We start from the raw sequence: 144,179 nt of genomic DNA on the forward strand, positions 1-144,179 counted from the left end.
GCGTATTCCTTCACTGATGGGTTCTCTGGGTACCATCAGATCAAAATCACGCCAGAGGATAGAAGCAAGACGACCTTCGCGACTGAGTGGGGATGTTTTCAGTACACTATCATGCCTTTTGGATTGAAGAATGCGCCTGTGAATTTTTTGCGGGTAGTCATTGCTGCATTCAAGGAATTTATTCATAAGTTTCTAGAAGTGTACTTTGATGACTGGACTATGTTTGGGTTGGTGAAACACCATGTCGCAAGTTTGCACTTGATTCTAGATACCATCGAAGGTAACAGATCGTGCTCAATCTAAAGAAGTGCATGTTTTGTGTTCCTCTTGGGACCCTGTTGGGTCATGTGGTTTGCAGACAGGGACTGATGGTAGATCCTGCGAAGATCGTGGTGATACTTAACTTGGAAGCACCGAGGAGTGTGAAACAGTTGCGCGCAACCTTAGGACATATTGGGTATTACAGGAAACTTATCAAGGGTTATGCCCAGATCACCGCGCCTATGGAAAAGTTGTTGAAAAAGGATGTCACGTTCCGTTGGAACGAGGAATGTAAGAAAAGCTTGGATTTGTTGAAACAAAAGATGCTCACCGCGTTGATTTTAGTCTTCCCAGATTGGAAGAAGGAGTTTTCATGTACATGTCGACGCATCATGTATAGCGTTGGGAACAGTACTGACAGAGGCTGGCGGAGGAGAGTTAGACCATCCGATAGTGTTCGCAAGAAGAAGGTTATCCAAGGCTGAGAAGAACTATTCCACCACCAAGTGCGAACGGTTAGCCATGGTATACGTGCTCCAGAAGTTTAGACACTATTTGCTGGGTGGACATTTTAAGATGTATAAGGATCATTCCACATTGAAATACCTGGTCAATAAGCCTGTGTTGGGGGGGATAATTTGTAGATGGTTGTTATTGTTCCAGGAGTATTATTTTGAGGTTATTGTGAAGCCTGGACGACTGAACGTGGGACCAGACCAAACCATCTGTTGCGCATCAAAACAAGGGAAGAGCCCACCAATTTGGAGGAGGGATTGCTTGACACACAGCAATTTGCAGTGCGCATCGCGGATGATCATTTGAAGATATCATACACTTCCTAATGATAGGAACTGCCCCGGAAGGTTACAATGTCCTGTGGAAGAAGGAGTTGGTGGTGTGTGCGAAAAACTTTTATGTCATTGCTGGGCATCTGTACAAAATGGGGTCTGATGAAATATTGCAACGATATGTACCTGAGTTTGAAAGGAGCAGTATCCTCGCGGAGGCTCATGGGTGCGCCGCGGGAGGCAATTATGCAGGGAGAGCGACAGCGCAGAAGATTCTATACGCAGGTTTGTGGTGGCCAACCCTCCGTCAAGATTAAAAAGCTTACTGCAAAGCATGTGATGTGTGTCAAAGGATGGGCAGGCCATCGTGAAGGGATGAGCTGCCTCTGAATCCATAGATGACGTTACAACCCTTTGAGAAATGGGCGATAGATTTTGTGGGACCCATTCAGCCCCAAGGGAAGAAGATGGGAGCGCGGTACATTATCACCGCGACAGAGTATTTGACTCGATGGGCGGAGGCACAGCCTGTGAAGGATTGCACAAGCGCGAATGCTACGAAGTTCCTCTTTGAGTATGTACTGAAGCGATTTGGGTGCCCAAAGATTCTGATGAGCGATCATGGTTTGCACTTTCTGAATGAAACGATCAACGCGCTAACAGAAGAATTTTAGGTATATCACCAGAACAGCACACCTTATCACCCATAAGCTAATGGGACGGTGGAAGCATTCAATAAAGTACTGGAGAACGCACTGACCAAGGTTTGCAACGCTCAGTGAAGTGATTGGGACCTACACATACCCGAAGTACTATGGGCCTATCGGACAACGTGCAAAAAGTTGACTGGACAGACACCCTTTAGGCTTGTATATGGTGTTGAAGTAGTGATGCCCATGGAATACATTGTGCCTAGTCTACGCATAGCGACACTCATGGGTATGACGGATCGTAGAGCCCTGGAAGAGAGGCTCACACAACTAGCTGAGCTTGAGGAAGAGAGATTTCTAGTTGGATTCCACAAATAGGTCCAAAAGCAGCACGAAAAATAATGGCATGATCGGCACATTAAGTTTCACACCTTTAAGGTAAATGATTTGGTGTTGTTATATGACAGTAAGTTTGATAAATTTCCAGGGAAGTTTAGAATGCACTAGTTAGGGCTCTATGTCATTAAGGAGATTACCAACAATGGAGTAGTTTAGTTGGTTAAGTTGAATGGAGATCCCTTCCCAAGAAAGGTGAATGGCAGCACATTGAAGCCATACATCGGTGGTTCGGCCATGTGACTATATGAGGGTAGCACAATATTAGCGCTCCAAGTAGTTGAAAGGAGGCGTGGGACAATAAACTACACTGCCCAGGTTGGGGAGCTGCGCGATCAGAGGATTTTTCCAAGCAAGGAAGTGCCACAGGGTTCGCAACAATGCGTAGGGAGTTGTGCTACTCAGGGAGAAATCACGCAGGTTAGATGGAAAGTGATCGTCAGAGTCACTGTTCATGATTTGACGGTAGAAATGTGGACAAATGGAGCAGGCGGACGACATTTAAGACAGAATTATGGATCAAATCCTTGAAAATCTGCAGCCAATCCGACATTAATGAACCGAGCGTGGGGAGAACGGTCAGATTTGAATTCAAAATTCCCTATAAATTACAGGTGGTTGCCCAACAAAAAACTCTTGGCATTTTGAGAATTGATTTGTTGAGCTCTCAGGCGCACATGAACCGATAATTCTTTGAGGCTCTGATAGCGAGTTTGGCGTTTGAGAAATTACCAGAGACGACACGAGTACTATTGAATAGCGTCATGTTGACACCTGCAATAGCTATGGACAACGAAGCAGTGACAGCCGAGGAGTCTGTGCTGGAGTATTATCAGAAGAAGCTTCTCCAGAGGTTGCTGAAGTATTAGCGAAAGTCCCCAAATCACCACGGATGCTGAGACCAAAGCCGACCCCAACCAAGGAGATCGCGAAGGATAAAAAGGGCAAGCAGCTTGCGATATCGGTGCGCACATTGCCAAGAAAAAATCCACCGAAGGACAAGCCCCCCACACAAGAAAAGGGAAAATCCATCAATCTGGAGTCGGAGGAGGAAGAAATCGAAGACATCCCGATGGATGATGAGGACTTGGGGATAGATGTGGAGGAAGTGGAAGTCTAGGGTGATGACCCTATTACTTGGTTGCCTGAGTACGTCCCTCTGCGCAAGGGCAAGACTAAGGTGCCAAAAGATATCGATGAGAGCAAGGTCTCCTTGCAAACCCCTCTGCTATCGAATGAGATTATCTTTTAAGGACTGCGCTTAGGGCGGATTCCTCTGTTAAAGCTTGAAGACTGGGACTTAGCTGACCATTAGAAGTTCCCACACTTTGCGACTGAGCAGCTAATACACCGCATTATTGATACAACCACTGGGATAACTGCATTGTACCCGCGGAAGTGGATCAAAGGAGTATACAAGGCAGGTCTGCTCAACTTGCTATGGGTGTCGCACTACAACCGCACCCCGATTACAGTTTTGGTCATCAAGCAACTGTTATGCTTAGTGCATGATGGGTGTTTGTGGCTGGATGAGCCAATACCCATCATAGGAGAAAATCCGGCCATGATGTTTGGCAGAAAATGTGGCAAGCAGGCCCTTGCAGAGGCCATGAAGGGAAATATAAGCTTGTAAAGAAGTCGTGCGGATATGCCATATCAAGTATCAGTGACCCTGCAATCAAGGTGGCCATGCAGATTTTGGCCAGAAAGGTGATGAGGAAGTGTCGCGCCGATGAGGTGTCGGCGCCTGTCGTCGTGCTAGCAGCCTAGTGCGCCAAAGGAGTCCAGTTCAATTGGGCGCACTATCTCTGCAGTGAGTTCCTTGTGAACTACCGCAAGGCACAGGAGCTCAGCTAGATCTTCCACTACGTGTGGCTCTTGTTGTCGATTGTGCTGGTAGCATGGGAGCTTCCAGAGGACAGTCAATTCCCCTCGGTCGCGCTAGAGCTACCAGAAGCAGCGAAGTATGCTTTGTTGTGGGCAACCAAGGATGCGCAACGCATCAAGGACAATAAGATTTCCTGGATCTTGATGAAGATGAACATCCACATGGCCATCAATCGCAAATTGCGATTGTCGCCTACGGTGTTTGCCAACCTGGAGGGATATGCAGAGTTTAAAGAATATTTTCACCATGTGTCCATCAGGGTGTGGAAGGACCCTATGCAGACATGGTATGACTTGCCTTACTTAGCAACAAATGATGCAATTGATTTAGTGCTTGATCGTTGGCCGATAAAAAGGCGTACTACAGCAGACTTGGCGGTGGGAGCGAGCAAGTCCACCACGCAGTGCATGAAGGAGGAGGCCAATCTCAAGATGACGCAGTTGGCCGAAAAGAGAAAGAAGGAGGCCACTGACAAGGCCCAGGTGGAATGTGATGCCGCTTAGAAGACGGAGAAGCAAACAGGTGGAATAGAGCAGGGATCTAACAAAGGCGCGAGGTCGCCTTCGCCCGAGACAGAGGAAGAGACGGACGAATAAATAGAGTAGCACGACGTGGACCTGCAGGCTATGTCTGCCCACATCAAGCATCCAAGGGAACAAGAGAAAGGAGGGTCGAGGAAGAAAGCCAAAGCCACTAAGACGTCGTTGGACCCAATCACCCTCATAGAGGGCGATTTGCATTACATTGGGGACACAGTGCGAGATGTCACTGTGGAGGCCCTACAATAGTTTGAGTAGTAGCAACAACTAATATTGGGGGCCATCCTAACAAGTTTACAGGAGCTGCAGACCCACGCATCACAGGCTGGCATGATGTCCACCAGCCTCGCTATCGGCACTTTAAAAGCTGCTGAGATGCTACGCGCGAAGGTCTCCAACACGATAGTGCTGCCTGATGGAGTACTGACCATGATAAATGAAGCTGACAGGCCCACTGTCAGCGCCCTCAAGGGAGTAGGATTGAATCTAGCAGTGCTCCCTAGCGAGGCGCTCCACCTATTACAGGATGGAGTGATTGTAGAGCTGAGGGCCCGTGAGCATCGTGACCTACAGGTGATCAACAAGCAGAGGATTAATAATGAGCATATGGCCCTACAGTGGAACTCTTCCATCACCACCGTGACCGAGGTAACCACGTAAAACAAGAGAATAATTCAGGTCATGGAGGAGGCATGCCGAATGGTCCTGGAGTTGGCCATTCCTGAGGAAGAACCAGTCAAGGTACGCCTCTGCAAGCTGGCTATAGGGGTGCGCGACGCTAGCACGAATATGGCGAGGGTTTAGCTAGAGTTGAACTTGCAGGTCACCAAATTACTGTTGAAGGCCCAGCCTTCAACTCCGCTAGAAGTAACGAAGCAGTGTGCAACTGCTGTCACAGAGGCAATAACAGTGGTTGATAGCGCAGTAGCAGACTGCACACAACTTTTTGAGCAGTCATTCGAGGTCCTGACAAACTTGCAGGAGGACCCTAATGTACAATGACTGGAGACAGAAGCACGAGAACTACAACAACGCTATGACGAGGTCAAAGGCACAACGTGAACCATCGCGCTCACACAGAGACTGGAAAAGCAGAAGGAGGCCAAGCAGTTGAAAGACCAGGTAGATGCAGCGCTGCACAAGGAGGCAGTGTTGAAGGCGCCACTGAAGCCCTAGTTGGATGAGGCTTATGCGGTTACGGCCTCTATCGAAGTAAAACTTGCAACTTTGTAATCAACTCATAAAAAGCTTCAGGCCAACAGTTCAGGAGCAATGACCGAGCAGATGGTCAAAGAAGCAAAGTAGGTGGCCGCACAATGCATTGTCAAGGTTGCGATCATATAGGTTGAGTTGGGAGGTCTTCGCGCTAAGATATCTGCACCCACAGAGTGACTTGAGGGTGAGTCACGATGTTTGTGTTGGGGGCCTGTTGGGAACGGGATCCCCCAAGGATAGTTTTGGGGCTAAAATTCCATGGTTTGGATCAAATTTTGTAATAAAGTTGTAAAGTCTCCGCATTTTATGGTCGTGGAGCGTGAAGGTGTCATAAGTCATAAAGGGTTGTCCACCCTTATTTTGTAAAGTGTAAAGTCGATTATAAATATCTACCCATGGTCCACGGACCATGGGAGTGTATAAAAAAGCTAAGTAAGTAAGCTCTAAGTAGTTTTTGAAAAGGATAAGTTTTTGGTAGAGGCTCTGCAGCTGAGTGTGCAGAGGCCTAGGGTGGAAGTCTGCAGCTGAGTGCATGGACCCGTGCAGCTGTGTGCGCAGGGTGGATAGAGTCTGTAATCATCTGAAGATATCAATAAAGAGAAGTATTCTACAAATTCTGTATATTTATTTCTTGTTAATGCATCTAGTTATATTGTGTTTTGGGTTTAATTTACAATGTTTATGTAATGCGCGAATGTATGTGATTATCTTGGGTAAATGAACGCAAATAAGAATATTAGATTACACGGCGCTAACTGTGATTGTTTAATAAGATAAGTAAAGCACTCAAGATAACTTGGAAAACTGTTCAAAACGTTGTCATAGCAATGCGAAAGTACTTGAATCACAGGTTAGGGCTGCGCGAAGGTCAATCGTACTCCTTCGCGGAGGTATTGAACGGCGGAGTAAAGGGATAGACTAAAAGACTTAGTGACCTATGCGAAAGCAGGAACAAAGGTTATAAGCCGACATCATGACCATCTCAGGGTGTGGAAACTTGGTTCGAGCATCCCCCCATACTGCTTCAGGTGAGACTTCGGTCTGCACTCTGCGGGTTGATGCTGAAAGGGCCAGTGGTGTAGGGATTTGTTTGGATATCGAACGTTGAACTTGGGCCAGGCCCCATGCAGCCAACAAATGGCAACTTGATTCTTTTGATCTCTTTGAATGATTCCCAAGTGAGGTAGACTTGGTTGTGGTTTAATGTATTAAAACAACATAATATGAAAATTCTCAACCAAATTAGACTTTTTTGTGGTTTAACGTATTAAAAGAGCATGTGGCATAAGATCAATGTGCAATAAATTCTAAGATAGTTCACCATTCTCATGAAACTTCATGGGTTATGATGTAAATAGTGGCGGTTAGTTAAATGACCAATTAACAATATACAAAAGTTCTTGTTGATCAAGTGTTACCAATTTCTTTAGGCTTGTTGATACCATATTTTTGTACAATGTTTGTTATTTTAGGTTATATATATAGTCAGGGCCCTTTCAAATGTAAATGGTTATTTATTCGTTATTTTTGTACAATGTTTGTTATTTTGGGTTTTATTTATAGTCAGAGCCCTTTCAAATGTAAATGGTTATTTATTCGTTATATATGTATAGCAGAATTGTTAGAAGAAATTATCTAGAATGGTCATTATACACTCCATTTGTAATAGTGCTACTTCATAAAAAAATACCAAACCCCAAAAAATATATTTACTAGACCTAGTGAAATTTTTTAGGCAACTTAGTAAGGTTCTTTTACTAGATTGGTAAAAAAAATTTACTGACTCGATAATGTCTTTTTACTAGACTTCGTATAAATTTTCTTTTTACTTGGCTAAGTAAAATGTTTTTACTAGACCTAAGAAATTTATTTATTTATTAATTATCCAACCTAGTAAAAAATTCGAGTCAAACCATTGTACACTAAAATTGTCAACATGACCACCACCATTTTGTGGATATGTCATTGATACATATTCAAGATTTATAACCACCATTCTTGGTGACTTAAGTAACCAATTCATTGATTATACCCATGAGTTAATAAATAAAGGAATGCATTGAATTGGAACCTACTCATGATAAAGATGATCATGGGGAGATTTAAAAAAGAAATCAAAATGACTATATTCCCAATAGAGAAGGTAAAAATGAAGACATCATAAGTAGAGGATAAAATGTTCGTTAGATTTAAACTCCAACCTAGATTGTAGAACCATTGTTAAAGCCAAGATTGAAAATGGAAAGTCTCAATCAAATCTAGTGGTATTCCTTATTTTCATCCTTTGATTTAAATCAAAGAACTTTTTCTATGGATGTTGGATGCTCTATTGTCAAATGTAAAGCTAAGGTCATGGAAATTGTAACAAATGTGCATATTTGGCCTATCATAGACAATGAGTAGGTCATGGAAATTGTAACAAATGTGCATATTTGGCCTATCATAGACAATGAGTTAAGAAAATATGAAGATGAAAGATAGGAAATACCTTTACTCATGAACCAGACCCTAAATTTCAAAAATCAAGGAAAGAAGAACAAAAAGACATGGTAGAACCTCAAAAACATGTGATCATGGTTTCAATGAATGAAGAACTAAATGCCAAATTTCTTTGGCAAAAGATGGTAGCCTTAAATTTCATAACTTAATCATTATCCCTAAAGCTATATTAGATCATCCACAAGGACCAGATCTAAGTACATGAAAGCAGTAGTCTTTATTTTAGCATATCTTACCTTTGCTTGGCCAAATTTCATCCTTTCTTTTGCAATTTTTCAATGGAATATTTCCTCATATGGACTCGATTCTAAGTCTTGTTCTTTTTTATATAGATAAATTTTTGATATCTACAAAATGGTATAACTTATTTTATTTAGTTTTGCATTATGCTTTTTTTTTTATTTTGCAATATGGCTACACATTAAGACTAGCTCAAATTATTATTTTCAAAAATCATACATAAAAAATATACTTAGGAGTAAAGGTCTATATCAAATAACTATTGAGCTTCTAAGAGACATGCAATATGGTTAAGTCATAATGATGAAGGAAGAGGTCTTATTGGCATGTTGATCTCATAAGACCTAAAATTCCATATTTAATCCTTTAACACACTGCAATAAGCATGGTTAAAACGGGAAAAATTCTTTGGGAAAACAAATTGAGCAATGGGAAAGAGAAATGGAAACTTGGGACATTTGAGATATTTGTTTGAGTAGTTTGAGATGTTGAATTTGATAAACTCTATGTGGCATGTGTGCCTACATTCTCTTCTTTTCTACTTATCTTGTCTTTTCTTCTACTTTTATAGGAATTGTATCTTTTTTAAATACATATTCTTCTTCTTTACACAATAAGCATGAATGAAATATTTCAATACCTCCTCCTACAATTTAGTTTGTAGATCCTACACCTCCAACTACTACACTTTTGAAGTGGGTTCTAAAAACAAGGGAATCTACTAGTACTTTAATTAGTGATCGAATAGATCTTTGCAATACAAACTCTTAGTTTTTTATTTTTGGTTTAGCTCTTATGACCTAGCACATTGGAACAAAAGATCTTAGGACTTATTAAAAATTTAAGTGGTTTAAAAATGTAAGTGGTCTACTTGAACAAGAGGAAGCTATGCAAGACGAAATGAACTCCTTATCACAAATAACAGTTGGGATCTTGTTCCTATTCCTAAAGGACACAAGGTTGTTCATTCCAAGTGGGTCTATATGGCCAAGTTTTCAGCATGTCGAAGCATGGATAAGTTCATCTAGCCATGTAGCCAAAATTTCTCTCACGAGTTGAATGTATTGATTACTTAGAAACTTTTTCCCTTGTTGTTGGTTTAGCTCTTGTGACCTAGCACATTTGAACAAAATATATTGGGACTTATTAAAAAAGTAAGTGGTCTAATTGAACAAGAGGAAGCTATACCAGAATAAATGAGCTCCTTATTGCAAAGAACAATTGGGATCTTGTTCCTCTTCCTAAAGGCCACAATATTGTTCATTCCAAGTGGGTCTATATGGCCAAGTTTTGAGCATATAGAAGCATGGATAAGCTAATCTAGCCATGTTGCCAAAGGTTTTGGACAAGTTGAATGTATTGATTACTTAGAAACTTTTGTCCTTATTGAAAAGATGGATTAAGTTTTCCTTGTTCTTTCACTTATTTCTTCTCAAGGTTGGATTGTTTATTTTCCAGTCAATTATAGGGGTCATCCTGTCGTCCTGGTCAGACAAGTTTTCTTTACCTTGTTCCAAGACCTGAGCCTTAGATTTGCTTGGATGTTTTTCCTTCACTTTTAGATTGTATGAAAAGAGAAACAAACAAAAGGGGCAGAGGAAGATCCCAAAAAGAGGGAAGAAAGATCAAGGCAGAATTACCTATATCCAAGAGATCATTTCGAGAGTTGAGTCAAGAGAATCATCACGAGCTGTTGTTAGGGTTATATCTCATACGAGATTTGGAGGACGGTCAATTTCACAACCAAAGCCTCCCCCAATAATAGAATAAAAAATCAGGGAAGAAGAAATAGGAAGCAGAGGATCTAAGGAATTCAACATTGCAAGTTCAGAAGAAGAGGAAGGAGACTCAAGGGAATTAACTCTGCCATTCGATCAAGGGAGTGTTGTTAGAAAAACTCAACCACACATTATAGAACAACTAGAACATGATGAGATCCCAAGTGAATATTGGAATATATTCATGGCCAATACAACTTCTACGATCAGGTTTCCAATTGGAGATATGAGAAGTGATGCACCTATGAAGCCTATTCCTTTAACAACATTACCTGATTTCCATGGTCTCTCTTTCGAAGATCTAGACACATTCCTCTTCAAGTTCGATGTTGTCTGTCGAGGATACAATTATATTTCTGATGCTCAAAAATTGAAGATATTCCCTGCTACTCTAAAAGGAACAACTCTGAGATGGTTTATGGGTTTAGGGGGAAAATCTATTACAACATGGGATGACATGAAGAAAATTTTCCTTGAAAAATATCAGGACTACTGCAAGTCTCGAGACATTAAGGAGGAAATCTTTAAGATTATGCAGAAAGAGGATGAGAACATGAAGTACTATGTGGAATTCTTAAATACAATCTACAAATATCAGGCCATACTGACTTAGATAAGGATATTTTAAAGATAATCTTTCTTCGAGCACAAAGGGAAGAATCCCTAGAACTCTTGAACGTGGTAGGAAAAGGAGATATCTCAAGGTAATAATTTGACACCATCTATGAGTTGTGTATCAAATGTTCACGTGGAGCTGCAAGGCAAAAGAAAGGAATACGAGCTCTCAAGACATCCAGTAGTGGGGTTATAAAAGAAGAAATTAGGAACTTGCTGGATAAGTTGAGGACTGATATTCTAAGCACATTGTCCTCATAGCTTGACGGTCTACAAGAAACACAGAAATAGATGGAAGTCGAGAAGCAGATGGCCATTTTCTTCCCTCAATGTAGGGAGAACCACCTGCTGAAGGAATGTCCAATCAACACCAGAATCATTCTACTAGCATGTGTCCATCTCTTCCTAGGCTAAAGGCAGTCTTTCAAGAAGAAAATGAAGAAGCAGATCAACTTTACTTCATGGGATCAAAGAAGCTATGGTAACCGTGGCCACAGAATATGAATCAAGGTATGTCTCAAGATCCTTCTTAGTATTTTAATAGTTTGAATTTTGGTTCTCAGCCTGTACCATTCCCACCTTCGTGGTTGCAATACTATCAGTATCCAATGCCCTGGCAGTCATGGTCCCCCCAACCTGGTCCAACCCCTTCGTGGTCCCAGAGCTGGCGTGGACCTCCTCTTCCTACAAATCAATTTTCCCAGCCTATGCCACCACAACAGTTACAGCTTCCATCTAATACCTCCACCAGTAATCCTCCTCTTCATCCACAACTGCCTGTTCAATCCAACCAGAACCAAATAATAGTGGATCCCAACAGGTTGAGACACTCAACCTTCCTGCATATAGTATTGCTACCGTGGAATGTAATGAATTGAATCTTCGATCCGGACGAGTGGTAAATACTAAGACTTCACCGATAATTGTTGAACATACTGATGATGAAGTCTCAGAACCAGAACCTAGAAACCCCTCTAGAAAGACCAGGGGTGATTTGATACGGATTACCATGGAACAATAGTCCCCCACTAAAAAATTTGTCACTCGAGGATGTCACGCTGACCCACCTTACCCTGAGAGGCTATCCTTGAGAAAACAAATTCCTCAGCCTGAATTTGACATTCTGAGGGAATTATAGAACTTATTTGTCAAAATCCCATTACTTCAAGATATGAATGATGTGCCAATCTATGCTAAAACGATTAATGTTTTTTTCTCTAAAAATCCTGGAAGAAAACCGAAATATTCACCCATTATTCATGTCATGGAAAAATTATCAGACATAATGTTGGGAAAAAAAGCACCCGTCAAATATGGTGATCCAGGAAACCTTATTCTTACGGTGCAAATTAATGGAGTTGATATCCCAAATGTGCTGGTAGACCTGGGAGTTGCAATTAATTTCATAACATTGGCAACCATATGTACGCTGGGCCTACTCAACCTTAAACCAACCCCTACAGTCCTAGAACTTGCAGACCGATCCATTGTGAGACCAGTAGGGAAGTTGGAAGACGTGACCATCTATGTAGATTCCCGGCAATACCCTATTGATATTTTGGCAATGCACACTCAATCTCCAGCCGAGGGGGAATCCTTTGATTCTAGGTAGGCCTTGGTTTATTATCGCAGATGCTTACATTGGGTGTCGATCAGGATATATGGTAATATCCAATGGAGAAATCACAAAGAACCTTTTTCTTTGTCCACCTGCAGAACAAGTCCGTCGGTTAAACCAATATTTACTTTAGCACAAAAATCTCAACCCACGGATGAGCCTAAACTTGGAAAGGAAGATGTTTGACCAATTCTTACCATTGGTGAAGTTCTCTATTTTAAGGATGAAACAAAAGATGATGTTATTAGCACATTTATTAGTAGTCCCAATTATGTTTCTAGTTCGACCCGACAACTATTGGAGTCTGTTATGAGCTACACTACTCAGGAAACTATTGAACTAGAAAAAAAATTGAAAATATTCATGTCACTGCACCCATAACAGTATTCCAGTAGAAATCGATCCAAGGAAAATGTTGAACGTTAATCCTAATCTTTCACCTTCCCAGGCTAAACAATTGTTGAAAGTTCTTCAGGATCATAAGGAAGCCTTTGCTTGGGAATATACAGATATGAAAGGAATCCCTGTTGATCTATGTACCCATCATATATATATAAGAGAATAATGTCGACCTGTTCAACAACTGCAAAGAAGGATGAATCTTGCTTTGAAAAACATTGTCAAGGAAGAATTGCAGAAGCTATTGGATGTCGGGTTTATTTATCCAATTTCGAACAGTCAATGGGTATCCTCATTAGTCATTGTTCCAAAGAAAAATGGCAAGTGGAGGATCTTTGTTGATTACATGGAATTGAATAAAGCAACCCCATAAGACCACTTTCCCTTACCTTTTATTGATAAGGTCCTCGACAGACTAGCCGGGAAGAAGTTCTTCTCTTTTTTGGACGGATTTAGTGGATATAACTAGATCCAGATAGCTCCTGAAGATCAGGATAAAACTATTTTTACTTTCCCTTGGGGAACTTTTACATATCGAGTCCTTCCTTTTGGCCTCTGTAATGCACCTGCTACCTTCCAACGGACGATATTGGGAATTTTTCCTGATCTAGTTAATGACAGTGTTGAAATTTATATGGATGATTTTACCCCATATGGAGATTCTTTCGAAGAAGGTCTGGAGAATTTAGAAAAAGTACTTAAATGATGTAAACAGACTCATGTTTCTCTTAGTACAGTAAAATGGCATATGATGATGGAATAAGGGATAGTTCTAGGGCATTTACTTTCCACTGCAGGAATATGGGTTGATCTTGCTAAGGTTGAGGTAATCTTAAATTTTCCTACACCAAAGACACTAATGGCAGTTCATAGCTTTATTGGTTATGCTGGGTATTATCGACGCTTTATAGAAAAAAATTATAAAATAGCATATCCACTTTTTCAATTACTACCTAAAGATGCAAAATTTGTGTGGACTGATGCATGTGAAGCGGCTTTTTCAGAAATCAAGAAACTAGTTTGTAAAGCTCCAATATTACGCAACCTTGGTTGGAAACGCCCATTTCATATCTCCATGGATGTTTCTCATACAGTAGTAGGGGCGGTTTTGGGACAATAGGAGGACAAGGAGCCGTATGTGATTTACTATGTCAGTAAGAATTTAACTCGTGCTAAACTCAATTATACAGTAACTGAAAAAGAATTTTTGGCTGTCATTTATGATATTAATAAATTTCATCATTATATTACAGGGTACCCCACTTTCGTGCACACAAACCATTCAGCCATCATGTATCTAATGAACAAACCTATAACTTCAGGTTGAATTACAAGATGGTTGTTATTGATACAAGAATTTGATATTACTATTGTAGATAAACTAGGAAAAGATAATGTGGTAGCATATTTCCTATTTATGTTGAATATTAGTGATGAAGATGCACCTATAGAGGATAGTTTTCTTGAAAAGCATATTTTTGCAATTGCTACTCACACCCCTTGGTATGCAAATATTGCTAACTATCTTGCTACATGAAAGGTACCTCATCTTTTGTCATACAGGGAACAAGGAAGTCATCTAGCAAAGTTCCCTCTATACATGGATACAGGGATATCTCTTCTACACCAAACCAGATCAGCAAATTCGGTGTTGTGTAGGGGATGACAAGGTTTGTGATATTTTGAAAGCCACCCATGACGGCCCTTGTGGAGGGCATTTTGCAGACAAGCGAACTGGTCATAAGGTGTTGCAGATGGGATACTATTGGCCCTCTATTTTCTGTGATGCTAGGAAATATGTCTGGGGGTGTGACAGTTGCCAACGGATGGGTCAACCTGGTCGATCAAATGAAATTCCACTACAACCTCAATTAGTCCTTAAGCCCTTTGAAAAGTGGGTTATCGATTTTGTCGGGTCGTTTAATCCTCCTTCTCATCAAAAATTCCATATTCTCGTATGCACATATTACGTGACAAAAGGGGTAGAATCCAAAGCCGTCAAAAAGGCCATTGAACAATTTGTCTCAGAAATTTTATTTGAAGAAATTCTCACTCGGTATGGGGCTCCTAAAGAAATAGTTTCAGATGGAGGGGCACAATTTACATAACATTTAATAGCAGTGCTTATGGAAAAATATGGAATCAAACATAGGGTGACATCTCCATATCATCCTCAGGAAAATGGTTAAGTAGAGAGCACAAATAAGGTATTGGAAAACCTTCTACCATAGCTAACCATCACTGAAATTGGGTTGTAAAACTTCCTGAAGCACTTCTGGCGTATAGAACTACATGGTGGAATACAACAGGGTTTTCACCATATGAGCTTGCGTATGGAAAATCCCCTTTTTTTTCTGGTGGAATTAAAAATTAAGACGCTTAGGATATCTCTTGAAGTATGCCTGGATCTTATTGCATCCCAGAAACATCGGCTGGAACAACTCAATGAATTAGATGAAATTCGTTTGATAGTTGTACAGAATACTGCTGTAGTCTAGCAGCAGCAAACCAAGTGGCCTGACAAATTCATCAAGAAAAAGGTGTTTCAAAAAGGTGATTGGGCGCTATTCTATGTTAGGCCCCTATACTACTAGTGTAACCCCTTATTGTTATTAGTACAACCCACTTATTATATTGATGTACCCATGTAGTGCCCATATTGTTACTATTGTACCCCATAGAAGCCCACTATTGTTATTATTGTGCCCTTACATTATTATTTTTATGTTGGCTCTGATTATGTTATGACCCCTTAGACTTCAATAGATAGAAAGGAGGTCTTTTCATTTGTATCATCCAAAAATTGTTCATTTATGTAATGTTTCCCCCTCGAAGAGCCTGAATTCTAAGGTGTTGATCTATCTTTTCTATCTTTTCTTGAGCTGGTTTCATAACATTTGGTATCAGAGCTTTGGATTCTAGGGTTTCGTTGCTCCAAATAGGTCATCATGGAATTTTCGCTATAACTTTTTTTCTGCGATGTTTCAGAAGCTAAAAAAAAACCCATTTGAGAAGACAGTGTATTGAACCTCGGGTCCGAATTTCAGAACTTTTTGCGCTATATTTGCGGAGATATGATCTGAGGAAGTTGGTCCTTTTGCAGACTCCTGAATAACATTCCAAACAGGTGACCTGGGGAAAATCTTCATAACTTTCTCTCTGAGCATTGGATTGAAATTTCGTAAGAAGTTACAGAAAGAGGACGGACTGTAGTTTCTTGTAGATATTTTTCAGAGCCAAAGGTCGAAACAGTGACTCATGGCACGTCGTAAAAGTTCGCTCTACTGAAATAGTCTATAATCAAGTCACTGTGGGAGATTTCAAATAACTCTTCCTTGGAGAATCCAATTTGGGTCAGACTGGTGGCATTGGAAAGAGGACACAAAGGGATACTGCAGATCACAATTTTAGAACTTAAAAATCTGAAAGTACAGAGTTACAGTCGTTTCATGATCGAGCTCCTAAAATCAAGAAAAAGAAAGATGAGGAAGTTTGATGGCAAGGATCCGGTAAATTGGATACTTCAGATGGAGCAATATTTTGATCTACATGGTGTACCACTGTTACAAAAGGTATGTATTGCATCTTCATATTTAGAACCGGATCAATTTTTATGGTATGAAGGGCTTTGTTCTCGTAAACAACTTGTTACGTGGTCAATTTTCACGGAGGAAATGGTAGCACATTATGAGGATACAAAGAGAAACACCTTCTTTAGAGCAACACCACAACAATTGGAAATAGTAAAAGGGCTTTGTGACATAGTGGAAAGCAAAATTATGGAAACCAGGAAGCATACCCCTCACAACTATAAAGATGGAAGTGTTGTTTCTCCTAGCCTTCCACAACCTACAAGGGTTACACCACAACAATTGGAAGAAAAAAGAGAAAAAGGGCTTTGTTACAATTGTGATAGCAAATGCACTAAAGGTCATAAGTGTGCTGAGAAGAAATTATTTTACATAGAATATGAAGAGGAGGAAGAAAAGGATCAAGAAACATTAAAAGAAGAGGATATACGCCAGGACCCCACCCCAGAGAAAGAAGAAATGAATCAAACCATATCTTGTAAGGCATTGGCAAGAATTGCCATTCCTCAAACTCTCAAGATAGAAGGACATATCAAGAAGAAAAAGGTGCAATAAGTGAAAGATCACATCGAGAAAGAGGAAATAAATCCAACCATATCTTGTAATTCATTGGTCGAAATTACCACTCCTCAAACTATCAAGATAGAAGGACATATCAAGAAGAAAAATGTTCAAGAAGTGAAAGATCACATCGAGCATCAAGAAATGAATCCGACCATATATTGTAAAGGATTGGAAGAAATTTCCACTCCTCAAACTCTAGAGATAGAAGGACATATCAAGAAGAAAAAGGTTCAAGCAGTGAAAGATCACATCAAGCATCAATAACAAGTTCTCCAACTTTTAAAGGATAATGCCACTTCGATGCCAAATCAAACGAAACAACAGGTAGATCAACATCGTAGTAAAAAATGTTTTGATGTAGGTGATTGGGTATTTTTACTGCTACATTTCAAGAAAGCTATTTATGAGAAATAAATGTTGGCAATACTACATGCACTTAAAAAATGGCGACCTTACCGAATGGGAAGACTCTTCAAGGATGAGGATGTGGAAGCATTGTTTTGTACTATTTCTATTATCCAACGAGATTGGATAAATGAAGCAAGGGATGAATGGAAGAAGGACGAAGAAGTATGGCCACTTATTCAAAAGTTGCAAAAGATCCCAATTCAAACAATATTGCCAGAAATTGAAGAGGAAGGAAAATCATATTGGAACCTGGAGCAGTCACATAAACAAGAACCCAACAGCTACGAAATCGATCAATTTCAGAGTATCTCATCAAGTGGAAGAACTTACCCGCTGAAGATTCCACATGGGAGGACAAGAATTTTATACAGAAGCATCAAGAACTACTCAAGCGTTGAGGACAACGCTTTTTGAAGGAGAGGGGCATGTTAGGCCCCTATACTACTAGTGTAACCCCTTATTTTTATTATTACAACCCACTTACTATATCGATGTACCCATGTAGTGCCCATATTGTTACTATTGTGCCCCATAGAAGCCCACTATTGTTATTATTGTGCCCTTACATTATTATTGTTATGTCAGCTCTGATTATGTTATGACCCCTTAGACTTCTATATATAGAAAGGAGTTCTTTCATTTGTATCATCCAAAAATTGTTCATTTATGTAATGTAAAGGAGGTTGCCCCCTTGAAGAGGCTGAATTCTAAGGTGTTGATCTATCTTTTCTATCTTTTCTTGAGCTGGTTTCATAACGCTCTATGACTCTCGATTCAAGGACTTTAAGGGAAAGCCATGCACTAGATGGGTGGGACCATATGAGGTTGACACAATATTTGACAATGGGACTATTAAATTTACAACAATAGGTGAGGCACATACTCCTTTATTTGTAAAAAAACATCGCCTAAGATTATAGCACCGCCCGACCTCTAGGGAATCCTTTTTTAAGCATATTTATGATAATTTTGGTTTTGAAATCATTTGTGCAGAAATACCTCCTCTGCACCTCATATTGATATATATATATATATATATATATATATATATATATATATATATATATATATATATATATATATACAAAATAAAGTTAAAATTATGTTGTTACTCCATCAATAATGCTCTTTTATTTTTCTTGCAGGTGTTGATACTCCACTGGTGTTGTTACTCCACCGATGTTGATACTCCGCTAAGGTAACTCACCAGGTACATTCTCGAACAACTTTGTGGATTTGATTGATATTTCATTTATGACATGACCAACCATGACTAAGGACAGCCATACCCTAGTTGGGGAGAGATCTCGTATTTAATAATAATGATTCCATTTCATCATTATTATTAAACCTTGCTTTAGCTGCTCATTATTTCCACTATCTTTTTATATTCTCACGGTACCCTTCACATATATCCACACGCGTTGGAAATTGTATTATGTACGAATATGTAGGTCGACATTAAAATGTGGTATTTTCCAATGCATTGGAATAATTACTATAACTATTCTATATTTACCATCGATTTCGCCATAAACTTTGGCTAAATTCACAGTCATCCTCAACGACTTGTTGCTACTCTGAGTGCTATTAAAGAACAACTGACAAAATTGGTGGCCAAGCCATTAGACACGATCCAGAAAACACAAAGCAGGTTCGACATAAAACAGATGTATGGAAGATCTTTTAGGATGCAGTATGGCACATTTACTTTGAAAGGTTACAGGGGTTCAATGAAGGGGTGACAATTTAGTTCGCATTGAATTTGGAAGGGAATCGTTACATAGTCTGCAGATTGGAAATTCAGGTATCAAAAGTTATTTCAATAATCAGCGGATTTAAGCAAGGAGGGAAGAAGTGGTTTGCCCGGAAAACACCCATGCCAGAATTTCCAGAATTATTCCTGTAGGCAAGGGAGAATGTGGTACAAAAGGGGAAAGGATATGATTGAAAGTCACTATCACAGCCATGGGCCAAGGTTTCATAACTCGTAATGTGGTACATCACCTTTGAAGGTCAGCTCCCTACCCTTTTTAAGTATCATTTTAAGATTTTAGCATGTCTCAGATTTCATCAAGTGCATCCGCTAGATATTTTGTTCTTCCTTTGGAACAATCTCCAACTGATGGCATGGTCTGTGCGCCAATTGCGCCAAGCATTGGTAGTCCTCACAAATCATGGATTTGTCAGGCTATTGGTGATACATGCCTTGTTACAAACCCCTATGACCTAGAAACAATTGGTTGAGCTAGCAGAATAAGATGTTGAAGCTATGATGCCAGTAAGGGCCGAAGAATAATTACTGGAGGAGGAAGTGATGGGACAAGTATCGAAGGGAGCAGAAGAAGAGGGGGATGAGGAGATGACAAACCGGCTGGATGATTCGGGGAATGAAGGTGGAGATGAGGGAACTGCAGCAGAGGGTGTTAGTAGAGTGGAAATTGAGGATGTTACTCCTCACTCTCCACTACTGGCCTCCCTACTGAGAGGGGCAAGGAAATTTTGTTCTCCTACCCGAGCAAAAAAAGAAAAGATATTTCCTTTAGAATTGAGGTTTGTCGGAGTAATTACAGAGGAAAGGGCCACCCTTGACACTGTCCCACAAGAACCAGTGTCAGTTGTTGAACAAATGGAGGAAGAAGTCATCCTTGACACTGTCCCACAAGAACCAGTGTCAAATTCTGAGCAAATAGAAGGAGAAACTATTGTTGACACTGTCCCACAAGAACCAATGTCAATTGTTGAACAAATGGAGGTAGAAGTCATCCTTGACATTGTTCCACAAGAACTAATGTCAATTGTTGAACAAATGGAGGTAGAAGCCACCCTTGACACTGTTCCATAAGAACCAGTGTCAAATTCTGAGCAGATAGAAGGAGAAATTGTTGTTGGCACTGTCCCACAAGAATTAGTGTCAATTGTCGAACAAATGGAGGTAGAAGCCACCCTTGACACTGTTCCACGAGAACCAGAGTCAAATTCTGAATAGATAGAAGGATAAATTGTTGTTGACACTGTCCCACAAGAATTAGTGTCAACCGTTGAACAAATAAAAGAAAGAGTTATTGTTGACATTGTTCCACAAGAACTAGTGTCAACCATTGAGCAAAGGGAAAGAGAATTGGTCATTGATACTGACCTACAGGAATCAACATCAATTCCCGAGCAAGTAGGAGAAGAAATTATGGCCGCATAACAACTATAGGAGGGAAATATTGATGGTACTACTCTCCAGGAATAAATATTGGCTCTTTAGTCACCAGAAAGAAATCCGACGATACCAGAATATGCAGAAGGGGGTGCTGAGGCCGCTCCATGAATACCAATAGTCAAACAAGTGGAGGAAGTGATAGTAAAGCAGGAACCGGTCGACGAATTTGTTGAAGCTAATCCACCAAATCCGACATCGGTCGCAAGACAAATGGAGGAGGTTGTCATAAAACAAGAATTTGTCGAGGAGCGAGCGAAAAGGAAAGACCCCATCCAGAGCCGGTATTGATTGTTGTTCAAAGAAAACATTTAGTTGAAAATGGAAATTACTAAATTAAAAAAACGGGTAATACAGTTGTGAAGACTGGAAATAAAACATAAAAAAAATGTTGTTCAAGATACCGTAACTCCCGGAACCGACAAAACAACTTTGGTGACAGTGTAAATAGAGGATAACCAGACGACTTCAATATCTACGTAGATCGAGTCACTTATTCATTTGGTAGAGGCTTGGGAGTTCCTATTGACGGCAGAGATTCAAAAATGGAAGGCCACTACTTCCAGTCTTTAACGAGGATCAATTCCCATAGAAGATCACCAGAAGGGAGTGAAGGAAATCCAGGAGCAAGCAACAATAGTGGTGGTTGATCATATCATCTAGGTGGAAAAGGCCAAGCAACAACAGGAAAAGCTACAGAAGAATATTGAAGAATTGCAGGGGAAGGTCTAGTTATTAAAGACAGACAAGGACTAGATGTTTGCCCTGACGTAGCAGATAATGGCATGTAGACCCCTTGCTAATTTCTATGCCATGTTCCTCCATGAAAAATATCTATTTTTATGTCTGGAAAGCACCCACCAGGAGATAAGCCATGATATAGAAGACTCCATGCAGTTCCTGAGGATTTTGAGGACTCACAATCACTTAAACCAGCATTTGTTGTGTGAAATCTACATGCATAATTACATCTTGGAAAATGATCAGTCGTTCAATCCAGTACCATATGTGGGAGACATTTAGCTGAGAGTGTTCACATCCTTCACAATTAATCAAGTTAAGTGGAAGAAGGCTTTCGACATGTTCAAAGAAAATCAAGCAAATTGACCACTTGTGATCATAATGGAACACTGTCAATCTATGGATATTTATAACAGACATCATCAAGGGTTCCTTCAGCTGGAAGGACGAAAAGACTAGATGTTGAAGACACAAGGATGGTGTGTTGACATGTGTATGAGGCAAATCTATACCTGTCAGGAGGAAGCCAAGGACACTTGTCAAAAGCGTTGGATGTTTTCATCATCAGCAGTTCGGAGGCGAGAAACTTTTTGGTCCCTGAATTTTTCCAGGGAATTGAAGAGAATTCCACGTTATATCACCTGCATATGACATTATGGAGTCTGGTGGATAGGCTAACGTTCAAATTTCCCATTATTTGGCTCCTTTCTGAGTAGTACGAACCGAATTATGAGGTAGATGAGGACTGGTGGAAGGATATCATCCGCTGGGGTGGATTTAAACCTCCTGGGACAAACATGGCCGCACGATATGATCTCACACAACTCCATGTCATCCACAGCAAATCTAACCCATACTATTATGAAACCAGCTCAAAAAAGGATAGAAAAGAGAGATAAACGCCTTAGAATTCAGCCTCTTCGAGGGGGCAACCTCCTTTACATTACACAAATGAACAATTCTTCGATGATACAAATGACAAGACCTCCTTTCTATATATAGGAGTCTAAGGCGTCATAATATAATCAGAGCCGACATAACAATAATAATGTAAGGGCATAATAATAACAATAGTGGGCTTCTATGGGGCACAATAATAACAATATGGGGACTACATGAGCACAACAATATAATAAGGGGATTGTACTAATAACAATAAAGGGTTACACTAGTAGTATAGGGACCTAACATGCCCCTCTCCTTAAAAAAGTGTTGTCCTCAGGCCTTGAGTAGTTCTTGATGCTTTTGAATTAATTCTTGTCCTCCCATGTGTAATCTTCAGCGGGTAAGTTCTTCCATTTGATGAGATACTTTGAAATTGATCTATTCCGTAGTTGTCGATTTCTCGGTTCTGTGACTGCTTCAGGTTCCAATATGATTTATCCTTCCTTGTCAAATTCTCACAATACTATTTGAACTGGGATCTTCTGCAACTTTTGTATGAGTTCGCACTCCTTTGGGCATATGGATATCTGTAAGGCCTGATGTTTGGAGGAACACTTCCTGGAATCAAATGAATAGAATGACATTGATCACGAATAGGTGGGAGGCCTTTGGGAGTCTCAAATACCTTGGAATGATTGTCCAAAACATTTTGTAGATCTGGAGAAATACATGATTTCGATGTGGGATCCTTTAATGAACAAAATTGTGCAATTACGCCCTGTTGTTCTATATTTAGAATCTTTGTCATGATGTTGAGTTGATTATCTTTCACGGTTTCCCTTCGATACCCCTCAATTCAACTTCCTTTACTTCCCAAAAAAAATTCAAGAAAAGTTCTTGAAAATTAAAAGCTATCATACCCAAAGATTGTAGCCATTGGACTCCTAGTAAAACATCAACACCACCCATTAGAATGGAAAGAATTGGGCTATTCAATACATATTCTCCCATGTATAGCTTGATATTATGGCACTTTCCAGAACAATTTATGGTTCCTCCACTTGCAACCATCACTTGAAACTCTGGTGCTGGATATAGGAAGCAATTCAATTCCTTGGCTATCTTACAATGAATAAATTATGGGTACTACCTGAATCAATCAACACTATTACCTTTTTCTTCTTGAATGTCATTCTATCTTGATAGTTTGAGGAGTGGTAATTTCTTCCAATGCATTACAAGATATGCTCGGATTCATTTCTTGATGCTTCATGTGATCTTTCACTTCTTGATATGTCCTTCTATATTGATAGTTTGAGGAGTGGTAATTCTAGCCAATGCATTACAAGATATGGTCGAATTCATTTCTTATTTCTCGATGTGATCTTTCACTTCTTGAACCTTTTTCTTCCTACTCTTCACAATCTATGTAAAATAATTTCTTCTCAGCACACTTATGACCTTTAATGTATTTTCTATCACAAATGTAACAAAACCCTTTTTCTCTTTTTTCTTCCAATTTTCGTTGTGTAAACCTTGTAGGTTGTAGAAGGCTAGGAGAAAAAACATTTCCATATTTATAGTTTTGAGTGGTGGGATTCCTTATTTCCATAATTCCACTTTCAATTTTTCTTGCCAACCTGAATGCCTTCTCCAATGAATCAGAATCCCAAAGACAAACCTCATGTTGAATGTTATCCTTTAAAGTCCCTATGAAGACATCAATCCTTTGCTTCTCTAGAATATCATTTACCCTTATATTCAATTTTTGGAAGTCCTCAATGTGCTCTTTAATTGAGCACTTTTGTTTGAGATTGATCAATTTGCTAAAGAAGGTGTTGCTCTTTGTATCCTCATAATGTGCTAACATTTCCTCCATGAAAATTGACCACGTAACAAGTGGTTTACGAGAACAAAGCCTTTTATACCATAAAAATTGATCCAGTTATAAATATGAAGATTCGATACATACCTTTTGTAACAGTTGCACCTCATGTAGATCAAAATATTGCTCCATATGTAGTATCCAATTTACCAGATCCTTGCCATCAAACTTACTCATATCACTTTTTCTTGGTTTTAGGAGCTCAATTGTGAAATGATTGTAACTCTTTAATTTCAGATCTCCAAGTTCTAAAATCTCATTTTGTAGTAGCCCTGTTAGTCCTCTTTCTAACCCCAAAATTCTGATCAAGATTGGATTCTGCAGCGAAGAGTTATCCACAATCTGTTGACCTAGGTTGTCATTGATGTCAATATGGCAATATTCTAGATACTAGATGATGATATGAAGCCAAGGGCAAGTAGAGTAGATCCATGAAGAGACAGGAGCAAGGCCATCAGGATAGCCAAGCCATAAGCAAGAGTCTGTTAACAGAGGAGTTAACAAAGGAGGCATATCAAAGCATATTGTAGAATATCAGAGCAAGAGAGGCATATCGGAAAAGGCGGAAGCCATCAAGGTATGAAGGTATCAGAGGAGGTCTTTGAAAGACATTGCCAAGCAAGAGGAGCAATATATATATTTCATATATATATATATATATGCCAAAGAAGAACATATCGGAGGAGCAAATAGAGCAAATGGAGGAGCAAAGAGCAGACAGAGCTATTAAAGCTCAGGAGGAGTCTGATCGGGGAATATATGCCAAAGAGCCAAAGCATAGCGGACTACATACATATATATGTGGAAGAGTTAAAAGAGCGGAGCATAAAGAAGAGCAGAAGAGTTAAAAGGAGTGGAGCTGTATATAATATATGTATATGCAAATACACTATCGAAGCAAAGTATGGCAAAGAATGCCAAAAAATACACTATTTGAGGCACAAACACATATATATAGGCTATATACACTATCGGAGGCGGGGTATATATATCAGTGATATGATAATTGGCGGTTCGGTTATATGCCATCACCGCAAAACCCCCGATTGCGATATATATGTGCGGACCCGACGACATATATGTCTGGGTGTATAAACAGGTGAAGTCCAGGTAAGTGCTTCAAAGATGGTTTTTTAGTGTATTTAATATATTCGGGCTCTAAGCCTTGCCACAATAAAGCATGCGGACCCGCTGCGACATTATGCAATGGTCTATTGATATATCACATCCGCCTATCGGTACTCACATATCACAATATACAAAGGGTTGTCACTCCTGAAAGCGCCGATTGCGATATATGTTGTGGACTCGATGCAACATTACAATTTTACTTAATGCTATATCGCATCCACAGGAGAATCGTCCATCGGCCATCGGACTTATACAGGACTTTCGAAAGCTGCGAATACTGATTGTGATTACACAGCGGACCCGATGCAGTTATAAATGCGGGAATAATAAATTTGAAGTCCACCCTTTAGAGTTTCGGTCAGATTTTCATATATTTCCTGTGTATTTCAGTATTTGTGTTGCCCGGGGTTTTAAGGCCAAAAATACATAAATAACAGTTCCGATAGTTCAGGAGGCCTGAATGAAAGCCGAGCGCGATTGCGATTGGGACGTGGCATGTCCGTTAAATAATAAAAGTCCTATGTATGCCTATTATCATTGAAAAAAAGGGTTCTCTCTGATATCGGTTAATAAGCATCATTTTCTTTGTAATATGGTCTGCTCCTCTGTATTAACATGTCCGTGAAGCAGTGGTTAATCTGGAGAGACAGAGGAAGCTACAGTGACCGAAAAGCTAGGAAGTCGGAGGGTAAGCCAGCAGAAAGAGGAAACCAATGGTTAGAGGGATCAGGAAGATACAAAAACAGAGAACAAGCAAAGTTGAATATTATTGAAATAAGCAGGAGGAAACAGAGGCAGCCAGAGGGTCCAGCAGAACAGAAACAGGGCTGAAGGACCAACAGGATAGGAGACAGTCGAAGGGGAGAAGTAGTCAGTAGATAAGCAATCATGATGAAGCATTCACTGTGACAGTAAGAACATATGCTTGAACAGAAAGCTGGTTCTTATGCAAAGCTTAGTGCAGCTAATAATAGACTCACTAAAGCTATGTGGAGACATTATCAGAGGCCATGAAGGCTATTGGAGACTCTATGTGGATAGTATGAAGAGTTGTAAAAACTCCCTCATAAGAAGACTAGTTGTCATTAATGTTGTAGCATGGAGACTATAGTGAAGCTATAAACAGACAGAACTCAGTAAAGAAGAGTTCTGAGAGCAAAACATTACTATCAAACATGCCTTTACAATATTGGGTTGGAACCCTTGGGGTTGGTGCCTCAGAAGTGAGAAGGATTGGAGTCCTTGGGGCTGATGCCTCAGAAGTAAGAAGGATTGGAGTTCTTAGGATTGGTGCCTCAGAGGTAGGAAGGATAGGTTTCCTTGGGACTGGTATCTCAGGAACTGGAAGGATTAAAGTCCTTGCGAGTTGGTGCTCCTAAGTCCATGATTGGTGCCTTGGCGAAATAGAGTTGGTGCTCTGGAGTTTGGATCCTCACAAAAGTCCAAGTTGGTGTTTGGTAACTGATTGCAACCACTTATATATTTTATCTATTTTACTACAAAGATTATATTAATAAAAGCATTTATTCTTGTTGTTCATCTTGTGTTCTGAATATAAATGTTTTACCTGGTAAAACAATAGTCGGAAAAAGAAATATTGATTCACCCCCCTCTCAATATTTCCAACATAATCTCCCAAGATTACCTGATTATATACCTTTTGAAAAGAGTGAACTTGTACAAAGTGCCACGTGTCACTGTTTCAACCTTCGAATCTGAAAAATATACATAGAAAACTGCAGTCTGTCCTCTTTCTGTAACTTCTTACGCAATTTCAATCTGATGCTCAGAGAGAAAGTTATGACATTTTCCCCAAGTCACCTATTTGGGATGTAATTCGAGAGCCTACCAAAACCCTAAAAGTCTTGGATTGTATCTACGAAAATATAGCGCACCAATATCTGCAATTCGGACCCAAGGTTTAGAAGGCTTTATGCTGAAACGGGTTTTTTTGTTTAGCTTTTGAAACGTCAAAGAAAACAAATCATAGCGCAAATTCCAAGATGATCTGTTTGAGATTGAATTTTGGAGCTTGCAAAAACCATAACTTCCTCAGATCAAATCTCCAAAAATGTAGCGAGACAAGATTTGAAATTCGGACCCGAGGTTTAGACCGATTCCGTCTCAAATGGGTTTTTTTTAGCTTCTAAAACTTTGTAGCGAAAACGTTATAGCAAAAATGCCACGATTACCTATTTGGAGCAGCGAAACCCTAGAATCCAAAGCTCTGATACCAAATGTTATGAAACCAACTCACAAAATATAGAAAAGAGAGATAAACGCCTTATAATTCAGCCTCTTTGAGGCAACCTCCTTTACATTACACAAATGAATATTTCTTCGATGATACAAATGACAAAACCTCATTTCTATATATAGGAGTCTAAGAGGTGATAATATAATCAGAGCCGACATAACAATAATAATGTAAGGGCACAATAATAACAATAGTGGGCTTCTATGGGGCACAATAATAACAATATGCGGACTACATGGGCACAACAATATAATAAGGGGATTGTACTGATAATAATAAGGGGTTACACTAGTAGTATAGGGACCTAACACAAACTTTCATAGGAAACAAGTTACATGAGGACATGCAGATAAACCAGTTGGGGGGAGATGTTGGTCGATAGATTTGCCCATTTTTACCTTCTTTTATCCATTTCACCTTACCCATTCCATAGTTTTTCAAGGTTAATTTATGTCTAAAAACAAACGAAGGTATATTAATTTGCAATGTCTTTTTGAAATATTGATTAATGAAACATAGTCCTAGGGAAACACTGCCTATGCGACTTACTGATTGAAGTTATTTTGTATAATCGAGATAATAATGACTAGCATGCTACGAATCAGCACAAAGGTTGTTAATGAGATGTCAACGATGTCCAACCAAGGAGGAGTTGATGGATTCATACAATTGCTATCTTTTTCATTTTTTTAATGTTTTAATGATTACTGTATATTTGCGAGCAAACAAAGCTGCCATAATTTCTGAGTTCGCTAATACTATTTCTATAATGATACAATGTATAAGTAATGGTTATCGGGGCAGAAATGTGAACACTGTATTTAAGAGGTGTAACATCAGACTTTATTGTATTCCTTTCTTGATTAATGCAATTCTGATTTCCTGAACTTTGTGTAATCTCTGATCTTGCCAAAGCCCTGATCGGAGAGTCGAACCCACTCTTTTAATTAGGTGTTGTTGGATTAGTTGTGTGCGTAGATTTATATTGGTTGTATTTTCCTTTCTATTGTTGTTAATGATTTATCGATTTCATGTTGTTGTGAATTCAGATTGTTGTTACTCTAATTTGTTGTTACTGTCATTAGCTTGTTGTTACTCAATTATTATGCTAGTTTGAATGCTCAATGTTGGGTAGGGAACCTATGGCCTGCATAGACTTTTCATCGTAGTCTTGAAATAATTAATGAGCCTTGGGTTGACAATAAATGCGGGGAAGGGTGAAATCTATAATTCATATATGAACGCCAACAAATAGTGCCCAAGCACACCCATTTGGATGAAATTGATGGCTATTTTTTATCCCATGCATAACCACGTATGATGCTTGAACCAACTAGGAAAACCATGGAGGAATAATTAGGTGCAACTATTGAAACACATTGTGACCAAAGGGTGTCAAATCCATATTTTTGTTCTCCCTAACATATAAGATATCTTGATCTAGTGTTGGGAGACACCCATATTGATGCAATCTACTTCAAACCCGAATTTTTTTCAGATGTCCACTTATGAGGGGATTTCCACCACTAGCATGTTTGTTTCCTTTATGATTTTATCCTTATGCATTCCTTCTTGAATGGTGTTTCCATATGTAACTTATTGAAGTTCATTGTCCTTGGTTTTTTTGTGCTATGAGCTACTGCCATAACCTACCCTTGATCCATAAAACTCTCATGGGAACCTATAGTTTTAAATTGAACTCACTTGACCTTATACCTTGTGGATGGAGGTGGAAGAGCTATATATACCTTGGTTCGTTTTCACAACTAAGAGACTCAACCTTGATGACCTGCATATAAGAAGATTGATGCCCTTAGATAACTACCCCCAATAATAATTGATTATTATGTTATTGTTTTTGTTGAATGTAGTTGGAAACTCAAAGAGACACTTGACTACCAACCTATAGTCACTATAATCGTTTTGATGTAGTAAAGTTGCTCAATGGAATAGGGTCACTTCTTAAAAACCCCAACATACAAAAATAATGAGTCTCACCATTGTGAGCAACACTTATCAATCCTTGGAGCCTTCCCACCATTACTAGTTTTGTTGTAGTTGTCATCTCTAAGTGGTGTGGGATTGTTAATGTAAAGTGCAAGACTAGAACTTTGCATCACTTCGTCACATTACCCAATAATAGTCAATATGTATTAGATCCCAACCATGCACCATATGCATTGCAATGTTTGTATGAGCTCCATCATCTGTCCTTTTCAATCTTATATTATGTTGCCAAGTGACATGTCCTATCTATCCCTATCTTGTCCTTCATTCCTACTATAACTCTAGATATCCTTGAATTATATCCTATTAACTAATGGTTTAATTGTCCTATACATTGAGCCTTACTCCACTTCTTGCCTTTATATTATTTCACTTTCCACATTAAACTTCTTAAGTGACAACTAACCCTGCTCTACTCCTAACTATACCAATTTTGGATGACATGTCCAAATTATGGCATCTTAGACCCCTAGGACTTGTAATACACCTTCAACCTACTTCCATTCACCATTCCCTTCAGTAGTTGGCCACTAGGGACTGTTAGCTTTACTATGCATGCCTCAGTAATGTACACTGTGTAGAAGGGTCCTACCATCTCTTGCATAACTTATCGAGATGTTGAATAAAATTATTGTCATATAGTAGTACTTGGTAGTGTACATGCACATTACCTAACCTTACCTACCCTACATTTCATACTCTTCAAGTGATCCTACTATTTTTTAAAAGTTACTATTTATAGTATGCTTTTAGCAAGGGATTCCATGCAATATGACATATGGAAATGACTAGGAATTGATTGGAAAATGACATTTTATTTATTACTTCCTTATCCCTACCACCTTCTCAACGAGTGCTTCCTTCCTAATTTTGGTGACAAACCTTATCCTCTTATTATTTATACTAGGAAATCTTGTCCTTTAATTTTTAGTATTAGCCTTGGATTTTTTCCTTATATATGGAGTTGGGAGTGGAGTGTGTGAGTTATTTCTTTTAGTCATAACTTATTTTTGGATTGTCATATCCTTATTCAACTTTATTATTGATTCTAACTCTATTTTGAACCCTACAACTCCATTTTTTCGCTAGTTAACTGTAACTATGGGAAAGTTTCTTTTTTACTAGTTGTGCATGCACAAAGAACCACACTTAATATGCATTGATCCTCTCTATGAGAGTGTTAATTAATTGTACTCAAATAAAGCAAGTTAATACAGGTGAACTTGCATTGGTCCTTAAGTTACTTATTATATTTGAGTGTGATTACTTATTGCAATTGCTACTGGAATTTTTTTTCACAACGAGATCTTGTGCTTGTGCTTAAAATATAACATGGTATCAAAGAATTCAAGGAGTTTTTGATAAATATATTCATTATATTGTAGTTCATCAAGTAATAAACAACAAAAGAGGATGGATCAACTCACTATTAGTGTGATTCTTACTCCATGCAACTATTTTGAGTGGAAGCTCAAGGTCCTACTTGTTGATTTATGGTAGCATTAGATGTGCTATAAGCCTTAAAAATTGTAGGGAATACCCATGAATAATTTTTGGAAATTCTACCTGGAAACAATTTTATTAAAATAATTAATTATTTTTAATGGAGGCCTAAGTCTAAACTTAGGAAATTAAAATAATTAAAGGGTATTAATCAAATTGTGGGTGAAACTTCTGGAAAAAGATGAGGATCAAGCCAAAATTATCTGAGCCATTGATTAACATCTAATTTGGGTAGTTGGTTATCAACTGAAGGATTATAAGAGGCTTGATGGGCATTTGGAAATCACATCGAGTAAGATATCAAAGATCAAATTTATGAACAGAGAAATGCAACAGTTGCTAGAGAGAGATTCGAAGTGATTTCTTGCAGTGAGGGACAGGGATAGTAGATTGGAGGAATTTTTCCAAATCCGGGGAATTCATATCAGAGAGATAGTGTACTCCACATAGAGGTTGACATAGTGCAGAGAGGCAGCGTAGAGCTTCAGAGGGAGATTCATATTTGTTGAGGAGAAGTTGAGTTTCAAAGGCAGAAGTTGGAGTGGGAGCTCGGAAAGCCAAAAGCCGGAGTGGGAGCCCGGAGAGCCAGAAGATCGATTTCCTATAGCAGTAGTTGATCAGCAGCAGGAGAGAGAGAGGCTTTCATCCTATCAGGCTGATGTAGAGGCAACATAGAGACAACAAGGGGCAGCTCATATCGAGCTAAGGTTAGTGTCAAATCACTAGTGGAAGTGAGAATTTTCTCATTATACGTTTTTCATTCATTTTCTCTACATGGATTGCTAGTTTTGAGGCATCCAAAGATTTGTACTCAGATTACTACTACTTAATAATACAAACCCTCAGATGCTACACTAGTTTTCCCACATTGGATTTTTCCGGGGACATTTGTCCAAAAATAACTGTGTAGATGTGTGTGATGATTATTTCTCTCCTGCGTTGTAATTAGTTTCCGCAACTTTTTATTTGTGTATGCTACAGTGTATTTAATTCGATATTTGTCATAGCACACATCAAGTAAATTGTTTAATTGAATTAACAATTAGAAAAATTAACATCAGTTGTTGTAGTAGGAATCAGGTAACCAAATTTTCACACTACTTTTATTGCACAATTGATAGAATCATTATGGGGACGGAGTTAGATTTCAATTCATCTATAAAAAAGGAAAAGTAATTCAATATAATTGATGAGGCATATGAGATTGTATGCTTTTACATTTCCCCAAGTTTACACTTTCATCCTAATGGTTGTACAACTTAGGTTGAATTATTGACTAAGTTGGAGGGTTTGTTTGGCAAGTTAGATGAGTTGAGAGGAAATTGGGTCGAGAATGAGCTCATATATTTAAGCCCAAGCAATTTCAAAACCCTATATAACTTTTTCTCTAAGCTTATTACTTTAATACTTGTGGCATTGTTAGAGAGGCAAAGCAACTCATCCACTTAGTTATTTCAAAGCTAGGACACGAGTATTCAATGTTTCCTTCTTCTTTCCACACTACTAGACATTCTATGGGAGTCACTTGGAAGATGCCCTCTTTGGATGACTTCATCGATTCACTCATTTATGAGAAATATAAGATCATTCATATGGGGTTTTTCAAGATATCCAAAGATTGTGCTCCTACATTCCATGATGATAAAAAGAAGAACAAGTAGAAATCAAAGGATCTTGATCATATAGATGGAGAAAATAATGAATCCACTAACGAGAATTCAATTGTCGAGGAAATTCTAAGGAGATGACAAAGTGGTACTACTATAATAGAGTCTTTTATCTAGAGATTTCTTGTATGGTGAAGATAATTGATCTTATGGTACAAGTACTTCGACAACACAACCTTGCGGATTGTATATTGAATAGTGCCAATTAGAAGAATGAAGACAAGCCAGTAGAGGATCAAGGTAAGGGCCATGTTTTGACTAGTATTGAATCATCATTTCATATGTGGATCTTAGAATCAGGTGTTTCTAATCATATGTCCACATCAAAGCATTATTTTTCTTCCTTGATACATGCACTAGATCTCCTATGATGTTGGGAGACAAATCACCTATGAGTGTGAAGGAAGGGAGTGTAGACCTTGATTGTGGAATCCCTAAAAATATTTTACATGTATTGACTATCTCTTTGAATCTCCTCTCTATCTACCAGATTACACACTCAATTATAGGAAGGCAAGTTGAGTACACTCCATATCTAGTGATAATTTTATAGATGGCAGATGGTTCTAGAGTTACAATTGGGAAGTGGATCATCATTATGGGTTGTATATATTCTCTCATTTCATCCATAGATTAGAATATATTCCAATTTCAACCCATGCACATGAAGGAAACATATAAAAATTATATGACAAATTTCAGGAAGACCTCTAGCATGCACTCTAGGAGGACCCAATTGCACTGATTTTTTCCTCTCCCTGAGGCAGATCCTTGTGATGATTTTACATAATTTTCATGATATTTCTAATAATATTTCAGAATATGATTTAGAGTAGCCTCAACTACCTACTGAAAATCCAAATCACAAGCCAATGTGGGCACATCATACTTCATAGGGAGCTAGTAAGATAGTGGGTGAAACTACTGAGACATAGAGACCTTTTGGTACTCCAAAAGCGTTCACTACTCTCGTATTTTTTATAGTAATAAAATTTCCTCTACCAGTAAAGGGAGAATCGTCCAATAGCAAGTCCAAATTACACTTGATCTCATTTGGTGTAGCAATTACCACTGATATGTGGGTTAGGTTTTCACCAAATAGATTTCTCCTTGAAAAGAGACTCTCATTGAAGTTATTTTAAATCCTAAATGCAATTATATTTAACTATGTGAAAGCAATCCTATATCTAATCCAAAACTAACAGTGATAAATAAATTTATTACATGCATGTAATTCATTAATGGAAAACATGAAAAAGTTCATTAGTGATCTCCACCATAAACCGCACCGACATATTCAAATAACATGAATGAGAAAGAATTCTACATAAAATGATATTAGAATATATCCTAAAGCCAAATTCACAATCATATTGTCATATTTTATCAAGTAATGTCAATAATGAATAAAACTTTGATAAAATAATTTACAATAATGCACAATTGTCAAATTGAACATGAACATGAACACTGGATCCCAATTCTCACATGACATCTTCTATATCATAGTTTCCCAATTTGTTTTTGATTTTATACTCCTTTCCCATTATTCTTCCCCTATTCACATGGAATACACCTTTCTCACGTAAGGGATTCATAATAGGAACTTTTGACTCTTCTATCTCCATTACTTTAGTTCACAATTGTATCAACTTCTTTGTGAATGAGGGATTATTTAACACTTTAATGCAACAACGTAAGAAATCACTCACTTGGTTATTCAAATATGCCAAGTTGTGCATCATTATGTTATGTAGTGGTTCCTCATGCAGCGATACATACCAAGGAACCCCTTCTATTTCCTTTTATGCCTTGTGGAAAAACTGTTTTTGTTGCACAACATCAAATTTTGGTGGTGCTTGTGAAGCTTTCCAAATTTTCCCATCCAACCATTGTTTGATGCATTCACCTCTTATTAAGCCTTCTCCCATCCTTATGCCTCCTCATGTAATAATATTTACTTGCAGATCTTTTGATCCTCTCATGGATTTACAGTTACCATATTCATACATCTCTTCATTTCCCCCCATTTAGCAAATAGCTCTAGAAAATCCTTTGTTGCATCTTCTATGCTATGGTAGTATCCAAATAGTCTATGGGGTTGGGTATATAACCTTTCCAAGTGACCTACCTCCCGACAGTTGTAATTAGTATGCTTCCTTCCACCATTTTCTCCTTGTTGTTTACCTCATAATCCTCTTCTTGGGCCTCCTTGGGAACTCCCATGTTCATTTATTTTTGTCTCCTCTTAGACCCTAAAAGCATCCATTGCCTATTCCTTCACTACCTCTATTGGAAATACAATCCCTAGGGATTATGTAAACTTGGATTATTCACTTCTCAACAAGAAGAAAAGCCACAAGTGAACATTAAAAGTCATAAGGAGTCGAAGAGACCTCTTGAAGATGAAACCAAGGGTCATAAGAAGTTATATGTGTGTGTACTGTATGAATAAATAATATGCATCTCACACATTATCTAATCTTGTCTTCTATTTTCATGAGTCTAACAATGGTATCAGAGCAAGGTTGGTTCTAACAACTCCATTATCCCCACTTTGTCTATCTCCTATTCTCTCCTTAGCATGCAGAAACACTTTGTTCTTCTGGTATAAGGCATTGTTATACCTTTCTAAGGTCTAGCCTTCCCTCTATGGACTTATGAGATCTAACCTTCACTTGGCCAAATCCACATATGACTACCATGATTTCCAAAATATTCTACATCACAAGTGGAGAGTTCTTCCAATGGTCTTGATGCTATAACTTGATGATTGAATACCCCTCTTTCCTTGTTATTGATGGGGAAGAGTAATTACTACTCATACTAGAGTAAGATTAATAGGTACCCAGTTTTTATGGAAATGTCCAACACCATCACCCAATGTTTAATCATAGTGTCTAGCACCAACACCTGGTTTTTTTATCACAATGTCCAACACCAAATCCTCAATCATAATTACAAATCATTGTAAATCACACTCAAGTGATAAATTCACAATAGAGATATTATCCAAGTCCCTCCATTTCAAACAACCCATTGTTTGCTTACGAGGAGATTATAAGACCTCACAAGAATGTGTGGGTTAGGACATTATCTTTGAAATTCAAGAACCCACTATAAATCTCATTCAGCATTTTCAAGAATACTCCAAATCAAATTGTGTCAGATGTTTCCATTATAATTCCTTTTGCAAGTAGTTAAGACCAAATGGTCCTTGAATTTTTCTTTTCATGGTGAATATAGAAAAGTTGCAAGGCATTTGTTCCATTGCTCTACTGACAAATTGGTTTATTTTGGAACAAAAGATGAATTCTTACAAGAATATGGTGTGAATGAAATTGGTGTTGTGAAAATGGAACCATGAAGCAAACATCATACTCATCATAAGCTTGTTCAAACTTTTCTATAGTCTGAAGTTGTTGAGTCACATCCTTTTTTTCTATGTGAGGTCTTTCATGTCTATAATGCATCTTCCAAAATACCTTTTCCTTACACCCAATAATTTCTTTCTTAGATAATTACTAGTCCTCATCATGGTCCAGAATGCCCTATATGATTTATCAAAGCCTGAGATTGGAGAAAACTGTATAATTTTATGCATAATATTATGATAGTTACAAATGGAAGGAGCTAGAATGTATGCACATAAGACACTCCATGAAACTGAGCTTTGACTACAATTTTTTTGAAGACACAAACCTGTTTGTATTCATGTGAAAAGGGTGACCCTGCAATAGTCATTCTCCAATGAATGCCACACTCTGCTACCACTAAAAAACCCTCACAAATAGCTAAACTTCTCCATTAGCATTATTACCACCATACAGACGTTTTAGGGAAGAAATCAGAAGAATTTTCTTAGCAAAAAGGTGATGGACATGGAAAACTTTAGGGGATAATATTATGGGGCTAATTTTCCATTCCTTCTTTTTTATTTTTATAATCTGATCAAAATTTCATAACATAAAAATAGTTCACGTCAAAAATGGCCAAAAACTTATAAAGACTACAAAAAATAGAATTTTGAATATTTTTTTATACAATTTTCATATTAGGAGTAGTAATATTTGCCAAAGTTTCTAAACTTTAATATAAATTTATATCCTTAAAGTTTTCCCCATGATGAACTAGCCAAACATTTAGAGTCAAATATAAAGAAGCTTTTAAGATTCTTTTGGAATTTCATTGTGTAAGATGAGCGAATTTCACTATGTAAGATGAGTGAGCATGTTCAATATTTTGGGTGGAATCTCCTCCCATGCTTTAGCTATTTTCCTTCATGATGAGTGGAGTGTACACATGAAGCATTGGACATATTCAATCATCTTACACAATGAAATTCCAAAAGATTGTTCAATATGTTGTCATATTGTGAAAGCATACATTCTTTGATTGGAAAAAAATAAATAAATAAATCCTTTTAGTTTTGAGCTTCTTCATTGTAATGATATGCCAACAAGCATACAATCACTTTTAGTGAGTCAAAGAACATCATGTGACAAACAATGGAAACTTGACATGGATATTTTATGATGGATTTCCAAAGATAAAGTTCAAGTTGGATTAGAATATTTATATGTTAGTTAGATGTTTTGATGATAAATTGAATGGTATGAGAAATGCATATTGTCTCTCTAATTTGCATGGTGGGTTTCATAATTTTGACTTCTTGTAATTATTCAAGGCCTAGGTTCACATTTCCTAAGACTTGTAGAAATTGTAAAATAGACATTATATACTTATGAAATATTTCAAGAAATTTATAGAGTTAAAAGATGTTATGTGGAGGTTGTAAGGTATTTTGGTCACTTTACTGCCATTTATTGGAGCAGCTGGAAAAGAAGAAGAAGAAGAAGAAGCCAATAGCTTCTTTGATACTGGAATTCTTCTTTCTTTCTTGATGTGTTGAGAGTGCAAGTTGGAATCAATTTGTTCTTTGTTGTTTTACTATTTGTTGATTCTGAATTGTTAAAGGGTGGAGTTGTAAGAAACCCATTTAGGTCTAAATAGATCAAATTGGTGAAGTAGAGTTATTGAACACTACAATACTTTCCACTGACAACAATATAGTCACAATTGAAAAAATGAATTTCATCCATGTTTGAATCTATTTATAAGATGTATAGGACAAGATAAAGTTTCTCCAACTTAGATCATAACTCCAATGAGATGAGCCACAAGAAAGGAATGGATATTCTAAACTAGTTATCTTCATAACAATTCTTGCTTGAATTTGACAAAGATTCCTAACAATTTCCATCACATGATCAGATCAATGATGCCACTTTAGGAGCATATTCAAATGAAGATGTAGAAGTTCAACTTACACTTCCAAAACCAAACATTAGAAATTGGGAATAATTCATCAAAACAAGCACAAAACGGGTCTTGGATACTAAAAGGAAGTGACCTTTCACATTCTGAACTACTCTAAACCAATTCTTTATTAAGTGTTGGCTTTGTTCAAGAAAGTTCATCTTCACCCTCTATAAATCCACATCATATTCTCAAATGTAAACATTATCATTAAGTTGGCCACATGAAATATCAATGTTTTGATCTTCACCCTTGTGAGCATTTTGGAAAACATACTCATCATTTAGACAAATGTTCTAGTCACAAGAACCTTGTAATAGCAAAGAATCTTGTGAGTATTGAGACATTTTGCAATGGAGAGAATTTCATCTTCTCACCTTGTATCTAACAAGAGGGGAATGATGGTTAGCTACTAGTTTCGAAGTCATATCAAGAGTCATTTCTTTTGAGTGTTCATTACTAATTTTTTATTTATTTATGATATTTAACAAAGTCAAGCTGGATAATCAAAATATCAAAGAAATGCATTTTGTCAAGGAACCTACCATGAGTTAATGCTAATCTTAGTCCCCACCACTCAAATTTTCAATTCACCATAGACATCAAGTTTGAGCTATGTGAGAGTTAATGAAGTTAATCTTTGAGTTGTTTGACAATTAATGAAGTTCCTTTTAGATCTATGTGACACTGATTTGAAGCTAAAGTTGTTGAGATATAAGTGAGGTATAGATAATTCAATAGGAAAAAGGGAGCATAGTGTTGAAGACAGAGGGGTGATGTTGGTTGTTTTATTGAAGATCCGAAGTCGAGAGAGCGCTAAAACAAAATAAGAAGTGTTGTTCTAATGAAGAGCTAAGAGGGTCGAGTTAGTGAATACATCGAGACTGTTAGAGGCTAAGAGAGTGTGAGGAATGTTGAAGAAGACATAGTTGAGAAAGAGAAATCATAACATATATGTATGTAGGTATGAGATTTGATATGTTTTTGATTGGTAATGGAAGCATAACTGAGTGTTGTGATCATATATGAAGTTGTAGGAAGAGTTGTTGGAGTAGATCTATACAACTATGATCAAATCTGAATGTGAGTTGAGTTACAGAGCAAAGATAAAATATGTGTATGTTGGTTGCATTGTAAGATATCAGGCTAAGTGAGAGTTGAACAAAGAGAGCAACAAATATAAATCGGAAGTTTAAAGTGACAGATTACATGTGGATTTGAGATCAAAAATGGATAAAAAAGGGATATGCTAGGTTTTGCAGGTTGGTGCTTGAACATCATGGATTTTGTGCTTCCTTCAAGTGGGCACCTCAGAAGCAACTTGGGGTTTGGTGCCTCCAACAAGTGGGTGCTTGCAAATCAAGGAGTTGGTGCCTCCTTCAAGTGGGTGCTTGTAAATCAGGGAGTAGGATCCTCCTTCTACTTGGTGTCAATAAACATAATGTAATAGTAGGTTGGAGCTTTCATTATCATAAAGATCTAAAAAAAAAGATTGGTTGGTTTCTCCCTTTATGGGTTTCCACTTACATTTGGTATCTCTATGTGTTTTATATGTATATGTTGATTATGGTTTTGTTGTGTGAATAATGTGTTGCTTTATGATTCTAAGTAAATTTAAATTATAAATTGGCAATAATTGTTAAAATTGGCCATAATATTGATTCACCCCTTCGCTCCCCCCCCCCCCCCCCCCCCCCACCTTCAATATTATCTTGGTTTCCAACACCTATTGCTTGACTCTCATGTCATAGGAGATTCCCCATCAACACTTATGTGATATTGGAATTTGACCACTCTTTAATGATGTTATGGTTTAGATTAGTGGCCATGGAGAGTTTACTCTCCAATTCTAGTCCAAGTTCCTACAACCTAGACTGAAAATTGATTTGCTATGAACCAAAAGGTCTAGTTAATTTTTAATTAAAGCATTTAATTTAAAAGTTTGTTACTTTAAGGTAGTAGTGAGGAAACTTATAATGTTTTCAAACTCACATAATGCAATTAATAAGAATATTGACCATAAAGCATAGTGATCATTCTTCATCGATTCAATGATATTTCAACTTTTAAAACATACTTTGCAAAATTTTAGAAATGAAAATTTTCTTTTTATTTTTAGAAAATTCAAGTGTAGCTAACTATATTTGCAAGAAACAAATGATTTTTCAAAGATGAAAACCAAACAACTACTAGAAATAATCAACTTCTAATAACAAACAAGAAAGTGAACAAGCAAACAGCAAGATCTTCTCCTTTTTAAAAATTAGGAAACTATCCCATCTTTGATCAGCAAGAGTAATTCTCCATAATGGTGAGCATTACTAATTCCAATTTGATTTGAGATATTTTCATATGTTTGAACTTTTAAAATCCTTTAACATGATTGTCTCCATGGTCAATTCTTACTCTTTGGTCGGTTTCTCTTCTTTTGCTTGTTTTTCTTTCACATGTTTCTTTTTATTACCCTATATATTAGGCACAATATAGATGAGTCTACATTTCACCCATTCAAAACAATATAACACATTAGATTTGTTTAGTCAAAACATCAAAGAAATTTAAGTAAAAAATCATTTTTTATGTCTTTTTAATTTGAGCTCCAAGTAGCCTTTTGATATAAAATAAGACCTACCTTGTTAAAATTAACCTCTTAATTGAATTTTCAATGGGATCATATACTTCATTCAAAACAATATTATTCTTAGAGTAGCAAAGGATTAATTAGCATCAACAAGCATTGACTCTAAATTCTAGTCAGATAATAATAGTTAAATAGTAGATGAATTCACATTTTAATGGGGACAAAGAGAAACTCCACATGCCTTTTAGAGTGGTCACTCCTTCATTCGAAATAGAACGGAAGGTCTCTTCAAGAGTAGCTTCCTACAAGCTAGCATTTCATGATCAAATAATATAATTGAGGTGAAGATGATTAAAGTCAAAAAATGAAATAGGAATATATAATAGTAACTAGTTGAATTGAGACAACTCTTGATAACTAGTTTAATAACACTTTTGTTGAAATTCTTAGTAAATAACTGAAATAAGCCATTACAAGTGACAGGAATTTTTTAATAATACTAAGAACATTATAGCCAACTTTAAAAATAACACATGCAATCTAAAAATAGAAATTGAATAAACAATAAATAGGAACGGAATTGTAGAGATTGAATGATAAAGAGAAATGGAATTATGTACTCCAGTGCACAGTGGGAATACAGGGGTCCTATCTAGTAATTTGGGAATTTTCTTATGTGAACTTTGAGCATTATAGAAATGAGTGAAGAAATTTCAATGATTAGTTCCAATGCAACCTTTTTAGCAATGAGTAGTCGAATGACAATTTTGACCTATGTTAAGACCAAAATTCGAAAAATGTTATTTAATTTGAAAGGATCAATACTAGGATGCTATTGATTTCAAATTAGTCTACATTTTATGCAGAATAGATGTCACTATAGATGTTATTGAAACTCATTAATGAGCATGTTCCCATTTCTCCTTGATAATCCACTAGGAATTTTTAATGAATATTGAAAAATGAGATTGATTGGAATCAACTCAATTGTGAAATCACGTAAAAAAGATAATTCCTCAAATGTTAAATAAAAGTGACCTAAGTGCAATATTAGGGTCAATTGATAAATTGGGGGATAAAATATTTTTGAATGTAAATTCAAAGGTGAGACAATCAAGAAATTAGGCCCAAATGGGATATCAAATCACGATGTACTTTCAAAGAAAAAACATTAATTGGGGAATCATACCCACTTTCCAAATAGATTGTAATTTTCATAACAAAACAAATGAAGGAGCCAAATCATTCAATCAGTCTTGACCACATGATCTAATGAGTTATTGGAAATGTTGAATCAACTAAGAAGTCTAATCATGAAGTGATAATTTTTAATGATGTCGTTGATTAAAGGATTGCACTCAATTTAGAAATCAAGGGAAATTTTTCATAAGGGTCCCAATATTCATTGATTAATGCACTCAATTAGATGGAGGGAGGTGATGGTGAAATCGGGAGATTAATTGAGGGAAAAAAATGAATGAAAACCAAAAAGAGGCCCAATTAGAAAACTAGATTGACTTTGAAATTGTTTTCAATATATCTATGGGAGAAAACGTATGTTTAAAAGATAGGAAGGAGGAGCTCGATCAAATGATCAAGACACACATTCAAAAGCACAAATCGTCTTGGTCCAAAAGATTGACCCACTTAATGGATTGGGGCAGATTATTAAACAATTCAATCAATCACAATAAAGCCTAGAATATTCTATTGCACCTAATTTAGAAGTTGGGAGAACATCAACAAAAGGATTTGAGGAAATAAAAGCTCAATTGAGGAATTGAACGTGAATAAAACATGATTCCTTTTGAAAGAAACTTTATGCAAAGTTTTCATATAAATTAATTAAATTGTTCTTAGAGGCCAAATGAAAAAAATTCCAAGTTAACAATACAAACATGTTTTCTTTCCTTGTTAGAATCGGGAAAAAAAATCAATCAAGATGAAAATTTCCATATTACCACTCACAATAAAGAAAAAGAGGGTCTCCAAGTTCTATAAACATGAATTTTATTGAGACCTCAACACATCCTTTAAGCATGCTAATTCTTGTTACAATAGCCTTTCAAAAATAATATTTATTTTCCTATCTTCAATTATCCATTTCTCATACATATCAACATTCACGTGTACATATTGTATGGAATTAATGGAACTATATAATATTTTGTTCAAATCATTAGAAACATCATTATGAAAGACATGTACAAACTTCCCAAAATTAATAAAATTCTAAAATAATTTGTGTGCATCATTGAAAACAATGATAATAAACATTTTGTATATAAGCCATTTCACAATTACATCCTTATGCATAATGGTTCCAAGAGCTTAAGTAAAATTGTGAACTAGTTATAACTATCTAAAACTATGATGGACAAGTATTCCATACAAGTTATTTCAGAGTTCCACTTCTACCTTTATGGTTACTAACAACAATATATCACTTTTTTAAAAAGAAATCTTCCTTACTAACAACAATATTTATCATTCGTTTTTTTTGTAAGCTTCTGCAAATTATTTCCGTTAATAAATAGAGGTATTACAGTGAGTACATATTATTTTCCACACTCTAAAAAGAAAATCTTGGGAGACCATTGCTTCAACTAGGTGTGACCAAAGAACTATTGTTACTGCATGTTCAAACTTGGAAACTAAATATTAACAAGACACAAGGGAAATAAGACCAAGCTATATCAACCAACTATATCCATGGTCACTGCCAGTAAAACTTTACAAAATGCGAAAGAGGATGACAAGAGTATAACCATGCACTTATGGACTTGCCAACCACTGAGTACATTGGAAAGTGATATGAAGTAAGGGATCATTATATGTCATCCTTATGTAAGCAAAAAGAAGATTCATGCAACAAGAAAAAATTAAAGTTTTGACCACCTAGATGCCAGAGAGAATAATGACAACCTCCAAAAGTTCCATGCCTATGACCACCTGAAAAAGAGAGACCTGAAACAATCGAGCTCCCATTAGTCTAAGATGATGACTGGGGAAAGAGGAGAGGAATTTGCCTATGGAGAAATAATGGCAGAAGAAGGTGCAATAGTTGGGGGAGTGTTTATGACTACAAGAGAGTCATTAAGCTCCTCCTGTTCTTCTGAGTCAGAAACCACATATCATTCTCTTTTTTATCTTGCACCATTTTAAGAATAAAGGTGCAAAGTTTTCATTTTACCCAAAATCTTTTAAGTTGAACCAATTTTATACCAATAGAATAGATATGGTGCAGCCTGTAATGATTCAACTTAAAATGACTTGGGATAAATGTGAATTCTACTTGGAATATAAGGCTTCACCCTCTATCATAAATGAAATTTAGTTGAGTGATCATGTTATCTTTCAGTGAAATCAATAACAATGATAACAAGTATTATTGCATGTAAAATTAATAACAATGGTGGTGATTATCATTAATGATAACAAGTACTATTGCATGTTAAAATTAATAACAATGATGGTGATTATCTTTAATGATAACAAGTACTATTGCATGTTAAAATTAATAACAATGATGATGATTATCATTACATTTTAGTTCAATTATGTAAGTTAAATTACTGATTAAAGTTAATAGGCTTACTGTTATTGAAATTAGATTGTATCTTTATATAATTAAATGAATTTTCTTTAATCTTAATTTTTTATATGAATGCTTCCTTCCCAATTTAGTTCTGCATTTTTTATTTTACTTTTTTTAATCTCATTTTTTTAAAACAATTGTTTTGAAGCTCATATTCATGACAATATATGAATTAATACTAAGGATTGAAAATACATGTGTTACATGAAGTTATCACATTAACATATATGGATTGCATAATTTAGAAATCCAATGGATATGGGATTTTGACTTTGTTCATTTTTATTAGCCTTCCAAAATAAATGGGATCTACAATAACTATAAGAATGACCAATATATATATATATATATATATATATATATATATAGATATATATATATATATATATATATATATATATATTATATATATATATATATATATATATATATATAACTCTAATATGTATGACACAATTAGATCCATTTAAACTTTATATATATATATATATAGAAAACTCTAACCTGTATGACACAATCACACCCATTTTTATAAGAATACAAAATGAATTATCGTGAATAATAGTCAAACTGCACAAAATTCTGGATGTTTTGATGTTTGAACATCTAGTGAGCATAATTGTGCAATTATGCCTCATTGTTCTTTCTTCAAAAGCTTTGTCATGCCATTAGAGCTTATTATCTTCCCTGATTTCCTGCTATGTTTTAAGAAATAAGTCTAAATAAACAACTTTAACTTTATATAAAAAACAACATACAATCATATCCATTTTAATAGGAATACAAAATAAATTATCATTTAATGAAAAAGCCAAACTACAGAGAGTTTTTGTAAAACATAGTATAATTAATTATGTTGACTTTGCTCAAAATCTATTGGATATCCTCCCGATCGGGATGAGGAAACGTGGCGATGATAGAGGTAGGAGCATTTATCATAAGGACAGGGAAGTGGGAGGTGACCATAGGGATCAGGCGACCCTCCCAACAAACGAAATGAGTAATCGGTCAAATCAAGGTTCAAGTGGCAGAGGTGGGAAAGGTGGTATGCAAAGGATTAGGAGAAATGACAGTGGTAATGGGAGGGAGAAAAGGACAACGACGAAGCATAATATGAAGGTGGTGGAGGGTAAAGGACAGGATAATGCGGACAGAGTGAAGGAGGAATGGATCGAGGAGCAGAGCGTAAACATTACCAGGGTGAACGAGCTTGGGTATGTGCATACTGCTTTCTCTACCTTACTTGTTTCAAATTTTATCAGTAGAATGGATAACAGGCAGTCCTGGGAGGAGATGGAGGTATATAAGATTTTAAGGAAGCTGGAACGATTCCATGGTTCTCACGGTGCAGGTCACCTGGAGGGATCCCAGGGTGGGTACCCTGAAGATAAAAGAATTTGTAGTCGGGGGCAAAGGTTGAGAGGTAATGCGGGTAACCAAGGCGTGACTCCCACGGTGGGTACAAAGGGGCAGATAGGGAGCGGAGAGTCGACGATGGACCCCTTAACCCTGTATCTGGCTCGCATGATAGAGGGAGTGCTGCATCTCTTGAATTCCGGAAATGTTTATCAGGATCTGAGTAAAAAAACGGAAGGGGAGTGTAGTAGGAGTAAGGAAATATCCAAAAGTCAAGTGGATAGTGATGAAGCGGAGGATAATGCTGTTAAAATAACACCCGTGATTGATATTTGTGAACAGGAGCAGATAGAAGAGAGAATGGCTCAGCGAGGTAGAGGACGTGGTCGCGGTGGCAGAGGACGCCCGAAGAAAAGCACCCAGGGTGACAGAACTATGGAGGAGACAAGGGACCAGCACAGAGGAAGACGGTCAGCCCAAACTGCAGCCCAAGAGGCAGCCCGCGCTTATCAAGAAGACACTGACGAAGACATTCGTCGTATAATCCAAAACCTGGAATCTAAAGTCATGGAAGAACAGTCAGATTCAGAAATGGAAGAGTGGGCCGCTATGGTTAGTGACCCGGGTTACACAAGGGGCAGACAGACTCTCTATCAGCGGTCTTTGCACATCTATTAGATTCTGAAGAGCCTCTTGGCTAAGGCTTTGGAACAAGTTGCTAAAGAAATGGCTGATATTGCCAATGGACTGTCGAACCTTCAGAAGGAGATGAAAAATTTCCAAGTTATTATGATAAACCAGAACAATAAGCTGGAGGAGATGTCTCAGACATTATCCAGGATGGTTGGCTTGCTCCCAAGCCAGAAAGAACATGCGAATCTGCCTATGGAAACTGATAAGGAGAATGGAACCAGAAAGGCCTGATGCTGTGGAAGAGCTGCTGGAGGTTTTTTGTTTCTCTATCTGTATAGTTTTATGGTAAATAGAAGCTTAATAGGTAATTTTAGTTGCTTGGTTTATATAGCCAGTATGGACAGAATTATCAAATTTTGGTTTTGGAATGCTTATAGTAAACTCAGATAGCCAACAGACCTGGTTTCCCCGGGGTAGGTTGAGGCCGCCATAACAGTGTATTTGGTCTATATTTTCAGTGTGAATAGAATGAATGGAACCACCTTACTTACAAAAAAAATCTATTGGATATCCATTTTGCCATTGATATAAGTCTAGGGTATATAATATGGAACCAAAGTAATATTCAAATTGCATATTACAAATTAAAAAACATAAAATAAAAAAGAATTGCAAAATTAATTATATTGACTTTGCTCAATGGATATCCAATCTTTCATTAATAAAAGCTTAGGCTATATAATATGGAAAAAAGATACTGAAACTGCATATCACAAATAAAAACCATAAGAAAGTGCAAAAATCTGTACCGGCCCATTGAATAAGTAATGGTTTATTGGCTTAAAGAGAAATTCTCTAAAAATAAATGCCCATGTGATATATTTTAAAAAGGAAATGGTTTGTTTGCTTAAAGGGATTTTTTTTTAAAAGAAGTTCACCAAGCAAATGTGTTGAGGAATGTTTTCCATAGTGAGCAAATTAAAATCTGTAATTTAATTGTTCTGTTTTCCCATTTTTTTTTATTTAATTTTGTTTGATTAGATAAATATTTGATTTTACATATTTTTATTATTTAATTTTTGTTGTTAATTTAATTATTTTTTGGAAAATTTGTGTATTTTGATTAAAACGATTAAAAATTTGGATTGGTATTGTATTTTGATTAAAAAGACAAAAGATTTGGATTAGCATTCCATTTTATTAGATAATTCTAAGAGTGCCAAACCAAGTTAAATAAGATAATTAGTGAAAGTTTATTAAATAAAAAAAAAAACATATTAGTCAATTTTATTAATCATTACTAATAATTATATTTAACCTAATTCTGCATTCTTGTTCTTACAAATAGTTTATGTGTCCATGCATGTCCACCAGAAATATCAAATACACAATTTTTCGTAAGAAAATACAAATTGATAACATAGTTATATTTGTTAAAATTACAAATTTGAATGACTTAATATACATAATTCAAATAAAAAAAATTTAACTTATTAAATCCATTTATACACTCAAAATTATCTATACACTCAAAATTTTCTATTTCTGATTATTAGAAAAAATTAATAATACTCATTAAAAAGGAGCAGTTTGGAAAAGTGGCGGACATTAAGGTTAGTGCTACAGAGTCAAAGAGTTGTAAATTGTATTTAGTAAAATCGCATGGATTGCCAGACTTCCATAAACCCTGGACCACGAAATAATAAAATTAGATTCTACTGAGTCAGGAATCCAGATTTTTAAAATAAGGATAGGATAAAGACATATAGTCATTGGATCAATTAATTCAGCCCTGGACATTTATCCAACATTGATCGCCATAAGTTTTTTCTAAGAATTTCGCTAATTATAATTAATATTTTATTTTATTTTTATTTTTAATATTTTTATTAGAATGAATTGATAAAAAAATTTGGAATGATTTAAACAAAATCACCAAATTTTTAAGTGGTAATTATAACTTTGTCGCTATAACATCAAAAAGTATTAAGTTATGATTTTTCGCCCAGAGAGATTAAATCTTTTTATGTGCAAACTTTTTTTCAAGTTTTGCACTAAAAAAAGAGGTTTGCATTTTGAGATCGATCTCTATTAAGATTTAAGTTGGATCTAGGTTGGTTTAATTATTAATAATTAGTAATTATTATTATTATTTTTTATTATTTTAGTTTATTTTATTTCTATTTTTTGTATGTAATTTGATTGAGGTAAAATATTTTAATAAATTCCCCGATGGGGGTGATATCCGAGATGAGCAATGTACAGGTTGGGGCATTTACTCCCTTTCCTACGTGGCACATACAATGAGGAAGTGTGTCGTAGAAGCCTCCAGTGGCAAGCAAGAGCCGAAGGTTTTTGAATGTGTTTCTAGTATATCTGGTATTTGGACATCTGTAGGACTTTGTTGGTGGCATCAAGTAATGGGCAGCAAGAATTTGGTGGGAGACATTTCTTCAGGAGTGTAGGGTGGCTCTTTTCCTTCGTCATCCCATGTCCTCTTTTTTGAGATAGCAAGGACAAGCATTGCCTTAGGCACTTGTGGTTTTGGCTCCTTCACGACATCGGTTTAGGGCATCAAAATTTGGTAACTGGGCTCGTGGAGGCATGTACAGATAGTGGGAAAGCTCTTTGTATTTGTGCGGGTAGACTAGCAGTTGGGGCGAGCTTCCAAGGCATCTACTCTCAAGGTCTCCACTATTTCCAACCCGCCCATAAAATTTTCATGCCTAACTTTAATTCCAATTTGTGTTTTGTACTTCGGTTGGTCTTTTAGTTTCTCATTAGGAGCAATAATATGGCTCTTGGTGTTTGAGATTGAGGTTGTCATTAGCGGTGATAGTCTGATTTTGGTTTATGTTTCTTTCCCCTGTTGTATTTAATCTTTAGTGGTTCAATGGGAAGGTGGGGTCGCCACCTCTGGGGTTTCGCTTCCTTTCGCGAGATCTGGGAGCTATCTTAAGCTTAGGGGGTACCAAAGTATGTCAGGTCTGTTGGAAAATTAGAAAGGCAGTGAAGATTTTCTTAATCTTGATAATTACTTGTGATGTTTCTTATTATTATGATTCTTTATATCTTCTTTCTTTAGTTCATCAAGCAATTACCAAAAACAACAGCGCATAAAACAATGGACACAAGATGTAGGCACATGCCAGGGAAAAAACCCCTTTGAGCGAAAACCCAGTCAAAGTAATTCTTCCTTTCAACAGTATTCTTTGAGACTCTTCACCCTAGACCAAGACTAGACCTTCCCTCCACACCAAGTCAGCCTCCAAAAGATTGACCTCTTCCCAACAACTTCGACTATGCAGCAACTTGCAGCAATTAACAGCTTCTAGCAGTAGTCCAATTTGGAAGACTTCGATCTCCCAATCCAGAGCACGAAACAGAGAGAGACCACCATCAAAATTTCGATTTTCCTTGACTCCTTAGACTCGCCCAAACTCACATTCACTTCGGCTTCCTGGAACATACTTTCCCAGCTACCCACTTCGCACTTATGCCTAGTAGAGAGAATTCAAACTTGATGAGAAGTGATGCACTAAATGAATTTGATATCCTTCCTTTTATAGGCTTCTTATGGGGTTGAATAGGGTCTTAGGCCGACATGGTGTGGAGGTTCCATAATTCATATTTGACTCAATACATAATCTTTTTACATGATTCAAAATCCCAAGAAGGGTCTCTTTAAATGTACAATAATTCTATAGACTCAGAGAAAATCCTAGAAGTCCTTAATAGGGACTTTGACCTAAAACATGTTGACCCAAACACGAAACCCATGTTTTAATAAGTCACAATAATAATAATAATAATAATTTTCTTTATTCTTTTAACAAGTACATTATTGAAGACCAAACATAGTTACTTTTTCCAACATTCCCTCTTAACTAGGGAGGTATTCATAATGTACATATACAATGGAAGATCTCAAACTATATGAACCATGAAGAACTTTAGGCACCGCAATGCCATGGACTAGATTCCTGACCAAGGAAATCTATCCAACCAGTCAATCAATTTACGCACTGCAATGCCATGGACTAGATTCCTGACCAAGGCAATCTATCCAATCAATGACTCAATAATTTAGGCACTACAATGCCATGGACTAGATTCTTGACCAGGGAAATCTATCCAAGTGGGACTAAGGTGGACTCAAGCTTTCAGCCCCTCTAGGTACCATTAGGCTTACTTGCTAACCACCAACCCAAACATATAGGTGTGTATCCAAAACTGAGCTCAATAAATAACACCACCTTTTTAAATTCCGGGATTCTTGACATCAACACAGAGGCAATGCTTCACTCACAAAGCCTCAACACCCCTTGATCTAGTAGCTCAAGAATTCCCAATCTCTCTCAATCAAACTGATTGGTAACCATCATGCTATAAAATCCTTCGAGAGATTCACCTGTACAAACACAACCCCAATCAATAATATACTTTCGCATGTACATAGCCAAATACAAACCTCAAGGGTGTTTCAAACAACATATGTTGCTTCTCAACTTTCCATAATAGGACTATCAACCCAATCTTTGACAGAATATTCCTCAATCATATGTTTTCCTTCCTACTTTTCATGCAACAACATATTCTTCAATCGAATCCTACTTTCTTTCTTTTAGCAGCACTTCAAAATGCATTCTCCAATTTTCTTTTCATGTTCATGGAATTCACTCAAACTTTGGGTTGTTAGTCCTGGTCTAGTGCATGACACATGAAGCAGAGAACCATATTTGTCACTCCCTCTCAACCAGGAAGCACCTCTTTATCTGGACTCCCTCTTAATCTTAGGGATATCTCTTCTATTCATGCTTTCTCGGGAGTTCAGCTTCTTCTTTTCGACATCGGATAACCTTTCGTGGCTCCCAACCATTTCATCAAAGTTATCATCATCCCCATCATGCTCATCACATCTTCACCAAGTTGAAGATTGTGTAATAGCACAGCTTCCCTGTCACATCGAGCATCTTTACCAAGTTGAAGATTGTGTACCTGCACAGCTTAAATAGAAAGTACAACCAAATCTATAGAAGCATGATGTTAGCCATATTAAAATCGTGGAATCATTTCATCTTTATATCAGATACCCAAAATTACAAACAAGAGACATATACTCTTCAACATCTTGCTAGGGACTTAGTTATACACCCTAGACTATTTCATAACAACATTCATTCCATCTAGGGTTTCAATATGTCTTCCAAATGTATGACATACGTTACTACAACATATAGCAAGCCCAAGAAAACAAATCACACAAATATAGATCTACAAAGTATCTAACAACCTTTCAAAATACATATGTTAGACTTCTCACTAAGGATTCATACAAATCCTAGATTTCATACAAAAGCATCATTCAAAGTCAATCACAGCTTAGTCATTAACCTGACCAGCTTTCACTAGGGTTAATTCCAACCCCTATATTTTTAATCAACCATCAAATAGTCACTAACATGACCAACTACCACTAGGGTTACTTCACAAACCCTAGATTTCTAAGGAATCATCAAACTCAACCAAAAATTTAAATTTCGACAATCTCTTCACAACTCTCAAATTATCATATAGTCAACACTCATCAGATATTTCTACTTCGACTAAGGTTTAACTCCAAAACCTTAGAATTCCATTTTCACAAACTCAACAATCATTACATACATAGATCTCAAATTTTTACATTTCACACTAGACAATGTTACTACTAGGATTTAACTGCCGAACCCTAGATTTTTAGATATCATCATCCTAGAATTTTAGACAAGGACTTTCATTAAATCCTAAAACTCATGACCATCAATGACAAGTTCAACACATATCTAGGAATCCATAACCATACATAAACATATCATATGTCCAACAACATTAATACATCTTGACCTAGACCAACTTAGGATTTCAACCAAAAGAACATATCTATATATGCCTAGATTTCATCATCATACAAATATATTTCATATCATGTGTTAGTCAAACCCAACTTCACAACAATACCAAATAAGAGTTAGACACACAAACATTTTGATTACACTAGGATTTGATTAGACAAACACACACATACCAAAGAAAAAAAAATTAAGACAATGTAAAATTCTTGCTCACACATTCCACCAAACCCCAATGAGCTAGGGTTCCAATGTAGAATCACACATTCCATTATCTGAACTTAAACAGGAATGCAAAAAATTACAAATATAAACATAAATATAGAGATGCAGCAGAAATAACACTTCATTTCATTAATATCAAATACTGAAGTATGCTTACAAACAGAATGGAAATAAGACTAGCTTGGGCGATGGTAGCTTATCTATGAGAAGAGATGTGGTGGCTACATACCTCTAAACTGATTTACAATGAGGCTCAAGGGCCTTTTTATTATTGAACAATAAGAGAAAACCCTAAACAACCAAAACCCTAACCCGAGGAGATGTAACACCAAGAGTTTATGGGCCTCGTTGGGGTTAGTTGGGCAGCCAACTTACCGGGATCGTAACTTGGTCATATTATCTTTGTTTGACACGTATCATACCTCGTTGGAAATACATCTTCGAGGACTACAGTTGTTGACATGATTTCCTTAGCAATCTATAAAACAATTTTTCCAAAAAAGCATCGTTTAGGGCCTCAAAATAGCTCCAGAAGTTTAGGACCCAAAAAACTGCCAAAAATAGTAAATTATGCTACAATTAAGGAAATTGAAAACTCAAAGAAACAATGGTGAGGGTCTAAGTGGAATAGGCATGTGGCCACCAATATCCACCTAGATCAGTCCTCCCCCTTTAGGAAGCAATGGTCCCCATTGCATTGAGTTCCTCCATGAGATGAGGAAACTTTTGTTGAACTTGGTCCCTGGCGATCCATTTGTCTTGGTGAAGGAGTTGGCCTGCTTTGACAACTTGATATAGGTGTGTCCTCTATTACTAAGTGTTCTTGATCCGTGTGTCCATGATCTGATCAGTTGTGGCATGTTCCATGCAGTCTGTGTTGAGTTATGTTGGTGTGAGATGTTCTGCAATGTTAGATGTGTCCAACAATGGTGGAAAGTATGATCGAAGGGGATCTACATTGAACACTGGATGCAGACCAACGAACAGTGGGATGTTGAGCTCGAAGGCATTGTCACCGATGTCCTTGGTGATGGTGTATGACTCATACCGGAGCAGGCGAAGCTTATAGTGGGGTCCAGTAAGGCACTCCTTCTGCAAATGTAACCAAACTTTGTCGCCCACCTGGAACTTGTGCGGCACTTGATGTTGATCATGGAATTTCTTGTACTTGATATTTGACTCAATCGAGTGGCGATATATCAGCCTATTGGGTAGAGGTGCTCCAGGAGTCATATCGAACGAATGCTTGACCTCACAGTGCAACGGTATCCCTATGGGTGAGGAGAAGGTGACCCTGTATTATTTTATGACCGTATCTACCTGCTTCTGATGTGTGGATGAACCCTTCCCGGGGGCCATGGATGTGGCTACAACATTCCCCTTACTTTGAGAGCGAACCAGAAAGAAAATAAATTTCCTAGTCTGGGAGATGATCTTGCTGCATTTCTTAGCAGATATCAAAGAGGTGGCAATAGGTGGGGCTACCTCTGATATCCTGTATAATGTATTACCCAAATAAATAATCATAGAGCAAGTTCTAGACACATATACAACATATTGCTTCCACAAGTATAGTTGTCCTAATAATACATCACAAACATCGAGAGGAGTAACATCACACAATACCTCATCTATGAAGGGCTTGATGTTGTAGGGAAGGTGGCGTTGCTAGCTGACTCAGACATCTCTTCCTTGGTGAAGCCACCTGATGTTGTATGACTACGGGTGTGGTATGGTTAGTAGGCCCAGATACTTCACGACCTCTGCTGAAATGAGGTTCTTTTGGCTACCACTGTCGACAATGAATTGCAGCAGTGAACCCTTCACCCACATTTGTGAGTGGAAAAGACACTCCCCCTCCTCTCAATCTTCGGGCTCATTCTTCTGGATCTTGGTGGTGGCAACAATGGCACTAGGATACGCATCAATAATTTTCTTCCCTTTGTCGTTCCACTTGTCAGGTTGTGACTCAGGGTCGGAACATGCATCTAATTCTGAAGCCTTCAACTCGACCACCAGCGACTGCTTGACCTGACACTCACTTTTGTTTTGAGTGGGGCTCTTATGGAACTCACACCACTTTCCTGTGTCCTTATTTGACTTCGTGGTGGTGTTCTTTTCTTGCAGCTTCTATGGGTTGTCTTGGGTCACCCTGCCTTGGATTTTTCCTTTGTTCTTCGGATTCACAGATTTAAAGTCTCGCTTCTTTTGTTTAAACTTCTACTCAATCTTGACAGTGTATTGGTACATCATGCCAAGCGAGAAGATGTCCAAGAACTCCATCTCGTCCTGGATGTACCTGTGTACGTAGCTATGGTATTTGAGTAGCAAATGTCGCTCAGAATCCGTAATACCCAACTTTGTGTGAAGGGCATGAAAAATATTGGTAAACTCCAGCATGTCTTGGTCCCTTCCCTCCCGCAGTGTGGTCCACTTTATGTATTTATCCTCATAGATTCTGACAGGGTAGTACTACTCCTTGATGGCATCCCAGAATGAATTCCAAGGGGGTGCGGCTGAAAACAAAGACATCGTACTTTCATCCTTCTACTCGCAGTAGGTTTCCCACCAGTCCTTGACGTGCGGGGCAGCTTTGAGAAGTGAAAAAGTGATATTTTTCGAGCTAGAAAAATATCCTTCTAGCAGATTTAACCATTTATCTACGGCATCCGCATCTATATAACCCTCAAATATGGGAATGTCAAATTTAATGTGTACCTTAAAGGGTGTGGTGCTTCCAGAGTAGTTGCTGGAAGTAGATACATCACCCCTGGGTAGCCGTTGAAGGATCTGGGCAAAGTTGTTCATCATCACGTTCCTTTGTCGTTCGGGGCTTCTTCGAGCAACATTTTGAAAGGATTTCTTGCCCCCTCGTCTTTCTTTTCTTCTGTCATGGGAGGTTGTCGGGTTTTGCAAGGATGATCTTGTAATGGTTCAACCAGATCGAGCCCTAACTCCTTATACCCTAACCTCGTTGGGGACATGCAAAGAACAATAGAGAAAGAGCAGATCGCTCTGATACCACTGATTAGAACTTAAACAGGAACGCAAAAAATTATAGATATAACTATAAATAAGCATACTTCATTTCATTAATATCAAATATTGAAGTATTCTTACAAACATAATGGAAATAAGAGTAGCTCGGGTGATGGTAGCTTATCTCTAAGAAGAGATGTGGTGGCTACATGCCTTTGAACTGAGTTACAATGAGGATCAAGGGCCCTTTTATTATTGAACAATAAGAGAAAATCCTAAACAACCAAAACCCTAACCGGAGGAGATGCAACACCAAGAGTTTATGGGCCTTGTTGGGGTTAGTTGGGCAACCAACTTCTCGGGGTTGTAACTTGGTCATATTATTTTTGTTTGACACGTATGATACCTTGTTAGAAAGATCTCTCCGAGGATTATAGCTACCGATGTGATTTTCGTTGTAATTTTGGAAACAATTTCGCCAAAAAAATGTCGTTTAGGGCCTCAAAACGGCTCCGAAAGTTCAGGACCCGAAAAACTGCCAAAAATAGTAAATTGTGCTACAATTAAGGAAACTGAAAAACTGAAAGAAACAATGGTGAGGGTCCAAGTGAAATAGGCAGGTGGCCACCAATATCCACCTGGATCATTCCACCAAACCCTAATGAGCTAGGGTTCCAATGTAGAAACATAGAAAACCCAACATTACCAAAACTTCAAAGGTTCGGGATTTTAGACCTCATCATTCAACCCTAACAAGTTAGGATTTCCAGATCACACCAAAATCCCAAAAAAGACATTATCAATAAAACTTTAACTAGAATTTCAAAATCACCCTAAGCATCTTAGGATTTCAGACATTCACATTAACATACCCTTCGGTTAGGGTTTTCCAGAACATGTCTAGGGTTCTACATAGTCAATCAAGAATATGAGTGGGGTGGGTAGATTTATCAAGAGATGAATCACCCAAACAAGAATCACTAAGATTCAATTTAGCTAGTCATAACAAAGTTATTAATAGATCATCAAATGAATAATCCTTTCAATTAATGTATTCAATGCATACCTTTGTTTCTTGACTAACCTTGTCTTGAGAGATTCTCCTTCTTGCGGATGTTTTCCCTTTGTCTCGACTAACCTTGTCTTGAGAGATCCCCCTTCTTGGGGATGTTTTCCCTAATCAAGAAAATAAAGGGAGAATGGTGATTAGTATTTAGTATAATCAAAACTAAATGAGCACATGAACCCAAAACTGAAAAGACATGAGATACTTATCTTTGGGAGTTGTTGGGAGCTCCCTCCAAAGCTTGAGGGAAACCTATAAACAAAAATGTATTTTCCAAAATATGTTAAAACCCTACAAATTCTAAAACATATAAAACAAGATATGTAAAGCTATAAGCAAAGGAATTAGTAGTGTAATTCCCTAATGTCGGGTTCTTCGGGCTTGACTTTATTTGAGTCTCATTCTTCAGAAAAATTAGCTTGATCTCTTCTTCTCTTCTTATTCTTTGGATTCTCAGAACAACCACTTTTGTAGTGACCCTTCTTATGACATTGATAACACTCTACCTTAGACATTTCAACTTTCTTGTTTGTTCCCTTCGATCTCTTGAGCATGATTGAGGTTAGATATGAATGGGGCAAGATTGTATTTTATCCCTTCTACCATCAAAGTCATAGTCACCAATTCTAAATCCCTGAATTTTTCTTTTTCGGCATCATTGGTTTCTTATGTAGGTTTCTTTACTTCCTTTTACCAAGTCCAACACCTTGTTCTTCTCGAGGATTAGGTCAATCCTCTTCTTCCAAGATCTGAAGTTAGATGCTCCTTCAAGTCTTTTCTCACCCTTAATTAAGTTAGACATATTCATTGAGTATGATAGACTTCTTCCTTGAGATAGTACCTATGAATGGATTTGCCTTTTTCTTCTTTCTTCACCAAAGCTCTAATACCATGTTGGAAAATAAGAAAGGCAGTAAAGATTTTCTTAATCTTGATAATTACTTGTGATGTTTCTTATTATTATGATTCTTTATATCTTTTTTCTTTAGTTCATCAAGCAATTACCAAAAGCATCAGCACATAAAACAATGGACATGGTATGTAGGTGCATGCCAGGAAAAACCCCCTTTGAGGGAAAACCCAGTCAAAGTAATTCTTCCTTTCAACAGTATTCTTTGAGACTCTTCACCCTAGACCAAGACTAGACCTTCCCTCCATACCAAGTCAGCCTCAAGAAGATTGACCTCTTCCAACAACTTCAACTATGCAACAACTTGCAGTAGTTAACATCTTTCGGTAGCAGTCAAACTTGGAAGACTTCGATCTCCCAATCCAAACCATGAAATAGAGAGAGACCACCACCAAAATTTCGATTTTCCTTGACTCCTTAGACTCACCCAAACTCACAGTCACTTTGGCTTCCCGGAAATAGACTTTCCCAGCTACCCACTTCGCACTTCTGCCCAGCAACAAGATTTTCGCACTTCTGCCCAGTAGAGAGAATTTGAACTTGATGAGAAGTGATGCACTAAATGAATTCGATTTCCATCATTTTATAGGCTTCTTTTGGGGTAAAATTGGGTTTTAGGTTGACTTGATCTTCCCTTAGGCTGACATGGTGTGGAGGTTCCATAATTCATATTTGACTCAATACTTAACATTTTTACATGATTCAAAAGCCCAAGAAGGGTCTCTTTAGATGTACAATAATTATATAGACTCATAATAAATCTTAGAAATCCTCAATGGGGACTTTGACCTAATACATGGTGACCCAAGCATGAAACCCATGCTTTAATAAGTCACAATAATAATAATAATAATTCTTTTCTTTATTCTTTTGACAAGTACCTTACATAATGACTCAAGTAAATTATTGAATATCGAACATAGTTACTTTTTCCAACAGGGTCTTTGGTTATGGCATGCACCTGGTGTGGGTGAGAGTTGGTTTCGCCCAAGAAGGCTATTGGAAGGGGTTTGACTTATCATTAGACGTTATCTTCATGACTCACGTTGCATATCCTGCATTGGAACTGTTAATATTGATGTAACCTAGGCTTTTCGCAGAAGTTGGTATACAGAGTGGAAGGCTCTGGGTGGCATGCAGTAGTAATTTTGAGGCCCATGGAGTGCCAATGTGGACACACTCGCAAGGGTGTAGGGCCATAGGGCCAAGGTATTTTCCATCGTGGGGAAAATCATCATTTTGGGGAAGAGGTGGACCAACAACTAGCCTATTTTCCAAGAAGAGTAGACCTACCCCCTCCTTTCGATTCTCAGGAAACATAGATCCAACAAATTACCATGCTTCTAGAGCAGCTAGCATGAGATCAACATGATTGTTGAAACAAAGTAATTTCTTTTATGAATGACCTCCAAAACAATCAATGGCACATAATGACTAGGTTGGTCTCACTTTGTCACATCCAGAAAAGAATTTAGGAGAGGCTGGATTTTCTTGAACACAGGATGGAACACATGAAACCTCATGTTCATAAAGCCTTTTGTCCTTCTATGCCACTAGGAAATGGATTGGACGCTCCAGCTCTAGGTTGATCAAGGATGAATGTTAGTTGTATTTTGGTTGTTGGGATCTTCTAATTTTTTTGGGCAATTTGTTTGTGGTCTCTTAGTCTAATTATGTTGTTATCAATGTGTTTTTCCTATTACCTTTTGGCCAACAAGTCTAATAGGAATGAGGCTGGAATACTTTTGCTACCAAGCTTCTCACAATGTATCTTTGACATTATTTAATAGAAAATTTTGACTTATCAAAAAAAACATATATATCTATATATATATATATATATATTGTAATTTGATTGAGTCAAAATGTTTACATAACATATCATTATTTCAGATGTATCAAATCTCAAATCCCCTCATCAATTTTATTTATCCAAACTTTTATACCCTCGTTAGGGTGTATTTGAAAGAATCCGCAAAGCTACCAGATTTGATGAATCATCTTAATCTAATCAATTCTTTAAAAAATTGGAAAATATACAGAATAAAAAGCTGGAAAATAGGTAGAGTAAACTTGTAGTAAACAAATTCATTTTCTGAAAGAAAAATAATTGTTGAAGTTGTTGTTGTTACCTGAGTTTTGCAAAATTAAAATTCCATGCATTTTAGAATTTCGCTCCAAATATTTATGCCAAATTTGAAATTCCATGCATTTCAAAATTTTGCTTTGAACTCCCTTTTTAACCCATAATCGAAAATGTGAGATTGATTTGTTTGATTTGTGCAATTGGTTTTTATATTTATGCATATTTATATTTTGTTAGGACCAACATTGCATTAATAACTTTTTTTATATATTTATGTTAAATGTTTACAAACAATTACACCACTAGAGCATCACCGTAAGTTGTTCAATAATTAATACATAAATACATCCATTTGTGTTTTAGGATGGATAAACTATTTTCTTCACGGTCACATATTAAGTTAGAAAATATCTCAATTATGCACCAAACTAGGAGTTAATTAATTGGAAAAGTTTTCTCATATCCAAGTAGGTCTAAATAAAACTTTAAACCACTAATGAAGAGATAAACACTATATTACAATAAGAAACACATTATCAAACTACAATCTTATGGTATTACGAAGAATTCTATATTGAACAATAAGACAAGTAAGAGTTAATAATTCTAGCATTGTGTGGTATCGACCACTAAGAATCATGATAATAAAGATTTGATATAAAGTATGGTTCCAAAGGAATTGGTGTAAAATAAAAATGGTTTGCATTGATTACCTAAAACAAAATTAGTGTGTCAAAGACACTTTTTACAAACCAATATGGGAGAGATATGTAATTCTTTCGTTCATTGATTTTCATTTAAAGTTTAAAAATCAATGAGTAATATCATGGCTTCTCCCTTATACATTAAAGGTAGGGTTGTGATAGAGGGCAAGGTAGTTCAATTGGTTGACTACTCGCAAGAAACCCTTTATGAAGATCAAATATTTGTCACTAATCTTCACTTGACAAAATTTGGTACAGTAAATTGCAAGCATGTATCGAGATTTGTTGATTCATGTGGAAATATTGGTTCTGACAACACACTTAAGAACTTGGTATCGTAAACATCCTCGCTATAAGGGTCCACCTCATGTGTGGGTACTCCTCCCACTATAGCTATGAAGGTCCTCACTACAGATTGTATCCACATCTCAGTAGGTTTTAACCCTGTATAGTTAATTGTTGCAAACAAATTCTTAAGAAAACAGAAAAGATATAATGGAAAATACACGTGTTAACATAGACATTTCATCTTGGAAACAAACTAGGAAAACCCAAATGATTTTTTTGTATATTCTTCTTTATAGTGTTACTATATATATATATATATATATATATATATATATATATATATATATATATATAGATAGAGAGAGAGAGAGAGAGAGAGAGAGAGAATTCATAAATTTAAGTATGGGGGTTTACGCAGTGCATTATATTAGATATCATTTTGGGATTCAACTGCGTTAAGTAGGTCATTCACGTATGACCATTTCCATGAGAGGTAGTCGTAACTGACTAATTTCTCATGATTTTTGAATAGTTCACTTAGCACTCATTGCATCGGGTGATGCTCACAAGGGTGAAGAAGTGGGATTGAAACTAGTGAAATGAATCACATAGCATCAATCATCACTTCCGGGGCTTGCACCCGGTAACCAGGACTTCCCAAGAGGTCACCCATCCCAGAACTCCTCTGGCTCAAGCGCGCTTAACTGTGGAGTTTTCCCCACAATCAAGCCCACTTAGCTTGCTACCCCATTTGCAAAACCTTAGCAAGTATTGTGCCTCATGAACCATTCAAGTAGAGCTCCCTTGACTCTTTTTGAATTTAAGTATGGGGGTTTACACAGTGCATTATATTAGATATCATTTTGGGATTCAACTGCGTTAAGTAAGTCATTCACGTATGACCATTTCCATGAGAGGTAGTCGTAACTGACTAATTTCTCATGATTTTTGAATAGTTCACTTAGCACTCATTGCATCGGGTGATGCTCACAGGGGTGAAGAAGTGGGATTGAAACTAGTGAAATGAATCACATACCATCAATCATCACTTCCGGGGCTTGCACCCGGTAACCAGGACTTCCCAGGAGGTCACCCATCCCAGAACTCCTCTGGCTCAAGCGCGCTTAACTGTGGAGTTTTCCCAACAATCAAGCCCACTTAGCCTGCTACCCCATTTGCAAAACCTTAGCAAGTATTGTGCCTCATGAACCATTCAAGTAGAGCTCCCTTGACTCTTTTTGAATTTAAGTATGGGGGTTTACGCAGTGCATTATATTATATATCATTTTGGGATTCAACTGCGTTAAGTAAGTCATTCACGTATGACCATTTCCATGAGAGGTAGTCATAACTGACTAATTTCTCATGATTTTTGAATAGTTCACTTAGCACTCATTGCATCGGGTGATGCTCACAGGGGTGAAGAAGTGGGATTGAAACTAGTGAAATGAATCACATAGCATCAATGAATCACATAGCATCAATCATCACTTCCGGGGCTTGCACCCGGTAACTAGGACTTCCCAGGAGGTCACCCATCCCAGAACTCCTCTGGCTCAAGCGCGCTTAACTGTGGAGTTTTCCCCACAATCAAGCCCACTTAGCTTGCTACCCCATTTGCAAAACCTTAGCAAGTATTGTGCCTCATGAACCATTTCACTAGTTTCAATCCCACTTCTTCACCCCTGTGAGCATCACCCGATGCAATGAGTGCTAAGTGAACTATTCAAAAATCATGAGAAACTAGTCAGTTACGACTACCTCTCATGGAAATGGTCATACGTGAATGACTTACTTAACGCAGTTGAATCCCAAAATGATATCTAATTCATAAATTGTCAATTCATCTACTTTGGATTAGAATATAGCCATAGTTCCTTAACCAAAACTACAAAACCATGGGTTAAACCACCATAAATCACAAAATTGCTAAAGGATAAAACCATGTAATGAAAAACATAAAAAAAAATGCCCAAATTTTTTTTCAAGGGCATTGCCCCTAGTGCAATATGCAATGCATGAAGGATAAGACATACCCAAGAGGGAGGTTGAATAAAAAATGGCGGTGGGTCTGGTTTAGGGTTTATTGATGAGGGAAGTCTTTAGGAAGTCGAAGGCCGGTTAACGATGGAGGAGGAGGCAGAACCAGACTACACACCGGATCCTTTTGAATCAACTGGCATTTTTTCTGCAGGGGTTGGGGCTTAATCATTGTTGGTGGGTGCGGAATCGGACCTGGGACTGACAAGTCTATACAGGTTGATGTGGTCCTCTCTACTAGATAGCTGGGGCATATCATGGGGGACATTGTGGTTACTGGGAATACAGGTGTCAGTCTTGTTCATTCCTTGGATTTGGGGCCTCCTTCAGACTTTTGTGACCCTTGTCAGGACAATCGGTGCTTTGAGCAGTTACAGGAACTTCTTGTTTATGTGAGGGAGGTGGTTTAAGGATCAAAATCATTTGCAGGATTGGTCGCAAAACCATTCTCTACATCAGTTTGTTTATATGAGGATTTGGGGCCTTTTCCAATTGTGGATGTAGACTCTTTTGATCTTTGTGAGGGAGCTAGTATTTGGGTTTTGTTGGACACCTAATCCTAAGTGGGTTAGTGTGGAAGTCGAATGGACAAAAGGAGTCCAAGAAACCTTGGGATCTGAAACCAAAGAGTCATATGTTGTACTATAAATGTATATCTCATGGTAATAAAAAATGTACTGAATGTTTTATCTTTCATATCTTTTGTGCTGTCCATGTGTGTTTAACATGGTATCAGAGCCGCTTGTTTTTCTGTGGCCTGTTATGTGCATGTCAGTCCTGCACCTCTGCCCATAATTCTGTGTCTGAGCTGCTCATACCTGAGCGCTGCCTCTGTCATGCGTTTCATTCTCTGCCCTGACACTGTGCCCTCTGCCCTGCTGAATGTGCAATACACCTGAGCGTTGATGCGTTTTTTACCTGAGCGTTGATGAATGCATAGAAGCGTTGTTACTGGTGCGTTTTTTACTGCCTCTCTACGCATGAATACTGGTGCCTGACATGGTGACAGTGAATGGTATTAAACGCTGCCCTCTCTCACGCTGCTGACCTGATTCGAAACGCTCCTCTCTGCCATATGGTATTTTTAGTATGCTATCCCTATGCATGCGCTGCTCTGTCCTGTCAGATAACAGTTCACGCCTTTGAAACAGTCTCTAAACTCCCAGATTTGACATACATTGACAGAAGCGCGGTACCCCTGCGATAATATCTTCGTGAATCTTCCTGCCTGAGAGGCTACCACATGCATTAATAACAGAAATAAATACCAACTTGCCTGGCTGTATGCCTGCGCGTTGCATTTGATAATACAGCCTCAGCGCTTTATCGCAGAATCCATTCTTTACATAATCTCTGATCGTGTATACCCATGACAAAGCATTGTGTTGTTGGTGTGTGTCGATTCGTTTGTATTGGTTGTAGTTGCCATATCCGTTAGCGCCTACCGTAGAGTCTGTGTTTTCCTTCAGTTTATTCCTAATTGCTGCTGCAACAGCTGTTGGAGTGAAAGTCCGAGAAATCCCTTTGAATACAGAACGCACCTATGCTGGGAATGGCCTTTTAGAACTCCAGAAAGCATCTAGTTCCAGATTCATTCGTCCAGCAGAAGCTGCCTTGCAGATATCATACATCAGTCTAAGGTCAAAATCATACAAGAAGAGCTTCATTTCGGGCTTGAAAGGCTATGGTGCATTGAAGTTAGCGTTGATTTTGATGGTTGAGTGCATTCCATCGCATACATTCTCCACAAGGACATTGGCAGTGTTTATAGCCTTGGAATTGACATAAGGATCCAAGGTCGGGGGATTGTCATTAGGGATCAAAGGGCTACAAGGACAATTTACCTTAAATTCGTTGCTCTCAATGCTGGTTTTGCAGAATCCGGCATCACTTTTCTCTCGAATTCGTCCAAGACCACAAGGATGTCTTTCTGAAGCCTCTGCTCATATTGATCGGTAAATTTCACCTGCTTCCCTCTTGTAGGAACAAGAGATTCATGTGGTAAATAATAAAGTAATGAAAAGAACTAAAAAGAACTGTGTTGAAAATCAAAAGGCTGTTACAATCATTCCTCGAGATTTGAATAGAAATAGTCCTCTTCCCATGGTTGCCATATAATTGTTGAAGTTGGCTCTCGTTGGCTCGTTTAAGGGCTTGCACCACCAACGCCCATTGATTCTGGACCCAATACCCAGAAACTTGTTTCAAACTCATGAATTGAATGAAATCTTTTGGTAGCTAACCATGATTCGGATTATGTCTCCTGGTTTTCTTCTTTTATGGCTTCACTGGAATAGTATGGATATAACCATGATTCTGAATGCATGTTTGGGAGTTGGAAGGCGGCATAATGCGATGTAGATTTTCTACACGGTGATGGTTCACTCGAACAGTTTGAGTCTAAGGTATCGGTGATTCATTGAAGTTGGAAGTTTATTACAAAATTATCATTGGCATTTGATTTTTGGGCATTTAAACATTCTCGCCCTCATCACAACAGCCTGACTGTGGTCCGTTGTTCTTTTTCTTCGCATTGGTATTGAAGTATGAAATTTCTGCGCAAATTTATTAAGAAATAGCTTTTGTCAAGCTACCAATAAACCAGATCTTCAGGCAGGAGAATGAGTATATACTGTTGGCATCTGTGTTTCTGTATGACATATTGTTTTTATGTAAGAAAATGTAACTTGTGAGGTAGAGGACTTGATACGATTCTGTGTAAATTCTTGAGGATTGTAAATGAGCGAGCCAGTTGTGTAGATTCTGCAAAGTGTGGGAGGGAAGGTCAGTGAAAACTTTTGTTGTAACGCAAATATTTGTGATAGATGGATCCATAGACCCACTGTATTGGAAGTTGGGATTATGATGATGGCGTCTTTCTTTGGGAACCGTAGAAGAAAATATTCTTTGATGTAAATAATGGTTTATTTATGGTTAACTGCATTTGCACTGTTTTGAAGTGATATATATATATATATATATATATATATATATATATATATATATATATATATATATATATATATATATATATATATATATATATATATATACGGTGATATATATATATACGGTGATATCTCGTTCCCTTTCATTACCAGCTCTCCGAACTGTAGGGAACAGAGTTGAGGCATATTTTTGGAGTGCATGAGATAGAACAAATCTGCCAGGCGTTTTAGTAGATTATCGTTCTCATTCTTACTTCCGCCATTACCATAATATTGGAGTAACTTATTTCTGAAAGGAGCGCAGAACTAAAGAACCTGAACAACACTTTTGAGGTAGCATGGTTATACAATGATATGTGAAACGTTTTAAATACTGAATGTGCGTTGTTTTTTAAATATTGAAATGCGCGCTGTCCAGTGATATTTGAAACTATCATATGATCCTGCCATTAGTTTTTGCTTCTCGATTTTTGCACATTTGCCAAGCACTTGGGTGTGTATAAACTACATATCATTGTCAGCGTTGGTAGAGGAGGAAAAGTGATATTTACCCATGCCTTCCACAAGGATTCTGGAGAGACTACTTTACTTATAAATGAATAATATGCAGTGCGGCACACAGACTGGTTTTTGAGGACCCACAGAGTTTTTTGGATGCGTGGATCTATAATATCCTTGGAGGAGTATGCCAATTGTATTGTTTGATGCAAGGAGTGTTGTTGACTGTTTGCATTAAACAGAGATTAGATTTAGAGATTTGATATGACAGTATTGACACATTATTCTTTGTAAATGCCTATGATAAAGCATCTATTGAGTTGGTACTGCTGACATTGTTGATCTATAGACATGTATTGATGAAGTGAAGTATGATTTCACATTCTAGGGTTTCAGAGAGCTTGATTGTAATATTTTATACTGCACACTGATCATTTGCTGACATTTATAAAGGATATTGCTGTGTACTGTGAGTAGATATTATTTTTCTGCATTAAGACAGATGGCCAGAATCAGTGAAGTATTAGAATTCATGAAAACTCTTATACAATCTACTGTTGATGACACATTACAAATCAGCAAAGGATCTCTCTCAGAAATTCAGACATGCTTATATAATGCACAGGAAAATATTGAGTTTTTGCAGCTTGAAACAAAGCTACAGCAAGAAGAATTACAGCAGTGGAGTCATCATTCTAAACCTGTTTCTGTTCAAAAGATTGAAACAGACTCCCATAAACAGCAAGACAATAATAATACAGTTCAATCATATCCTGAATCCTATAAAGCAGCAGTTGTACATGCAGATGCAGAAACTCATTCTGCATTTCCCAAGCCCATCATCAGACCTTGGGAACAGCTTGTCCACAACAAGCACAGAACTGGTCTTGGATATGACAAGGACTTGTCCTTTCATATTCCAGACTATGCCAAGCCCATTCAGTTTCAGAGTGCTGGATTCATTTATGACAATTCACCTACTCCTCATGACAGTTCAGCTTCAGCTGTTCCAGATTCTGCCCCTCTTCCACAGCAGCAACAACAACAAAAACAACAGATCGTGAAATGCCAACACTGTGACCGAGTTGGCCATCTGAAAGATCACTGTTTTGATCTTCATCCATGTGAGCACTGTCATAAAACCAGCCATTCTTCACAAAGGTGCTTCAAAAACAAACGTCCTGCAAGAACAAAGATTCATCTTGGATGGATCGCTTCTTGGCAATGGGCATCAACAGCCAAGAAGATATTCCAAACACATGTCAGAACTTGTTCCAGAGTATTGAACAGTCTTGCAGTTGAGTTTTCTCCATCTTCTCACCTTGTATCTGACAGGGGGGGAAATGATGGTCATCTACAAGCTTCAAAGTCACATCAAGCGAGCCTGAGCCACAACCTGCCACACCAGTTTCAGAGTTGCAGCCAGAGACAAAGATGCCCGTGAACAGATTGAGAACACTTCCTCTAGCAGAAGACACCAGCTTCTTGCCAGTTTTGGAAGAGTTCCAGGAATTGCATTAAGCATTCCAGAGTTGTTGGTCATCCTTAAACCATCACAAGTTGAGACTTCCCTTTTCAGGTTGAAGTTTTACCTTTTATGCGGGGTGAGACCTCCCTTTTATGGTTGAAGGTTTCCCTCTTTAAAACAATAGGATCACTTCCTCTAGCAGAAAACTTCAGTTTCTTGCCAGTTTTGGAAGAGTTCCGGGAACTGCACTAAGCGTTCCAGTGTTGGTGGTCATCCTTAAACCACTGCCCTTTATACCAACATTTCATAGAGCACATTAAGCCTAGTGCTGCCATGCATTTTTGCACATTTTGTATTACATCTCTTTTCTTGGACTCATACATAACCCTTCGGATTAAGGGGGGGAATGTTGGACACCTAATCCTAAGTGGGTTAGTGTGGAAGTCGAATGGACAAAAGGAGTCCAAGAGACCTTGGGATCTGAAACCCAAGAGTCATATGTTGTACTATAAATGTATATCTCATGGTAATAAAAAATGTACTGAATGTTTTATCTTTCATATCTTTTGTGCTGTCCATGTGTGTTTAACAGGTTTCTTCATTAGTTGGGCACCCTCTGGTGGAGGGAGGAATGTTGCTTCATCTCCTGTTTGTGAGGTTTTAAGGAATGTATTGAATGGTAAGAGTGTGGAGGGAGGACGTGTTGTTGTTTCTCTTCCTGGTTCGGTGGGAATTCAGTCGTTATTGAAAGATAAGGTTGAAGCTACCAGATAGAAGGGGCATAAGAAAAAATTCATTGCGGCGTGTATCAAAGATTGTGGTGAAGGATTAATTTTTGGGGAGGACGTGCCAATGTCCAAGTTGGTTGAATATTTAGATTTGGCTGTTGTTGGTTGGGCCGTGGTAGACATTTGGGGGTCCCTTTTCTCAGGGACTGGATTAAGGAGACCTGGGGATCTAAGATTTCATATGTCCCCAGGGTTTAGCAGTTGGCGAAAGGTTGGTTCGCTTTCTTTATGAAAACCAAAGATGATGCTAAATGGGTGGTTGGCTCTCACTGGCAGATGGCGGGGGTGCCTGTCTATTTTTCCAAGTGGTATGCACTATTTGATGCCAAGAGGGCTAAGGTTGTTGAGGAATTGGTATGGGTATGCCTCCCTTGTCTTCCTAGTGGCTTCTGGGAGCTGGACTGTCTGAAAGCAATTGGGAATTATATTGGGAAATTTGTTGAAGCGGATATGTCATTTGTGGAGACTGGGGAAGCGACGATGGCTCATATTTTGGTAATGTTGAAAATACGAGAAGGTTTGATGTCTGAAATCCCTATTCAAATACCATCAGGATCCTTCAAACAACAGTTGGATTATGAAGGTATACCTTTTTGGTGCTACAAATGTCATGCTTATGGTCACTCGGTTGATCAATGCATGCTGTCGTTTCAGCCTAGGTTTGTGGGGGCGGATCCTGGTGGCTGCAAAGTGGGAGTTTCTGGGGCTGCAGTGGATGAGGTGGGTGGTGGTGATCATCAGGGAATGGGACCTTTGGTGTGGGTATTGGAGAAGACCCATCCTATCATTCACAGGGTAGTGGATTTGGAGGAGAAGGAGTTTACTAGCAAGGCGAAAGAGATGCATTTTCTGGAGTCGATGGTCTCTACTGCAGAAGTGGTTAGTACCCTTGGTATGTCGCCATTTGTTCCTATGGTACATGATTCTTTCTCGTGTGATAAATCAGTTTTTGTTTCACTATATTCTGATTCAACTACTTTAGTTTCCTCTCTGGTTATGGTAGATTTCATCATTCCTAGTATTGAGCAGTGTATTCTGTCTCCTAGAGTTACGTCTTTGTCTTCGCTCTTGAGCAATACAAAAGAGCAGTGTATTCGGTACTCTCTGTGAAATCAGGTGATTTTAGATGGTGAATCCATATATGCTTCTTCTTGCCTAGGGTTGGCTTCCACCTTACCTATGTTCTCAAGGGGTAGGGGTCGAAAATCATTACTCTGGCATGCACAGGCTCATGCGAATATTGATTTAACTTCTCGGAGATAGTCTTCTATTGAATGGGCGCTTAGAGTAGTGAAACCCAAGATTTTGGTTACCTCATGAAGTTTTTGTCCTTTAATTATCGAGGGTTGGAGAGTGTAACAGCCTTGGTGAAAATGCTATGTAATAAAAGTTAATAAAGGCAAAATAAGACCATGGTTAAGGGACACTTGTTCCAAGTTGAATGTTGGGCAAAGATATCCTTGTGGGCATCACTGGATGTGTGTTTTGGATAAGGAAAATTGGCAAAGGATAAGGCAAAGGCATTAAAAGGAGAAAAGGAATTTTTGGCACATTTATTTATGAAAATAAAGGAAATTAGGAGAAAAGTAACGTGAAAGGTCACAAGTTGCATGTGAGGAGGAAATTGAAGGAAAATAATGTAAAATGAAGAAATTAGAGGCCTCATGCATAAAAAGGCTTCTTAGGATTAGTTCATGGCTTTTGTCAAGTTTAAGTTTGGAGCTCTCTCATTATTCTCTCTCTCTCTCTCTCTCACTCTCTTGGTCACTTAGAGTTTTTTGGCGCACTCTAGTTTGGAGCAAGCAAAGGAAAGGAAAAGCAAGCAAGGATCAAGGAAAGGAAAGCAGGATCAAGCAGCTTCATCAGGAATACTTCTAGGTAACCTTTTGCATGTGTGATTTCCTAGATGGTTTGTACATGCATGGATTTTCATTTTGGTGTATGGTTCTCTTGTTATCGGTGGCATGGTATTGTCGGGTTATGACAATGGATTTCAGCCTAGCCTAGCCTTTTTCCAGATGCCATGGTATGTTGGGATGTTTATTTCGGTTTTTGAGATTTGGTTTGCCAGATGGATTTCAGAATCTAGGGCGAAGGTGGTCTCAAGGTTCATTCCCAAAGGCTTAGGAATCCCTTGACTGGTTTTGGCGAGATACACGGTAAAGCCTGAGGGAGAAGTCTCAGTTTAGGGCCTAGTGATCCAGGTTTGGATTGTGGTAAAGCCTGAGAGACAAGGAGACAGAAAATTCCTCAAGGATAGTGATGGATTCTGGATGGCATTCCAAGTTCTGTTCGGTTGTGATCGGAGCATTAGTTTTGGTGTGATCGTGATTTGGAGAGGGTGGAGGTGTTTAACCTCTAGAATCCCATGGTTGTTCTTGGATTGGTTGTTCTATGAGATCCCACATTCATGCTTGGAATATGGCACGGGGGTGACTCGTTGAAAGAGAGATTTGGTTCAGCCATGTCTATGGTCGGGTGGTACGTGGAAGTCCCAAACTTGGTCGGATTTTCCTATGACTAATAAAAGCTAATTCCTCTTACTTTTGCACTAACTTATAATGTGGATTTAATGGTTGTCATATCTCTGATATTTATATGGTTTTATGTTGGTTATAAGCATGGTTGAATGACAGGTTCATGTCATGGTTATTTCATATATTTACTTGTAATTGTTAAATGGATGGATGCAAGGCCTAATTGATGATGTAGTAGTTCAATGGAGAAGGAGGTGATCCTTCTCGTTATGTTTCATAAATTGTTTCATTCATTTATGCTTTGTCTTATATCCTAGACTTGTAGGTTGCATTGATGCCAAGTGGTTGACAGAATGTCAGTCCTGGTTGGGGATGCTCAGGCCTAGTCCTGAGGATTATTTTGATTAATCAATATTTTTATTATGTTTTAATGAATTCCAAAAGTTACAACAAGTTCTGGGCAGAGGCCAAGATTCTGGGCTAGAAAAGTGGCTTAAACCCCAGGGTTGTTGTCATAGAACTAGAAATTTTGATCCACAGTCGCTGGCAGGCAGTCTCGTGAGAGTGACTTTAGGTTGCTAGACACTCCCTTGCCCATAGCATGAGAGCGACTATGGCCTAAGAGCTGTAGAATAGCAGTGGGACCAAGGGATAGGTTGTTTGAGTGGTTGACTTGTCTCTTGAGGGTTCTGTTGATGATGTTGGATGACTATATGTGATGTTTCGTCGATTCCACTTCCTTAAAGTGACATAGGAAGTCGAATCTGATTGTAGTAGCATCTCTCCTCATGTTTACCCTGGTTGGCGTGGTTACTTTGTGTAGACCTAGGAGGGGGTGTTACAGATTGGTATCAGAGCATGGTTACGCTCTCTTTGGGTCATATCTGGTGCCACAAATATGGGTGAATGTGTTGGTCATGCATGCATATCTGTTGCGTGTGTGGCTCTTACACTTGTGTTCCATGTGCTTGTTGTACTGCATCATATTGGTCATGGTAGTAGTAAGGTAATCATGAAGAACTTGATGTCAGTTTTATGGAATGCATCCTCATGAGTATATGACTAGCTATAAAATTACATGCAGCTTGATTACATCCTTGTACGTTAGGTTTCATTCTTGGTTATTTGATTGCATGCAACAGTCTCGTAGGTTGATTACAAGAATTAATCATTTATGCTCAACTACATACGGTTATGTGTATGTGTAGTTGATTAGGCATTGCTTATGTAGGTGGATAGTTGCATGAGGCAATGTGTATACTGGAGTATTGGTTGTATTCATGCATGAGGTCATAACATGTTTTGTTGATATGGCCTTGCATTGATGACTGGACCCTAGCTAGTATGATGGTTATGTGTTGATGCACTTATTGATATATGTCTATATGTTATTATGGTTATGTTGTACATGCATCACGTTAATTTGATGATCTTGCAGACAAGGTATCCTCCTCAAGTATGCTAAGGTACATTGATTTATGGTGATTTGGTTTAGCTGACATAGTATGCCTTGCAGGAAAGAGATCATATGGCTAGCAAGGTGGTAGACTACATAGAATCTCCCTATGCATCAGATGGGCAACGTGGTGTGGGGCACTCTTTTGACTTGGCAAGAACATTGAGAAGCCTGAAGGAAGAAATAAGGAGTTGCAAAGTAGATAATGACAAAATCATGCTGGCATAAGAGAAACAAGCAAAGGTGAATGTGATATTTAGAGTTTGTCAAATTTACAGCAACAAGGACCTCTTAGGACCAGCCATGGACATGAAGACAAAACTAATGGGGCATATGGCAACAGATCTCATAGTATACATAGGTCAGATAGATCTGACACTATCAGAGATGGCAGGATGTTGGACACTCTAGATAGGAGGGATGACAGACACAGGTATTACTCTAGTTCTGGTTTTGATAGACATTATGATAGTCATTATTATCATCTGTACAGGAGGAATGATAGGGGATACTTTCTGAATGAGTTAAATAAGGCAAATCCACCTACCTTTGATGGAGAGATGAAGAAATCGCAAGATGTGGAGGCTTGGTTGCTTAGCATGAGGAAATTCTTTAGATTGCATGATTACTCAAAAAACATGAAAGCAAGGATAGCCCTTTTCAGTCTCAAAGGTAAAGCAGATATTTGGTGGGAAGACATGAAGAATGTCAAGGACATACATGAGGATGATTTGACTTGGCATGTGTTTGAAAGGATCTTCAAGAAGAAGTACTTGTCTGAGAGGTATTATGATGACAGAGCTAAGGATTTTTATGAGTTGTGGATGGGTTCTATGACAGATGAGGAGTATACTAGCATATTTTTGGAGTTGTTGAGATATGTGCCTTACCTCAAAGAGGAGAAGGCCAAGGTTCAGAGATTCATCAGTGGATTTCCAGTTGCATATAGAGACCGGATTGATTTTGATGATCCTAGATCGTTGGAGGAGGCCATCCAAAAGTTGAAGCATTTCTATGAGCAGTCAAAGCGCAAAGTTGAGCCGAAACATGACTTGAAAAGAAATAAGAAAGCTAAAGGAAAATAGCCACCAAAGCGAGCAAGACCTCAAAACGTAAGTGAGAAAGATAATGCAGTTCCTTACAAGAGATTCAATACAACTGAGAAGGGACATGGAGGGCAGAAGGTTAAAGGTGGTGGTAGGGAACCATTGCATTGTTGGATATGTGGTAAGGATCATCGTAAGAGGGATTATCCATAGTATTAGAGTGGTGGTAGACCCAAGATCTACAGTGCTCAGAAGGAACACACAGTTGGTGATGTTGGTCATAGCATTCCTCGGATTTATGTAGTTGTGGACAATAGACAGGCAGATCATCATACATCAATCATTGAGATGGACGGTAAGCTTTGTGATCAAGTTGTTTCTATTCTGATTGATCCTAGATGTAACTATAGTTATATTAATCTTGACCTGGTGGATAAGTGTGGTTTGAGAAAAGAAGTGTTTGCAGCATATTGGTTGGTACAGTTGGCTACAGGTACAAAGAAGTGAGTTCACCATTGTGTAAGAGCTTGTGCATTTGAGTTAAATGGTATGCCTACAGCAGCACATTTGAACGTATTGCCATTGGGATCTTATAGTATGCTTTTAGGTATGGATTGGTTATACCTTGATAGAACCAAATTGGATTGGTTTCACAAGGCCGTTGAGTGTGTGGATGATAGTGGGGAAAAGAGGACCTTGCAAGGAAAGAAGAAGCCTACATCAGTGAGGATGGTTACCGCTATGCAGGCTAAGCGTAGTTGGAGAAAATTTTGTGTGATGTTTGTAGTACACATTTCCAGTGATAAGGGTAAGGAGGTTGAGGATGCTGATGTGTTGAGAAGATACCCAGTATTGCAGTAGTTTTAGGATGTATTTCTGAAGGACATTACAGAGTTTCCAGCTCACAGGGAAGTATACTTTTCTATTGAGTTAGTGCCAGGGGCAGCTCCAGCATTGAAATAACCTTACAGGATGAGCACACTTGAGTTGGTAGAGTTGAAGTTGCAACTAAAGGAAATGTTGGACAAAGGATACATCAGACCTAGTGTATCACCTTGGGTCGCACCAATGTTTTTTGTAAAGAAGAAAGATGTCACACTTAGATTGTGCATTGACTACAGGCAGCTAAATAAAGTGACATCAAGAACAGTGTTCTCTAAGATCGACTTGAGACCGGGATACCATTAGGTACACATCAAGGAAGAGGATATCTTCAAGACTGCATTCAGGACTAAGTATGGGCATTATGAGTTTGTTGTTCTTCCATTTTGTTTGACTAATGCTCCATCTACATTCATGCATTTGATGAATAGTGTGGTGCGTCCTTATCTAGACAAGTTTTTTATTGTATTCGTTGATGACATACTAGTATATTCTAAGAATGAGGAAGAACATGCCGAACATTTAGTAGAAGTGTTGAGATTTCTAAGAGAACATCGGTTGTATGCTAAGCTTAGCAAGTGCAGATTCTTTTAGACTGAGGTACACTACTTGGGACATGTTGTCTCCATGGAAGGCATAGCAGTGATCCATAAAATATAAGGGCCATCATGAAATTGGAAGCTCCTAAGAATGTAGATGAGATGAGATCATTCATGGGATTGGCAGGTTACTACAGGAGTTTCATCAGGAACTTCTCACGCATTACATATCTTATCATGTCATTGTAGTGAAAAGGTAAGAAGTTTTAATGGATGGTGGAATGTGAAGATAGTTTTGAGCAGCTTAAGCAGTTGTTGACACATGCACCAGTGCTAAAGATTGTGGATCCAGAAAAGGAGCTTGTAGTGTGTACAAATGCTTTCAAGAGGGGACTTGCTAGAGTTCTCATACAAGAATGACAGGTAGTGCGCTATTGAGTCACGGAAACTGAATGAGCATGAGCAGAATTATCCAACATGTGATCATGAGCTAGCAACGATTACACATGCATTTAATATGTGGAGACATTACCTTCTGGGCAGGAGATTTACATTGATGAGAAATCACAGTGGGTTGAGGTATTTGTTTGACCAGCTGAATCTAAATGCCAGGCAAGCTAGATGGTTGGCTACCCTTAGTGAGTTTGACTTCGAGATCAAATATATTAAAGAGAAGGAGAACTGGGTTGCAGATGCTCTTAGCAGGAAGGTACAGGTGAATCATATAGAAGTTATAAGCTCATATGGGACAGAGTTATAGGATAGGATCTTGCAGGTAGGACAATGGGATGACAAATACATGGATATTATGCACAGGTTACAAAAAATTATAGGAACAGGTATAGGTGCAGGCACAGATACAGGGGATCAGGATGCAGACTATCGTCTCGCGGCAGATGACTTGATGAGGTTTTGAGACAGGATCTATGTACCAAATTGCAGTGAGCTCAACAAACTTATCTTAAGAGAGTTTCATGTGAAATCGTATTCGGGGCATCCAGGATATTAGAAGACGCTAACAGCGGTGAAGAAGTTTTACTATTGGTTGAATCTGAAGAAGGAAGTGGTTGAGTTTGTGGCTAGATGTCTAGACTATCAACATGTAAAGGCAGAATGCAAGCATCCAGGTGGTCTACTACAACTTATTATGATTCTAGAATGGAAATGGGAGGTCATTTCCATGGATTTCATCATAGGTCTTCCGAGGATAGTAAAGAAGCATGATTCTATTATGGTCGTGGTTGAAAGGTTCAACAAGGTAGCTCACTTCATTTCGGTGAAGACTACATATTCATCTAGTGAGGTAGCATAGGTGCTCATCAAAGAGATAGTGATACTGCATGGTGTTCCAAAGAAGATTGTGTCAGACAGGGATGCAAAGTTCACTTCCAAGTTTTTGAAGGAGCTATTTGCAGGCTTGGGTACAGAGTTGGCCTTCATCACAGATTGTCATCCGTAAACAAATGGTCAGACAAAGAGGGTCAACAGGATTTTGGAGGATATGTTGAGGATGGACATGATGCACTAGCAGAGAATGGGAGGAGTATTTTCCATTGGTTGAGTTTGAATATAATAATGGTTATCAGGAGTCCTTGAGGATGAGTCCTTTTGAGGCATTATATGGATGGAGTTGTAACACTCCCATCAGTTGGAGTGATCCAGTGAACAGGGTACTTATTGGACCGAACATGTTGACAAAAATGGAGTAGGAAATGTAGGTTATAAAGAAGAATCTCAAGGCATCACAAGATAGACAGAAGATTTATGCAGATCAGCATAGGGTGTTCAAAGAGTTTTAGGTAGGGGAGCATGTGTATTTGTGCATCAAACCCAAGAAAATATCTATGAGGATTGGTTCATGTGCCAAGTTGTCACCATGGTATTGCGGGCCTTTCGAGATACTTGAGAGGATTGAACCAGTGGAATATCGACTTGCAAAGCCTCCAACAGTGAAATTCCATTATGTTTTCTATATTTCATTGCTTAAGAAGTATATAAAGGATGTTAATCATGTTATTGATTGGTTTGTATTGCAAGTGGATCAAGAAGGAGAGTTCCAGCCGAAGCCTCAGTGCATATTGCAGTGGAAACATCTCATGCACAGGAAACAGAGCCATAGAGAAATTTAAAGTGCAGTGGAAGCACTTTGGGCCTGAAGAAGCTACATGGGAGATGGCGGATCAGATGCCAGCCCTCTATCCTTCATTGTTTGTCAGTTGAGGCAAAGAAGTTTTGGTTTGATGTTGGTTATGTTTGGCATATGTTTTGCTATTGTTTTGATATTTGTATATGTATATATGTGTGTGTGTGTGTGTGTGTGTGTGTGTGTGTGGATGTAAATACCGCCATGAGATAAGTTATAAAGCTCCAATAAGCGGTATGGGTGTCATTGTATTATGGTTATTACATTGTCATGTTGTCATGATGTTTTGCTTTTGAGTAGGTTCTTCATTGTAAATACTGCAACGAGCTAAGTTATAAAGCTCCATAGATAGTATGTTTTCTTTTTAGCGGTTTTGTTGAGGTCATGGTGTGGTTTAACACCGAGGACGATGTTCCCCAAGGGGGGGGTTTCTGTAATAGCCCTGGTGAAAATGTTATGTAATAAAAGTTAATAAAGGAAAAATAAGACCACGGTTAAGGGACACTTATTCCAAGTTGAATGTTGGCCAAAGATATCCTAGTGGGCATCACTGGATGTGTGTTTTGGCTAAGGAAAATTGACAAAGGCTAAGACTAAGGCACTAAAAGGCAAAAAGGAAATTTTGGCACATTTATTTATGAAAATAAAGGAAATTAGGAGAAAAGTATGGTGAAAGGTCACATGTTGCATGTGAGGAGGAAATTGAAGGAAAATAATGGAAAATGAAGAAATTAGAGGGCTTATGCATAAAAAGGCTTCTGAGGATCAGTTCATGGCTTTTGTCAAGTTCAAGTTTGGAGCTTTCTCATTATTCTCTTTCTCTCCCTCACTCTCTTGGTCACTTAGAGTTTTCTTGGTGCACTGTAGTCTGGAGCAAGGAAAGGAAAAGAAAGCAAAGGAAAAGCAAGCAAGGATCAAGCAAAGGAAACCAGGATCAAGCAACTTCAGCAGGAATTCTTGCAAGTAACCTTATGCATGTTTGATTTCCTAGTTGGTTTGGACATGCATGGATTTTCATGTTGGTGTATGGTTCTCTTGATGTTGGTGGCATGGTATTATCAGGTTATGATAGTGGATTTTAGCCTAGCCTAGACTTTTTACGAATTTCATGGTATGTTGGGATGTTTATTTCATTTTTTTAGCTTTGGTTTGTCAGATGGATTTGAGAATCCGGGGTAGAGGTGGTCTCAAGGTTCATTCCCAAAGGCCTCGGAATCCCTTGACCGGTTTTGGCAGGATACACGGTAAATCCTGAGGGATCAGTCTCAGTTTAGGGCCTAGTGATTCGAGTTTGGATTTTGGTAAAGCCAGAGAGACAAGGAGATGGACAATTCCTCAAGGATAGTGATGGATTCCAGCTGGCATTCCAAGTTTTGTTCAGTTGTGATCGGAGCACCAGTTTTGGTGTGATCACGGTTTGGTGAGGGTGGAGATGGTTTAACTCTGGATTCCCTTGGTTGTTCTTGGATTGGTTGTTCTATGAGATCCCACATTCATTCTTGGAATATAGTACGGGAGTGACTGGCTGGTTCAGCCATGTCTATGGTCAGGTGGTATTTGGAAGTCTCGAACTTGGTCAGATTTTCCTATGACTAATAAAAGATAAGTTCTCTTACTTTTTCATTGATTTATATGTGCATTTAATGGTCGTCATAACTCTGATATTTATATGGTTATAAGCATGGTTGAATGATTGGTTCATGTCAAGGTTATTTCATATATTTACTTGTAACTGTTAAATGGTTGGATGCAAGACCTAATTGATGATGTAGTAGTTTAATGGAGAAGGAGGTGATCCTTTTGGTTATGTTTCATAAGTTGTTTTAGCCATTTATGATTTGTCTTGTATCCTAGATCTGTAGGTTGCATTGATTCCAAGTGTTTGACAGAAAGTCAGTCCTGGTTGGGGATTCTCAGGCCTAATCCTGAGCTTGATTTTGATTGATCATCATTGTTATTATGTTTCTAAAGAATTCTGGAAGTTACAAAAAGTTTTGGGCAGAGGCCAGGATTCTAGGCTACAAAAGTGGCTTAAATCACGGGGTCATTGTCACAGAACTAGTAATTCTGGTCCACAGTCGCTGGCGGGCAGGCCTGTGAGAGCAACTTTAGTTTGTTGGACTCTCCCTTACCCATAGCATGAGAGAAAATATGGCCTAAGATCTGCAGAATAGCAGTGGGACCTAGGGACAAGTTATCTAAGTGGTTGAATTGTCTCTTGAGGGTTTTGTTGATGATGTTGGATGACTGTATGTGATGTTCCATCGATTCCACTTCCTTAAGGTGACATAGGAGGTCAAATATGATTGTAGTAGCATCTCTCCTCATGTTTACCCTGGTTGGCATGGTTACTTTGGGTAGACCTAGGAGGGGTGTTACAGCGAGCACGTCTAAAAAATTGTCACTTCAAAGACTGGTAATGGATACTAAGTTGGATATTATTTTCCTACAAGAGACTTTTGGTATTGGTACGTGGGTGAAGGCTACTCTGGATTCATTACTTTGGGTTAGACATTTGAGGCTATTGATGTTTGTGGTCGTTCTGGTGGCTTGGTGGTGGGATGGCTCAATAGGTCTTGTCGTTGTGAAAACATTTGGGGTTTTGAGTCAGTTATGGGGCTGGAGGTTTACTCGATGGATTTGGATACCTCCCTGTTAGTTGTTAATATCTATGGTCCTTATATTGATCGGATCCCCTTTTGGGAGAACCTGTTTCATAAATCATTTTTCGAAAATAGGAAGGTGATTTTGGGTGGTGATTTAAATTTTACTCTGGGGGCTTCTAAGGTGGGGTGAAAATGCTAATCCTGATGCTCTTTCTCCTTTTTTCATCAATCTATTGGATTCACGTGGGTTGGTGGATATTGAACCTATTAAATTGAATCCTACTTGGAGGAATTGTCACTCTGGTGAGGATGTTATTGCTAAGAGATTGGACCATTTCTTGGTGGTTGAGGATGTTGCCTCATCTTTGTACTGTTTGAGGCAATGGGTGGTTTATGGTGGAGAATCATATCATAATCCAATTCTGTTGGAATGCAAAGGGTGGGGGAGGAAACCTCTGAGCCCATTCAAATTCAATGTTGAATGGTTGAAAGAAAAGCACTTTGTTGACATGGTTACAAATAATTGGATTCCTTATTTCCAGCATAGAGGTCATGCAGAGGTTCAGTTTGTGAATAATCTGAGGAAGATCAAGCAGCTCACTTTGGCTTGGGCTCATGAAAAGAGATGTCAGGATGATTGGGAATTAAAATATATCGAGGATAGGCTCTTTATTTTACTAGAGGGGTATGGTAGGGGTTTTCAATTGGAAGAGTATAAGTTGAAGGTTACAAGGCTTGAGCACAGATGAAGCCTCCTTTTGGCTGAGAAGGAAGCGACTTGGCACTTAAAAAGCTAGGCCACTTGGATGTAGAATGGAGATGCAAATACACAATTCTTCTAGGCAGTTGCTCGGGTTCGAAAAAGGAATAATTCTATTTGGGAGTTGGCTGATGAGGCAGGGACTAGACATTCCTCCTTTGACAGTCTGGCTTGTTTAGGGGTGAAACATTTCAATGATGTTTACAATGAACTGGGTGGGACTTCCATTGAGGAAATTATTCAAGTGTCTCAATTGTTACCTAGGTTTGTGGAAGAGGATGACAATGTGGATTTGATGGTCGAGGTGTCAATGGATGAGTTGAAGATGGTTCTGGCATCCTTCCAAAAGGATAAGTGTAGGTTTTAACCCCGAACAGAAATTATATGCATACAAATTCTAAAAAACAGAAAATAAAAAATGGCAAGAGAATAAAACATAAAATAGATATACATAGAGATTTTCCCCTGGATCCCAGAACTGGGACTACCAGATTGATTTTTCATTATATTCCTTTCAATGATACAAAACATATATATACATGTAAAAGCATCCATAAACCCCAATCAATCAACCTTGGATTAGAACATAACCATAGTTCCCTTGACCAAATCTACAAAATACCATGGACAAAAAACCATCATGCCCAAAACCATGTGTGAAATCCATGCAAAAAACCATAGGTAGGTCTGCCCAACTAATATAGGGTCCAAAAAAACATTTCTTGGTGCACTCCCCCAAACCTTGTGCAGGGAGCTACCGCCCTCTTGTGACCCCCTAACGCATAGGGTAGTCGTGGAAAGAATATAACACACACCCAAAATTCTCCCACTTGTTGTTTTATTTCCACATGAGAGCTTAGTCATTGGACCAACCCTGCAATGCCCATTGTTTCTCTACACTAAGAGAACTTCTCAGTGCTCACAGAATTTGTCAATGCATCTACGATATTCTTCAAAGTGTCCAACTTTTCCAACAACACATTTTTGTCCTCAACCATATCCCTTACAAAGTGATACTGAACATCAATGTGTTTTGTCTTTGAATGATAAACAAGATTATTTGCCAAGAAAATTGCACTTTGGCTGTCACAGTCTATCCTTATAAATTGATGTACTAACCCCATAGTTGAACAAAATCTCTGCAACCAAACTGCTTCCTTGCTTTCATGAGTGGTTGCCATGTATTTTTCCTCTATAGTTGAAAGTGCCAATACAGACTCTCTCTTACTCATCCAACTGACTCCAACTCCAAATAGGTTAAACACATATGCACTTGTAGATCTTCTCTAATCCAGATCTCCATCCTAGTCTATATCAACAAAGTCATGGATCTCCAAAACTCTCTCCAATCCTTGTCTTCCTTGGTAGCACAAACCATAATCACTAGTGCCACACAAATACCTGAAAACCGCTTCACTGATGTCTAATGCTCCTTCCCTTGTTTTGACATAAACTTGCTCAATACTCCCACCGCATTTGTAATCTCTGCTCTAGTACAGACCATTTCATACATTAGGCTACTGACTGCACTTGCATATGGAACACAGAATATGTCCTCTTCCTCTTCTTGTATCTTGGGACATTGTTCAGCAAATAACTTTACACCTACAGGAATAGGAACCTTCACCAGTTTACTATCCTGCATATTAAACCTCTGCATTATTGTCTCAGAATACTTCCTCTGGTTTAACCAGAGCTTCCTCTTTGCCTCATCTTGTTTAATTCCCATGTCCAAAATATAGTTTGCAGCACCAATATCTTTGATGTCGAATTTGGAGGAAAATTGGGTCTTCAAATCCTGTTTAATTTCTTTGTCATTTCCAACCAGCAACATATCATCCACATACAAGACCAAATAATAACACGGTCACCAATTAATTTAAAATACACACAGTGATCTTCTTTTCTTCTAGTGAAGCCAGGTCCCTGTATAAATGTATCAAATTTTTGATACCACATCCTTGGTGACTTTTTTAGCCCATACAGGGACTTTTTTAACTTGCATACCAATTCTTTCTTACCCTTTGCCACAAAACCTTCAGGTTGCTTCATGTAGATCTCTTATTCCAAATCCCCGTGAAGAAATGTTGTCTTCACATCCATCTGTTCTACCTCAAAAGCAAAAGCAGTAGCAACAGATAAAAGTAATCTAATAGAAGCTACCTTGGAAGCAGAAGAAACAATATCACCAAAATCAATTCTCGACACCTGGGAATAACCTTTTTCTACCAAATGATATTTGTATTTCTCCACCTTGCCTTCTGCATTCATCTTCTTTTTAAAGACCCATTTGCTGCGAATGGGTTTCCTTCTAGCCGGCAATTCCACCGGATCCCATGCCTCATTTTTGTGCAAATATGCCATTTCATCAACCATGGCCTCTTTCCAAAGTTTACCATCCTCTTAATCTACTGCTTCCCTCATAGTTATGGGATCATCATCAGTAATAGATAAATCAAAATTTGAATAGAAATCAAATGGACTATACCTTTCTGGCTGCCTTCTTTATCGAATTGATCCTCTCACAGCTGGAGTTTGTGGCTATTCATCTTTTGATTCCTCTTTTGTTGTAGAGTTTGATTCTTCCTCCTTTAGCTCAAACTCTATCTTCTCATGTTCCTTTGGTAGGAATTCATGTTTAATAACATCTTTCACCTCTCTAAACACCACATCTCAATTATACACAACCTTCCTTGTTTCTGGGTTCCAAAGCTTATAACCTTTTAAACCATCCTTATACCCAATAAAGATGCACCTTTCAGATTTACTATCCAACTTTTTTCTTTTCTCCTTTGGAACATGTACATATGCATCACATCCAAATACCCTCAGATGTGAAAGAGAAGGTTTCTTACCAATCCATACCTCTTGTGGAGTCTTATCTTCCAACGTTGATGAAGGTGATTTGTTGACCAGGTGACATGCAGTCTCCACTACCTCTACCCAGCATTCCTGTCCTAAATCGGCACCACTAAGCATGCTTCTTGCATTTTCCATCAACGTCCCGTTCATTCTTTCTGAAACTCCATTTTATTGAGGTGTGTATGGAGTAGTCTTCTGCCGTGCTATACCATACTTCTTACAGATTTCTTCAAATTCCTTCTTGCAAAACTATCCACCATTTGCTATCCTCGACACCTTTATCTTCTTCTATGTCTGGCTTTCCACCAGAGCCTTAAATTTTTTAAACCTGTCAAAGACTCCAAATTTCTTCCTGAGGAAATATATCCATGTATTCCTTGAGAAGTCATCTATAAGTGATACGTAGTACACAGACTTACCCAATGATAGAACCGACACAGGTCTAAACACATCACTATGCACAAGCTCTAATATATGTTTCGCCCTCTTAGCACTAGAGGGGGAGCTCACCCGATTATGCTTCCCATATACAAAATTTTCACAGAAATCAAAATCGAAAGAGAAATTAGACAGACCTTCTACCATACCATTACCATGAATTATTCAAAGGCCCTTCTCTCCAATATTTCCAAGCCTTTAATGCCATAGCATGGTCTTTTCTCCAGAGACCACTAGATTTTCTACTCCACTTTTAGGAACAACATAACTGTTGCACCCATCAATAACAGTGCTACCCTAAAGCTTGTACATAGTGCTACCCTAAAAAGTGGGTCTTCAAATCCTGGATAATTTCTTTGTCATTTATAACCAACAACATATCATCCACATACAAGACCAGATAAATAACACGATCACTAATTAATTTAAAATAAAAAACGGTGATATGCTTTGCTTATTTTGAATCCAAGTCCCTATATAAATGTATCAAATTTCTAATACCACATCCTTGGTGACTGTTTTAACCCATACAGAGACTTTTTTAACTTGCATACTAGTTCGTTCTTACCCTTCACTGCAAAGCCTTAACACTACTTCATGTAGATCTCTTCTTCTAGATCCTCGTGAAGAAATGTTGTCTTCACATCCATCTGTTCTACCTCAAAATCAAAAGCAGCAACAATAGATAAAATTAATCTAATAGAAGCTGCCTTGGCAACAAGAGAAAAAATATCACCAAAATCAATTCTCGACACCTGGGAATAACCTTTTTCTACCAACCGAGCTTTGCATTTCTCCACCTTGCCTTCTGCATTCATCTTCTTCTTAAACACCCATTTGTTGCCAATGGGTTTCCTTCTAGCTAGCAACTCCACCAGATCCCAACCCTCACTTTTGTGCAAAGATGCCATTTCATCAACCATGGCCTCTCTCCAGAATTTTCCATCCTCTAAATCTACTACTTCCCTCAGAGTTATGGGATCATCATTAGTAATAGATAAATCAAAATTTGAACAGAAAGCAGATGGACTATACCTTTCTGGTTTCCTTCTTTCTCTAACTAATCTTCTCACAGCTGGAGTTTGTGGCTCTTCATCTTCTGATTCCTCTTCTGTTATAGAGTTTGATTCTTCCTCCTTTAGCTTAAACTCTATCTTCTCATGTTCCTTTGGTAGGACTTAATTTTTAATAACACCTTTCACCTCTCTGAACACCACATCTCGGCTATATACAACCTTCCTTGTTTCTGGATTCCAAAACTTATAACCTTTTAAACCATCCTTATACCCAATAGAGATGCACCTTTCAGATTTACTATCCAACTTTGTTCTTTTCTCCTTTGGAACATGTACATATGCATCTCATCCAAATACCCTCAGATGTGAAAGAGAAGGTTTATTACCAGTCCATACCTCGTATGGAGTCTTATCCTCAAACGCTGATGAAGGTAATATGTTGACCAGCTAACATGCAGTCTTTACCGCCTCTACCTAGAATTCCTGTCCTAATCTAGCACCACTGAGCATGCTTCTTGCCCTTTCCATCAACGTCCTATTCATTCTTTCTGCAACTCCATTTTTCCCAGGTGTGTATGGAGTAGTATTTTGTCGTATTATACCATACTTCTTACAGAACTCTTCAAATTCCTTCTTGCAAAACTCTCCACCGTTATCTGTCCTCAGCACCTTTATCTTCTTCTCTATCTGGTTTTCCACCAGAGCCTTAAATTCTTTAAACTTGTCAAATACTTCAGATTTCTTCCTGAGGAAATATATCCATGTATTCCTTGAGAAGTCATCTATAAGTGATACATAGTAAACAGAATTACCCAGTGATAGAACCGACACAGGTCTAAACACATCATTGTGCACAAGCTCTAATATTTGTTTCTCCCTCTTAGCACCAGAGGGGAAACTCACTAGATTATGCTTCCCATATACACAATTTTGACAGAAATCAAAATCCAGAGAGAAATTAGACATACCTTCTGCCATACCATTACCATGAAGTATTCAAAGGCCCTTCTCTCCAATATTTCCAAGCCTTTGATGCCATAACATGGTCGTTTCTCTAGATACCACTAGATTTTCTACTCCACTTTCAAGAACCACAGAATTGTTGCACCCATCAATAACATTGCTACCCTGAAGCTTGTACAAAGTTCCAATCCAAACTCCCCGCATCAATACTAGTGATCCCCAAACCATCTTGCAAGTATCTTTCTCAAACACTGTTTTTACTCTTGCATCATCCATCTTGCTTACAAAAATCAAATTTTTGGCCAGTGCAGGAATATGCAGAATGCCCAGAAGGGTTCTAATCCTTCCGTCTTGCAACTTCAACTTGAATTTTCCATGACCAACGATTCTAGCCTTCCTATCATCCCCTAAGAAGACATCACCAATATCATATTTCTCATACTCGCAGGACCACTCTCTATGGTGAGTGAAGTGAAAGGATGCACCTGAGTCAATCAACCATGCCTCATGATCTACATGTACTTGAAGAAGAAGCCAAGTACACATCCCCACCTTCATTTGAGGTGGTTTTTTCCTCTGCAAAAGGAGCATCATTAGATCCCTTTCCTTTCTTGGGAGCTTTAGATTTTCAATGCCTTTTGAAGTTCCCTTCCTTTCCGCATTTCTAACACAACTTTACATGTTTTCCTGGAGATTTAGATCTCCCACTCGAGGACTTATTTTTGTTTCTGTTCTGGGACCGTCCTCGTACATACAAGGCATCACCATTCTTTCCCTCCATATTTTTCCATCCCAACTCCTCTGACAACAAGGATGAGACTATTTCATCAAACTGCAAGGCAGTTGCATTACTACCTATTGCAACAACCAGACTATCCCACGAATTTGGTAGAGAACACAACAAATTGATGCACTTATCTTCATCTGAAATTTAAATATCAACATATAATAACTAGCTTACCACATTATTAAAGGCATTCAGATGCTCTGTCATCGAGTCTCCATCTTTCATCCTTAGGTTATACAGCTTTTTCCGCAAGAACAAGTTATTCACCAAAGACTTAGATTGGTACAAAGTCCCTAACTTGTCCCACAAAGCCTTCGCTGAAGCTTCCCCTGCTACATTCAGCGATACTAAATTTGAGACACACAATTGTATTATGCTCTTTGCCTTCTAATCCAACTTCACCCAATCTTCAGTTGACATTATTGTTGGTTTAGTACCCTGATATATTGTGATCCACTGATCTTTATACACCAGCAGATCCTCCATATTGAGTTTCCACAACTCAAAACTCTGACCATTAAATTTCTCGATCTCTATATTTCCATTGCTCACCATCTTCTTTCACCACAAGAATCGATCCTGCAAATCTCCCATTGAACAGGGTCTACCACAGGCCCGAGCAAAACCGCTCAACAGCAATGGCGTCCCATTGAAGCCAAAACAACTTTGATACCAAATGTAGGTTTTAACCCCATACAGAAATTACTTGCATATGAATTCTAAAAAACATAAAATAAACAATGGTGAGAGCATAAAACATAAAACAGATATACACAGATATTTTCCCTTAGATCCCAAAACCAGGACTACCATATTGATTTTTCCTTATATTCCTTTCAATGTTACAATAAATATATATATATATACATGCCAAAGCATCCATAAACCCAAATACATTAACCCTGGATTATAACATAACTGTAGTTCCCTTGACCAGATTTACAAAATACCATGGACAGAAAACCATCATGCCCAAAACCATGTGCGAAATCCATGCACAAAACCATAAGTAGGTCTGCCCACCTAATATAGGGTCCAATTTTTTTTTTTCTTGGGGTGTTTCCCTGGACCCCGTGTAGGGTGGCTACCACCTTGCTACTTGTTGGGGGAAAACTGCCACCCCTGCTACACCCTATGACCCCCCAGCGCGTGGGGTAGTCATGGAAAGAATATAACACACACCGAACAACAGTATTGAAGGAATTTAGATGTTTTGTCAGCGACTCTCCATCCTTGGGTTATACAATTTTTTTCCATGGGAACTATTTATTCACCAAGGACGTAGACTAATACAAAATCCCTAACATGTTCCACAATGCCTTCGTTGTATCTTCTCTTGAAGCACTTAGTAATTTAAATCTTAGAAACACAATTGTATTGTGTTCTTTTTGTTTCCATCCAATTTGGTTCAATATTTTGTTGAAATCGTGTCTATCTAATAACCATATCCACAGTGATCCATTGATCTTTTTCCACCAATAGATCTTACATTTTGAGCTTCCATAGCTCAAAAAACTTCCCATTAAATTTCTCAATCTCTATCTTTGAACCACTCACCATTTCCTTTCACCACAGGAATTAATTCCACAAATCTCCCATTGTAATTGGGCCTAGCATATGCCTAAGAAAAACTCCTTTAGCCACCAAAGTATTCCCTTGGAGCCAAAAATGCTATGATACCAAATGTAGGTTTTAATCCTATACAATTAATTGATACAAAAAAATTCTTAATAAAACTGAAAAGATGCAATGGAAAAAACACACATTAACACAAATATTTTAACTTGGAAACCCAAACCAGGAGAACCAGAATGATTTTTTAGTATATTCTTCTTTAGAGTATATATATATATATATATATATATATATAACACCGATCATTTACCCTGGAATAGAATACAATCATACTTCCTTAAATGAAACTACAAAATCATGGACTAAACTACCATGCACCACAAAATTGCTAAAGGAGAAATTTATGTGTTGAAAACTACCAAAAATGTTCACAAAAATCGCCCAACCTACCCCCCCAAGAAAATAAAAAAGGAAAAAAGCATACAATATGTGAAAGTGGTTGTAAAAAAATATAATGCATACCCAACAATTACATCCCATATCCCATTTCTCTTCTCTTTTTACAAATGGCTTAAACTCCCCATATAATGTGCCCTTAAAATGTTCCTTTTTTCAGGGTGATGGCTTCATTAGCTCATGTATTGATCTAGATGAGTTGTGAGGGTTTGTTTCTGGTACTAATCCTTCTCAGCCTATTCACGAACAAAAACAACTTGTTTGCTCTCATTTCCCAAATGTATCTTTTGTGGTAGGGAAGGATTTGTAACTTCAGCAAGTTAGGGATCTACTCCACAAAACCTTTGTGGCAAAATTATTTGGTGGTAGGGTAAACATGAGACAATTGGAGTCTCGGACTTAACATCATTTGAACCCTCTTATGGGATACATTCCCATATGCCATTTCCTTTCTAGGGAATGGTATGGGTTTGTATTTAAGAGTGAAAAGGATGTGTAATCGATCTTGATAAAAAGGCGGTTCATGGACCATAATTTGTTAGGGACAAAATCATGGCATCCCCTTTTTAGTGCTTGATCTGTCGAGGATGAAAGTATTACAATATAGGTAAAAATACCCAATTTCCCATTGGATTTCTAGAATGAGGAGATTTATATGGCCATTAGGAACACTATCGATAAATTTATATTGGGTGTCTTAGGGTTCAAGGACAAAAATATGCATTATGTGGCTCACATATTAGTAGAGATAGAAGCAAGATAATACTTAATTGAGTCCATACAAGTGGTGAATGTGCATAATTCTTTTACACAAATCTTAGACTACATAGATGTTCCATCCCAATGTTTTAGGTTCCACTCAATTGAGCATGTGATGGTGGACTTATCTCTCCCATCTTCTCCTAGGAAAAAGGTGGAGCCTTTATCCCCAAAGGTCGATAGGTCATCATTGAAAGGAAGGTTTTCTCCATGGATTGAATCTATAGTTCCCCTCAAATGTACTATTGTGGAATTAGCTGGCATAGAGGACTTATCTTCACATGAGATAATGAACCTTAAAATTGTAGAAAAGGATCAATATATGTCTCCAATTCCAATTATCCTATAGCAGATGTTGTAGTGAGAGGTATATTGGTTCCTCTCATCTCGAATTCAACAGAGGTAGTAGAAGATAGGTTCATAAATCTAAGTTCATAGATGAAATGGACATGTTTAAGGAACAATGGGATGCAATGGAAAAGATATAATATGTGTCTACTTGACTAATTGATAACGATGTCACATTTTTTCCTTTTCTTTCCTATTTGAATCCCCGTCCTTTAAACAGTCTGGCCTAAAATATATATGAGTTGACATTGAGATCTAGTTCTGGGGCTCGGTCTAGTTTTTATATCCCAAAGGCTCCTCCCCACCTCCTCCCATTCTATCTCCTTATACTTCTAACTCATCCAACTCTAGTAATTGGGAGCCATACATTTATAAATTCTACATAGATTTCTAGGGGGCTGGGAATAAATTTCCCTTAGTCAAGGGTTCCACCAAGGTTGGTTGAAAGTTGCACTTCTTCATTGCTCAAGGAAAAGTGACAAAGGATATTAGCCAAAACAAACAAAGTCTAATTCCAAGGGTACTTAGAGCCCTGAAGACCCCCAAATCATTCCCCTATGAAAATCATATCTATGAACATGAGGGGGTTGGGAGGGAAACCTAAAATTCTTTCCCCTTAAAGTGTATTAGAACTTGATGTTCTAGATGTGATTTTACTGCAAGTGACTATGGGATGATCTGATGATATCATTAATTCACTTCATAAGTAGTTGAAGAGATGGTAGTTTAAGTTGGTGTAGATTCATTTGGGTCATCAAGTGGTTTAATTACATGTTATTCAAAATCTCTTATTTGGTGTTTCTTCTTTGCAATGTCGCTAGGATTGGTAATTGCTACTCATAGCTAGGACTTGGACATGGGCTTCCATATTATGAATATTTATGGGACTTTTTATGTAAGGAACAATTTTGGTAATGAACATTTTCTCTATGTTGTTTGCAAGTGGAAAACCTAATCATTTGGGGAGATCTAAATTTCAGAGTTGGTAGAGGTAGGATTTGGGGTTCCATTAGGGAAATTTTGAGGTAAAAAATGGGCTTCAATACAAACATGTACTAACAAAATTAACTTTATGTGAACCAATAGGATTCAAGATGATGATTTCATCCCCATGGGAAAATATTTTGGAGGGAAAAGAAGAAAACTACTTTTTTAATTGTATTTATGGCTTATCTACCTATATGTTTACTCAAATGTCAAATGTGGATACCCGTTGGATGCAGAATTAAATTCCACATCCAACGAGTACCCACTTTAGTAGACCTATATCGAAATAAGTTGAAAATACATGAAATAAAGTGTGTTGAACATGCTTGTTTGATGTATTTTCAGTTTTTTCGATGCAGTTCTACTCATAAGTATGTAGAGTGGGTACTCGTTGGATGTGGAATTTAATTCCACATATAACGAGCTTCCACACCTGACATTTGAGTAAACCTATAAGTAGATAAGATGAAAATACAATTAAAAATATAGTTTTCTTTCTTTTAATTTAAAATAACTCTTATTTTATTATTTTCCTTAAGAGGCCCATTTTGGACCTCAAAATTCCCCTAATTCCATGGTAGGGAGAATAGATCGGATCATTTTTTTGTAGATTGTATTGAAACATCCAAATGGGTGGACTTAAAACTGGTTGAGATTACTCCCACCTAGACAAACAATGGAATAGGGGATGTCACGATATATAAAAGATCAGACCAATTTCTTTTCCATTAATATTTTCTTCCACAATTAGCGAAATAACAATCCTAGGTTAGATGGGTCCATATTTCAAATCATATTTTGATTTATTTAGAAGTGGGAAATATCGGATTTACCATTCAAGTATAATTAACATTCGATAGAAGAAGAGGATTTTATATATTTTATGAAGTCTTCCTAGGTGTTGTATAATTTAAAGGTTGAAATTTCATCATGTATGTAATTTGTACACAATCTGAAGTCCCTCAAGGAAAAGGTGATGCTTTGGGATAGAGGAAAAAGGTCAAAAAGGACTCTGCATCTCAAGGATATTGAGGATAAATTTGCCAAATTTGACTACAAAGAGGTCCCTTATTTTGAACAAATGGGTCAACCTAGGGATTTAGAAAATTTTCAAGTTAAATTCTTCTTATATGAAGAAAGGGAATGGAGGTTGAATAGAAAGGCTTTGTGGCTTGAGGATGGAGATCAAAACATGAAGTTTTTCCAAAATGATGCAAACCACAACAAGCATTTTAATAGTCATTAGGATTTGGTTGATGAGGGTTGTTCAGTCAAGGCATTTGTGGATTTCACTGAATTAGGGATTAATCATTTTTTATTTAATTGTTCAAGGTTCCTATCCATGAGGACATAAGATCCATGCTAGTAGTCTTAGATAAATTTCCTATATTTGTGGAAGAAGATGAGAATGAAATGTTTCTTCAGCGAGTGACTTCAGAAGAGCTATTGGAAATCATAAAATTAGTTTAGAAATTTAAGAATTTAGGGCTCAATTGGTGGATAGTGGAGTTTGGAGATTTCATTGACAATTTGAGTCCAAATATTTTAAGAGTGATAAAACAAGTAAGGAATTTCGAGAGGATGCTAGGTAGCTTTAATTATACTTTTATTGCACTTACTCCTAAGGTAGACTGTCCAAGAAATCTTGGGGATTTCTAGCCTATTCCACTGTGTAATAGTCTTTATAGGATTAGGGCTAAGGTTATTCTATATTAATGAAGCCTCTTCTTTTGAAAGCAATCTCTATGGAAAAATTTGGGTTCCTTCAAGGAAGGTTGATTCATGAGGCAATTGATTCTACACAAGAGGGTTTTGATTCAATCAAATCAAAGAAAATACCCATTATTGTGTTAAATCTAGATATTTCTAAGGCTTATGATCATGTATCCTAGACTTTCTTCATATATATATATATATATGGAGGGGATACAATAACTCAGAACTAGGGTTTTCAGTCATGGACGCCATTGTAGCCGCTGCCTTGAATGAGATATCAACACGAGGAGTGCACAACTGTTTGCTGCAGAATCTAAGGAGTGGGATTCACAGTGCCATAGCTTCGGCAGGCTTATATTTTTGCGATGGGCTTAAGCAGGTGATATGGCAGGCTCTTCTGAAGGTCCCTAGGCTCATCTTTGTTCTTGAATCTTCAATGGGCAGCTTAATTCCTACTCGGCATCATTCAATTCAGTCCGTGGAGGATGCAGAGAGACTGCTTATCAGCATTATTGTGCCAGAATACCTGAGAGACAGTAGCATCGGCCTCTACGACTTGAAATTCTCGGATGCAGGTCTTCCTGCTGAACAACACTTTGCTCTGGGGCGTTTGACCATAGCCAGGGATCTAAGAATGGCTAGGGTTTCTGAGAACGTTTATAGCGCGACGCCGCTCTTCATACCACTGACCTGCGCATCAATGGAGTATGCAGGATACCGGAAGATGTGCAGGACGACTCAGTAAATCAGGCAATCATCTAGCTGCACTGTAAACCAGAGTATGAACCCCCAGAGGCAGATCGACCCCCATAATGGCCACGGATGACCTCTCCCTACCTAAAACGAGGTGATTCTTATAGAACAGGACAGGGGATATTTGATATGGGCAGCCAGATGGTATATCGGCCCCTGCACTATCCAGATCTGGTAGTCTCCAAACATTTTTTCTCTGTCTCCTACCAACTCGCTGACTCTAAGGCAAAGGCAAAAGGAAAATCCTCTTTGATGGTCTGGGCAGTGCAGGAGAGTGTTTGTGGCATCCATTTGGGAATTTTTTACCCAGATCTATCACTCCTATGCCTCACGAAGCCCCTTCCCATTTCTGATACGGAAAAAACCATGCGTATAATACGTAATAGAGAGCCATATCGGTTGCCCAACCGAGAACATAATCTCTCTATTGATAAGATCTGCATAGACACAGCACTGGGGTGGGCAGATCCATACCCAGAAGGCCTCTTGGAACTCGCAGGTGGGTATCTGACAAAGGGCAACGCTAGACACACTAGCCTAGATATGCCGAAGAAAGAACCAGACAGAGCATTGATATGCACAGATCCATCAAATAGCCCAAATCTGGTGAAGCAAGAACCAGATAGAGCACTGATATGCTCAAATCCGCCAGATCCAGACGCATTGGCAATAGATCGAGCTCTTTCTCAGATAGACCCACACTCTATTAAGGCGGACTTGATACAAATTTTCATTAAAACGCTAGAAGGCAGGCATATTTGTTGGAGGATCTGGAAGGGGAGGAGGATCCAAGACTTAAGGTATGAAATCCAGACTCACCTTGGTATACTAGCATGCAGGAAAAATCTGATCTACTCAGGACACAACCTTCAGGATAACCACACACTTCAGGATTATGGCATTGTCACAGACTCGATCATCATAATCAATCTGCGTCTGCGGGGTGGATGCTCTGGAACCAGCTCAAAGAGCACAGGCTCTTTTAAAGATGCAGTCAAAGGAAAGGAAAAAGCACAAACCAAACCAACAACATTGCCTGAGCTACCAGGGCCCTACATCGTGGAACAAAAATCTGAGACTCCTGTTCTCACAATCTCAATGCCTGAGGTAAATGATTTGTACTCAGATCTCTATTCCAAAGCAATTATATGCAGATTTAATGGCTTTTGGCCTAAATCTGATGTTTTTCACCAATGGATATTTGCTGCATGGTCATCAAATTGTTAAATATACTTATGCCCTAAGGGGTTTTTTATAGTTAGATTCACCACAATACAAGAAAAGGAACATATCCTCAATAAGGGACCATGGTTCTGGGCCAATGCATGACTGACTCTTCATGACCCCTTGGTTCCCAAAATTCGATGCCAACACAATGGTGGTATCAAAAATGCCAATATGGGTTAGGCTGCACAGTTACCTTCTATTACACTTCTGGCATCATAATGTTTTAATAGCCATAGGGAACTCCCTATGAAAGTTCCTAAAGATTGATGATGACATACTTACAAGGGGAATTTTACTTTCTTCAGGATATGCATTGAATTAGATCTTAGCCAAGGACTACCAGACAACATTACATTAAATGTCAATAATACTCAATGGACTCAACCTTTAGATTATGAAAATACAACTTTCTGATGTCGTGGATATTTACAAATAGGCCACCTCCATAGTGCCTACCCACAAGTAAAAAAAAAAACAAATGAAACAAGAAGCAACAGAAAAAGCCAAAAGGATGGCAATATACAAACCCCTTGGAAGAAGAAGCAAAAACGGATTTTCAAAAGGTCAAGACAACACACAAAAGGAGGAGAAAGATCCCACCAATCCCTGCAACTTGTGGCCTAGCAACCCTTTGCAGCAACAAGAGTCCCAACTAACAGGAATGGAAGTAAGTGGCAGCAAACGAACTCATGGATCAAAAGGATCTGATTCTAACAAAGAATATCCCATAAATCCAAATGAAAATTAGTTTTCCATAGTAACATCCACTCCCAACACTGGAGGTTGGCGAAAAGTGGAAAAAAAGAAAGGGAGAAAAGAATAGGCTAGTTGTACTTTCTTTTTTAGTTTTTTTTTATGTTTTCTGTGAAAATAGGAACAGATCATATGCATATGATTTTTAGCATCTACAACATGTAATTTTGTCTCATGAATAAAATTACGATTTTTCCAAGGGGAATATATATATATCTATATATAGGTTTTAATCTTTAGATTGTGGATTAGATAATGGGGTGTGTTATGTCTTCCTCATTCATTATTTTAATTAATGTTATTGGGTCAAAGTTCTTTAGGCTCTCTAGAGGACTTTGAAAGGGATGCCTCCTCTCTCATTATTTATTTTTTCTTGTTTCTTAGAGTCTTAGTAGACTTATTATCGAGGCTATACATTTGTAATATATTAAAGGAATCTTTATGGGTCAGTCCATCTCTCTTATGCATCTATTGTTTTTGGATGATGTGCTTATTTTCTACTCTTGCATTATTTTAGAAAGAAATTGATTTAATGGAATTATTAAAACATTTTGTAGTGCCAATGGGATGTCAATAAATTTGGAGAAACCAAGCATCTATATTTCATATTTTTTTGGTGGGAACAATAGACAAACTATGGAAATATTTGGTTTTCAAACTCACTCTCTAGATGGAGGTTTCAAATATTTGGAATAAAATATAAATCCCAATAAATATGGCATCAAGGACTAGAAGTGGCTACAATCAAGTGTGGAGAACAAGATTCATTTATGATGCAATCATTTCCTTTCACGTAGGGATTGTCTTATTCTCATAAAGTCTATTTAGGAGGATATTCGAGTTTATTGGAATCTTATGGCTCTACTTACAAAGAACATTTTAAGTAGGATCCATAATATCACTTTCAATTGCTTATGGAAGGATTCAATGGAGTATGTGGTGTCTCATTTGGTCAATTGGATGTGCATTGCACTCCCCGGGTTATTTCGAACTGTTCTAACAAGTAAATATTTATGGGTTTTTTTAACAAGGAACATCTTATAGAAAGACATTCTAAATTCCAAATACATATCTCTAGGGTCTATCTAAGATTGTGTTAGATCTAGGCATAAGTCTTTGTCTAATTCATCTAATCAATGGAGGGTGATCTCTTGGTATTTTTCAATGATAGGACCACATCTTGCTTGGTGGATCAGATTTAGTAATAGGACACATATTGGAAAGTATAAAACTAGGACATTTTCCTTCCTAATGGTCTAGTTGTGACTCTTCAGGAGAATTGGTTATGCTTATTAAATAGCATAGCAAGGGAGGAGTTTACCACAATCTATCATTATTAACATTGGGCATCTACTGACGATCTACAACTATACATGATTTGACATTATTATTGGAATCGATATATAACATAGTTAAGCAATGCACACTTCAAAATAAGGCTAGTTGATGATGAATTGTTTTGGGTTTATAATCCTTTCGAAAGAAACTATATAGAAAAGTTATATTTTCAATCACTTAAAGCTAATGAGAAAGTTGAGATAAAATGGTGGTTTAAAATTTTATGGAAATCCAAAGGTCCATTAAAAATCATACCTATTTTCTAGTCGATTCTTCAAAATTGGGTTCTTACTTTGGTCAGGATGACCCACAGGGATTTTGAAGGTCTAGGTATATGTCTATTATGCCATGAAGTTGATGAAGATAGTGCTCAAATTATTTTTTAATTGTCCTTTCACAAGACAAGTCTGGTGTTGGATAGAAATCTTTATCAATGTTTCAAATTTGTGGAACAAATTAACAATTGATGCATGATACAACAATTTCTTGGACTGACGGACTATGAAAAGTTTCAAGCAGTCCCCTTGGCTGGGCTTAAGGTATATGGGTGGCCCATAATGGAAATATTTTCGAGGGAAATTTCTAAACTCCTTATATGGTTTCCATTCAAGCATTGAAATGACTCAATCTTGATAAGGGCGGTATTATCCCTAGATCTCAACACATCTCTAATGGTCCATCCATCGATCATTTTCATCCCTGGGTATTCTTTGATGGAGCCAATATTGGGGTGGGTCAACATTGTGGAATTAGATATGTGTTTATATTTGTGGCCAAGAAAATATTGGAACAAGCTTGAATAATTTGGGTTAGTTCAATGTTTTACCCTCTCTAATTAAAATTACACACACTCAAGGAATATTCAACGTCTTCAAGTTTTTGGAGATTTTTCCTTGGTTATTCAATGGATGTAAGGTACAATACAAGTGTTGAATTTGGTACTTGTTCAAGTAAATTATCTGATTTTGTATTTGAAATATTTGGGACCATAGTCTAGTTTTGGTATGGGTTGCATTGCCAAAAACATTAAAGGAGCTTAATTTCATGTTTTGATGTGAAACTACCACATATGAAATGTACTTTCAATTTATTTATTTATTTTATTTAATTTATTATTATTATTTTATTTTATTTTATTTTGAAATAGAAAGCATGATTATTTTCTTAGATGTGTGTGTGTGTGTGTAGAAAACCACCTTAAAAGAATATGAGGAAAATAAATAAATAAGAATGTGTTTTTTCCCGAGGAAAAAATCATAATTTTATTCAACTTGAACCAAGGAACAAAATCACATTATGTAGAGGCTTAAATCATTCGGTTATAAAATCCTTTCAGCTAATGAGAAAATAAAACTGTAAAAAAAATATACAAATTTTGTCGAAGTTAATTGCGATAAAAATCATTGGGTTTGGGATCAAATGTTACTATTTCCAATTCATTTCTAGCTATTTGCATGAGGGCTTCTTTGTTTGAATCTGAGCTCTCAGAGACATGAGTTCTCTTTATACCCCCCATACCATTTTTGTTGCTTGTTTCCTCTTTATGTTGTTTTCATGCTTGAATCTCTACTTTTTCAATACCCTTCTGTGTGTGGGTTGCAGTTCCAAACTGATCCACAACACCCCCAACTACATGGTCCTCATGTTGAGCCTATACATCCACATTTGGGTGGTTCTCCATGGTTTATTTCTCTTCTCCTTCAGAAAGGTGAGGATCAGATACCTGCCATCCTTATGGCTTATTTTCCTGCCTTCTTTTCTTTCTTGGAATATTTTTTTCCTATGGTCATGTGTTTAGAAAGTGTCTTGTTTGAAAACAAATTCGACATCTGAATATCATGTTCTCATAAACTAATACTTGGGTCCACTGAAAGTTTTTATGTTTTAGATGAATATGATTGGGTAGACCTTTGTTGAGGTATATCTCTACACAAATTCTAGCAAAAGTGAAGATACCTTTTTTTGTTCTATCAAAATCCATCTTTCTGAATTTTCCATGGGTATTTCCAATATCCTCTAGGACCTTATGGTTCTAGAAGGAAGAGGGAGATTGGGTAGTCTCACCCATATTGACATTGTTGAAACCACCATATTTGTAGCATCAAAATATTGGAACCATGGAGTTATGAAGAGCCCAACTCTACCCCAAAACCATGGCCCTTCATTTGGGACGTACTCTAGATCTTTCTGTGTATCGAATTGAACAATGAAGAAACCTTTGGAACATAAATAGATATCACAGTTGGGGATCCAAGTAGAGAAAATCCAATGGTGTAATGCATTAAATATGGGCTAGAAATCATTGAATTTTCATATAAAATCCTTGGATTGGGGATCAGAATAAAGAGCTCAACTCTACCCCAAAACCACGGCCCTTTATTTGGGATGTACTCTAGATCTTTCTATGTATCGAATTGAACAATGAAAAAACCTTTGGAACATAAATAGATATCACAGTTGGGGATCCAAGTAGAGAAAATCCAATGGTGTAATGCATTAAATATGGGCCAGAAACCATTGAATCTGCATATAAAATCCTTGGATTGGAGATCAAAATAAAAGAGGATTTACCTCTGAAATATTAACTTCCATGGAAGGTGCTTGTTCCATTTGTTCTACGATGTAGGGTACTAGATTGTTTTGGATCTAATATGATGAGATGTGAGCCTTCCCTTGCACTGCATCCTTGAAGCAGACAAATCCACTAGGGTTTCTATAATGAATAACTCTCTTGTATGATATTGAGACATCTTGTTTCTTGATACCCAATGATCCACCATACAACCTTGCTATCATCGTGATAATGGATTTTTTTGAGATACCATATTCATGCAATGGAGAGAGATCCATTAACTACTTCCTTCCATGTAGTAGGCATTTCCAAATCACAGGGATGTTATTCCTCTACTCTATATTCTGTTTTAAATCCACCACAAGGTCATATCCATACACCCATAAAAGGACTGAGTTCTCACTTAGGGTCCTAACGAAGATTTGAAAACCCTCCTCCATATCGTAATCAAACAAGACACCCTTGAGCAAAGAAATTTTCCCCTCCGTGAGTCGAGTGCCCTTCTTGGCTCGATTTGCATCGATTTGTCCCTCTGCAAGCTGAGAACCCATCTTGGCTCTGTATGCATCCGGATCTAAGGGAAGGAAGAAGTCAGGCCACAACCTTGACATATTGTCCCGCCCCAGATTTTCCTGAATACCCATACCACTATCGTATCTCTAAACTTGGATTTTTGTTGTATAGATGATCCATGGATCCATTTTCACGTCAATATCTTTGCGTAAGACTTCCACAGAGTTGATTGAACATTTTTCCTCATAAGGCTTATGCGCAGGACTACGAGAGAGCATCAATTTATCCATAGCCAAAGTCAAAATTGAAACCCTTCCATCATCGTGAGGAGAAGCGACCTTAGCTTCCCCTTGCCTTGGACCTCCTTTATCGCTTGTAACAGGATCCTGGTCAGCATCAACATTAGTTGAAACTCTGCAGAATAAAATCCTAGCGCTTGTCATTGCTAATCACCTCATCTCCTTACTGTGCCCCTCAAATAAATAAGAACGTGTTAAACATCATCTCTATCATATTTAGTATAACACTAATGAAATTTTTTAACCATAAGAAAAACTTTACTTTTAATTATTTTATGTCCACTTGCACACACATATATAGGTGGACTTTAAAGTTTTTTTCTTTAAATGCCACATGCCAACTCCTTGTTCAGCATGAAATTAATTATATGTCTTCAATTGTACTAGGTTATATAAAGTATCTCTCTAATCAATAAATTAGAAAATGACTTTCATTTTACATTAACTTACTTAATCACGTCCTTTCTGTTGGAAACCAGGAAAACACTAAGGGGAGGAGGGGTAGATTAGTATCTTATAATTTTTAATAATTGTTTAGCCAATTGAACACATTCAACAATATAGTGGAGAATCAATCACATAAATCTTGGACATAGGATATTTACATGGAAACCCATGCGGGAGAAAACCACAAATATTCTTTTGATTATGATGTACATACAAGCACCAACTTCAAATTAAATCAAATTATGTAGGCATCAACCTACAGGAAGCTCCAACCCCCTTGTCTTTGCAAGCGCCCACTTGTTGGAAGCACTAACCCCCACTGTTTGCAAGCATGGACCTGTTGGAAGCACCAACCCCCACTGTTGGAAAGCATGGACCTGTTGGAAGCACCAACCCCCTGATCTTTACAGGCCACCAACCTAAAAGATACTTCAATCCCCTGAGCTTTGAAAGCACCAACTTGCTCTGCCTATTAGATCCCTTTTCCATAAATTTTAAGACTCAAATATGAGGCTTTTTTATCAAAATATTACACCCACACAAATGTTAATTCTAATATTTTCTTCTCCTTGCTTTACAACAACCTATCTTTCTTTGATTCTTTGATTCAACTAAAGCCGCACACAATCACCACTTCTCCCTATCTGGTCTGTTCTTGATTAAATTTCTTTTTTTGCAAATCAATTCTCAACACTTTAGATCTATAGTAGTTAAACTCATGGCAGCTCTAGATGTTAACTAATTTGCACACTTAGCATTTACATAACATTCACCTTTAACTCTGTCTCAGATCTACTTCATTTCTATTTGTTGCTCATTTCCCCCTTTTCTCCTCATTAAATTGAGATGCTTGTGTTTATGTGTGTCAACAATAACTACAACTCTTCTATTTGGATGGGAACTACTACATCTCATGTCATCTTATTTCCTTTTATATATGCAGAGATCTCTGCGATATGCCATTTTTGGACATCCTTTATTTTTGGCCAGTAACTAATTTTGACATGACAGTTAATTGAATTTTGGCATCCGAAACACAAAATTTTGATCTCAACACTTGAGTTCTCAACCCCTTGATTCATATGACCAAGGGCCAGAACCAGTGACGAAAGCTCAAGGCGCTTAGCCTAGTGACACATGCAATTCACCCAATGTTAAGTATCAAACAATTTCTAAAGTGTGCCCAATGATCTAATCAAATATGACAACAGAGAAGTCACGTCGAGGCCCCCCTGACTCTCCAAACTTTAACAGGGGGGGGGGCGATTTTTTTGTTTGGTGGTTTATTGTCATGTAATCGTGAATGAGGTTAATACGGCCCATTGCATGTTTTTTCCTCTATGCACCAATGTCTTATGGAAAATGGGCCTTATCATGTCCACATCACTGCCATGTCATTATTTGCCTCTTTTCATGCCACACCACTACCACATATCACTCAGAAAATGGCCACTTATCCACCCAAAAAGGCCAAATCCTCCTACCACATATCATAACCATGGGGTTCCACATCATCATCATGCCACATGTCCTCACCTCAGAGCATCATGTCTAACTGGGGTCCACCTTTGGTTTGGCTATGAGAAATCCAAGATCTAACAACCTTTTCATGCCTTTCCTTATTTCCATGACCAAGTCTTTCTTGAAGGCCATCACCTCAAATTCAATTTTTCTCTTCATTCCTAGAGAGTTAGACTAAGTACCATATACTCCTAGAAATATCTCTAAGAGGGATATCCAACCAAGCACATTTCATGTGTTTTTGAACAAGTTACATGCAAACAAAATTCCTTCAAAGATAGGATACTCAAAAAATAACCAAGTCATCATAAGCTTAGCACACTATTAATAGAAACAACCAAGACATCAATAACAACATAAGCATCATGCATGAAAACTCAACAAGCTCCCCCTGAGATTGACACCACTTGAATTAATGTAAATAAATTCGAATGTACTCAATAGTCTCCCCCTTTGGAATTAATGGAAACACCACCTAACATTGTTGGTCATTGATGCCTTTTGGGTTTGACTCCCCCTATCAGGAAAGAACTACCACATTTTTCTCACTCTACCCTTTGCTTTTGAGGTGCTAATGTCTTCTCATTCTCTTCTTGACTTTGAGGCAACAATGGATGATCATTCTCCTTTTCTGACATCAATGGAAAAGGGATTTAGATACTCCCCCTAAATGGATATAACAAGTTGTTGATTTTAATTATTGTTGAAACTTAATGGTAGTTATAACTTAAATCAATTGATACCAATGCAAGGAAAAATAAGGAGAAGTTATGAGACATGCAAACCTACAATTTCACCATCCTTATATTTCACTATACACCCGCTAACCTTGTACTACTCCTATTGATCTTAAAGCTTCTCCAAAGCTTGGTCTCTTTTCTTCTTTCTAACCATACAACTATCCTTTGACATATTTGGACAACTACCTTCTTTGATGGTGAAGAACACTAGTGAAGAGATGAGTGAGACATGTTGAAAATAGCAACAAGAAATGCTAAAAATAGCACTTCTATAAATAGCATTTTGGGATACATTCCAATTTTAGTTAGTCCCTAAACTAAAATTGAGAATTAAAATTCGAATTTGATCTTAGTAGTTGTTTGTAAAATAATTAATTAATTCATCTTGAGTTAATTAGTTGTAGAAAATCAAACATGAAGTCTATGTGAAGATATGCAACAGTTTCCCCTTTGATTGAGGAAGTTATCCCTTGATTAAAGGAGATCAGGATGAGTTGTACTTTGAGTTGTAATTAGTTATCTCAGTTAACTGAGTTAAGTCCAGTTAGATTAGGTCCAACAGTTTGTGGAACTGATTGTGAGTTTAGTTAATTAATGCATGCATGCATGTAACTGCTGCACTTCAGATAACTGAATATTCTCTCATAAATAACTCATGCATGTCAGTTTAGTCAGAGACCCAGTTGAGATCAGATGATGGGACAGTGTACTATCAGTTGCAGGAATATTCCATTGAGGATATCTCTTGCATGCAGAAGGAATTCATTCCTTGGAGATTGCGTAGTTACTTTTGAGTTTGGTGAGTTGTGTGAGAGGAAAATTCACACAGGTGGCAGCATTGGACCCCAGGAGAAACTGCGCAAGGAAATAGGAGGCTTGGAGGATTGGAGGAAGACATATGTTATGTCTATTCAGTCTGTGAGCTGAATTAAGGGATTTTACTGAGAGCTGGATAGCTTGTGAGCTAAAGCTTTGTGTAATCCAGACATATTTTCACTTGTATGATAATACAGAGATCGAGGTTTTTAGCTAAGGCTTTCCCCAGAGTATTCTTATGTGTTCATGTGTGATTTATTTCTCATTCTTTGTTATATGTGTTCTATTTGATCTTGCTCATAATCGATTAAGCTTCCACGAGTTTGTTTGTAGAAATAGATCAAGTATTTTGCATTAGTATATTGCATTATCAGGTGATATACAGTGCGAAATTTCTACATAGTATCAGAGCAAAGGTGATCAAAGTGAAGAACAGTATACAAAGAAGAGAGAAGTTCGAAGTTTGAAGTTCCTGGTTATAGAATTCGAATTCTTATCACATCTCAAATTTCACCAATGGCATTCAACAGTTTAAGACTTGAGTATGCCCTTGATGGCAGCTCGAATTATATAGCCTGAAAGGATCGCATGGAAGCGGTATTAGAGGACAATGGTCTAAAGGAATTCATTGATCAAGAAGTCCCCAAGCTAGCAACAGTTAATGCCCAAGAATTGGCGGAATGGAAGAAATGTGTGGCTAGAGTGAGGAGAATCCTTCTGGGTGGAGTTCGAGACCACATAGTCTCAAGTCTCCATGGGAAGGAGACATTGTTTTCAATGTGGAAAACATTGAAAGATCTATATCAGAATAGTAGCAATCGGAGGAAGCAGGCACTAAAAGACAAGCTTCGGAAAATCAAGTGTGAAAAGGGCGACACGATCTCTACATATCTGAACAAGCTCACCACTTGCAGGGATGAGCTTGGAAGTGTAGGGATCATGACAGTCAATGATGACATGGTGAGTCTTGCTCTCCTCGGTCTTCCTAAGAGCTGGCATAGCTACCAAGACTCAGTAAATGGAAGAGAGAAACAGCCAGATTGGGAACAACTTTGGTCGGATCTGATGCAGGAGGATATAAGGAGAAGCACCAGAGATGGATCTTCATCAAAGCAAGATGATGAAGAAAATATAACCTCAGCGAGTAAGGTGAGGAAAGGGAAAGGGAAGGCATCCCATTCAAAATCGAGTTCTTCCCATGGTGGGAAGAAGTTTGACAAATCGAAAGTGAGATGCTTTCATTGTCAAGAGGTGGGCCATTATGCTATGAATTGTCCACAGAAGAAATCCAAGAAAGGATCCTCGAAGGGATCAGATGGTGAGGCACTGGCCTCACAATTCGAATTGGATTTATCTCTCATCACATGCATGGTTTCATCCATGTGTTTGGTACCTGGACAGTGGAGCTTCATTCCACACGACCGGCGACAAGAATCTTTTCAGTACCTTGGAGGAGAAGGATCTCCAGATGCGGACCGAGATGGGCGATGATGGAAAGTACCATGTTTCAGGTGAAGGTATGGTTGTGTTTCAGAGGGAGCATGGAGCTCCTCTCACCCTAACTGATGTAAAGTATGTACCGGGTCTGAAGAAGAATCTTGAGTCTATCGCTATGCTAGAATACAAAGGCTATGATGTAGTCTTTAGTAAAGGAAAGGTATTCCTAAGGCATATTGGCACTGGACAGACCAAGAGGATTGGGATTTGAGCAACGAATCTCTACAAGATGGAGGTAGATGATTGTGTTGTATTGAGTTCCAAAGCTGAGTTGGTGCAGAGCCAAGATGTTGGCGAGCTATGGCATAGAAGATTGGGCCACTTTCAACATGGGGCCTTGAAGATCATGTAGCAGATTTCTACCGGACTTCCCAAGGGAAATCTAGAGCAGACGGATACATGCAAAGGTTGTACCTTCGGTAAGTATGCAAAATCTTCCTTTCAGGATCGAGACAGTAGAACTGGAGCAATCCTAGAGTGGGTTCACATAGATGTGTGTGGACCATTCTCTACAGCCTCCACTGCTAAACAAAGGTACTGTGTTACTTTTATTGATGATTTTTCTTGTAGATGTTGGATCTACTTTATGCAGAAGAAGGATTAGACCTTCTCAAGGTTTTGTGAGTTTAAAGCCTTGGCAGAGAAAGAATATGGAAAGAAAATAAGGGCCTTGCATAGCGACAATGGTGGAGAGTATGTCTCCCAACAATTTAAGGACTTCTGCGCAACAGAAGGAATTAAACGGGAGTTGATGGCACCCCATAACCCACAACAGAATGGGGTGGCCGAAAGGAAGAACAGATCGATTATGGGAGCAGCTCAAGCAATGTTGCATGACCAAAGCCTACCACTTCATTTGTGGGCTGAGGCATGCAATACAGCAGTATACTTGCAGAAAATAAGCTTGCACCATATACTGGGGATGAAGACACCAATGGAAGCCTTTTCCAGGAAGCGACTAGATGTGAGTCACTTTAGGATCTTTGGATCATCAGTTTATTGCCATGTGAACAAAGATGCCCAGAAGAAGCTAGATCTAACAGCTGAGTTGGGGATACTTTTGGGGTACACTGATACACCCCACAACTATCAAGTGTTCCTGGCTACCAGTCAGAGGACAGTGGTACGCAGAGATCTAAAGTTCGACAAGAAGAAAGCCATGCGAGTATCACTTGAGAGGGAGCTCAAGTTGCAAGGCGGAGCCTCAGACTGATGTGAAGCAACCGCATGCAGAGGATCCGGGAGTGGATAAATCCACTCATGCTGAGTCCTCCAGAGATAGGCGGAAATGCTCAAGGGAAGCTGACAGTTTGATGATGGATGCGCAAGAGAATGTGGGACATCCATATTCTCAGCGCAGACAGAGGAGATCACCTGAGTAGTACACTAGTTACATGGCCCTAGTTGGGGAGTGTGTAGAGACCGAACCTTCTTCTTTCGAGGAAGCAACGCAACAACTAGTATGGGTTGATGCTATGGTAGAGGAGTACGACTCTATCATTCAGAACAGTGTATGGGATGTTGTCCCAAGACCTCAGGACAAGTCAGTGATGAGTTCCCGATGGCTTTACAAAGTAAAGTAGGCAGTTGATGGCAGTGTTGAGAAACATAAGGCAAGGTTTGTTGCCTGTGGTTTCTCACAGGTCGAGGGGATCGACTATGATGAGACTTTTGCTCCTGTAGCAAGGTACTCATCTATCAGATCGATGTTGGCACTATCAGCTCAGATGGGTTGGAAGATCCATCAGATGGATGTGAAGACTGCGTTCCTCAATGGGAAGATTGAGGAAGAGGTGTACATTGAGCAACCAGAAGGTTTTGAGACCTTCGATCGTGAGTCGCATGTGTGCCAACTCAAGAGGGCTTTGTATGGGCTGAAGCAAGCACCTCGTGCTTGGTACACCAAGATCAACAACTATTTCACCAAATTGGGCTTCACCAAGAGTGGAGCAGATGCGAACCTTTACCACATCATGGTAGAAGGTAAGCCATTAATCATTGTTTTTTATGTGGATGATCGGATTTTGATAGGTGATGATCAGTTGATCAAGTCTTGCAAGGAGGACCTTGCAAGAGAGTTCGAGATGAAAGACATGGGTCTTATGCACTACTTTCTAGGCATGGAAGTGTGGCAGAAGGATGGGGAAGTGTTTGTGTCTCAAGGCAAGTATGCCAATGAGATACTCAGGCGATTCCACATGGAGAAGTGCAAGCCCATGCAAACTCCTCTAGCTGGTAACTGGAGGAAGGAGGATGCTACTTTAGGTGAGGTAGTAGCTGCTACTGTTTATCGGCAGCTTGTGGGTTCATTGATGTATCTAGTGAACACATGACCAGATTTATGCTTTGTAGTGAACTAGCTGAGTCAAGCTATGGTTCAGCCTACCAAGCTGTTTTGGAAGGCAGCGAAGCATGTACTGAGATACCTCAGAGGCACATCTTAGTATGGATTGTGGTACAGATGGACAGAGGGAGTGAAGCTTCAGGGCTTCATAGATGCAGATTGGGCAGGGAGTCCATCAGACCAGAAGAGAACTTCTAGAGGAATCTTTAACCTTGGTTCAGTTGTAGTTTCCTGGTACAAAAGGAAATAGAGGTCAGTTGTACTTAGCTCAGCAGAGGCTGAATACATGACTGCCAGTCAGGAAGCATGCAAGGCCATTTGGATGTGGAAGATTCTAGTGGGATTGTTTGGTCAAAGGATGGATCCAACTGTGATCTATTGTGATAATCAGAGTTGTATCAAACTCTCTGAGAATCCAGTATTTCATGACAAGTCCAAGCACATCGATATCCGGTATCATCATCTTCGAGACTGTTTGGTGACGAAGATCATGTTGTTGCTGTATGTTTCGACCAAGGAACAAGATGCATATATTTTGACTAAGGCATTGTCAAAATGCAAGTTCGAGTTCCACAGAGACAGGATTGGGGTGACTGATAATCCCTTTCTTGTTGAGAGGGAGTGTTGAAAATAGCAACAAGAAATGCTAAAAATAGCACTGCTATAAATAGCATTTCGGGATACATTCCAATTTTAGTTAGTCCCTAAACTAAAATCGATAATTCAAATTCAAATTTGTTCTTAGCAGTTGTTTGTAAAATAATTAATTAATTCATCTTGAGTTAATTAGTTGTAGAAAATCAAACATGAATTCTATGTGAAGACATGCAACAGTTTCCCCTTTGATTTCCCCTTTGATTGAGGAAATTATCTCTTGATTAAAGGAGATCAGGATGAGTTGTACTTTGAGTTGTAATTAGTTAGCTCAGTTAACTGAGTTAAGTCCAATTATATTAGTTCCAACAGCTTGTGGAACTGATTGTGAGTTCAGTTAGTTAATGCATGCATGCATGTAATTGCTGCACTTCAGATAACTGAATATTCTCTCATAAATAACTCATGCGTGTCAGTTCAGTCAGAGACCCAGTTGAGATCAGATGATGGGACAGTGTACTATCAGTTGCAGGAATATTCCATTGAGGATATATCTTGCATGCAGAAGGAATTCATTCCTTGGAGATTGTGCAGTTACTTCTGAGTTTGGTGAGTTGTGTGAAAGGAAAATTCACACAGGTGGAAGCATTGGACCCTACGAGAAACTGCGCAAGGAAATAGGAGGCTTGGAGGATTGGAGGAAGACATATGTTGTGTCTATTCAGTCTGTGAGTTGTATTGAGGGATTGTACTGAGAGCTAGATAGCTTGTGAGCTAAAGCTTTGTGTAATCCAGACATATTTCCACTTGTATGATAATACAACGATTGGGGTTTTTAGCTGAGGCTTTCCCCAGAGTATTCTTCTGTGTTCATGTGTGATTGATTTCTCATTCTCTGTTATATGTGTTCTATTTGATCTTGCTCATAATCGATTAAGCTTCCGCAAGTTTTTTTGTAGAAGTAGATCAAGTATTTTGCTTTAGTATATTGCATATCAGGTGATCTACAGTGGTAAATTTCTACAAGACATCACCCCTAACTTGTGCCTAAAGTACTCAAAGGGATCTTAGGAAAGAGGCTTGGTGAAGATATTATAAACTTGTTCTTTTGTGGATATATACTCCAACCTCATGATCTGATCAACCACCTGTTTTCTATGAAAATGGTACTTTATGGGGATATGATTGGATTGTAAGTCAAGAACATGATTCTCGCATATAATATAGCACTTGTGTTATCACACATAATGGGAATAGGTTCATCATAAGTACCTTCATGCCACGTAATGTCTACTTCATCCATAAAATTTGAGTGCAACTTGTTGTAACTACTACATACTCAGCTTTAATAGTAGAGAATGAGATAGAGGTTAACTTTTTACTCAACCAAACCGCCAAACAATTCTATTGGAAGAAAGTACCACCACTTGTGTTTTTCCAATCATCTACACTTCCAACCCAATTAGCATTTGTGTATGCAATGAAAAATAAAAAAATTTCCCTTTGGATACCATATGTTGAGAATGCAACAAGATGATGGAGCTTAGTGGAAAGAAGTCGCCTTCACTAAGTGGGCCCGCAGGCTATTTTTGGTGAAAAGTCTATTTTTAGGCTATGTCTATTTTTAGACATATGGATCATGGTCTATGAGTTGCAGGATGTTGTTTATGGATGATTGGTCATGTTGGGAAAAATAGATGGACTTCTATTTTTGGTTCACAGTGGAGTGATCAGAGTCTATTTTTAGACTGCCAGGCTAAAAATAGAAACAGTCAAATATTATTAGCCCTTAGTAATATTTGGACTCTAAACATTATCTTATTCTCTTGGAGCACTTCAGTTCGAGCTACGGATGTGGCACATGCAGCTGAAAAAAGGAATCACGTGGTTTCTTATGTGTTAGTTGAGCTATTGCATGGAGGACTTCAGTTAGAACTCATGCATGTGAGTTCTGTGGAGTTGGATGTGGAGTTGATGGAGTTGTGTTCAGTTTGACTTAGTTGAACTAGTTGTATTTAGTCTAACTAAAGAATACACTAGTGATGAGTTGTGTGAATTGATTGTTAATTAATTCACTAATTATTAACTCATAAACTAACTCAAGAATACATCAGTTAACTCAGTGCATGGACAGTTCAACAGAGACAGGTGTTAGAGGTAAGTGAAAGGGTGAGTTGTGACTATCAGTTGTGCATGAGATTTTGCACATGCATGGATTTGAGTAATGCCAATGAGGACTACGCAGTGTGGGCCAATACCAAGGAATTATAGCCTGTGCTCACGTGATTTTCACCTAGTATTGTGCAGTGGAGGCAGGCAAAGCAAGCGGAGAAGATTTGAACCTGTGACTTGTTCAAATCTGAGCTAGTTTTGTGTGTAACAGGTGGAGATAGTGCTGGATACTTGAGAGGAGTATTGTACTATGTATTGTTACATGTTCTCAATCATTAATATATAGATAGTGTGGGGTTTTCAGTGGTAATATTTCCCCGGGTTACATACTGTGTTAATGTGTGCATGCGATTGATGTTTCATTGTTTTTGATGTTGCTAAATTGATGATCAACGTAGAGGAGGTTATGTATTATGCATGTATTCTGCAATAGTGTATAATCGAGATAATCTCTGTTGAATGTTGGCATTATGTTTTCTGGTATGACTGTATGTTACAGATGTTGTACTTGATGGCAACTCCAGTGGTAAGGCTCTCAGTTTGATAAAATTAAGAAGGACGCAGGCAATCGGTTAATAAAGTGCGTCCCCGCAGGTATTCCATGCAGAACCCGCGTCCAGGGACGCAGGTCAGCAGTTCAGGAGGTGCGTCCACCCATTGCACACATTTCAAGGCAAAGAAAAGCACGTGGGGGTTTCTTGTGTGGTATCTAGCCGACGGTTTTGTGTTCCTATGGTGTCGGCTCGTGGTATTGTTCCATGTTTTGGGGAGGAGCTTGCCTATATAAAGCAAAGGAGTTCATTTGGATTATGCATCATCTTTGGTTGAATATCTTTTGGTGAGATCTAGTCCAGATCTATGAAGGCGAATCTTCTAATGGACTGTGATCTCTTTGGCGCATGATCAGATCTGTAGATCTGACTGTTTGGGTTAGTTCTGGTCTTCATATCTTTTTTATATCTGAAAGGACGCAGGTTCAGTGAAGGGAAAGTGCGCCGGGACGCAGTGCAGCAGAGAGAGACCTGCGTGGGGACGCAGGGCAGACGTGGCTCAGGTGCGTCCGGGACGCAGAGCAGTAACGGGAGATCTGCGTGGGGACGCAGGACAGACAAGGTTCAGGTGCGTCCCTGAGATAAAAGGCGCGGCGCGATAGTATCTCTGAGTGCGTCTTTGGGTTATCAGGACGCGGCGCGATAGTATTTTTGGGTGCGTCCCTGTAGAAAAAGACGCAGTACAGTTGAAGGAACAGTGCGTGGGCACGCAGGACAGCAGAAGGTTAGCTGCGTCTGGTCGCAGGCCACAGAAGGGAAAACTGCGTCTCTGTTCTGTTGATTATATTTCTCTGTTGATAAAGTGTTCTGGGTTAATTCTGTTATTGCTGATCTGATATCTGTAGTAATCTGTAACTGTTATGTACTTGTTGATCATCTGATGCTTTATGAAAAGAAGTAGGGGGTTGTAGCTCCCTTCCAGGAGTAGACTGGAAAACGAGAGAGAGTTGTAGCTCTCTGCAGGTTGCAGCCTGCGTACTGGTAAAGGACTGCACCAGTACAAAATCATTGTAAAAGAATTTCTAAATTGAAAGAAGATAGAGACATATTGCAGCAGGTGGTTTTCTCCCACATTGGGTTTCCACCTTACATCTTGTGTTCTTTGGTGTGACTGTCCATTTTCTTTGTTCATGCTCATTATTTTATGGTACTGATATGCAAGAATAATTCAAAAGGTCAAATAAGGAAGATTTGTTAATACTGATTCACCCCCCCTCTCAGTATTATTTCCAACAATTGGTATCAGAGCAGGTCCTTCAGAAAAGCTTGATCGCTTGAAGGTAGATCGTTCATCATGAGCAACTACGAGAGAGAAGCATCAATCAGGCCACCGGTTTTTGATGGGACAAACTTCAATTATTGGAAGGTAAGAGTTACTGCATATCTTCAATCTCTTGGTACAGAAGTTTGGGACATTGTAGAAACAGGCTATGCTTTTCCTTCAGCTACTCCTACAGATCCAGCTGAGAAAAAGAAGTATGAAACAAATGCAAAAGCAGTCAGTACGCTATTAGGAAGTATATCCCAAACAGAATTCATGAAGGTAATGCACTTCAAATCAGCAAAAGAAATATGGGACAAAATGATCACGAGCTATGAAGGAGATGAACAGGTAAAACAAGCTAAACTTCAAACTCTCAGGATTCAATATGAGACTCTCAAGATGTATAATGATGAAAGTGTGGCTAATTATTTTCTTCGGGTAGATGAGATTGTTAATTGTATGAAAAATTTGGGTGAAGAAATAAAAGAGTCTATAGTAGTTCAAAAGATTCTAAGATCATTATCCCCCAAGTTTGAATCTAAAGTATCTGCAATAGAAGAAAAAGAAAATCTCCGTGTTCTCACTATGTCTCAGCTACATGGAATTCTAACTGCTTATGAAATGAGAAATGGAGGTCCATCAGACAGAAGGGAGGCTGCTTTTAAGGCATCAGGCAAAGAAGATCACTATGAAGCAAGCCATGTTCCAGAAGAAGAGGAAGAAGAATCAAATTTTGTCAGAAATCTTCAAAGGGGTTCTGGAAGGTTCAGAGGTAAGCTACCTTTCAAATGCTTTGCTTGTGGAAGAGTAGGTCATTATGCTGCAAAATGTCCCTATAAGGATAAAGGAAAGGAACCAGCTAGATGGAACAAGAAACAAAATGCAAATAAGAAAAGCTACTACACCCATGAAGATAGTGATGGCTTATCAAACAGTGATGAAGATGAACAAGGTAATAAATATAGGTTGTTAATGGCATTTGAAGATGATGATTATGAGGATGCTGTAGATGTGGATAACCTTTATGATGAAATTACTAGACTCAAGAGATGTATAGAAGAAAAGAACATGATCATTGATACTCTACAATTTCAAATTGATGAAAAGGAAAAACATCTTGAAAAATTAGAAGGTGAAATTGTTGGTCTTAGAAAAGAAATTGAGAAAACAAAAGCTATTAATCTCAAGTTTGTCAAAGGATCTGAAACTTTGGATGAGATTATCAGTGTGCAGCGGTCTCCACTAAATAAGACAGGTCTGGGCTATAATGGAGAAACTTCTCAAGCATCCACTTCAAAAAGTTATCTTGATGCAGCAAGAAGAAATGAGCAAAAGCACAATGAAGATCATCAGGTAAAGCAGGGACAAACTTCAAACAGAAACTACCAGGGGCAATCCAGCTTAAGAGTGAACAAAAGCCACAACCAGCCACAGGTAAAATCTTCCCAGTTTGGTTCAAGGATAGATGAAAATAGAAATTACAATCAGTTGGCTGGTAGATTCAATAACCGCAGAAGTTTCTTCAATGGACAATGCTTTTCTTGCCATAACTTTGGTCACAAAGCAGCTCAATGTGTTGCATATAAAACAATCATGACTAGGGAAGCTCAAAAACAAAGAAGTATGACAGGGATTACAAAAAGGGCCTATAACAGCTTTTCGGCTCTTGAAAATGAAGTTGAATGTTCTATTTGCAATAATTTTGGTCATGAAGACTTTGAATGCAGAAGCAGGTTTCAAGAAAGAAAGGAACAAGAGCGGAAAAAGGAACAAGCCTCAGGCACCAAAACATGGAGAATAAAGGAACCTCAAACAGAAAGATGTGGGATAGCATTTTATGCAGAAGGACAAGAAAATCTATGGTACATTGACAGTGGATGTTCGAAGCATATGACAGGTGATAAAGAAAAACTTGAGTCTTATTCTACTTTAGAAAAGGGAAAGAAAGTCTCTTTTGGAAATGATACTCCTGCAACTATAAAAGGAAAAGGTATTGCTCCTTTAAAAGAAGAAGTTAAGGCTGGAAATGTTTTGTATGTTGATGGATTGAAGCATAATCTTCTAAGTGTCAGCAAGATGTGTGATCAAAGAACCGAGGTTATATTCAGATCAAATGGATGTCTTGTTCGTGATCTTGATACAGGTAAAACAGTTCTCAAAGGGAAAAGAACTCCAAATAATCTATACATATTTGAAGAAGGACAACAACAATGCTATCTAAGCAAGGATGAAGAGCACTGGTTATGGCATCGAAGGTTGGGACATCTAAGCTTCTCACAAATAAGGAAAGCATGCAAATATCAGGCAGTTCGCGATCTTCCAGATATCAAAATTCCTGACAACACCATATGCAGATCATGTCAGTTTGGAAAACAAACCAGGACTAACTTTCCAGAGAAAGAAGGATCAGCTAGCATGCCTCTTGAGCTAGTACATACAGATGTATGTGGACCATTCAGGAAAAGAACACCTAGAGGAGAGGAATACTTGATATTATTTATTGACGATTTCTCCAGGTTTGTTTGGTTAGGACTTATGAAGCACAAAGATGAAGCATTCGAAAAATTCAAATCCTTCAAAGCCTTGGTTGAAAATGAATCAGGTCACAAAATTAAGTGCCTCAGATCCGACAGAGGTGGGGAATTTACTTCAAATGAATTTTTCGATTTCTGTGATGAACATGGGATAAGGAGAGAATTCTCTACAGCTAGAACTCCTCAGCAAAATGGAGTTGTTGAAAGAATGAACAGAACAATCCAACAAATGGCTCGTGCTATGCTTGATGAATCAGGAACTCCCGCAACTTTCTGGGGTGAAGCTGCACATGCTGCGGTTATTATTCTCAACAAAACAAATGTCCGGGTGAACAGCACTCAAACTCCTCATGAGCTCTGGAGTGGTAAAACTCCTTCGGTAAAGCACTTCAAAATCTTTGGGAGCAAATGCTATATCAAGAATACTGAGGAGCAGCTTGGCAAACTTGATCCTAGAGCAGATGAAGGCATTCTTCTTGGCTATTCTCCACATAGCAAAGCATACAAATGCTACAATAAAAGACTTGGCAGAATTGTTGACAGCATTGATGTAGTGGTTGATGAAAAAGGATACATTCCTAGGCAAATACATCGTGAAGACATCGAAGAAGATGAAAGCTACCCTCAAAGACAGAATGATGAAGAAGAAGAACCTCAAGAAGAATCTCAAGAAGAACCTCACGAAAACGCAGAAGAACGAACAAGAATAGAAGAAAAGACTCCATCCAGATATGTTCAGAAGAACCATCCAGAATCTCAGATCATGGGACAGAAAGAAGCAGGTATACAAACTAGAAGAACAGTTGCAGAAGCTTCAAGCTATTTGGCATTACTCTCCTCTACTGAACCACAAAATGTGAAAGAGGCATGCAAAGATGAATGTTGGGTGAAAGCAATGGATGAAGAACTTGAGCAAATCGAAAAGAACAACACTTGGGAGCTGGTTCCTAGACCAAAAGATAAGAATGTTATTGGAACAAAATGGGTCTTCAAAAATAAATTGAATGAAAATGGAGAAGTAATTAGAAACAAAGCCAGACTTGTTTGTAAAGGGTATGCGCAGCAAGAAGGAATAGACTTTGAAGAAACTTTTGCTCCTGTTGCAAGACTTGAGGCCATCCGAATGTTCCTTGCTCTCTCAAGTTTTCAGAACTTCAAAGTATTTCAAATGGATGTGAAATCAGCCTTTCTGAATGGAGACTTGGAAGAAGAAGTGTACATTGAACAGCCAGATGGGTTCATTCTTGGAAATGATCCAAATCTTGTATGCCGATTGAAAAAGGCTCTCTATGGTCTCAAACAAGCTCCAAGGGCTTGGTACTACCGGTTGGACAAATATCTTCATCAACAAGGTTTCTTAAAAGGTTCAGCAGATAGCAATCTATATATAAAAGTTGAAAATGACAAATTGCTAATACTTGTTGTGTATGTAGATGACATTATTTTTGGCAGCAATGAAGAAGCTATGAGTCAAAGCTTTGCCTCGGTCATGCAGAAAGAATTTGAAATGTCTTTGCTAGGAGAACTGACATATTTCCTTGGTTTGCAAATCCAACAGAAGGAAGGAGGAATCTTTTTATCTCAAACCAAGTATCTCAAGCAGATTTTGAAGAAATATGGCATGGAAGATGCAAAACCAGTATGTACACCCATGGTCACAGGATGTAGTCTCAGTGCAAATGATGAATCTGCAGCAGTACATCAACCAACCTACAGATCTATGATTGGAAGTTTACTATATTTGACAGGTACCCGACCGGACATCATGCATGCAGTTGGAATAGTTGGAAGATTTCAGGCAAATCCGAAGGAGACTCATCTTCAGGCAGTGAAGAGAATTTTCAAATATCTTCAAGGGACTCAAAATTATGGCTTATGGTATCCTAGAGATACAGATCTCACTCTTCATGCTTATACAGATGCAGATTGGGCCGGAAGCGTGGATGACAGGAAAAGCACAAGTGGTGGTGCGTTCTTTATGGGTTCCAGACTGGTATCTTGGTTCAGCAAGAAACAGAGTTCAATTGCCTTGTCTACAGCTGAAGCAGAATATGTTGCTGCAGCATCTTGTTGCACCCAACTCCTTTGGATGATGCAGACTTTGCAGGATTATCAAATCACTTGTACACCTCCAATCCCTATCTTATGTGACAACACAAGTGCAATCAGCATCTCAAAGAATCCGGTTATGCATTCAAAAACCAAGCACATACCAATCAAGTACCATTTTCTCCGGGAACAAGTACTTGAACAGAAGGTCAAGTTGGAGTATGTTCCTTCTAAGGAACAAGTTGCTGACATTTTCACCAAACCTTTGCCCAGGGACACTTTTGAATACCTCAGGCAAAAGCTGGGGGTTGTTGATGCATCATCTTATTGCTAAACATCTTCTTATTGGTGGTATAGGCTCAGGGGGAGCACATAATGCATTGTTGGCATTATGAAGAAGGAGATCTTGGAAATAGCTGCAATATGTCTCTATCTCTTTCATGGTGGATTTCTGGATGTTTGCAGATCTGGAGGAGCATGAGCGTAGGGGGAGCATACCCTTTGCCCTTGATGTCAAAGGGGGAGAATGAAGCTGAAGATCATGAGGTTGCCATCAAGTCCAAAGGGGGAGATTGTTGGCATTATGTTTTCTGGTATGACTGTATGTTACAGATGTTGTACTTGATGGCAACTCCAGTGGTAAGGCTCTCAGTTTGATAAAATTAAGAAGGACGCAGGCAATCGGTTAATAAAGTGCGTCCCCGCAGGTATTCCATGCAGAACCCGCGTCCAGGGACGCAGGTCAGCAGTTCAGGAGGTGCGTCCACCCATTGCACACATTTCAAGGCAAAGAAAAGCACGTGGGGGTTTCTTGTGTGGTATCTAGCCGACGGTTTTGTGTTCCTATGGTGTCGGCTCGTGGTATTGTTCCATGTTTTGGGGAGGAGCTTGCCTATATAAAGCAAAGGAGTTCATTTGGATTATGCATCATCTTTGGTTGAATATCTTTTGGTGAGATCTAGTCCAGATCTATGAAGGCGAATCTTCTAATGGACTGTGATCTCTTTGGCGCATGATCAGATCTGTAGATCTGACTGTTTGGGTTAGTTCTGGTCTTCATATCTTTTTTATATCTGAAAGGACGCAGGTTCAGTGAAGGGAAAGTGCGCCGGGACGCAGTACAGCAGAGAGAGACCTGCGTGGGGACGCAGGGCAGATGTGGCTCAGGTGCGTCCGGGACGCAGAGCAGTAACGGGAGATCTGCGTGGGGACGCAGGACAGACAAGGTTCAGGTGCGTCCCTGAGATAAAAGGCGCGGCGCGATAGTATCTCTGAGTGCATCTTTGGGTTATCAGGACGCGGCGCGATAGTATTTTTAGGTGCGTCCCTGTAGAAAAAGACGCAGTACAGTTGAAGGAACAGTGTGTGGGCACGCAGGACAGCAGAAGGTTAGCTGCGTCTGGTCGCAGGCCACAGAAGGGAAAACTGCGTCTCTGTTCTGTTGATTATATTTCTCTGTTGATAAAGTGTTCTGGGTTAATTCTGTTATTTCTGATCTGATATCTGTAGTAATCTGTAACTGTTATGTACTTGTTGATCATCTGATGCTTTATGAAAAGAAGTAGGGGGTTGTAGCTCCCTTCCAGGAGTAGACTGGAAAACGAGAAAGAGTTGTAGCTCTCTGCAGGTTGCAGCCTGCGTACTGGTAAAGGACTGCACCAGTGCAAAATCATTGTAAAAGAATTTCTAAATTGAAAGAAGATAGAGACATATTGCAGCAGGTGGTTTTCTCCCACATTGGGTTTCCACCTTACATCTTGTGTTCTTTGGTGTGACTGTCCATTTTCTTTGTTCATGCTCATTATTTTATGGTACTGATATGCAAGAATAATTCAAAAGGTCAAATAAGGAAGATTTGTTAATACTGATTCACCCCCCCTCTCAGTATTATTTCCAACATTGAATATGTGTTTATTATTCAAAATTTCTACACCATAGACCAAAGTCCCATGTGGCTCTTAAATACCTGAAATTCCTATTCGTAGATGACTTTGTTTAGGGGTTGATTGATACCTTGCAAGTATAAAAACAACTTTCATAATGTCTAGCCTTGAGGTTTTTAAGTACAAGAGGCTACCAATCATTGATCTAAACATTGTTCAGTTTGCTTTTGGTGATTCATCATCTTTGTTGAGTTGACATTCAATTAACATAGGAGTACTAACAAGAGAACATTATTTTATCTGGATGTTTCCAGTTCAAAGATGCATACAAAAGAGCGTGTAACCATGAAATCATATCACATAAAAGGAGCAGAAATAAAATGCAACCATGTGAAAAAAATGACACAAAACAACTTGATAATGGAGTTCACCTAGTGTGGGTTATGTCTTCAGGCCCTACTCAAAGTGGGGAGGCCTCATTCATTAATCTTCAGCAAAATCAAATTACATGCATGTACAAAAGACACCTTATACCTTCACTCCTAAGGATGGTCTGTAAATTCACACCTTTGCTAAAGAAACTAGCTGCATCGTTGAATTCCTGGCAAAAAATCGTGAAAAATGACTATAAACTCAACCTCATTTTGGCACCGTCAAAATATGGACCCTCAGGAATCTCAAAGATTCCCTAAAGATTCCTTCTCACTGGTTGACTATAATTATGCTACTCATATGAAAAGTACAACTTCACCACTATGCTTCTTGTGAAAAACTGATTAAAATGAGTATAAAGTTGGCCTGGTTATAAAACTGACAAAATTTGGACCTTAGGGAATCTTTTAGATTCCACAAATATTCCTCTATACAAGTTGACTGAAGTTATGTTGCTCAGATGACAAATCTGACTTCACCACTGCGCTCTTTGCGAAAAAATGAGTAAAATGTGTAAAGTCAGCCTAGTTTTGGAACTGTTAAAATTTGGCCCTTAGGGAATCTTTTAGATTTCTCATGATTCCACAAAGATTCATTTATGCAAGTTGACTGAATATCTGCTACTCAGATGAAAAATCTAATTTCACCATTGTTCTCTTTGCGAAAAACTGAGTAAAATGAGTATAAATTCGGCTTGGTTATGAAATTTTCAAACTTTAGCCCTTAGAGAATCTTTTAGATTCCTTGCATATTCCCCTGAGTCAGGGTTCTACTCCTCAGTTTCCGTGTTCGCTTAGGGTTCCACCTCTATATTGGGTTTTGTGCCCCTGTTCCCTTGTGGAAAATATGAGTTTAAATATAAAAATATTTGTGTTAATTTTCAAACCTGACTTCTTAGTAGAATGGTTGGCAGTTTTAATTTGTTGGGTCGTTAGCCAATTTTAATTTGTTTTTGTTATTTTTTTTATTTTTAAAAAATATGGACAAAATTCGTTGGCCAAAATTTTGGGGTCACCAGAAAAATTAGTTAGGCGGAAATTTCTTCAGTACCGACGCTAGAAATCGTCGTCAGAAAGTGCCAAATTGTTCTCTCATTAATTTCTGCCAGATTTAGCTCGGCTTCCAAATTTAGTTGGCACTCCGCTAACTTTAGCAAAGGGACCTAGTTGACCAAAACTTTGACTGATCATAAGTTTTTCATACGATGTCGGATTGAGGTGTTGTTTGCGTCATTGGAATCGTCAGGCTTCCAAATTTAGTTGGCACTCCGCTAACTTTAGCAAAGGGGCCTAGTTGACCAAAATTTTGACTGGCCATAACTTTTGCATACAATGTCGAATTGAGGTATTGTTTACATCATTGGAAAGCTTGTGACATGCTCTTCGATTTAACCATTGTTTCATGGTAATCCAAGAAATTTTATTTTTGAGCCTTTCCTAAGCCCTCTTTGATCATTGAGTGTTTCAGGAGCCACATGGATCATTCCTCCCAACTGAGGAGATTTTAGTCCTCCAAAATCATGAACACATTCTGCAATTTGCATGTGACCTTATCAAGCCACGCTTCAACATTTTCATTCCATGCAAATTGTGGTGCATTCTTTGCAAATTACATGCAAGACCAAACATGACTCAAACAACCCCATACTTACCAAGAGTTTATAACACACTCTTTGGTCAAGTTTACATAAAAATAATAGAAAAAACCAATACCCCAGCTATCGACAAAAAGAGGCCCAAACATCAACATGTTTCTTTCATAAGTGATGGAAAACACATCATCATTTTTACAATTATTTCGCAACATATGATTTACGAAATGTGGTCATGACAAACTACTACATCTAGCAAAACCATCTCTTACTCAACAAAGTGAATGGGTCATTTCCCTATGGTGGATTCACTTGTTGAACATCTTCACTAGCTGGTTCCTTCGTAGGTGCTTCCAGGGCATGGAGTATCTGACATGTGGCTCTCTGGTATCCATCCTTCTCACAATGACTACAATGGTTCTTTCTCCTCCAAACTATTTTGGAACGCTTATTCCTGGTGCGCCTCAGATAAGTTCCTGTGGGACCCTCACTATAACTGGAATGTAATGAGGTGCTACCATCATTCGTCATTGGTTGGTCACTGGTTTTCTTGGAGCACTCTCAAACCTATGTTTTGACATACCCAAGTCTTGCATGGCGAGGAAATTCTTCCACTTTGATGTCATTCATAATGCCTTGTCCTTTAATGTCAAGACCCTTCCCTTAATACCCCATCTTCTTCAACAATTTTGATCCAATTCCTATTAGTATGTTTCTCAAAAGTAGCGAAATCATTAGCCTAAAAAGAACATGAAATTTAAGAATCACTTTTTGCCTCAGACTTGTTATCATGCAATTTTTCCAAGGCCTCCTCTTTGGCTTGTAGTTGTTGCTGCAAAGTTTGTTTCTCCTTCTCTGCTTCTTGTAGGAGTCTCTTTAGTTCAGAATTTTCTACTTGAATTATTTGGTTGATCTCTTTGAGTTCTTGGAGCCATGTATTCTTTGGTTCCCTTCTCACCTTTGGCACAATGTATGCTGAAACCTTTGTCTCATCGTCTGAATCATAACCCAAGAAAATAGGTCCAACACCTACAAATCATGTAGCCATGATCTTCTCATCATCCTCTAATTCGAATTCTTGGTCTTGTTGCAAAATTGCAATAGTCTTCTGCTTCTCATTTCTGTCGTTCCTCTTTGGCCTTAATACTAGATGCAATTTCCAGCAATGTTCCTCATCATTCCCTTCTTTCTCACAATGAGTACAAGAGGGAATTGCTTCCTTTCTCTTAGTTGTTGTTGTCTTGTTCGAGCAGTCTTCTTGCTCATGCTTCCCCCTATTTTCATGATGAATATCCCTCACACTAGCTTCATCAAGATTTTTAGGTTCAAATAATAACAAAGAATGACACAAATAACTATGGAAAAAGCCAATGTATTTCATCAACATCTCAGAAGTGTCTAGTGGAACATTTAATGTTAATTCTTGTTTCCTAAACTCCTCTGTAAAATTCTGAATAGTTTGACCTTTACTTTGCTTCAAATGTTTCCATTCCATCATAGCATTATGTCTGTAACCTAATGGACAAAATTGTCCTCTTAAAGCAAAAATGATCTCAGACCAAGATAAAAGAAGTTTATGACTACTCTTACCACCTTTCTGCAACTTTCCTTCCCACCAGACGAGAGCAGTGCCACTCACTCGAAGGGATGTTAGTTGGATCTTGGCTTCATCCTCTTTGATTCAATGTATGCGGAAATATACTTCAACCTGTCTGATCTAGTTATCTAGATTTTCTGCATCAGATTATCCACTAAACACAAGTAAATCAAACTTGACATCCAACTTGAAAGTGACATTTTATCAGTTTTTTTACCTCTAAAATGATGATAAGAGGAAGAAGAAGAAATTTCACTGGAGGGTGGAGAGGGAGGGGTCTCTTCTCCTCCACCTTCATGAACTACTGAGGCATGATCATTTGTATATTTCTTCTCTTGCTTCATTATATTCTCATATTCTACAAACAACTTGTCCACTTTCTCTACCATGGCATAGAAGGCTTTGCGATAATTTTTCTCTTCCTCCAACCGAGCATCTTCATCTACCATTTTCCTTCTTCGTGTTGCATGCCCCACTTCCGGATCAAAGGAATTAAGTTTTCTTTCACCTCTTTGGAGCTTTCTCCTGGTTATCATACACTCGCTATTCACATCAATAAAAGACCCACTTTGATACCAAACTTGATCTAGATCTTTTCACTTCAAAGATGAATACAAAATTTCATATAAAAGAGCATGAAACCATGAAAACATCTCACATAAAAGGAGTGGAAATAAAATTAAACCATGAGAAAATAAAGGCACAAAACAACCTGAAAACGGAGTTCACCTAGTGTGAATTACGTCTTCGGGCCCTTCTCAAACTAGGGAGGCCTCATCCATTAATCTTCAACAAAATCAAATTACATGCATGTACAAAAAACATCTTATACCTCCACTCTTGGGGATGGTCTGAAAATGCACACCATTTCTAAAGAAATTGGTTGCACCATTGAATTCCTGGCGAAAAATCATGAAAAATGACTGTAAACTCGGACCTTTCTAGCACCGTCAAAATTTAGACCCTCAAGAATCTCAATGACTCTTTCTCTCTGGTTCTCGGGAATTTTGTTGCTTAGCTAAAAAAATCTTACTTCTCTAGTACGTTGCTTGAGAAAAACTAAGTAAAATGAGTAAAAATTTGGCCTGGTTCTGAAACTGTCAAAATTTGGCCCTTGGGGAATCTTTTAGATTCCTTGTGATTCCACAAAGATTCCTCTCTACAAGTTGACTGAAGATTTGTTGCTCATATCAAAAATCTGACTTCGCCACTGCACTCGTTGCTAAAAAAAGAGTTAAATGAGTATAAAGTCGGCCTGGTTCTGAAACTGTCAAAATTTGGTCCTTAGGGAATCTTTTACATTCAGCGTGATTCCATAAAGATTCCTCTCTGCAAGTTGACTAAATATTTGCTGCTCAGATGAAAAATATGACTTCACCACAACACTCCTTGTGAAAAACTGAGTAAAATTTGTATAAATTTGGTACGGTTTTGAAAGTCAAAATTTGGCCCTTAGGGAATCTTTTAGATTCCTTGCAAATTCCCATGCATCAGGATTCCACTCCTCGGTTTTCATGCTCGCTCAGGGTTCCACCTCTACATTGGGTGTTATGCCCCTGGTTCCTTGTGGCAAATATGAGTTTAAATAAAAAAAACTTTGCGTTAATTTTTAACCCTGCCTTCCTAGCAGAATGGTTAGCAGTTTTAATTTGTTGGGTTGTTAGCCAATTTTAATTTTTTAAGTTGTTTTTTTTTTTTTTAAAAACTATGGACAAAATTTGTTGGCCGAAATTTTGGGGTCACCAGAAAAATCAAGTAGGCGATAATTTCGTCAGTTTCGGCCGCAAGAAACCGTCGTCGGAAAGTGCCAATTTTTTACCTAGTTAATTTCCGCTAGATTTAGTCGGGCTTCCAAATTTAGTTGGTGCTCCGCTAACTTTAGTCACGGGGCCTATTTGACCAAAAATTTGACTGACCATAACTTTTGCTTACGATGTCAGATTGAGGTGTCGTTTGCGTCATTCGAAAGATTGTGACGAGCTATTCGATCTAACCCTGGTTTCATGGTAATCCAAGAATTTTTATTCTTGAGCCTTTCCTAAGCCCTCTTTGATCACTGAGTGTTTCAAGAGCCAACTAGATCATTCCTCCCCACTGAGGAGATTTTGGTCCTCCAAAATCATGAACACATTCTGCAATATGCATATGCCCTTATCAAGCCACACTTTCAACATTTGCATTACATGAAAACCTATGGTGCATTCTTTGCAAATTACATGCAAGACCAAACATGACTCAAACAAGCCCATACTTGGCAAGAGTTGATAACACACTCTTTGGTAAAGTTTACATAAAAATCATAGAAAAAACCAATACCCAATCTATCGACAAAAAGAGGCCCAAACATCATCATGTTGCTTTCATAAGTGATGGAAAACACATCATCAGTTTTACAATTATTTCGCAACATATGATTTACAAAATGCGGCCATGACAAGCTACTATATCTAGTAAAACCATCTCTTACTCAACAAAGTGAATGAGTCATATCCTTGTGGTGGATTCACTTTTTGAACATCTTCACCAGTTGGTTCCTTCATAGGTGCTTTCGGGGCATGGATTATTTGACATATGGCTCTCTGGTGTCCATCCTTGTCACAGTGACTACAATGGTTCTTTCAATAATTTCTCTCTTCCTCCAACTGAGCATCTTAATCTGCCATTTTCCTTATTCGCGTTGCATGCCCCACTTCCGAATCAAAGGACGTAAGTTTTCCTTCATCTCTTTAGAGCTTTCCCGTAGTTATCATACAATCACAATTCACATCAACAAAAGACCCACTCTGATACCAAACTTGCTCTGGATATTTTCACTTCAAAGATGCACACAAAATTGCATATAAAGAGCATGTAACCATGAAAACATATCACATAAAAGGAGTGGAAATAAAATGCAGCCATGAGAAAACAAAGGCACAAAACAACTTGATAATAGAGTTCAACAAGTGTGGGTTACGTCTTTGGGCCCTTCTCAAAGTGGGAAGGCCTCATTCATTAATCTTCAGCAAAATCAAATTACATGCATGTACAAAAGACATCTTATACCTATGCTCCCGTCTGAAAATGCAACGCCCTACTAAAGAAATGGGTTGCACCATTGAATTCCTAGTCAAAAATCATGAAAAATGACTGTAAACTCGACCCCTTTCTAGCACCGTCAAAATTTGGACCCTCGAGAATCTCAAAGATTCCTTCTCGTTGGTTGACTGGAATTCTACTGGTCAGGTGACAAATCTGACTTCCCCACTGCATTCCTTGAGAAAAAATGAGTAAAATGAGTAAAGTCGGCCTGGTTATGAAACTGTCAAAATTTGGCCCTTAGGGAATCTTTTAGATTCCTCGTGATTCCACAAATATTCCTCTGCAAGTTGAATGAAGATATATTTTTCAGATGAAAAATATGACATCACCAGTGCCCTCCTTGCGAAAAATGAGTAAAATGAGTTTAAAGTCAGCTTGGTTCTGAAACTATCAAAATTTGGCCCTTAGGGGATCTTTTAGATTCCTCATGATTCCACAAAGATTCTTTTCTGCAAGTTCACTGAATATATGTTGCTCAGATGAAAAATTTAACTTCATCACTATGCTCTTTACAAAAAACTGAGTAAAATGAGTATAAATTCGGCCTGGTTCTGAAACTATCAAAATTTTGCCCTTAGGGAATCTTTTAGATTCCTTGCATATTCCCCTACGTCAGGGTTCTACTCCTCGGTTTTCGTGCCAACTCAGGGTCTCACCTTTGCATTGGGTTTTGTGCCCCTGTTCCCTTGTGGCAAATATGAGTTTGAATAAAAAAACTTTGCGTTAATTTTTAAGCTTGCCTTCCTAACAGAATGGTTGGCAGTTTTAATTTGTTGGGTCGTTAGCCAATTTTTTTTTTCAAATATGGACAAATTTTTTTGGCCAAAATTTTGGGGTCACTAGAAAAATTAAGTAGGTGACAATTCCGTCGGTTCCAATTGCCAGAAACCGTCGCTGGAAAGTGCCAAATTGTTGCCTCGTTAATTTTTTCCAGATTTAGTTGGGTTTCCTAATTTAGTTGGCGCTCCGCTAACTTTAGCCAAGGGGCCTAGTTGACCAAAACTTTGACTGACCATAACTTTTGCATACGATGTCAAATTGAGGTCTCATTTTCATCATTGGAAATATTTTGATGAGCTTTTATATATGATGCTAGTTTCATGGTAATCCAAGAACTTTGATTTTTCAGCCTTTCCTAAGCCCTCTTTGATCACTGAGTGTTTCGAAAGCCACCTGGATCATTCCTCCCCACTGAGGATATTTTGGTCCTCCAAAATCATGAACACATTCTTCAATCTGCATGTACCCTTATCAAGCCAAACTTTCAACATTTGCATTCCATGCAAATATGTGGTGCATTATTTGCAAATTACATGCAAGACCAAACATGACTCAAACAACTCCATACTTGCCAAGAATTTATAACACACTCTTTGGTCAAGTTTACATAAAAATCATAGAAAAAACCAATACCACAACTATCGACAAAAATAGGTTCAAACTGTTGGGTGTGGAGCCTGATTATCTTTTGTATTCAAAGGTTTCAGCGGGATGTATACCCCAGGAAGATTGTACACCCCTCCACGCTGGGGGACTTGTCCCCCCTGCGAGGGTCCGGGGGGGTAAATCCCCCCTAGCTGGGGGGTCCGAGGACCAGTAGTCCCCCGGCAGGGATTCGAGGGCAGCACCCCTGAAGCTAAAAATAGATGTAAAATTGCCTTGTAAAAGTCTAGTAATTTCTAGTCAATTTGGGTCGTTCATTAGGCAGATGATTTGACGGTAGAAGTTATGTTTAATTTAGGGTTTTTTTCCCTAGAAGGCAACCCCTCACTATATATGAGGGAATTGTATTGCATCTATGTATATATGTATTCTGAGTGAGGAAGAGAGAGGAGATTGAGAGCGAAGAGGGTGTTACAGTGGATTTGCTGTAGGTTGTATCTCTTCAGTTTGTCGGATAATATAAAAGGAAGGACTGGTTGTTTCTCTGTGGACGTAGCCCAAACTGGGTGAACCACGTATATCTGTGTCTCTCTTGTTTTATGCGTTTTCTGTGTTTATATTTCTGCAATATTTTATGTGTTCCATTTCTCCGTAATATATAATTTTCTAACAACTGGTATCAGAGCTGAAGGTCTATTTGGCTGATAAACTCGTAGGAGAGAAGGGTTCCTGGTTCGAGTGGGAGCAATGGTGGAAGATGGTAGGTTTAGGGTTGAAAAATTCAACGGCAAAAACTACTAGCTGTGGAAGATGCAGATGGAAGATTATCTGTATGAGAGAGATTTGTACTTACCATTGAGCGAAAAGACAAAGAAGCCGACAAGTATGACAAACACAGAATGGGATATTCTAGACAGGAAGGCACTTAGAACAATACGACAGTTCCTAGCGGCGTCGGTAGCATTTAATATTTCAAAGGAAATGACAACACAGGGTTTAATGTCAGCATTGGCCAAACTATATGAAAAACCCTCTGCCTCAAATAAGGTATTTCTTATGAAGCGTTTATTTAATATGAAGATGTCAGAAGGTGGATCTGTTGCAGATCATTTAGATGATTTTAATACAGTTACAAGTCAGTTAAGTTCTGTAGGGGTAAATTTTGATGATGAAGTTAAGGCTCTGTTATTTCTGTGCTCATTGCCAGAAAGTTGGAATGGTTTAGTTATGGCCATTAGTAACTCTGTCTCTGGATCTAGTACTTTAAAGTTTGATGATGTTGTTGGTGCAATCCTTAGCGAGGAAATGCGACGGAAAAAATCCGGTGAGACGTCAGGTAATACTTTGACTTCAGAGACTAGGGGAAGAAAAATGGAAAGAGGAAAGAACCCAGGATATCGCAGTAAGTCAAGAAAAGGCAGATCCAAGTCTAGATCGGGGATAGTGTGCTGGAAATGTGGGAAGAAACGACACCTGAAGAAGACTGCAAGTCTCGGAAAGGAAAAGAAGGAGATGTGCAGCAAGAAACTAATCATGAAGCAAATGTAACAGGTGATGTGTTGCAAGATGCTTTGATTCTTTCATTAGAAAATATTATTGATGCCTGGATGGTAGATTCAAGGGCCTCATTCCATGCCACACCTGATAAGAAACATTTTCATGATTATGTTCAAGGAGATTTTGGACAAGTTCGATTGGGTGATGATAAACCTTGTAAAATCGTTGGAATGGATACAGTTTTCATAAAACAGCAAAATGGAAATCAGTGGCTATTGAAGGAGGTAAGGCATGTTCCATATCTGAAGAAAAATCTAATTTCAACAGGGCAATTGGGAGCTGAAGGTTGCGTAAGTACTTTCACAGATAAAACCTGGAAGGTCACTAAAGGATCCCTGGTAATAGCGAAAGGAGAAAAGGTTGGTACATTGTATTTATGCAATGGTATTTCTAATTCTGTTAATGCTTTAACCTCTACAAGAGAAGATATGGCATTGTGGCATCATAGGCTCGGGCACATGAGTGAGAAGGGGATGCAAATTCTTCACTCAAGAAATTTGTTGCCAGGTTTGAAGCATATTGATTTAAAATTCTGTGAGAATTGTGTTTATGGAAAACAAAAGAGAGTCAGATTCCTTAGAGTTGGGAAAGAAAAGAAGAGCAAAAAAATTAGAGCTTGTGCATACATATGTATGGGGAACTGCTCAGGTATCATCTCTTGGTGGCTCTCGTTATTATGTTACTTTTATTGATGATGCAACCAGAAAAACCTGGATTTGTTGTATTCGAAATAAATTTGATGTATTTGATACTTTCAAGAAATGGAAAGCTTTGGTTGAAAATGAGACAGGGAAAAGGTTGAAGTGTCTTAGATTAGATAATGGAGGTGAATATTGCATCAAATAGTTTGATAGGTACTATTCAGAGAATGGAATTTGCAGAGAGAAGAAAGTTCTAGGAACACCACAAGAAAATGGTGTGTCAGAAAGGATGAACAAGACAATCATGGAGCGTGCAAGGTGCATGAGATTGCATGCAGGATTGCCTTTACAATTTTGGGTAGATGTTGTAGATACTGCTGTTTATCTAATAAACAGAGGGCCTTCAAGTTCCTTGGATGGTGGTATCCCAAAGGAGGCATGGACAGGTAAAAAGGTAAACTACTCATTTTTAAAGACTTTTGGTTGTGAAGCTTTTGTCCACATTAACAAAGAAAATAGAACAAAGCTTGAGGCAAAATCAAATAAATGTACATTTATTGGATATGGTGTTAATGATTTTGGTTATCGCTTATATGATTATGAAAATCACAAAATCATTAGGAGCAGAGATGTAATATTCAATGAAAAGGTCTTGTATAAGAATCAGTTGCAGGAAAAGAAAGAAGAAAAAGAAAACAGAGAATACACAGTGCTTAACGATATCATAGGAAAAGTGATGGTGCCTAAAAATCATAATGATCAACAGCCAGAACAACAACCACAACAGCAACAAGCACTTCAAACACCTGAAAGTGGTGTTAGAAGATCTACCAGGACAAGTAGACCCCCTGAACGATACTCTCCTTCATTATATTATGTATTGTTGACTGATTCTGGTGAACCGGAATGTTATGAAGAAGCAGTGCAGGTAGAAACCAGAAAGAAGTGGGAGCAAGCCATGAAAGAAGAGATGGAATCCTTAGCACATAACCAGACTTGGGACTTAGTCAGGTTGCCTGGAGGTAAAATAGCATTGCAAAATAAATGGGTTTACAGGCTTAAGGAAGAAGATGGAGGAAAACAGTGGTACAAAGCTAGACTTGTAGTGAAGGGTCAGAGATACAAATCTAGACTTGTAGTGAAGGGGTTTACACAGAAGAAAGGTATTGATTTTGATGAAATATTTTCTCCTGTTGTTAAAATGACTTCAATCAGAACTATTTTAAGTCTAATGAAAGTTGAAGATTCGCATCTTGAGCAATTAGATGTAAAGACAACCTTTCTCCATGGGAATTTGGAGGAAGAGATATATCTGCAGCAGCCACAAGGATATGAGGTAAAAGGGAAGGAGAAACTAGTGTGCAGGTTGAAGAAGAGCTTATATGGCTTAAAACAAGCTCCAAGGCAGTGGGATCTAAAATTTCACAAGTTTATGTCTGAACAAGGTTATACTATATGTCACTCTGATCATTGTGTTTATCTCAAAAGGCAAAATGATGGCAGCTATATTATATTGTTATTGTATGTAGATGATATGGTTGTTGTAGGTTCTAACATGCAGGAAATAAATGTACTCAAAAGGAAATTGGCAAACTCATTTGCAATGAAGGATTTGGGTGCTGCAAAACAAATCCTTGGTATGATAATAACTAGAGACAGGAAGAATCGCAAATTAACATTGTCTCAAAGTGAGTACATAGAAAAGGCGTTGAAAAGGTTTAATATGTAGAATGAAAAACCAGTTAGTATACCTTTGGCTAGCCATTTCAAATTAAGTAAGGAGGCATGTCCCAAGACTCAGGAAGAAATGGCTCATATGTCTAAAGTTCCATATGCATCAGCAGTTGGAAGCTTAATGTATGCAATGGTCTGCACAAGACCTGATATTGCACATGCAGTGGGAGTTGTAAGTAGGTACATGAACAATCCAGGAAAAGAACATTGGATGGCGGTGAAGTGGATTCTCAGGTATTTGAGAGGTACCACAAATCAAGCATTATGCTTTGGTGGTTCAAACATTGCTCTACAGGGATATGTTGATGCAGATATGGCAGGTGATAGAGATAACAGGAGGATCACAACAGGGTATGTGTTTACTGTAGGTGGAACAAATGTCAGTTGGGTTTCAAAAATCCAAAGTGTTGTTGCACTTTCAAAAATAGAAGCAAAGTATATTGCTGCTACATAGGCTAGTAAAGAAATGATTTGGTTACAAAGGTTTCTTGATGAATTGGGTAAGAAGAAAGAGTTGGGCAGGTTACACAGTGATAGCCAGAGTGCCATACATCTTGAAAAGAACTCTGCATTTCATTCCAGGACTAAACATATACAGCTCAAGTACCATTTCATACGTTCAGCATTAGAAGATGGGCAGTTGAAGCTGGAAAAGATACACACTAGCCAGAATCCTACAGATATGTTAACAAAAGTTGTAACCAGGGAGAAACTGAGAATATTCTCAGTTTCAATTGGTCTTCAAGTATGAAGAAGAAGATGAGAAACAACCAGGTCCAAAGTAGAGTCATTGTCTAGCAAATGAAGCAGCGGTGGAGTTGTTATAATCAGTCTCCAAGTGGGAGATTGTTGGGTGTGGAGCCTAATTATCTTTTGTATTCAAAGGTTTTAGCCGGATGTATACCCCAAGAATATTGTACACCCATCCATGTGGGGGGGGGGGGGGTGCGAGGGGAACTTGTCCCCCCCGCGGGGGTCCCGGGGGGTAAATCCCCCCTGGCTAGGGGGTCCGGGGGCCAGCGGTCCCCCAGCAGGGGTTTAGGGGCAGCGCCCCCGAAGCTAAAAACAGATGTAAAATTTCCTTGTAAAAGTCTAGTAATTTCTAGTCAATCTGGGCTGTTCATTAGGCGGATGATATGACGGTAGAAGTTATGTTTAATTTATGGTTTTTTGCCCTAGAAGGCAACCCCTCACTATATATGAGGGAATTGTATTGCATCTATGTATATCTGTATTCTGAGTGAGGAAGAGAGAGGAGATTGAGAGCGAAGAGGGTGTTACAGCGGATCTGTTGTAGGTTGTATCTCTTCAGTTTGCTGGATAATATAAAAGGAAGGACTATTTGTTTCTCTGTGGAGCCCAAACTGGGTGAACCACATATATCTATGTCTCTCTTGTTTTATGTGTTTTCTGTGTTTATATTTCTGCAATATTTTATGTATTCCATTGCTCTGTAATATATAATTTTCTAACACAAACATCATCATGTTTCTTTCATAAGTGATGGAAAACACATCAACAGTTTTACAATTATTTCATAACATATGATTTACAAAATGTGGCCATGACAAGCTACTATATCTAGCAAAACCATTTCTTACTCAACAAAGTGAATGGGTCATCTCCTTGTGATGGATTCACTTGTTGAACATATTCACCAGTTTGTTCCTTCATAAGCACTTTCAAGGCATGAAGTATCTGACATGTGGCTCTCTAGTGTCCATCCTTGTCACAAAGACTACAATGGTTCTTTCTCCTTATTCATGGTGTGCCTCTAATAAGTTCCTATGGGACCCTCACTATCACTGGAATGTGATGAGGTGCTCCCATCATCCGTCATTAGTTGGTCACTGGTTGTCTTGGATCACTCTCCAACCTCTATTCTGACATACCCAAGTCATGCATGGAGAGGCAATTCCTCCACTTTGATGGGATTCACAATGCCCTATCCTTTAAGGTTCAGGCCCTTCCCTTGATACCCCATATTCTTCAACAATTTTGATCCAATTCTTGTAGTATTTTTCTCAAAAGCAGCGAAATCATCATCATAAAAAGAACATGAAATTGAAGAATCACATTTTACCTCATGCTTGTTATGTTGCAACTTTTCCAAGGCCTCCTCCTTGGCTTGTAGCTGCTGTTGCAAACTTTGTTTCTCCTTCTCTGCTTCTTGTAGCAGTCTCTTTAGTTCAACATTTTCCACTTGAATTATTTGGTTGATCTCTTTTAGTTCTTGGAACCATGCAGTCTTTGGTTCCCTTCTCACCTTTGGCACAATTTCTGCTGAAATCTTTATCTCATCGCCTAAATCAGAACCCAAGTCAATAGGTACAACACCTGCAAATCTTGTAGCCATCATCTTCTCATCATCCTTTGATTCAGATTCTTGGTCTTCTGCTTTTTCTTTCTGTAGTTCCTCTTTCGCCTCAATTCTGGATGCAATTTCCAGCAATGCTCCTCATCATTCCCTTCTTTCTCACAATGATTACAAGAGGGAATTGCTTCATTTCTCTTAGCTATTGTTGTCCTCTTTAGGCGGTATTCTTGTTCATGTTTCCCCCCATTTTCAAAATGTACATCCTTCACACTAGCTTCATTAAGAGTTTTAGGTTCAAATAATAACAAAGAATGACACAGATAACTATGCAAAGAGCTAATATATTTCATCAAAATCTCAGAAGTGTCTAGTAGAACATTCAATGTTAATGCTTGTTTCTTAAATTCCTCTATAAAATTTTGAATAGTTTGACCTTTACTTTGTTTCAAATGTTTCCATTCCATCATGGCCTTCTGTCTATAACACAATGGATAAAATTGTCTTCTTAAAGCATAAACGAACTCAGACCAAGATGAAATAAGTTTACGACTACTCTTACCACCTTTCTCCAACTTTCCTTCCCACTAGGCGAGAGCAGTTCCACTCAATCAAAGGGATGCTAGCTAGATCTTGGCTTCATCCTCTTTGATTTGTTGTATGCGGCAACATACTTCAACCTGCCTGATCCAGTTATCTAGCTTTTCTACATTAGATTCTCCACTAAAAAAAGGTAAATCAAAATTGACATCCAACTTGAAAAATGGCTTTTTGTGAGTGTTTCTACCTCTATAATGATGAGAAGAGGAAGAAGAAGAACTTTCACTAGAGGATGGAGAGGGAGGGGGCTCTTCTCCTCCACCTTCATGATCTACTCAGGCATGATCATCTATATATTTCTTCTCTTGCTTCATTGTATTCGCATATTCTGCAAACAATTTGTCCACTTTCTCTACCATGGCATAGAAGGCCTTATGATAATTTATCTCTTCCTCCAACTGAGCATCTTCATCTGCCATTTTCCTTCTTCGTGTTGCACGCCCCACTTCCAAATCAAAGGACTTAACTTTTCCTTCACCTCTTTGGAGGTTTCTCCTGGTTATCATACACTTGCAATTCACATCAACAAAAGACCCACTCTAATACCAAACTTGATCTGGATCTTTTCACTTCAAAGATGCATATAAAATTGCATATAAAAGAGCATGTAACCATGAAAACATATCACGTAAAAGGAGTGGAAATAAAATGCATCCATGAGAAAACAAAGGCACAAGACAACTTGGTAACAGAGTTCACCTAGTGTGGGCTATGTCTTCGGACCCTTCTCAAAGTGGGGAGGCCTCATTCATTAATATTCAGAAAAATCAAATTACATGCATGTGTTGGACCCCGTTTTTGTCTCTTATCGGACACTTTCCATACTACTTTTTTCCCTATTTTAACCCACAGTTGAACTCTTTTCATGTCATTTTGACCTCCTTGTGCCTGGACTATACCAAATTCCCATCCAAGGTAAAAGCATTACAAATGGTGTTGTTTTAGCTATTTTGATGATCAATATGAGGTAGTTGAATGTGTTGTTGTTTGTTTACTAATCGTTATGGGTGATAGATGTGAATATTGCTCTCACAGGGACCCAGGACTTCTGCATCAAAAGAGAATTTTGCACTCAAAGAAGACACTGTACTTAAGGCAGCAATCTAGAATTGCACTCTAGGAAATTACACTTAAAGATTTTCACTTAAGGATGAGCACGATGGTCAACATGACCTCATCGAATTAAATGAGGAAGATTGATGCTTCTTATGCATAACGAGCTTTCAACTTCCAAAACAAAATCCAGTCTTATCATTAGATCTTGTATAGAAAACTGTTGGTTGCTAAGCCTTGATTAGAATGGAATGTGATTGGCATCTCCATGATTTGATTTTTACTAATTGTAATATGCAAACTAGATTATAAATCCTGTAGAAAACAATGTGAGGATATACATGCATACATACTCAGGAATCTAAACTCTTTTTGTTTTTACTATTGTTCTACTGAGATTTATCAATGGAAATGATCTTTGCCTTGGTTTTGTGTTGAAGAAGAAGTTGTGATTGCAAGAGCTTGTAAATGGTTGATATAGTTATCTGATTCTCTTCATTTTACTGTAAGTTTCATACCCAGTAGTGGAAAGGGCCCACCACCACTGGGCAATTTAATTTCGTAGCTAGTAGTTGATTTGTTGCTTTAAGTTTTAATTCATTTCTCTGAATTATTTTGAAAAGAATTCAAATCTACTTTCCAGCGTTTGATTGATTGTGTTAATTTGTTTCCAGAGCATCTGAATCCATTTTGTTTATATAACATCGTTCTGGCATTTTTGGCATATCTTGCTTTTGTCTCTGAATGAGATAGTTTTCATAAGGTTGGATTTGGTTATATGGCGAATAGGTAGATTAATTAGAATTTACAGTTGATTGGATTGAGCATTCACTACAAGTTGATCTCAGTGAAAACACATTCCTTTGATTTCTTTTTAGGCACTCTCTATTTTCAAAACGAATTAATGGTGAATGTAATGACCTCTATTCACTTTGCCTTCGATCTAGCATGTCGATAGCTTCGGTTCTTTTCTTCTGATCTAAAACGCATTTCATAGCCTTTGTGTGATTGTTCTATCCCTTGTTACACAACAGCGTTGCCCAATCGTGGGCATAACCCAAATCACAAGTTTGTACGCATGCCTTTCTGAGTGAATTACACAACGATCATATCAATTCCTCCATAAAGGCATATTACAAATACTTATTTGAGCTCGAAGAACATTGAATGAATGTTGTGTGTAAGGTTTATGTAGCAAGAGAATTAGAATTCACAGTGTGGAGTATCGACTAACTGATCTCATCAGATCATTGAAACTTAACATAAAAATCCTAGAGCAGTCAATTGAACTTGGTTTTATAATAATAATCTAATAATCCTTGGGACAATTGAGTTGTTGAGATAGTTAATTCCACTCTCTATTTTCCATTCATAACTTGAAAACAAGCAGAGCATGTGTTAAGCATTAAAAATCAATTGGATCAGGTAGAAGATTACTTTTAGCTCAAATTTCTATTGTTTTGAAACAGAGTATAGGTTTGGAGTGACATAGGTTTATTAGTTTGATAACAAGAGTTGGCATCTCATTCAGTTAAGTTTTCCTTTCATGATGGTTGAATGCAAGTTTGTAGGTTGTGTTTTGTTAAGCTTGGGTTTGATAACAGATTGAAAGTTATTGTGTCCTCTTAATTTCAGGCATAGGATTTAGATTTGTACTTAGTCAAACAAACAAGATGATTTAAATAGGTTTTTAGTTGGAAATTCTTCTGATTTGCGCCCAAGAGTGAAGCTTATGATAGAGTCCTAAAGATTTAAAGTTATCTTTGAAAAAGTTTAGTTTCAAGTCTACTTGCCTTTAGAACATGCTTGAAGTAAATTAGAGTTTGCAACCTTTCATTCAAAAGTAGCATAGGTAACATAATTAGGGTTTCTTAATGTTTTTATGGGATTTGAGTTATTTGATAAAGTGTTTTAATCATGAGTTTTTGCTTAGCATTCAGATTGGGATTTCATTTAAGTATAATAGTTTTAAAGTACAGATTCATTAAGAGTTTCAAAGTTAAAATTTGATTATTGATTATGCTTGCTAGAATTTGATGAATTGTGTGTAGGTTCAGCTAAATCATTTTATAAAGGAAACCATTAGAACTCAGACCAAGAACTGAATTTAGAAATTGCAGTACAACTCGTGTTTACGAGCCCGGATTGACATATAGATACAGGAGAATTAATACACCCATTAATCTCTCAACAACATGTACAAAAGATATGTTATACCTCCGCTCCCGTGGATGATCTAAAAATGCACACCCTTGCTAAATAAATGGGTTGCATCATTGAATTCCTGGTGAAAAATCGTGAAAAATGATTGTAAACTTGACCCTTTTTAGCACTGTCAAAATTTGGACCCTCAGGAATCTCAAAGATTCCTTCTCACTAGATGACTGGAATTCTGCTGCTTAGGTGACAAATTTGACTTTCTCAATGCGCTCCTTGAGAAAAACTGAGTAAAATGAGTATAAAGTCGGCTTGGTTATGAAACTGTCAAAAATTCGCCCTTAGGGAATCTTTTAGATTCCTCATGATTCCACAAAGATTTATCTCTACAAGTTGACTAAATATTTGCTGCTCATATGACAAATTTGACTTCACCATTGTGCTCCTTGCGAAAAATGAGTAAAATGAGTATAAATTCGGCCTGGTTCTGAAACTACCAATATTTGGCCCTTAGAATCTTTTAGATTCCTCATGATTCCTTGAATATTCCTCTTTGCAAGTTGACTGAATATATGCTTCTCAGATGACAAATATGACTTCACCAATGCGCTCCTTGTGAAAAACTGAGTAAAATGAGTATAAAGTCAGTTGGTTCTAAAATTTGTCAAAATTTGACCCTAAGAAATCTTTTAGATTCCTTGCATATTCCCCTATGTCCAGTGTCGGTTCCTCGGTTTCCGTGCTCGCTCAGGGTTCCATCTTTGCATTGGGTTTTGTGCCCTTATTCCCTTGTGGCAAATATGAGTTTAAATTAAAAAACTTGGTGTTAATTTTTAAGCTTGCCTTCCTAGCCGAATGGTTGGTAGTATTAATTTGTTGGGTCGTTGGCCAATTTTATTTTTTTTTTGTTATTTTTTAAAAATATGGACAAAATTCATTCGCCGAAATTTTGGGTCACTAGAAAAATTAAGTAGGCGACAATTTCGCCAGTTCTGGCCACCGAAAACCGTCACCGCAAAGTGCCAAATTGTTGCCTCGTTAATTTCCACCAAATTTAACGACTTTGCCAGATTTAGTTGGGCTTCCAAATTTAGTTGGCGCTCCGCTAACTTTAGCCAAGGGGCCTAGTTGAGCAAAACTTTAACTGGCCATAACTTTTGCATACGATGTCGGATTGAGGTGTTGTTTGCGCCATTGGAAATTTTACGACGAGCTCTTTGATATGACCCTAGTTTCATGGTAATACAAGAAATTTTATTTTTGAGCCTTTCCTGAGCCCTCTTTGATCGTTGAGTGTTTCGGGAGCCACCTGAATCATTCTTCCATCCCAAATTTCTTTAAAATTTCTTTGAGATAGTTTCCTTGGGAAATAAACATTCATTTTTCTTGTAATTTGTAAACCATGGAAGAATGAGAGTTCCCTAAGCATAGGCATCTCGAATTCAACGTGCATCTCAGTTGCAAACTTTTGGCTAAGTAAATCTACATCACTACCAAAAAATATTTCATCAACATTAACAATAATAACTAAATAATTATCATTCTCAGATTTGATATATAAATTACTCTCAATTGTTCATCTTTTAAAGCCTGGCTTATGTAGGTGTTTATCTAATCTTGAATGTCATGCCCTGGGTGCTTACTTCATACAATGTTTTTTTCAACCTACACACTTCCTCAAGACTATCTGATAGTTGAAAACCTTTAGGTTGTTCTATATAAACCTCTTCTTCACGATCACCATTCAAGCATGTTGATTTTACATCCATTTGATAATTTTGAAATTTTTATGACAAACAAATGCTAGAAACATTCTAATTGTCCCTAATCTTGCTATAGGATCAAAATTTTTGTCAAAATTTGTTCCTTCAACGTGATCATAGCCTTTGCATACTAATCTGACCTTATTTCGAACAATGTGCCCATCCTCATTTAATTTATTTCTAAAGACCCATTTTATACCAATGATATTTTTATTAATTGGTCTTAGAACTAATTTTAAGGCCTGGTTTTTATCCAATGTTTATCCTGACTTTCCTGAGAAAATTGCTTGGGCACAATCATGGATAGCATAACAATATGTACTTGATTGGTGTTATTTATTAATCTTCCTTGAATTTTGGCTCTTGCTTCCATATTACCAAGAATTTGATTTATAAAGCGATGCTTTTATGTGTAACTTGAAGGAGTTTTTGGGTGAGTGCACTTTGCCTTTTCTTCTTCTTCTCTTTATTCTTCAAGATGTTCACCTTCATCTTCACTGTTGGTCTAATCATGTGGGTTGATATGTCTCGGCTAATTTATTTTGAGAGATAAATCATCATCCACTCTTACATCAATGTTGTCTACTATCTTGCATAATCTTTTATTGTAACATTTGTAGCCTTTTCTCTTAGTTGAATATCCTAAAAATATCCCTTCATCAACTCTAGCATCGAACTTACCCAAATTGTCATCATTATTCTTGATGTAGCACTTGTTGTCAAAGACTTTGAAATTATTTATTGAGGTTGCTTTTCCATACCACAATTTGTAGGGAGTCTTGTCGTTGTTTGGCTAGATGTATGATTTATATAAAATATGGATTGTTATAAACAACTTCAACCCAAAAAATATTTAGTATATTTATTTCATCCAACATTGCTCTTGCCATTTGTTGTATTGACTTATTTTTCCTTTCAGCCACACCATTTTGTTGTGGAGGTTTGGGATTGTGAATTATCTTCTTATTCCATGTTCCTCAAAACAATTTTCAAATTCATTTGACATAAACTCCCCACCCTTGTCTGACCTTAGACACATTAATTTATCATCAGTTTGGTTTTCAGTAAGGGATTTGAAGATTTTAAAATTTTAAAATGCTTCATTCCTTTAAAAATGCAACCTAAATAAGCCTAGTATAATAATCAATAATCAACATAAAATATCACTCATCTTCTTAGGGATTCAGTTCCTAAAGGTCCACATAAGTTTATATGAACTAGTTATAGAGGTTTGGTAGATGAGTTTTCTTTGGTCATGAAAGGCACTTGAACTTCGTTGTCAATCTCTTTAAGATGTTGCAATTCTACTTTTATAAGAAGAAGCGATGGAGCTTCATACTTGTGCTCTTCTCTTCCATACTTAATCGATAGTTTTTTTTCTTATTCTTTTTTCTCGGGCCTTTGTATTTCTTACAAAGCACTGACTAGTTCTCCTTCTAGATCTACTACAACTTCTTCTTCATCTAAGTCATAATCATCTTGCCTTTCATCTTGGGTTTTTATAGCCATGAGCATGAATTCATTCATTCTTTCTTCATCATAGGGTTGTTCATCCTCATCTTCTAAGGAGTTGTTGTCTTCTTGGGTATAGAAGCTTTTCTTATTGAACTTCTTCTCCTTCTTTACTTTCCTATATATATCCTTCTCTTTATGGTAACATTCAGTCTTTTCTTTCTTATGTGGACACTTAGATGCATAGTGACCTACTTTTCCAAAATTGAAACATTTGAAAGACAACTTACCTTTGTATTTATTAGATCCTCTCTTCAATCTTCTGACAAACTTGGCCTCTTCTTCATTAGATCCATAACTTGAGTATTTTTTATCTTCTTAAATAATCTTTGAAGGTTGCCTTATTTAATGTATATATTCCTTTTGAGGTTCTCATTTTATAGGCAATTAGTGTTCCATGCAATCAATCCAATGTTAATGTGTTCAGATTTTGCATCTCCTTAATGGCTAATACTTTGGCATTGAACCTAGTAGGAAGATATCTCAGCACCTTTTTAACTAAAAAGGAGTCATCCACAAGTTCATCAAGACCTCTTATGGTGTTGACTATTTCATTTGTGACACGAAGGAAAATTTTGGCAATGCCCTCATCTTCAATGATTCAAATTGCATTTTATAAACTTGAAGTTTGGCCTTCTTTACCTTGCTATCACCTTCATAGCAACTCATCAACTTATCCCATATTTCTTTGGTTGTGTTGCAATTCATGACTTTAACCAACTAATATTCAGGAAAACCACCTAGGATTGCATTCATTTCTTTAGCATTGTAAGAGAAATTGAGGTTATCATCATTTTCAACCAGTACATCTGTGTTTTCATAGGCATTACATCCAAGACATTTTCACCAAGAGACATTATGTAAGTTCTCATTCTTACCTTCCAAAATTCATAATTCGTTCTAGTGAATATAGGTGCTTTGTTGGTGAAATTTCCATCCTATTTGGCCATGTCTTAGATCGATCTTTCAGTTGTTAGACTACAGTTGAAGGAACCTGCTCTAATATTACTTTTTGGAAACCAAGAAAATACTCAGAGGGAAGGAGGGAGAATTAATATCTTATAATTTTTAACAATTGTTTATCTAATTAAACACATTCAACAATACAACAGAGAATCAATCACATAAATCTTGGACATGGGATATTTACATGGAAACCCATACAAGAGAAAACCACAATTCTTCTTTTCATTGTGATGTAAACCCAAGCACCAACTTCCAATTATATCAAATTATGTAGGCATCAACCTATAGGAGGCTCCAACCCCCTTTTCTTTGCAAGCACCCACTTGTCGGAAGCACTAACCCCCATTGTTTGCAAGCACCAACTCCCTGATCTTTACAGGAACCAACATGAAGGAGACTTCAATCCCTTGATCTTTGCAAGCACCAACTTGATCTGCCTATGAAATCCATTTTTCATCAATTTTCAAACTCATATTTGAGACTCTTTTATCAAAATATTACACTCACAAAAATGTTAATTCTCATATCTTCTTCTCCTTGCTCCGCAACAACCTATCTTTCTTTGATTCTATGATTCAATTAAATCCACACACAATCATTGCTTCTCCCTTTCTAATATATTCTTGATTAGATATCTTTTCTACAAATTAATTATCATCACTTGATATTTGCAATACTAAAACTCACAACAGCTCCAGATCTTAACTAATTTGCACACTCAACCTTTGCATAAAATTCATATTCAACTTTGTCTCACTTATGCTTCACTTTTGTTTGCTACTTAGTTCCCCATTTTCTTCTCATTCAATTCGAATTGTCTGTGCTTCAAGATGTCAACAACAGCTATAACTCTTTGATTTGCATGGGAACTACTACATCTCACATCATCTTATTTCTTTTTATAGACACAAATATCTCTATGATATGTCCTTTTCAGACATCCTTTATTTTCTACTTGTAACTAATTTTGGCACAACCTTTAATTGAATTTTGGCATCTGAAACACCAAATTTTGAACTCAGCACTCAAGTTCTAAGCCCCTTGATTCATATGACCAAGGACCAGAACCAATGGCTTAAGCTTAAGGAACTTAGCCTACTTACATGTAAAATTCACCCAGTGTTAAATATCCATCAATTTCTAAAGTGTGCCCAATGATTCGATCAAAGCCGACGACAAAGAAGTCATATAGGGGCCCCTCCGACTATCCAAAATTTAATGGGGAGTCTGAATTTTGTCTTGGGAGGTTTACTATCATGTAATCATGACACCAAATGAGGTTAATTAGGCCCACTATATGTTGTTGTTGCTATGCATCGATGGCTTATGGACAATGGGCCCTATCATGTCCATGTTACTGTCATGCCATTGGCTACCACTTTTCATGCCATGTTATCGCCACGTCATTTCTATGTGTCACTCGAAAAGGGCCACTTGGCAAGCCAAAAATGCCAAATCCACCTGCCACATGCCATGACCATAAGGTGTCATGACCATAGGGTGCCATGTCATCAACCTACAATGTGTCCTCACCTCATAGAACCACATCATACTGGGGTCCACCTTTGATTTGGCTTTGGGAAATCAAGGATCTGATAACCTTCTCATGCCTTGACTTGTTACCATGATCAGGTCTTTCTTGAGGGCCATCACCTCAAACTCAAGTTTTCTTTTCATTCCTAGAGAGTTAGTCTAAGTGCCATATACCACTAGAAAGCTCTTTGAGAGGGCTATCCAACCAAGAAATTTTCATGTTCTTTTGAACAAGTTATCTATAAACAAAATCCCTTCAAGATAGACTACTCAACGAACAACCAAGTCTGATCATAAGCGTAACACACTATTAATAGAAACAACCAAGACATCAATAACATCATAACTATCATGCATGAAAACGCAACAAGATCCACCTGAACTTGACATCACTTCACATCAATGACAACAATTGCTAACATACTCGACACTTTCATAATGAGGAATTGAATCATGTACGAGAAAATAAATCCATTTCAATGTCTATGCATTGGTTTTAGTGTTTATTGCACCTTCATTTTAGTTATAATATAGTGAAAATTAATTTAGAGCAATTGAGTAGCTGTGTTGAATTCATCCATGGCATAAGATAAAACAATCAAGTGCGTTGATTTCATATATGAGATCATGCAAAACAATAAGGTGCATTTATTTAATCAATGATATGGTGAAAAATGATTTCAACTCTAGAGTAACCCAAAATTGCATTGATTTCACCAATGCAATAGTCCAAAACTATAGGGTATATTGATTTTGATATTTTTACCATGGAAAATGATTCACTACAGAAGAACCAAGAAAATAGATTCAACCTATTTATCTAAGTAAATGGATGGATTGAACAATAACACATTGAAAACCAATTTCAAAATATTATGAGGTTACTAAAGAAATTCTTAGTGATAAGCTAAAGTCTATTTGAATGAATGTGATTCCTTTGCTACTGTGAATAAAAAGAAGATTAACATTTTAAAAACTTGAGTTAGAAATCATACTTTGTAAATTTCAAATTATTAGATTCATCTCAAATATATAAATATACATAATGATGATCTTTTATCATTTTTATGTAACTATCTACTATTAGATTAGCTTAAAACCATCTTAACTCCTCATTTCCTAAATATTAAAAAACAATGTAAACTTTGAAACGGGAACTCTGGCTAAAAAACCTCCAAAAAAACATGAAAAACAGTGCTAAAAACGAAAAGTGTGTACACCGGAACGATGATTTTTTTAGAGTCGATTTTGAACATGTTTTAAAAATGGCAGTGAAAACGAATTTTTTGTGCAAAAAACACCCTGAAAATGAAAAGTGTTGATACTGGAACAGTGGCTTTTTTTTAAGGGTCAAGAGTCAATTTTGAACATGTTTTTGCAAAAATTGTGCAAAAAACACCCTGAAAATGAAAAGTGTTGATACTAGAACGATCCCTTCTTTTTTTAGGGTCAATTTTCAACATTTAAAAAAAAATGCCAGTAAAACCGAATATTTATGTGCAAAAAACACCCTTAAAATTTCAAAAGAATAATGAAAACATAAAATTAAAAATTAAAACAATGAAAAACTAAAAAACAAAAAATAAAAAATAAAAATAGCAAAACGTAAATAAAAATATATATTAAAAAAAACAATTATAAAAATGTAAAAAAAAAAAAAAAAAAACAAAAATTAGAAAAACTATAAAATTAAGTAAAAATAGGAAATTTTAAAAAAGTATTGACAAAAACTTAAAAAAAAATTAAAAATAAACTAGATAAAATATATATATATACATATATATAAAATTAACAAAAAAAAAATTAAAAACTACTAAAATTAAGATTAAAAACATTTTTAAAAACCCTAAAAAAATATGCTAAAATTAAAAAAAAAACAAAACAAAACAAAACAAAAAACAAAAACAAAAACAATTAAAATTTAAAAAAATATACATATTTTCAATTTTAAAAATAAAAATAAAAATTGAATATATATATATATATATATATATTATTTAAAAAAAATAATTCAAATTTTATATTAAAAAATTTAAAATTTAAAATTTGGATTTGACATGATTTAAAATTTCGATTTAAAAAAACAAAAATTAAAAAATGCTAAATATTTTTTATTTTTTTTAAATAACATTTAAAATATTTTTAAAAAATATTTTGCAAATATATACCAAAAAAAAACATTTAATTTTCTTGTTTTAAATAAATTAACATATTTAACAAAATTTATTTTTTATTAAAAAAACAATTTTATCGGTCACCACCCGTGGGGGCGCGGCCCTAGGTAACAGAGCTGTGTGCAGCTCCGCAGCTTAGGGTCATGCCCCCATAGGTGGTCGAGCAGTGGCTATCGGACTCCAAGAATTGGATAGCCAACCCCACAGGCAGCACTACGGTGGCTATCTGATTCTGAGAATCGAATAGCCACCCCCACGGGCGGTCGAGCGGTGGCTATCTGATTTTGAGAATCAGATA

Source organism: Pinus tabuliformis, chromosome 7 (genome assembly GCF_031772625.1).
Source record: "Pinus tabuliformis cultivar Carrire ecotype Pingquan chromosome 7, CPIR1, whole genome shotgun sequence".
Taxonomy (NCBI): Eukaryota; Viridiplantae; Streptophyta; class Pinopsida; order Pinales; family Pinaceae; genus Pinus; species Pinus tabuliformis.